Source organism: Eupeodes corollae, chromosome 1 (genome assembly GCF_945859685.1).
Source record: "Eupeodes corollae chromosome 1, idEupCoro1.1, whole genome shotgun sequence".
NCBI classification, from domain to species: Eukaryota; Metazoa; Arthropoda; class Insecta; order Diptera; family Syrphidae; genus Eupeodes; species Eupeodes corollae.
In genome coordinates this window covers 259,984,669-260,128,847 of record NC_079147.1, presented here as the reverse complement: position 1 = coordinate 260,128,847, position 144,179 = coordinate 259,984,669, and the positions used below count along the sequence as shown (strand labels likewise).

Here is a 144,179-nt window from a genome sequence, read left to right as displayed (position 1 = left end):
GCAGTAAAAATATATGCATGCATATAACTTATATAATGACAATGGTGGCCCTAATGAATAAAACATTTTGTTTTATTTCTTTTGTTTCCTCCTCATTTAAATTTTTGCTGTTGCATTTATAAAAAACGAAATCTAAAAATTTGCAACTCGAGCGAGTACTTTATTGCACTCGAAAGAACTAATCACCGGATGTGTCTTATTTTTTTTATTGTATTTCTTTCATTTTTAAATTTAATTAATTTACAAATTTTCAATGCCATCATCTTCTCTCATTTTATAATCAAGTGGATCAAGATGATGACGATGCGGTGTGAAATGATTTCAATTTTAATATTAACTGTAATAAATTTAATTTCTTTCTTTTTTTAATCAACGATAAAATTGATTTTTCATGCAAACTTCTAATTAAAATCATATCACGTGTTAAACATAAATCAATTAAAACCAAACTAAAAAAAAAATACTAAGTTTCAATAAGATTGTTTTGATTATGATAGATGGTGGTGATGGTACACCCAGTACATAAATATAAATATTTTCAAAAACAATTCATAGAAAACTAAATCAATTAGACCGAGAAATTAATCCAATTATTCAGTTTTCACACCCAATTTGATTAATGTCCAAAAAGTTTACGTGCAATGTTGTGAGACTAACAACAAACTATTTATCGTAATAATAAACGATATAGTGTGGTGTTTTTGTATACATTTATATATTTTCTTAATTGAAATTAATTCAAAGATATTTAGCGTAACAAAAGGAGGTTTTAATTAACAATTTATTACACTTTTCCATAAAATTGATAGAATTCTCATGAATTCATGACAAGGTTAAGTAAAGAGTTTAAGAGTAGAGTTTAATGTTTTGCATATCGTTAATGGAAAAAGTGACTTATGGAAAATAGAATTTTCTTTATCATTTGTTTTTGTTGTTGTGTTTTGTTTATATTTATTTGCATACTTTCCTTTGAGATGTAAAAATTGAATTATTTGTACTCAGTAGAAAACACTGTTCGGTCGTTTCTGCTTTGTACTCAATGATGGAAGAAATAGGAGAACACTTACTTGATACTTTTTAAATGGAAATACTGAAACAGTATGTACAAAACGTTAAACAAACAATGGTTTAAATATGTTATATTGCAAATATTGTGCTTTTACTCTTAAGCAACCATATAATAAATTTTAAGGAATAGATGTACAAAATTGACAGGATTTACTTTTTCGACTTCGTACAATGTTAAGTTGGGCATTATTTAAAATGTAAATTTGTATCATTGTGTTCCAAATCATGGAGAGTTCGGACCCATTTATTTATTTTTGAATGTTGCAATAATATTCAAAAACAAACCAAAACTTGGATGAATTAATATCAGTTCCATTGACTAGGAAAATTTATGACAGAAGCAGTATCAATTTCTTTTCAATTTTAATAATCTCTTTTTTTTTTTATTTTACTCTCTCATTTTTACACTTTTTCCCCACAATCTAGGAAAGGTGGTAAACCTTTTTAGTTTGAGACATTGGACCGCTTAATTAATTTTAATAATGAAAAAGGGGCTTGGATGCGACCCACACTGAAAGCTTCCCATCCCATCTGTCAATTTCTCTTGCTTAAAACTATAACGAAATGTTCATAAGAATATTTTGTGTTAGATAAATACTTTGAGTCAAGACTTGTATTTATTAACGAGATATCGAGAATCGAACATCAATTTTTACCAATTTTGCGTACTATTTTTTTAGATTTCAATTTTTATGAAGGAAGTGACTGTTGGATTTTAATAAAAAATGCTGAATATCAATCACAATATTTCGATAAGATAAAATCAGTTTAAAGCCAATATCTTAAATATTTGAAAAGATATTTGAGTCGAAAATCATTTTTAACCAACCAATTTTTTTAAAAATAATTGTCTATTCGATTTTCTAAAAATTTTACCAAATGTCTTAAACGTTATTCTTCGTTCTATAAAGCTATTTTGTAGATAAAATTGTTTTTGTTTGTAAAATATTCGAGGTGACAATTATTGTTTGTCAGTTTTTTTATTTAAAAAAAAAAACATTAGTTGATATTTTTTTCAAAATGTTATTAGTTTGAAATCACGTCACAATATACATACAATATAAAATTCAATTCAAGTGTAGCGTTATTGGTCCTTGAGATATTTGGGGTTAACCAAAATGTTCTCTTTTTTTAAATTGCTATTTTAAAAAACCGCCCTCTTAAGTTTTTTGAGAGTCTGCATTATTATCTGTATAATAAAACTAATTTGAAGTCAATAGCTCCACTGGTTCTTATGATATGGAATGGACGACGATAAAGCTTCCCAGAAGTACGGACGTACCAATATTTTATTTAGACGTTAAGGACCTTGAAACGTCTAGAAATGTCAAAATTTTCAATTCGACAAATCGGACCGATTACAATATTTTTCTATTGGAAGTTAAAAAGTTTGAAAGAAATAATGTTATGGATAAGTATTGAAAAACCATTTCATATTAAGGAATTGATTTTCCTTTCAATTCTATACAGTCAATTCATCTTTTTTGACTTGTTTGAATTACACAATTCCAAACTTTAAAAGTGGAATTAAAAAAAAATTGTAGAATTTACTCCTTAAAAGATTTCGTCCGACAAAATTTAAATTGATATTAATTCAATAATCAAAAGTGACAGTTTTAAATTATTTGCCCAATCCCGGTACTTTGTTCAACTTTTCTTAGAGACAAATTTAAAGTGAATTTTTAGTTAAATGAAAACAAAATAAAAATAAACAATGGAAAATAAAAAATATCGTAATAAAATTTTAATTATTTTTTCTTCGAAAAAAGTTTTGTAGTATATCTGGTCAACGATACATGGGTATGATTATGGGGTTCTCGGTGGATCGTTTTCAATTCGACCTTTCAAATTCGACTCGCGTCGTATTTCCATATTAACGAACTCGCGGTGAAGCAAAAATAGTTATTCCTATATTCCAGTTTGACTTATTCTTCCTATAATCCAACGATTTGACACTTTGGTTTGGTAGTTTTCCACAAATTTTGATTGAATTTGTGAAATTTACGGTGATTTATTCAATAACCAATATTAAATTTAAAATTAGATTTAATTATGGTGTAGATGTATTCTGAAATGGAGGAATTTGAGAAATCTCAGGAATCCTCAAGATTACTGGGTACCCGTAAAGAATGAATACATTTTAAAATCTTATGTTTTACTGTGGATTGTGGATAAATTATAATAAAGTTAACTAAAATGTTTATATAATTAAAATCAAGAAAGAATAATAATAATAAAAACTTTCGCCTGTGAATCCGCCAAAAATAAGAGGTGTCGGATTTCAACTCGCAAACAAACATTATGACATTTCAAATTCGTTTATTGGTCGAATTCAAAACGAAGAAGACGATAGCAAAAATTGGAAAATGGCAAACTCGCTAACAAAACGATTCGCCGCGAATACCATAATCCGGCCCCAGGTTGAATGATACCTTTCTATAGTCAACACAATGTCATATGTTATAAGTGGCATTCAAATCTTTAAATCAAAAGTAGAAATGAAAAAATCAGTCTTAAATACACAAGAGTTCGAATAAGTAAATTCTAAAAATTAATTGTTTATTATTGATTTAAATGTTATTACTCGTCTTCGAAGCATCATTCACTATTTTTAAAATGATATTAAATATTTTAATACGATTTACCACTGACACTTCTTCGTTAAAATGAAACTGCTGAAAATTCAAAAAGGTCTTAATACAATCGCAAAGAAATTTCGAACAAATTTTAGCCGTAATAATTAACCCTTATATGCATTGGATTCTCTGCTTTCCATTCCTTAAAAGTTATCTTAATAAGGCAAACCAAAGACACTACACAGCAACATGGACTTACAGAGCATCTTGAATGTCGTAGATGCTTGAGGAATGTCTGAAACTGAAATTGTCAATAGGCAAGTTCTTTCGGCGAGTTTCACAATTAAGTTTTACAACTTATTCGATAGGTCTATGGCTCAGAAGCGGATCCAGACTTTTATAATTCACACATATAGTTGAGTTTTTACTCACTTAAAAATTTGAACCTTACATTTACAGATTTCAATTACTAAAGTGGCAACTTTAGTTATCAAATTATTTTAGAACACTGCAAGGTATGGTCTAACTATTTAATAAAGATGAATCCCTACATATGAAAGTATTCCAAGATTCCAACAGTTTTCTAAATATTCCATATTTAAGGGTTGTTGAGGAGTCAACAAAACATACAAATTGAAGATAGAAAAATACTTGCTTCACTTTTGCTGTTGTTGGGACATTTATATTATTGAAATTCGTGTTTAAATATTAGTTCTAAAGCATCAAAAGCAAATTTGCTTCAAAAGTAGATTTATTTAATTTTTTGACATCTTTTATATTCAATAAAAAATCAATTTCAAAAAGAATTAAAATGCTACCAAAAAGTCTGTTTAAAAATATTTCCTATATTTTAAGATTTAAAAATGCAACTTATTTTTTTCGAAAATCATTTTAAATTTTGTCTTGAAAATATTTTTGATAAGCACTAAATAAAGTGCTTATAAATATACATTTTACATTTAAGTTTCATTATCGAGTTTTGTTAACAAAATAGTTGTTTTTTTTTAATCAAAAAACGAAAGACATTTTTGATCATCAAAAATAATCAACAATTTGATCATCCACAAGATCTTGCACGGAAAACGAAGATTATTGAAATCGGTCCATTAGTTCTTGAGAAACCTTAACAAAAATTAAGGTTTTATGAGAGTACTCTTCTGGAGCAATACCAAAATATGTTTTTCTTTTAGAAAGAAGCGAAATTAAAAATACACAATTTGGAGAAAGTTTTTTTTTTTTTAAATCACATATTTGAAAATTGATGAATCCATATTCAAGGTATCTTCTAAAGAACCTGAATATTTGCTCTTTTTCTTAGAAACAAATTTTATGAAAATTATTTAAAGCATGACTTAAGTTTTTCAAATTCTAAATTGATTGCAAACAAATATTTTAGTAATTGGTTTTGTCAGCAAACCGCTTTTTGGTGACTGTCGTTAAATTACTAACAATTCTTTAGATTAAGTCTTTACTTATACATCTTAACTGTATAAGCTTTATGGTTCATTTGACAACCTACCCCCTCCCCTGGGATCGTCCATTGGTCAAAATTTGATGAATCTCTGATTTTGGAATAGGGCAGAATATCCGATTCATATTATGTTCTGGGTCCAGCCAGTTTAAAGAAGTACTTTTAGCAACAAAGTCTAAAGTAGTAAAACACAAATTGTGTTGTCATATACAAAACATTTATAATTTAAAATATACATATGTCCATAAAGGCAATACGATTAGTTTTGTATTAAAGAGAATTCCTTCGAGAAAAGAAAACAAATTGCCCCCATTCTTAAAATTCGGTAATCGACTGAAATTCTTTTTTAAAGGATAACATATAATAATTTAATTTCGTAATTCTCTAAATAATTTTTAGCTTTGAATAATTAAACCTTACAATTTTTCGCCTTTTTTTAAAAGTTTTGTTTGTCTTTTCAAAAGTTTTGGTCTATGTGTACATTTTCTATATAACTTTGGTAGTTGCCCTATTACTTACATATATCTCCCTATAATATTCCAATCATAACATATTGAGTCCCCTTTACTAAAAATAAGATTTGGTTCTCTTAACAATTTCTGTAGGTTAGAAATGCCAGAAGCTAAAGAACATTTATCTAACTATTAAAACAAAGAACAAAAATATACTAGCTGATATGGAAACTCGCTTCAATGAACCTTACCAGAACAGTAACCAGAAATAATTTTGGAAGGAGACTTTTTTTAACATTTTCGACGCGATTAATTAAGTCTAAATTTAGAATTTAGGACTTTATTTTTTTAAATTAAATGGTTAGACTATTTTGTATTGATAAAAACCAACCTTCAGAAGTGGGAAAGTCATGCACATTTACAATTACACTGAAACCCTTCATGATAAATTTGCAAGCTTTGAAACATGTGGCATTTTTGTCAGAAAGAGCTTTCTGTTTGTGCTGAAAACCTTAATGCTTCTTCTATATTCGTAAATATTTTTGAACATTTCGAGCAAACATTAACGATAAGACCGACAACGCGGCCCATCGCTATTGTCCATATTTGTTTACATAGCTTAATTTGAAGAAAAAACTTCAAAAACGGGACTAAGTAACCAAAAGTAGAAAAAACTTGCGCGTAAAAATAAACCAAGTCGCTTCTCATTTTATGTCGGTTAAAGTCTTCACTTTTTAAAGCCTCCCTATAAGCAGCATAAATTTAGTATAATAGTGGTACAAAAATAAAATTTATGGAATGTTGTAAACTAACGTACACACAATTATACGCGCGAATCTGCTTCCACGTCCGTTCATATGTGCGCGTACTCAAAACACATTTTAGTTTTTTTATATTTAAGATCCCGGCCAAGTTATATTTATGGGCATACTTTAGCATAATCATTTTAAGACACAACAACAACAAACAATGGAAAAGAAAAACCGAATCCAAAGCAAATAAAATGAAAACCTACTGGTGTTACACACCACACACTCCAAGTGACACACCACACCACCGCACCATCCCGAATATGCAAGGAATTTTTGAACACGTAGCGGAAATCGTTTCACGAAGATGGTTTAATATAATAACTACGCGTTATACGCGTGAGTATGGTGGTGGTGGTAGAGGAAGATGGTACTTTACTTCCATAAAAATATAAGAAATGATGAAAAAAGAAAAAAATAGAAATATTCGCGCGTAAAAAAGAAACCTAACAAAGTAAGCATTCATGAATGTTACAAGGGGAGTGGAGTGGAGCAGAGGGGGATCAAGTACTAAGATGAAGAAGAAGTAGAAGATACGTTTTTTCTTTATTAGTTTTTCGCAGAATATTCTAAGTGTGGAAATATATGAAGATACGTTACGGTATTTTAATTATACAATGTAAAATGTGTACTTCTTCTTATTTCATATACCAACTTGAGATACATCTTTTATTACTGCTTCTTTGATATTTTTTCCTTGAAAATTTCAAGAATCACAGCATGATTTTTTGTATTTTCGTTTTTTATAACAAAAACAAATTTAAAAACTTTTGCAATTTCAACTTTTTGTATTTTGAAGAAGATAATGAAATTAAAAAAAACTAAAACTTTTCAATCTCATTTGATTTTCAAGTTCAAAGTTATTAATTAAGATTGATCAATTGGCCTGGGTGGAAAAAGGGGGGGGGGTATAAGTATATTGAGCATATTTAGAAAATAACATGTAATTTTATTATTGTGTTGATTAAATTTATTTGTTTCCTTATTTTCTACATCTTTGAAATTAAACAAATTTTTTAAATGTGTTTTTTTGTTTCTTTTTCATTCTAGGTATGTATGATGTTGTAAACTATTGAAATTATTTCTACTTGAGAAAAACCAGAATCATCATTTTCTATTGTAAAGTATATCCTATTTTTACATTATTTTAAGTAATTTTTATTACAAACAATATTTCTGCGTATTATTTTTATAGTTGCGTTAATAGTTTTAAAAATGGATTTGTGAAAATAATAATAGCTTTTTTTTCTTCTCAAACTAGAAAATTTAGAATTAGTTTAATAACGGGTGCTCTTTTAAAAGCTATAGGAAAGCTTTTCCAAAAAAAAAAACAGAAATTCAGAAAAATGCATGAAATCTTTATTTGAAACGATAGTCAAATGTTGACCTTGACTGCGACTCAAAAGGTCCATCCGCTTAGTCCAATTTTGGCATACTCTTTCCAACATTTCGGCCGGTATCTCACGAAAAAATGCTTCATTGTTGTCTTCCAATGCGTCAATTGTCTGTATAGACATGAGCTTTAACGCACGATCTAGGCGGCCAATTGACCGATCCCGAACGTGAAATAAAATGTTCACCAAACTCGCCTCTTAATAAGTCCATTATTGCGCGAGCTGTGTGGCTGTGGCACCGTCTTGCTGAGACCACATGTCACGCAAGTCAAGCTCTTGAATTTCGGTCAAAAAAAAGTTGGATTTTATCTCACGGTAGCGCTCATCACTCACAGTTACGTTACGGATTGCATCATCTTTGAAAACGTACGGTCCAATGATGCCACCAGCCCTGAAACCGCACCAAATTCTGAATTTTTCTGGATGCATTGGTAGCTCTTGCAATGCTTCTGGCTGATATTCACTCCAAAATCGACAATTCAGCTTATTAACGTACCCATTGAGCCAAAAATGAGCTTCGTCGCTGAACACAATTTTTCGGAAGAAGCGCGCGATGAACTTTCTTAACAGAGCACGCATTTTGATAATAAAATTCAATAATTTGCAAGCGTTGTTCGTGTGTAAGACGATTCATGGTTAAATTATAGACCAAACCAAAGATTTTTGACAATGAAAAAAAAATACGAAACCCGCGTCAGCTGTTTCCACGAGTGTTTCCAAAAAGATGATAGCTTAAAAATCACCTTTTATTAATACTTTTAACAATTTTTGTTGTGATTTAAAAAATATAATTTCGGTTAACAAAGTTGTTAAAAATATTATCATGGTTTTTTAAACTAGAAAAAAAACATTGTAAATTAGTTTTTAAATTTGCTAAAGTTTTCCGAAAAAGAATAGAAATAAAATTTTAAAGGATTATTTATAATAAATTTTGTATGTAAAATTATATTTTGAAAAACTAAAACTATATCGCAACTCTTTGTTTTAAAAATAGTTTTAAAATCGAAAAATAAATTTCAACTACGTTTTTTTAGGAACGCATATGAGTATTTTTTTCTTAATGTAATTACTGAAGTTTGGCATTTAAATAAAATAACATATTTAAGGTCTAATATATGTTTTTTGTTTGTACAGATACAAAAATCGGTAGTTTATTTTAAAATATAAATTATTTTCTTTTAAATTTTACTTTAAATTATAATATTATTATTAGAAGGAAACAAATTTGTATAACTTAATGCCCTCAGCTTATTTTGTTTAGTGTTTTGAAGTTTTCATATTAAAAATATTCTGAAAGTATTGTTAAATGTTATTGTTGAAATTTTTGTTTAATACCAAGTACAGCAATTTACAAAAACCCATTAACTCAAAATTAAAATTAAAATATTGGTGACTTCTTAATATAGAAAACCCAAGTTTTAAGAAAAAGAACTTAAACGACATGATGAATATTCTCAAAAAAATGGGTGTGACAGTGGGCGGAAGTCACTGTTACCGTCTTATTTCTTTTGAGACCTTCGGTTTCATTTATGAAAATTAATCTTTTCAGTATTTTGAGCAACAGATTGTTATAACTTGGAAACATTGTCCAATTTTTCGATATTATTCTCAAATATTATTCACTGTATCCTAAAATCATAGATATGTAAATGCACAAAACTGAAATTTTTTGTTACAGTTTTCGTAGTTAACATTAAAAAAATTATCATGTTTTATGTAAAATTATTTATAAAAGAAAATTATCATTACATGAATTTATGAACTCTTCATCTTTTTTTTTAACTTTAGAAGCCTTTAATCAAAAATTAAATTTTTGAACGATAACGATGTACGATTTATAAAAAATTAAGAACCGTTTTTGAGTAACATAACGTTTTAGCAAGGATTTTTTAAGTAGTTTGTCGATGTTTCTTACTCATGGCTACTCTCCGAGTTTTTCTCGTCCTGATTTCGTAAGCGCACTTTCAAAATTATTGCTGTTTTTGCTTTTTCTTAAGTTTTTGTGCTTTTTTGTAAATGTTATGTATCTTAGAATGTTTCATTTTCGACTTTCCTAAAGTTTTGACATCATATAGTGATCAACTTTTACCCAACACCTTAAATTTTTTCCATTTAAATAGAATTGAAAGCCTTCTTATTATGTCTTCAATATATCCATTTAGCCTTGTTCTATTTCTCCTTGTCACTTTCGAACAAGGTATAGACATTAACATTAACCATTAAAGTTTCTAAAACGCAATAAATGTACTAACTAAAGTTTATTGTGTCATTAAATTTTATGATATTATACACCAAAGTAGAATTGAGTGCGCAAACTTTGGAAAATTTCATTTCCTACGATATACAGTGACACATTTGAACTTTAGTGATTGGAAAAGTACGTAAGTTAGTAAGTAAGGCTCTTAACGTTTTTGATATCTAGGATATTGTTATTGCTCCCATTTTAGTCATGAAAGTAAGGATACATTCACAGTGCTTAGTTCACCTTGGGTGTTAAGTTGTAAATTTTTTTCCATTTCTGCTTAAAAGGACATTTATTTGAATTGGTGGTGTTTGAAAACAGTTTAAGTTTTTCAATGGAGCACTTACTCCCGTGATTTTAACCTTTTTTTCTCCTTAGCGTGACTCTTAATTTAAATAAGTTTAAGTCTTGTTTCTAGTTGTAAGCTTATTTAAACTTTCAGCAGACATTTTTTTTAATCGTTAACTTTCTACATAAAAAAAAATATCAATAATATTTAGTTAAAATATTCGTTAATTAAGCCGGAAAATCAATTAATTATTATAAAGTATACGTATATGCCACAGTTTACTACATTTTTAGAAGCAATAACCTTGCACTATATCCCGAAACATAGGTTTCAAAGTTTTCAATTGTAGCTACTTGGAAATCACAAATTTTGAAAAACTGTTTTTAGTATTTCAGTTCATTGTGAGGTGAAATGCTTAAACCCTATAATTGAGAAACTAAAAATAGATGACTACAATAAGAGATGGAAAATCTTTCAAACCAATCTATTTTGAAATACGTATTCTTCGAAAAGCCTATCAGCCCTACATCAGAGTCGGTTCAATTTGAATAGAATTTTCAAAATCCATGATTTGCGTTTAGTTTCTAACAAAAGGAACGTTGCAGCAACTACACACAAAATTTCCAACGAAATTACATTCCCATATCATCAAGGACATTTTCGTTATTAATTATAAAACCTACAAAAACAGATTGTCGAATAACTCACTGTCTCTCTCTACGATTATATGAACTCGACGTTTATTAGAAAATGACGACGATGATGATGGTTTAAAGAGACTACAAACATTTGAACAAACATAAAGGTTTAATAACAATAATCATAGGCATCGTCTGTGAGGGATGATGTGAAGAGCGATTCATCGAAGCGAGTAATTGAAAATGTTTCTATAAGTCTACGAATGCATCCCGAATACAAAGCAAAAGCTACGTCGACGTAACGTACGTACAATACCTTTCCTTCCTCTGATCGAATGCTGCTACTCGTGTCGTAGTAAATCCTAACCTTACTCAACATTTATGAACATAGCAAATTGAAATCCAAAAAGGATAAAATAGTACTCGTAGTTATATAGAACAAAAATGTTAAAGGAATATCAAAATGTGGTTTTTTGGTTTGGTTTTTATAGAGAATGTAAAATAACAAAAGAAAAATAATAAACTTGCATACAAATAAGCTATGTCGAAGAGTTGAAGGGAATATTAAGCTTTTATGATTTTTAAATTTAAATTGCCAAATCTGCTATAGTTTGATTGTAAAAAACAATTTAGTAATTTATACGCAGCGTATAATCGTATGCACTGTGAAGAGATTCTAAAGTGAAGTTCAAAAGCACTATTTTAACTTTTTTTTTTTGATAGTTGACTTCCTGAGAGTTTGAGACATCCAGCTGAATTGTATTCAAGTGAAATAAAGCATTTCTATCACATTTCTTTAAATTTCTACTTGATCAAATGTCAATTTCACTTAAGACTTTCAACTCTCATTTTTACATTCGACTTATAGGAGCCAGTATTGTATTCTAATCTATTACTATAAATACTTTATCAAACCTCTCTTTCATCTTTTACAATAACTGAAGAAATGGTACTTGCCAAAATAGTAAGTCTCAAAGAAAACTTTAGCCCTGGTCCTAATGGCGTACCATCAGTTGTTCTAAAAAAGTGTATGCATTCTCTGTCAAAGCCACTTACTGCACTATTTGAACTCTCTCTTTTCCTATCTTGCAAATAGAACTTCATCTTCCCTAAGTCAGTCTCCAGTTCTATACATGAACATGAAAATGTTCAAAGACGTTTCGTTCCATTTGCCTTACGTGTACTCCCCTGGGATGATACATCAAACATGCCTCCTTATGCCGATCGAAAAAAACCGATAGATTTGCAGCCCTTATATATTAAACGCAAAAACGCTGATATATTATTTGCTCACCAGTTGTTAATGCGCAATATAGATTCCCCCGCACTCCTGAGTGATATTCATCTTAACACCAACCCTCGAAATATGCGATCTGTCTCCCTTTTCTATATCCCTCATCACCACACTAATTACGGGCACTTTGAAGCAATGTCCAGAATTCTTCGTCACTACAACGCTGCTATGCTAGTCTCCGACTTACATTTCCAAATCTCATCTGAAAGATATCCTTTACTTTTTTTCCGAATTTGAGTCCGAATTCCTCGTCCCTTTTAATTGTAAGTCTAAAAAATCAAAATTTTTAGTTCTTGTACATTAATTATGTGAGCCTTAATGTTGAAAACTGATAACAACTTAGAAAAAAATTTAAGTTAAGTTATGTTGAGTTATAGCTTGTATTAAGCTGAATAAATAAATTCGCGTCTGGCGTCTTTTGAAGACTTAAAATAACTGAAGTCCCAAAACATTTTTTTTGTTTAAATAAAAATTCAAATTTTCTCAAAACGCCTGATAGATTTCTGTATAAATTATTTTTCTTAACTTGACTTCTTTTAATTTTAAAAATATAATTTTTGTATTCCTTCAGAATGGTACATCTATTTATAGAACCGTTAGTTTGCTTTATAAATTTGTCAAGGACAAATGAATCAGCATATTTTTTCCGAATAAATTCTTATATGATCTAAAACTCTAAATAATACAAGGTTTTCCATTTTGCGGTTCCAACAGTAAACGTTAATAAAACACAAACACTTTGTGTCATATTGATGAGACAAGATCACCTGGACGACCCTGAAAGTAAGGAAAGTAACAAAAAATCTTATACTTGAGGTAAATACTGGTTTTAATAATTAATTCAAATAATTTTTAGTAATTTTTACTCCAGTAACCTGTGATATATGGATTCATAGAGTGCTGTCCGATAATTGAGCGAAATTTGTACCCAGCACCGTTTTATGGCTTCAATACTCTCTTCGGATTTTCGGGATTGCCGTCCTCCTACGAAGACTTTTATTGAAAGCCATCTTCACACGTTTTCCGTGATGTTCAGTTTATGAGAATGGTAACAGGTTCACATTTTGCCCCTGAATCCAGGCTTTTGTTGTCCGTGTTGTGTATTGGTGCATTACCTTGTTGGAAAGTCCATCGTTTTAAACCAAATAGTTCAGAAAACTGCGGAAAAGCTCGTTCCAGAATTGATTTTTAAGTGATTGTCGTCATTTTATATCTTTGAAATTCCAGTTCCAGGTGATTACTCCCCTCTTTTAATTAAACAGCCTCCTTTTCAAATCAGATTACAGTAGACTCGCGGTAACGTGAACTATTAAAAACCGAGCGTGTTCACGTTATCGAAGTTGTTCATGTTGACGAAGGTGTAGTTCTTAAAATTAAAAAAAAATAAGACTTTTGTTTCAACTAAAATTGATATGTTATTTTTTATTTTAAATGTAAATGTACATGAAAAAATGTAAGTGTGTTGCAATTAATGAAAAAAATGCTTAATCCTTTTCTGATTTTTTTTTCTATTTGGCTGAAAAGACTTCGCGAATCGTTTAAGTACGCTGATGTCTGCTGTATTAACGTTTTCATATTCAGCCCATTCCAAAGCCTTATTGAAAATATCGATTGCTTCCCTAGGCTCTATACTGGTATGTGCTGTTTCCAGAATACTGTCCTCGCTTTCAGATTCGTCACTGATCAAAACCTCGTTCGTTTCGGTGTCGTTTGGAAGATCTTCATTCCATTCATGGCCATCAGCAACCGACAAAATTATTTTTCTGTATACAAGAGAAAATGTTCAAACCTCTGGATTAATTGCGTGAAAAAGTTCTAGTTTACGTTCCTTTTGAGAGTCGATTGGTGAACAAATTCTTCCTCTCAAAACAGTTAGTGGAATATCCTCTTCAAAGTCTTTTTCATTTCTTATTGAACTTAATATTTCGTCCAGCATTTTTCTATTGTTTCTTTTTCAAGACGTCAATTTCTGTAGAAACGTTTTTTGACCAATTGGCTGTATGAGCGGCGTGACATTCGGCGGCATAAACATCGCAGTTATTAACCCGTCCTCAGATGTTAATTCGTTTTCGGGTGGATGAGATGGAGCGTTATCAATTAAAAGAAGAGCTCTGGTGGGCAACATTTAGTGTTTTAAAAATGTTCTGACATACACATGAAAATATTTGAAATCAATGCAAAATTGCAATCTGTTTCATACCCTTGGTGCGAAAGAATGATGAAACCAATTTTTAAAAATAGCAGCTGAGATTTAAAATTCCTAAAAGAGCGAGGATTTTGGTTGCCCTTCCAATCACTAAAAGCTTAACTTTAGGTTCTCCTGTTGCGTTTGTACATGCAAGAAAAGTGGCTGTTTTTCTGCCACGAGCATTTTTTTCTTGAGATGATACATATGTCTTGTCAGGAAGCAGCTTCCAAGATAATCCAGATTCATCTTCATTGTATATTTGATTGTGAGATAGACCCACCTTTATTTTGGCTTGCAGCTTGTTTTTGAAAGGTCCACAAGGTCATGTCTAGAAGATAACTTTTCACCACTTGTTTTGATAAAACGCACACCATAACGCTTCTTAAATCTTTGCAACCATCCGTCACTCGCATTAAAATCGCATTGAGTTTCATTAATTTTTGAATGGAAAAATTTAGCTTTTTCCTTAACCATCAATCAAATGACTGGATAATTTTTGTCTCTCTGTTTGATAAGCCAACGGTAAAGAGCTTTTTCTATTTAAGGAAGTTCAGAACGCTTCATGGTCTTCCGCACTCCAAGTCCAGAAAATGTATTGTTAACACATTTTAAAATTTTCTCCGATTTTTTGTTGATAGCACAAGTTGTTGATTTTGTAACATTGTATTGCCTTGCAAAGCTGGTTACACTTGATCCTCCTTGTAATTTGTCCTTCGAAGACAAGAATTTTGGTACTTTTTGTGATATTTTTCAAGAAAATCTTCATTTTGATGATAAATGCCAAACTAAAGTAAATAATACCTGGAAAATCCTTAACAGGATTCCACATTTAGTAAAACGATTGGAAAAACGATCGCATTTAAAAGTTGTTTACGTTATATTATAGGGCTTTCACACACTGTTCACGCTACAGAGTAGTCAATGTAAAAAAAAGTGTTCATGTTAGCCGGTGTTCACGTAAGACGGTGTTTTTGCTATCGCGAGTCTACTGTATATTGAAACCAATGTAAATAGTTTTAATTTTAATTGTTTGAAAAATCAAGAATTTTTAGGAGAGAAAAAGATGAATTTATTCAATATGAACTTTGTTTCCATTTCCACGATATCATCCACATGGCCTCCACGGCTACAGGTGCTGTACAGTATCTTTTTCATGAAATGTTCCATGACTTACTCGTCAAGATCAAGATCTTAAGATTTGTTTCACTAACTTTAAGGTGAATTTTCACAACATCAATAAGTTTTAAAGCCATTTCTAGTAAAATCGTAATTTTATTAAGTGAAATCTTTAAGGACTTAAATCGATTGTGGAGCAATGTGCTAAATCACAACACCTCAGGACTTGTTTCACCATTTTCGAAGTGAGTTTTCACAAATAATTTCTTGTAAGTGGCCGCTCCAAAATGGAACATCTGTATTCTTAAAAACCTTTAAGAACTTTGCACGATTCCAACAGTAGTTCTACAACCAACAGAAACCATTAGATCCCTTGATAAACAATTTTAATTGAATGATTAACTGACGTCATTCAAATATTTTAAAACCAATGAAACACCGTAAAATTAAATTTCATGAATTTTAAATAAGATAAAACTCGTAATTATTGTTATCACACCCTTTTACGTTTAAGGGATATTGCTATCTGAATGTTTAAGCCTCAATAATTGTTGCAACCCCTTTATAAAAATTCAAAGCATTCTACGTTAAATTATGACAGTTGAACATTCAACAAAAATACATAAGAACCTTCTAAAACTGCATTAAAACTAACAACATCAAAAGAAAGAAACATGCATTTTCAAAGTCAATTCTAATAACAATTTTCTTTGTGGAAATACCCAGGTAGGTAAAACATAGGCAATCATTTGCCACACGTAACTTAAACGTTTAGATATGTAATTTTCCTTCCTAAATCGTCATGTTTTCAAAAACTAAACCTAGCTAACTATTTCCCTGCATTAAGGGAATAATCGACTAAAACAACAAGCGAAGCACAAATTTTAAGTACCTTCTACTAAAAGCAAAGACTAAAAGCTGAAAAAGCAACACAATAAATACAAAATTAACAAAAACAAAGCAAAACAACAAAGTCCAACAAAAAAAAAGAAACTTAGACTCTATGGCACCTCACGCAATCCAATACCTTCATAAAAGAACTCTATATATATTTTATTTTGGTGGCCATCAGGCTTTAGCGCTTAAACAAGTTCTGCCCACCCCTTCCCTCATATCGCACATTGCCATCGGTAATCAACTATTAAAACTGTTGCCTTGATGTCGCCATCGCTATCCGCCATCAAAACCAGGACGCCAAGCCGCCCGCCATTTCTAAAAAACACAACAACAACGAAAAGATGTATAAAACCACTATAAAACGAAAGCCGCCTTCCGCCTTGCAAACAGACATATTCTCTAACCCTATGTCCTTTAGATGTGAGTAAGTAGTATTTTTTCGGGGTAAATTCGTCTTTAAGGGTTGGCAAATACAAACTGCGCCTAGTTGTCGCCACCCGCCATAAGTCGCCCTCTCGCAATGTTATATAGCTACCGTTAGAAGACTTGCTTCCTATAGCTGTAACTGTCGACGAGCCTTCTCAACACGGCTTTTGTTGTATTTCGCACCTAAAAATTTGGTGGTGGCGGCCGGAGGTCGATGGATGGCGTCGCGTCGGTCGGTCGGTCGGTTACGGCGACGCACGCACGAAAGAAAGAATAGAAGTTGCATTTTTGATGATGGGATGATGAATAACTATGACTCAACACTTTTGGCGCGAGCGAGCTATCACATTCACTTCACAGCCCTCCTTTATTAAATAAATAGACTCAACAGAAAAACAAATATGTATATGTAAAAACAAAAGGAGGAAAGACACACGCTCGCTTATTATGAATTAAGAGTTTGAAAAGCGCTAGCGCCATGCCTTTGATTTGATTACCTAGCTTTGAATTGAATTGAGCCTCTTCCTCTTGCCTTAAGTTTTTTTTTTGTGTTGGAAGTTGAATAAATTATTAACCATCGTAGGTACTTGCCTTAGCCTAGGTGGACGGAGGCAAGGAAGATTGTTGCTGTGCGTCCGCCGCTCGCTCATCGTGACCGCGCTAATTACATTGGAATGACTGAATCATCATAATATATAGTGGAGCAGAGCGCTAAGGGGAGGAAGAAGAGGGTTGGGCTAGCTTACGCTAGGAATTGGAAATTGACCGCTTTAGGTGTCAATGTCGGAATATGGGCACTGGGCAGAACAAATGGGTGGGGAAAGGCAAAAAGGGATATAAGCTAAGTTGGTATGAGCATGTCGCAATGGCGTCAGTTGTTTGGCGGCAGTGGCGACAATGACGATGACGACGAAGATACGGTCCGATTGTTAGTATAGTATTGGTAGTTAAATGAGGAGCGACGAGCTGAGGGGTGTTAAAATTAAACCTATTTTAAGGGAGCGGATATACTTACCTATAAAGGTGCGGTTCATTTATTGCAGATACAAAAATGTATGTGAGAAAAAGGTTGGATAGAAAGATACTCGTTCGTACACCACTATCATCATCGAGGGTAATGTAGGTAATTATATACAAAAATGTTAATAAGCCAGCAAGGTTTTATAAATAAGCTAAGCTAAGTTAAGGTAAGGTAATTATCAACTAAATAATATCCCAGTTTACTTTTTGAAGGGTTTATTTTCTTCGTGTGTATGTGTGTGTGTTTAGAGTAATTTGAAACTTTTTTCTAAAAAGGTGTTTTCTTAATTAGGGATGAACCTTATGGGATTATAAGATATTCATCTTGAGTTTAACATAAGTCGTAACATAATAAGTTACTCAAGGTGAATTTGCTTTTGCTTTGGTCTTTCATATTTCGAAAGTTTACACCCAAACAATATTCTTGGATTTCAATCCCAAGAAGTTTATTAGTTGGCTTTCGTCTAAATTACCTTACAAGTGTTATAATCATTTTGTCAGGGGGTTATAAGCAAAAGCTGAAAGATAAAGTCTTATTTCAAACGACTACCTACACAAAAACCAAACTTTTTTTAAAAATATTTTGATGCCTTTATTATGAGCATAAGATTTATTAGTATATTTAGTTGCTTTCGGGGAAATTACATGCAAAGAACTCTCAAACTTAACTTAACTAACAATTTCTGTCGAAAAATCAAGCTGTAGTCAGATTTCACTTAATGCACCAAGATCCAATACACACAGAATTTAAGACAAATAAGTTGAAGAAAAAAATGTGTTCTTTCTTTCTTGCACCAAAAAGCAAAATTAAGGTTCTTGAATCAAATAAGCCACAAGCTTTTTGTATCGAATTCTGCTAAGGACATTTTAAATGAATCTTACTTTTTAACTAGCATATTTAAGAGCCCTATTCTGCTATTCATCGGGAATTTTTCCTGGGGATTAACTAATCACTTTTCATTCCAAGTGAATATGTGTATGTCGGTAACGTCGGTAATACTGCGCGGTATTCTTATATTCGCCTGAACGCATTCATTCCTTACAATTCAGAAATGAAATGTTGCCAATTTTTCACTTGATGTCTGGTTTGTTAATTGTTGTTAGAAAAATTTATGTAAAAACTAATATAAATAAATAAGTTTTTGCTAAACCTACGACGTTTCATCCGGCAGTTCCATGATTTTTTTTTGCTGACTTTCTAACCATTCTCCGAAGCTCCCTGTTTGAGGATTTTCTTATTCCTCTGTATACAATTGGAATAAAAAGTCCAATACTGTTCATTTAAAAAAATTACAAACAATTACTCTGCTTATGTGGATTGAATTAACTTGATTTTTGTATGCATCAAAACAGTTTTCAAACATTCTCAAGATTGTTACATAAAAAGCTCTTGTAAGTAAATGTCAAATTGGTTTGGGGTAATGTAGTTCACCGAATGGATAGCAGAATGCAAAGGCAGTGTGATAGGGAATCGAATGGGTTAGTGGAATATACGGTCCACGTGAATAGCAGAATATGGCTGATGAAAGTGTAATTATTACACTAGATGAATAAATTCAGGGTTCAAAAAATGTATTTCTTACTGATTTGTCAAAATGCTTTATTTGAGTGGAAAATGTTTGTAACGAGGTAAAAAGAGGATTTTAAACCCCTCAGCTTCCCGTTTTTAGATTGAAAAAGTAAAAAGAACGCAATTTTAGGAGCATGGTAATTTGCATTTCGTTCAATACTGCCTTGGAATCTGGTTTTCAGGTTGATGTAATTTGTACTGATTTTCGTAAAGTGTTTGATATTATTTGTGTATCATAGATTCGGTTTTCATTCAACTTTTCTCAAAAGGATTTCAAGCTATTTGTTCGATAGAAAACAAGTTGTGAAAATTTTGAACACGGTGTCAACAAAAACAATATACTCGTATGTGCCATCTGGTGTTCCACAAGGGAGCCATCTTGGTCCATTGTTGTTTTTGATTTTCATAAATGAATTACCATTATACTTGAATTTTACAAATGATTTTAAAATATTTGCAACTGTTAAAAGTATCAATGATTTTGTATTAATACAGAATGATATTGATAATATAAACGATTATTCAAAAGTAACCATCTTTCGCTTAACATCAATAATGTGCTCCGATTTACTTGATCTATTAAATTTGTATGCTCCTTTAAGATATATAAGATCAAGATAATTGTTTCATATACCATATCATAGATTTAATTATGGTTTAAATGAACCAATTTCAAGATGCATGAAATCATTAAATGAATTTGAAATATATTTAGATATATGTAAGTCTAGAAAGGAATGTTATGAAGCAATATTTAAATGATAAATTAATTAATTACAGTAGTAGAAGGGGTTGGTGGTGGTGTGTACTCTGAACGACTGAAATTAAGTCTCTCATTCCGCCTTCCCAATCATTGTAGCGTGTTCCAGGCGGAACTTTTGGCGATTAAGGAAGTCTTGTCTTGGCTCAAAGAAAACGTGATATCAACATCTGATATCCGTATTTTCTCCGACAGCCAGGCCGCTATCAAATCTCTGGACTCAGTCTCTACAAACTCTATAACAGTCCATAACTGTCGATCATCTCTAATGGAGATGGCGCAACAGTTTAATATTCACCTTTGCTGGGTGCCGGGCCATAGAGACATTCCAGGTAACTGTAAGGCAGATGAACTCGCCAGGAACGGTACAGTACAGCCCATCCTACCACAGTTGGCAAGTACTGGCATACCAATCGCTACTTGTAAACTGCTACTAATGCAAGACGCTGTGAGGAGGGCAGGCACCAGGTGGACCAACATCACCACGTGTCAAGCCACAAAAAACATCTGGCCAACACTGGATTTAAAACGTTCAAGGTGCTTGCTCTCTCTAGGCAGATCGCATATAAGCTCGATAATAGGTGTCATAACCGGACACTGTCTAATAGGAAAGCACGCCATGAGACTAGGCGTATTCTCAAATGACTTTTGCAGAAGCTGTATGGACGAGGAAGAGGAAGAAACGGTTCTTCATCTTCTCTGCACATGCCCTGCTCTAGCTCGAAAACGCAAGAATTACCTAGGAGAATTCTTCTTTAACGATCTAAACGATCTAAACGCATATCGGTATAATCAGCCTCTCACGTTTCGTAAGGGACTCAAGCTGGTTCCATTGAGCTTAGGAGGAAGCCTCAAGATTCATGTGGTATCACAATAGGCCATTAAACTGGCCTAAGTGTGTCCGTTTCCATCTTGGACAGCCACTATAACCTAACCTAACCTATGTAGTTAAAAGCAATCTGTAAGAGTTAACTCGATAGATGAAGTAAATAAATAAATAAATCTGGACATATGTGATAGCTTGATTCTTTCTTGACCAATTTTTGCTGAGAAATATAGCTTAAGTTATGTTTAAATGAAAATAAACACATATCGTAAAAAATTGGGAACAACAATCAAGAGAAACAATGTTATTTCCTTACAGATCTTAAAGAAAGAAGAAATGATCCTTTGAAACAAAGAAAGAAGAAGCAAACAAATTCAAACTTCGTAAAGTTATCGTACGTTCACTTGTCAAAAGCCTAAGGATTTTAAATTATATCGTTGATGTAGTGAAAATTCGTTTTCAGAATTCCTGTGATTGATTGCGGAGATCTCGTTGATCAAAAGCAAAGGGATTCTTTCTAAATTTTAGGTTCAGTATTTCATTTAAAAGATAGTCATGCCAAGAGCTTTTTGCAGTTGAACAAACAGGCTTTCCGATTCGCACTGGAGTTAAAAGATCAAAGAGAGGGTACCAAATTTTTAATTTTTTGGATGTTGTTTCCTTTCTGTCCAATAATAAATTAGGAAACCGTATAGAGAAAAAACACCAAACCATTGAGTCTTGTTGTTAAAATAGGTGACTGCTTCTTTATTTTTGCCTCCAAATTTTGTACAGAAACTGCTGAACTTTTTTTTGTACAGAAACTGCTAAACTTTTAAGTTTTTTGGAATATTGTTCAATATTCTATTTTATTGACCCTTAACTGAGAACTGTCAAATACTCTTATTTTTATCTATGAAATTAAAAGCTGAAGTTTTTACGATATTTAAACATTTGGAATTTTCTAGACCAAAATAAAAACAATACAAATTGTAATTCAATTTTATCTTCAAATTAATTCTGTAGAAATTGACCTTTGACGAGCTGATCTTTTAGTTTTATTTGAATTAAAAAAATGAAAGCCCCCAAAATTTAGAAGTGATACATATTAAAATTACAAAGATAAAGCAGCTGTCAGGTTCTTTGTTTTAAAGGTTGGACGTAAAGCATAATGCGTGGGCTTGAAAAATATCCGCTTCCAATAATTATTTTATGAAGATACGTACAATTCCATTTCTTAAATTTCATTATCAAGTTTTGGCTTCTGTTTTAAGTGTTATTCAAATTGTATTACGTTTACAAAGTACAAAATTAACATTAACATTAGAAAATATCGATTCTTTAATTTTGTTACCTTTGTTGCCGTAGTAACCGTGTCGTTATGGTTAGTGCGTAGTGGGTTTAATCCGTGTCTGTCGCGGGTACTCCATCTTTCCAGGAATTGACAAATTCTTTAAGAGTAAATCATGTCATGAAATGAGCTTTCTCAAATTATCCTTTCGCATTCGCACATAAAAAAAAACATCTATCCCTAACATTACTTGCACATGGGAATTGTTTTAAGTTGTTAGTCACTAAGACTTTATAACCCTTCATAGTTGATGAAAATTGTTGTCATTTTCGTGTCATCAGATTTGAAATTCTTTCGAACTAGTTAGGTTAGGTTAAAGTGGCTGCGGATTCAGGCCAAAAGAAAAGGCTCATTGTGATACCACATGAATCTAGAAAATTACTTCTTACTAGTCGAACCATTTTGAGCTTTTTATAAGATCGAAGAAGATGTTTGATATTCTTTTTAGCTAGTTCACTGGGTTTTCAAAAGAGTAGTCTCCCAGACGAAGCTTGCGTTTTAGTGAAAGAGCAGGGCAAGTGCAGAGAAAGTGAGAGATTGTTTCCTCTTCTTTCTTGTCCACTCAGCTCCTGCAGAAGTCATTTGAAGCTACGCCAAGTCGTATTGCGTGTCTGCCTTTAAGACAGTGTGCCGTAAAGTCACCAATTAGGGAGCTAATATGAAGTCTGCTAAGAGATAACAAGTCTTTAGATCGCTTTAGGTGCAGTGAAGGCCATATGGGTTTTGTGGCTGCGCATGTTGGTAAATTGTGCCACCTAGAGTTTGTTATCGAAAAAGCTGTTTCTTTTAGCATAAGTTGACATGTAGCTATCGGTATATCTATCTTCTCCCTTTCGTTCGGGTGAAATAGGTATGACGGATCCATTTTTAGCGAGTTCTCATCGACTCTACAATTTTCTGTGATGTCTCTGTGCCCCGGCACCAAACAGAGGTGAATAAAATCAAATCAATTCCAATATCTGAACTATTTTATGAACTCCTGTACGAGTTCCGAAGAAGAAATTTGGTAATTTTATAATGGTCGGTCATTCACTCTGTTTTGTCGTATGCGACATTTTTTAAAGAAAAGCTGTTTTATCGACTTGAACTTATTTTTTTTTTGTTTATGGCTTCGGTTACAACTTTCCTTTGGGGCCTTACCGATATTTCAGCGAAAAAGAATCGATTTATCAAAATCAAAGCAATTCACTTCGGTTAAGTCTTTTTCAACTCTCTCCTTTAAAATGTCTAATAGATTATCGCCTTTCTTCAAAAGCTTCAGCTATAAATTTCAATTTACTCTTTCTTTTTAATATTTATTGTAGATTTCATTAGCAAATTCGATTTCTTTGACAATAAAATATATTATGTAGGCTTTATTTCTTCTTGTTCGACTTAAGAGTAGAACGATATATATTCTCCAAATCCTTTCAAACCAAACCAATACCATATATTGATCCTTTTTTCTTTTTGTTTGTAGAAATCCATTTCTGATCCAATTGGCACGTTCGATTTTGAAATAATTTTACCATAAATAAATTTAGAAAATAGGAGAAAGAATGAAAACAGAAAGACGGCTTTTAATACTACCAATCTAGACTGATTTATTACGAACATCCCCATTTTTCTGCGTTTTCTTAGACGTCGTTTTTTTTTTATTTTGGGCAAAAATAAAATAAGAAGAAAAAACCTTTTCATTTATTTTCCCACCATAAGAAGAAAATCAGAAAATCTTTTTTCCTCGTTTTCTATATAAAAGACTTATAGTGGGTTCCTAATTGAAATAACAGATACGCCTCAAGTCATGTAGTTGTTCTCTCAACACCCGGGAAATCTGATGCTTATGATATTATGCTTACATGGAAAATCAATCCCTTTTCCCCATTTTATACGATCATGAAATAAAATCGAATAGGAAGGTATGTACATATCCTCCTAAGTTAAATTGAGGGTGGGAAAGAATCTGAGAGCAAATATTATACAAAACAAATATATATACATAGATACATATATTTGCAATAAAAATGTTCCAGCAATAAAATAATGTTTCCTTATTCAGAACATGTTGTTACTGTTGCTGCTGCGTTAACATTCACTAAGAATCTCCTAAGTTTCGTTCCATTCAATTGAAAGGAAGAAGGATAAATCCCCAGTTGGCCAATAAAACGTTTCTCAAACTAAACTCCTTTCCAATTGAATAATACAATACTACCTACCTACAAAGATATCATATATATATGACTATTGATTCAAGCTGAAAATATAACATTTTAAGATCCAAGCTGGATAGAGTATGAAAAAGCATACACTTTATATGAAATGAAACATGAAATTAATTGATTAAATTTTGCCTCCTACGGTGGCTATAACAATAACCTATACGAGTACAAATAAATAGAAGGGGTGTATTTGGGTATACGTTTATATAGGATAAGTGCTGAAATGGGTATTTTTAAAAACTTTTGAAGATACGATGGAAAAAGAAATCGAATTTTATTGAGTTTCATCTCACCCAGAACAAGAACAACCTTTATCTTTTCTATACAAAAAAACCCTTATAAATTTTCTTATTTAAATTGAGTTAAGTAAAGTGTTAAAAGTTAGTACGAGTACCTAAGAATGTATTTCTTCGAGAATAATCCTAGTATGCATTTCGATTTTCGGTTTTACAGGGCCGGATTTGTGTTAAACAAAAGCAAACATCTCAATTCTACTTGTTATTATCTTTTTGTTTGTCAACTTCCCATTTGAAGTTATTGTAATTGGTCCGTTGTTTCAAGTTCAAAATTTGACATTTTTTCACATATTTATTATTTTAAGATCGCAACATAACTCTTGAAAAATCAATCAATTTCTTTTTTTTAAATTTAGTACAGCAAACTGACCGCGTTTTTAGAAGAAAATATTTAAAAAAAACTTGCTGCTAAATTACTTTAAAATTCTTAAAAATAGCTTAAACTTCAATTATTGATTGCATACTTTTCAACTTTCTTTACATTTTTAAACTTAAGTTTGCAAATATTATTTTTGCCACCTCTCAAAAAATCTAAAATTCTTAATTTCTCTAAACTCTTCAATATGTAATTTTTGTATTAAGAGAGAAAATCTTGATTTTTAAATTAGAAGTTTTTAACTTAAGCTGTAACAAGATCAAATTTGAAAAAAGACCAATTTACTTGCTGTTTGACAATTAATTATTTCCAAATAAAATAAACATTTGTAACAAATTAAAAACATGCTTAAGTTTTAAGACAAACTTTATAAACCTAAAACTCCCAAAAACTAACTTGTATTCATATTTCGAATTTTACTGACTTTCTTCCAAAAAGAAAAGTCTTGGCTGACATCTATATTTGTATAAATTTAATTTGATTTTTATTCAAGTTAAGTAAAATAATATACAATATTTGCAAATTTAATAATTAAGGCATCCAAAATTAAAAAATCGGATGGTTTTGAGTTTAAAACCTACAAATATGTTTCAAATAAGGCGTAGTAAACAATTTGTAAACATTTCTTTGAAACTAATACAAATATTGAGATTGTTTAATGTTTGTTCAGCAAGAGTACTGAAAGACCTTAGCATACACAAATACGCTGGCCCGGATAGCATCTCCCCAATTGTTCTGAAGAGGTGTTCTTCAACGCTTGCAAAACCACTGCTTTAGCTTTTCCATCTTTCCTACTTTGCAGGTCTCTTTCCGAGCAGATGGAAAACAGCATTTGTATAGCATGTCCCTAAGAAAGGCGAACCCTCCTCCCCCTCTAACTATCGTCCAATAGCACTCACGTCCATTCTTTCCAAGGTCATGGAACCCCTGATTAACTATCAACTTAAGGAATATCTCGAAGAACGGAAGTCTGAAATTCATAAACCAAATATTGGTGTCCCCCAGGACTCCGTTTTATTTCCGACTCTCTTCCTTATATTAATAAGTGATCATATGTCTGCAACTTCTAATACATTAAACTGTTTCGCCGGAGACAGTACTTCTCATACTCGTTTGTAGATTCACATCCTTGTTCTTCGGATATGGAACTTAAACGGCAGCATGATAAGCTCATTAAATTCTGATCTTGACAGCAATATCCAATGGGGAGAATTTAATGCCTTGAAAACTCAATGCTGTTTCCTGTGGTTTAAGCGTAACCACACCCCCGATGCCACTATCTATGAGTATTACTTGCATCAAAGAAACTAATCAACTTCCAGTACTCGGTATGTGTATCATAGATCACTTTTTATGGAATGATCATATATTTGATGTTGCTAAAAATGCTGCCAGGTGCTGAGGATTTCTCCGACGCACTGTGGTTCCACCGAAGGCCAAAATTATAAAAAATTGCTGTAGCGATTATTACATTAAACGGTTAAAATGAGCTGAGAACATTCCAAACTAAATAGAAATAGAAAAGAAAAAACCGTTACATTTTTATCTTCAGTGTAATCACATTACAAATACATGGCATTTGAGTTTTAGTGCTCTAAGAGTAATTGCGGCTGCATTTGTTTAATTAATTTTTTTGTATCTGTGCGTTATTTTTTTTTTGTAATGGATATATTGCTGAAAGGTAAGATATTTTTTATTTATTTTTTATGATTCACTTTTCAACTGAGCATAAGAGTTAATAAATTGGGTCTAAATAAAAAAGAAATAAAAATAAAATAGCTTAATATCGTTTGTTTTAAACTTTTAACTGTTACGCCCCGTTACGCCCCCACAAAGTTGTATATTACCAAAAAGGTAATTTCATGTATTTTTTAATACACGTTGACCTAGCTGCGATTACTTGCGAATTCACTTTTAATTAATTTTTGAGCCACCTAAAGTCTCATTTTTTATAGTTCAGGGCATTTAACTAAAGTCTCATTTACAAGAATGTTTGTGATTCGGCATTGGTTAAATGCTAATGGAACCGAAAAAAATAAGTCCCATTCAATATTCAATCATTTCCAAGTCCTTACATGACTTTCCAAATGCAGATTATAAAGTATTGGAAACTAGAATCATATATGTTTGTAAAAAACTTACGTATTTCTGGAAAAAAAAACTTTCCGAAAAATTCTTGTTAAAAATTATTCAGGATGGTTTAATACAAAAGAAGTACGCATCATTTCTGAAAATAACAATTATTTGCCTTATTCAACTTCTGCGGGGCGACCTTCAACTTCTGCGGGGCAACCTTCAACTTCTGGGCGACCTTTCAAAAATTTTGCAGAGAGCAGTAAAAGATCAAAACGAAGAAGATTGGCTACCTTATCGGAAGTGGATTCCTCAGCTGTTGATTATTTATAAAATAATTCAAATACACCTATAAAACGACCAGGTATCGAAGAAGTGCTTTCACTAATAACTGAAAACAAATTATCAAAAAATCAGCATTTGCTATTTAGGGATATTATTAATTTGTATACGTCATCCAAATTTTTGCCTTCGTATCAAAAAATAATTCAAACCAAATAATTATGTTATCCTGAAAGTCAAACTGCAAAGTTTACTTGACCATACACCCAAGCGTATACTGAATATATTTGAATACTGGTACCTAGAGTTGTTTCTGCGTTTAAATAACAGATTAAGGAAAACTTAATGCCATTCATGAACAAAATAACTCATGCATCCTATAACAAGTACACATAATAAAGAAAAAAATTATATTTAAATAAAACTATTAGGACCAATCGTTTTTAGATTTTATCAAGTGAGTTAGTAATTATGGCCGCCTTTGTTCGGGAGTGGAACCACTGTGCGACGGTGCAAGAAATTGTTCAACCCTTCTGATCTAGCTGTAATTTACAAACCCTCCATCTGTCCAAAGCTTGAATATATTTCGAATATCTGCCCCTAAAACAAGTTTAAATCTCTTGGATAGAATACAAAAAAAACTTTAAAAATGATCGCTAGAACACCGACGACGGCCGCAATGTTTCATGCCTTTCGTTGTTTTATCAATATTTTTACAAACAATGTTCTGTCGATTTAGCCAGTTGCACCCCTTAAATGATTCAGCCGTAATACTCGCACTTCCAGGAACGCTCATCAGTTTACCCTTGAGCTCAATTTCGGGCGTACTGTCAAGTTTGGAGATTCTTTCTTAAATCGCACATCGAGAATGTGGAATGCTTTAGCCAACTCCGTTTTCCCCTTCCATTTTGATGTTTAGAACTTTTAAACCAATGTGCACCGGTATCACCTCTTAAATCGTTCCCTATTTTCCTTATGATCGCCCTATGTTTAAATATAAGCATATAAATGGTGCTCATAACCCCTTGAGTGCCTGTAAATTATAAAAAAAGAGGGCGTGTTCGGTAATGTATATTTACTGTTTAAACTTTTATGTATAACTTCTGAAAATTATTTCAAAAACTTCAAACATGCCTCTAAAACAACTTAATCTTCTTTGTAAGGCTACATTTTCGGAACAACAACTTAATCTTCTTTGTAAGGCGCCATTTTCGGAACAAAATCAAATTTTTTCAACTTGTGGCATAAAAAAATATGTGTTGTGAAAACACTGAGTGCTATATCTTCATAAAATGTAGAACTTGTAATGCTAAATATTCATTATCAGATTAAATTAAATAATCTCACTGGCTGAAGTAGAAAAACGTGTAGACCTGTAAACGAAAAACTAGCACTTAGGTGTTGAAGTTAAACGCCTTTGTATATGTAGATATATGGCAAAAGGCCCTGAAACTTAGTCTTTTTACATTTAAATCCGCCCATGTACTTCTACATTGTGCATCATCTCCAGTTTTATTCAAATAACACCCGAACTCGAAATGGAATTTTTATTTAAATAAACTTTTTCGCAACTAACTCTTTTTGCAACTGCATTTAATTTACTTTGTTTTTTTTCTTTCTTTTGAGTTTCATGTACACTAACTCCTTATTTTTGCTTCTGTGTCTTTTCAAAATCCTTATTTATGCAAGATGTTGAAAAATCTGTTGAAAAATGCATTTTTTTTTGCTCACAAAAAAATTATATTCTGATGTTTTGAGAGTTTTTCAATGTTCTTTGTGTTGCTTATGTTTATTTCTTCTTTATTTTTTTGTTGCCCTAAGGAGCGAAAATTAAACACAAAAGAAAAATTGCAATTGACGAAAAATGTAAGAAAGGACGAAAAAATGAAGTTAAAAAAAGAGAAGTTCTATGTCGGGCGGTGGTGTATATTTTATGTTTTATCCTTGAAGTTGGTTTTTATTTTCTTCATTTTTACACCCCGAGGACATAAACCAAATTTGTGCAAATGAATATTTTATTATATTTGTATGTATATTTTGTTGTTGTTGATTCTGATTTTGTTGTTGTCCTTAGATAAAAGAAAGAAAGTATATTCAAAAGAATTGGACTTTGGAGTAAGCATCAAATAAGAAGGAATGTAAAAGAAGCTTCTATTGCTTTTGGTGCAAGGATACTTTTCGTAAAGTATTTAACATTTTGTATATTCGTCTTTTATTTTGATTTTTGCCAAAAAGATAAGTTAGTACTGCTCGTAGTAAAAGGACTTTCAGTTGGTTTTATTAAGAAAATATACTTAAAGAAGTTTTATATAGATACCTATTCTTCACAACATCGAGTCTTTTTTAGAAAAATAAAAAGAAGGAGCTTTACATACAAGATAAGGATGTCCTTTCGTGGAAATATGGAAATAATGCAATGTAATATTATTGCATTGATTCTTGGTAATTACAATTTTGACATATTAAATAATTCCATACTGAAATTCGCTTTGATGAAATTTGCTTCATCATTGTATGTCGGTAAATTAGGTTGAAAATATTTTTCCCCCATTAAAACTCGTGAGTCTAATTTAGAAAATTATAATGAGAATATGTAATTATAGTATGGAAATTAAGTTCTTTAAGGGATGAAATTACAGGAAGCAGGGAACTTATTTCATATAAACATATACAAATGAAGGTATGCCTATTTAGGAACATACTAGAAAATATTAAAAATGTAACATGAGTGTGTTTTTATTTGATTATGGCGAATATTGATTGACGAAAAATCAAGTTACAAGCAGAAGGCTAATTAACTTTATTCTACCTAAAAAGCATGAACTTGTGTTCTTGGTGACTTAGACTTTTATTATTTTTTATAAAATAATCTGTTCGAAGCGTGACTACCAAAATTTAATAATATTGACAATTATGATTTAAAATCTTCATATATTTTTATCTTAAAGTGTTAGTAACCTCAATTAGAATAGATAGTAAAACAATAGAATAAAATATGAAGTAATAGAATAGAATGTAAAGTAATAGAGTAGAATATAAAGTAATAGAATAGAATATAAATTAATAGAATAGAATATAAAGTAATAGAATAGAATAGAATAGAATAGAATAGAATAGAATAGAATAGAATAGAATAGAATAGAATAGAATAGAATAGAATAGAATAGAATAGAATAGAATAGAATAGAATAGAATAGAATAGAATAGAATAGAATAGAATAGAATAGAATAGAATAGAATAGAATAGAATAGAATAGAATAGAATAGAATAGAATAGAATAGAATAGAATAGAATAGAATAGAATAGAATAGAATAGAATAGAATAGAATAGAATAGAATAGAATAGAATAGAATAGAATAGAATAGAATAGAATAGAATAGAATAGAATAGAATAGAATAGAATAGAATAGAATAGAATAGAATAGAATAGAATAGAATAGAATAGAATAGAATAGAAGAGAATAGAATAGAATAGAATAGAATAGAATGAAGAGGTTGAAAAAATAATTTATTCAGAATCTTCTTTGATCTCTTTTGTTTTTTTTTGGTTAATTGAAAAAAAAGTGGCTTCAGACCAGTTTAGTTAAACAAATACAAGTTTTAAATATGATTAAAATAATATCTCTAATTGAATAGAAACCAGATGATACCAATGTAATAAACCTATTTTGGATCTTATTTTTGATGCTTAACCCCTTTCAATTTAAATACTTCTATATATTCATATCCAGATTGTACACTTTTCAAAAGGTAATTGTAATTTATTCAAAAGTTATGAAAGTATCAAAATATTCAAATAATCATAATTTTAAGATAAATTTCACTAATGCACTTGGACTTTGAGTTCAAATCCTAATCATGTCTTTAAAGATTGTGAAATCTTTGGATTTATATCTAATTTTTCCAACTTTTACTGTCTAAGTTGTCTGATTTGCATAAATTCTAAAATGCTTAATTTAAATCCAACACATCAGTACAAAAAAAAATATGATAGAAAATTATGAGGGTTAATCTTTTAAAATCCATTTTTTTCTTAACACTTCAACCTTTACCGCACACTTTTGCAAACAAATCACGTTTCTTTCTCTTGTAACCTGTCACTCAATTTATTTTCAAATACAAATTTATTCCAAACACAAAACTTGAAAGTAGGGTTGAAAGAAAAAAAAATAACCAAAGTCCCAAAGACTGTCAAAACTGTGATGTTTAATCCTGCGTCCGTTTTAATCCTTGATGTTGTATCTATCTCCGCCTAAAGTATATCATCCCAAATCAACCATCATCGTCTTTCCGATTTAAGATACCATTATTCATTTGATGAAAATCTCATGGATCAGGATCAGAAAAAAAGTTTTTATTAGAAGCCATTATTAACCAAACCATATTGCTTCGGAAAAGTTCAAAATAGCCCATTCCAGTATCTCATTTATTATTCCAAACATGGACACAATATTCTCTCTTCTATCATCGAAGACTGTTTTTTGGTTTATACATATTTCAAAAATTCAATGTGCAACCAAACAAATTTCTTAATCATATATTTTGAGTTTGGAAAAATTAATGACTAGGTATATTGTTGAATTAATTATTTCCAATCAATCTTTCTTGATGCCAGCTGCTGGTTTGGTTTTAGGTTTTGATGTGGTAAAACGTGTTAAAATATTGTTACGTATATTATTATTAATTTGTTCATATAACCGGCAAATATATTTCTTTATTTCTTTTCGTCATGATATCTCCGAAGCAGAAATTTACATTTGTTATCTGTATTCGTGCAGCCAGGCAGGCAGTCGTAATCGTTGTCGGTCGTCGCGTCGAAAGTAACAAATTACTCAAATCACCCTCTTTTTGTCTTGTTACTTTTGAGTAACGTAAAAATCGAAACACGTGTAACCGTATGCTTGGTATAATTTCCGACGTCGTCGTCGTCGCCAAGCCTTGTTCACTCACCATCGACCATAACCAACCCTCAGGATATTTTTTCCCTAAATGGTAAGGCGCATTTTTCTCGACTCCCACTGCGGCGCGGCATATTTAATCACTGCAATTAAAGCTTAAAAAAAAAAGATTGTGAGACATAATCGAAGGCACTGCCAGACAATATACCGGCGAAATTACAACAACACAAAATTTCAATCTTATTCTACCCCCTCTGCCCACTAACATAAGTTTTCATATGAGATGGATTTTACTTGCATACGAAAAAAAGCTTTAAATTTAAAAGCTTTTTTCTTCTTCCCTGTTTTTCGAAATTCCAAATTGTTCTATATATATAAATGAGAAACCTGTGGAATGGAACATGCAAAAAAGGACAACGCCTCAGTTGTGTGTCTCTATACTAGGGAACGAGAAGGAACCCGCATCGGAGCACTGCTCTCAGGAACTTTCCTCCGAATTATGTACAAATCAGAAGTGGGATTTTAATCGATTCCAGAATTCAACTCCATTTTTGGTATTTTGTTTCGAATCCATAAAAATCCTGTTGATTGTTTGAAATTCTACGAGTTTTGAGTTCGAGAGGAGGATAAACAAAGAAAGGCAAAGTATGATATGCCTATTTTCTCCCCTTTTTCGTATAATTAGGACGTTTTTCAAGACAATATGGAGTATTATACTTCCTTCTCATTAAACTAGGTATTTGTATTCCTTCTTCATCTTCCCTTCTCATTTTTGTCCTTTCCTTCCTTGGTTTCCACTTTTTTTTCTCTTTCTCTCTCTCTTCCATTTGTACTCTTGTTTCTCATAATCACTGGTGGAAAATTAGAGCTTGTTGCTAAGGGCGCTTATCATCCATTCATCCGAGTGTGTGTACAGAACTTCCGCATGAAATGCGCTCACATACACAATTAAATTTAATTTTCTTCAAAGGGTTGGGGTGTGACGAGAAGGGATGTAAAAATGCAAGGGAAGGCGATTTTTTAAAACGGTTAAAAACATGCAATAAATGCTTTTTTTGTTTAAATTTAAATTTATGACGATAAATAAAAACATGGTTCTCTCTAACTCGACGACTTTTCTCGTGCAAAAATATCCTTTCCTCACTACCCCCCACCCTCCCCATTTTTGTTGCCATTTTGAGGGTGGCGGCTGCTTCTGGTGGATTCTTTAGCATCCAAGACTTGTAACAACAAAATATTTTACATGCAAATTATATTCCGATGGCGACATGGTTTAAGGAAGAAGAAAACTGCCCATTCACGCATAACTACATACAATTATATTGTTCTTCAACAGATGGCGCCACAATCGTGATTCACTTCCTCATTTTATAAATATTTATGTACATATATTTTCTGTGTTGTGTAGAAAGGGGGAGGTGGAGGTACCTATTCTATTTATTTCTAGAAAAAATAACAGAAAATTATCATCATCATCATCTCATTCTTGGATGAACGAAGGTTTAATTTATACAAAACCACGTGGCCAATGTCCTTTCTTTTTCGTTTGGGTCCAGCGAATTCCCTGGGGTTTGTTAACTTTGGACTTAGGAAAATGATGGAGCAGTTTTGTGCAAATCAATGCTCCTGCTCTGATGCTGCTATGCTCAATAGAGAACTCACCACACTGTAGATTGTGTATTGGTTTGGTTTAGTTTGGAATATATGGACAAATGGGGAGATTTTGAATCTCCTCATGCTGCAACTGGGGTTTGGTTTTTCAATTTGAGAGACATCACAGCAAAAGGGCGTCGTCCTACTAAAAAAATTGAAAAAAAAATAATTCAGAATTTTTTACTTTGCTTAAAATCTGAGTTCACTGAAATTTTTCTTCTTCGTTTTGTGGAATTTAGAACACAAAAAAAAGAAAAGATTGATTTAGGTTAAAAAAAATTTGAATGTATGTACAAAATAAGGTAACAGATGATGGGATGATGATTAGGGTATTTTTTTGATTTATTTTCTTTTCGAGAAGGAATAACCTTTCTTTTTCTTTACTCACTTTTCTTTTTGAGGAGATAGGTGAAGATTAATAGGATTTGAAAAGTTTGTATATTCAGTTAAGAAACTTTTCATGTACCTATAAGCAAAATGGCTGTTATTTTATTACATTTTTTTATTTTGAAGACAGATTGACATGATAATGATGAGATCAAAATTTATGTAGGTACTTACTTATACCTACTTAGGATTCTTCACTCTTAATTTGTGATGAAAGTGGATTTCATACCTACTTAAGTGCTTTTGCATTTTAATTTTTGATTTGAAAAATTATGAATAAATTTTGAGTAACTCAAGAATGTATATGCTAATGTACCTTTATGTTAAATTTATAACGTTTTTGTTTTTGAAAAAAAAAATAACTCAAAAAGGTAATGGTTTAAAGAGACTTGTAGGTAAGTCGATAGATTTTTCAAAAGCGTTCATTTTTTACTTCACGCTAAGTAATCTAAAGTAACTAAAGTAAACGTCATTATTTGAAATCGACAGTCTGAAAAAATATTTATTTCATTTCATAAATTATTTGCTCACACTAGAGAGGTTATAATAACATTTTGCATGTTTAAACATAGTGTGAATTTTTGAAAATAGCGAAGAGTCTAGGAGGAGTTATTGATGCACATTGTTTTTTAAAATGTATAATATTAAAACTTGAATTCAATTAGTCTTTGAATCTCTGAATATGAAATCGTTCGCAATGCTTCAGAACTTGACGTTTGTTATAGACCTGGTCCAGATGGTGTACCTTCTTATATTTTGAAAAAATTCGCGTCCTATTTATCCTATCATCTTCATATTCTTTTTAATGAATCGCTCAAATCACCAATTTTTCCAAAAATTTGGAAGAGTTCGTACATAACACCGATACATAAAAAGGGTAGTAAGAATGAAATAAAAAATTGATCGTCCCATTGCAAAACTGTCCGTCATCCCTGAGTTATTTGAGTCCATTATTTGTAAAATCATATGGTTTAATTGTAAGTCTATAATTTGTGACAGTCAACATGATTTTGTTCAAAATAAGTCAACAGTTACTAACCTCTTTTATTACAGTTCTTTTTGCTTAGATTCGTTTGAAAAACGGAAACAAGTTGACTGTGTTTTCACAGACTTCAGTAAGGCCTTTGATAAATTGTGCCATAAAACATTAACTTCCAAACTTAAATCCCAAGGCTTTAACGATAAACTTGTTAGCGTAGTTTTTAGGAATGAGCGGTCATCATATTTTTATACCAACTCTGGCGTACCACAAGGTAGCCACTTAGGTTCTTTACTGTTTATTTTGTACGTTAACGACTTACCTTCTATTTTTAAACACTCATCTCTTTTAATTTACGCTGATGGCATTAAAATTTTCAAACGTATTGACTCACTTGACGACTGTTTACTCCTACAGGAGGATCTAAATAGTTTCCGAGAATGATGTTCTATATGTAAATAAGCTTTTACTAAACATAGACAAATGTAAATCAAAATGTTTTACACGCAAACAAAATGTTTTGACTTTCAATTATCAATTAGACTCTTCTTATTTGACTAAACTCTCTATTTTCTCTGACGTAGGTATTATTCTTGACTCAAAATTAACTTTTACAAATCATTATGACTATATTATTAAAAAAAGAAATAAGACACTCGGATTCATAAAACGGTTTTCACATCTTTATATAACATTTGTAAGACTAATATTGAAATATGGCTGCATAATATGGCCTCCCTTTTATTCAGTCCATATAAACAGAATAGAAGGAGTACAAAGAAAATTCATGCCCTTCTGCCTCCGTTTCTTCCCATGGTCCAAGAAGCTCGAACTTTCAACGTACAATCATAGGCTCACGCTCATAAATCTTCCAACGTTTTTTAAACACAGAGAGTACATCCACTCAGCTGTGCTTAATTATAAAATTAATCAATGAGTCAGCCATATCACCATCAATTTTGGAACAATCAAATTTTATTTATTGCCGTTTAAGTATTAGAAGACAAGTTCCTTTACGTCCTACATGAAGCAGATCGAACTATGGTAAAAACAGTCCCCCCAACCAAATGATTTCAGTTTACAACAAGTATTACTTTTTGGTATATTCCGTAAGCGATGATTTTAAAAGTAAAACATTTAAAGTAAATTTGTTTAACACTTCAGTTTAGGTTCCTTTTTTTGCAAATTGCTTAAAGCATTGTAAATCTATAAATCTAAGAATAAATGTAATATTAGCCTTAAGTTCTAACGTTAGTTTGTTTAACAAATTCAATAAATAAATAGAAAAACTTGTGTAGATAATTCCACGTTCTTGATGTGCGGCTTTAAAAAAAATCTCACGTCCAAAATCAAGCTCAAGGGTACACTGATGGGAATTGCTGGAAGTGCAGCTTTTGTAGTTGAATTTTTTTTTTTGAAGAAGGGTGCACTGGGTATTGAAAGAACACAAATTCTTCAATTTGTCAAGAATACTAGTAAAAAATGTGCGGTTTCGACTTAATTTCAGAAGTTAAAAGCATATTTGTCTCTTCAATTTTCACAAAATTTTAATAAATCATTGCTTTTCAAAAATTTGATTTTCAATTAATAATAGTCCAAATGCAATATTAAAAACCCAAATTAACAAACGCGTTCTACAAGCAAGAAGTTAATTCATACATTTTTGTCTTAACCAGTAGTAATTATTGCGTTCAAAAACATGATTCCAACGCCCAAGGTGTAGTTTTATAGTTTTGAGAGTCGGTACAGCTATTTCTTTTTGTATTTTTTTTTGTTTGAATATTTATTGCAAACAGTTTATTTAAACAATTACAAATGAAGTGTTGAAGAAATGGTTCAACAAAAAAAAAAAAACGTTGAATTAAATGATTTAAAGAGGTAACCAAGTTATTGACTCATTAATTACAGTTCTAAGGGACAGTCGTAGAAGAATGTACCTAAAAACTTTGTGAAAGGTTATTGTTGTCGTTCGGATTATAATCAATCGTCAAGTTTAGGTCAGCAAAATCTTTTCCCTGAGCCTCATAATATATTAGTCCTAACGTAAGCCAGTACTAAAAAATTTGACAACTTGTCAATTAAAGAATATTATCAACTTTAAACAACTAATTGGCTAATTTCTATTACCTTTCCCTACCTTATATTTTTTTTTTTGCAAATGATATTTTTGTTAAAAAGTGTAATGTCTTCAAAATTCTCTTATTCAAAATTTACAGGGCAAATATTATTCCTGAAATAAATGTTCTCCTCAAAAAAGCTGATCTTATATTGTCGGTCTCCTTTAAGTTTTAGCAAACTCAATTTATCTGTCAAGTTGATATGAAATAGTTCTCCAAAGTTAAATTAATGGTTTTCATCTTGCTTGGATTTTATTTAATGCTTTATTTCTCAACTGTATTGTTTTATGATTACATTTTAAGTTATTTTGAAATCCCTTCCAATACTTTTTTGGTAAATGGAATACAGATTTTTTATGTTGGTTATCTGTTGTTTAGAAAATACCTAAATACCTGATTTGCATTTAAAACAAACAAATTGAACATTTGAACCTACCTCTACCAAAAATGTTTACTAAATTTTAAAAATTAGTTTCTTCTCAATGTCGAAACATCTCTAGAAATAAATAATATATGTGTGTTGCTTTGGGTACTACAAAACAAATTAAGAAATTAACATCTCAGAGTTGTTAGATTTTACTCTAACCTTTAAAAATCTGACACCATGACTGAATTTTGTTTTAAATTTTCAAAACTTCAAACAAACAAAAATCAATAATTTATGTATATGTGTTTAATGTGATTTCAACATTGCTCCTTCTCAGTTTTTAATCGTAGGTTGTGCATCAGTTATTCCGGAAAATCACCATCTTTTTACACTTCTTCCTTTGTTTCATATTTCATCATCATCACCATCTCATCCACCATCATTTCATTTCAATGGTTTAATTGTTCTACATTTTTGAACAATACCATTTCACCATCCCTCATCTGTTTTTCCTTTCTCTCCATCTCCCTCTTTCAAACGACAACCCTCCCTTTTTTCGTTTCCTTATTTCTTACAAAGTGTGAATAAATTAATGTAATATCCATTCTAATGGTGAAATACGATTACACTTCAATGCCAATATACAAAAAGATAAAAAGTTTCCCCCTTCATATTTATTTTGAAGTCGAAATAACTTTCGTCATGTATGTATATTTTTTGGTTCAATTTTCAATTCAAATATAACACAACACTTCAAATTAAAGAATTTAAAAAATATATATATAAAACCCACTAAAAAGTGGGTATAACGATGCTGAATGTATAAATTGGTTAAAAATTTTCAAATTTTCTACCAAAAATTATTTAGCTCTTATATTTTGAAAAAAAAAGGGGTTGAAAATTATTTTATTAAAAGCATAACGTGAACCTTGTACAAATGATGACTTCTTTATTTTAAGTATTGCGGGTAAAGTGGTAAGTGGGTTTTTTTCTTTTTGTTTGGAAGGGTAGGGTTTGATGGATTTTTATTTTTAATAGTGTGGTTGATGGCTCTTGTTTTAACAATGTAACGGCTGCCGTATATGTTGAAATTAATATTTGGGTTTTGAAATTCTTTTTCCTAATCCTCTTTCTCTCTCCCTCTCTCAATTGGTTGAACTTGAAAATTTAATTAAAAATGAAATGTCTTTTTCTTTTTTAATAAATAACCAGAGTAGGATTATTAGGCTAACAGGAATAACCTTTTTATTAGGGCTCTAGTCGGTAAAGGGGCTAACTTTTTAAATGTACTTCAAAATGAAAAATGTAAGGTTTTTGAAGAAAATTGGTAAACTACATCCTCCGAAAAAGTAATCAAATGTTTCTAAAATTGTTCCCTTATTTCTAGTTTTAACTGACTTTTGATAGTTGATAAATATTGAAATTTAAAGATTTAAAGATAAAAGAATAAACTTTTCTTTTATGAATATAAAAGCAGCAGCATTTCCAATTTAAAACAATCTTTATTAATTTTCTTGTTAGACTTACTAAAAACTTCGATATTTTTAACTATCAATTGGTTTTTGACAGTTGTAATAAGAATTGAAAAATCAAACTAGTTGATTTTTCATGTCGATTTTTAAAAGTATCTTAAGTTTTGTGAGGTGTTTAAAACAACTTACTTGCTTGAACACATTGTGAGCGTTAAAAAAACAGTGAGGATGTAAGTGGTGATACCAGTGGTCTTAAAGTTTTGAATATAAAAATGGGAGGGCCAAGAAAAGTTGATTATGACATTTTACATTTTTGATGTACGGCTAAAAAAAATCTCCTATACTTTATGCTGATAAGTCTAAAACTAATCTCAAGGGTATCTAAATTAAATTCCTTTGAGGGTTCAGATGATATGCCAACGTTTTTTTTGAATATCCCATATTTTTACGAAAAAATGAACTGAAGTTAGTTTTTCATAAAATGTTAAGTTGCCTTACATTGTTCAAAAATCCCTTTATACATTACAAAAATGAAATTGACGATTGATGGTTTCTAACCCTAGAACCCTACCCATGTTTGGAGTGGATTTTTCTTACCCTGTGTGCTGTATCACCCTGGTTTATACTTCAATATATTTTTTGAATTACAAGACTTTTAATAATTTTCCTAGGAGTACGAACAAAACCTGCACCTTGCTTGTTTTGATACGTCAGGTGCTGGTGGTTCTGGCACGTCAGGTTTCTTCACAATCGCATTCATCATTTGGCGGAGATTTATCTGTAAACTGGGCTATTTTTTTCGATTTTCAAGCCAAGGTGTTATAAGTCCCATTGTTAAAGTCTTGAAATAAGTTCTTTTGTTATGAATTTTGTCTTTGTTTTCAGCCTAGCTAAACTTCAGTAATATCACAGAACCTATACCCACTGCATTCAGTAGGCCATAAAACATACATAATGGCCAGCGCCGAGTTTTTCGGGATACTGAGTACCTACCTATGGCAAAGTTGGTCAAATGTACCGACTCCGCTTTTTGTTTTATTGTAGACTTGCACGCGCCGTTTTGTCACTATAACTAAATAACATAAAAGCATAATATTTCTTAGAGAAAAAAAGAATATGCAAAGGAAGAAACACTTGTAAACGAAGGTAGAAAAATGTTCTTAATACTACCGATTTTACTACCCAAGGGTGCTACAGCATCCGGCATTAATTATTTATATTAATTACCTTTCGAACAGCCAGGAGACAACTAACTAAAAATGAGCAGAAAAAATAACGAACCTGTGTTGCCAATTTTTTAAAAAATATTATCAATTCAATGGATGGGGTTCTAGGGTTAAGAAACTGTAATTTTACAAATATTTCTAAATGGATTTTCTAAATCTCCAGGAAAATAAAAATATTTGCCAATTTATGAAATAATTTCATAAAAAAAACTGAATGAATATTAAAACCAATATCCCGAAATATCGATGTCTTGAAACTCTAAAACAAGTTTAAAAGTTAGTTGAGTTAAATCTCTTTAGTGGTTTATTTTTTCAAAAATAAATGATTTTTCTAAAATATTTCTTAACCTGACCTTTTACTGAAGTTGGTATTCTTTTTTTCAATATCCCATCAAAAAGGTTTGAAAATCCCACATCCCATATGTGTATCTCTAAAGTACATAATCAAATGATTGTAGAGTTCTAAAAAGTAAATGTAGAAAATCCCCCTTTTTTAAATTATGTTCTCAAAATATTCCTATATGGAATTTCCCGAAAAATGATATCTTAAAACTTTAAACCAAATCGAACATTTCATGAACAAAATTTGTAACTAGATCAATAAGTGAAAATACTAGTCTATTTTTTTCGAAAAAGCCGTAAATAAAGCTAATTTTTTAAATCTTTCACCTTTGAAATCCCACAACTATATGTTCTTCTAAGGGTTTAAAACTTTTGTAAATTATAAACTATTATCTCATTATTTCAAACCTTTAAAAACTGGAATTGTAAAAAATTAATGAAAATGTTGGATCTATAGGATCATTAAAATGCGCCTCCATTATATTTTAATTTAAGATCTGCGGTGTAACTACAATTTTGTACTTCCTTTTTCTTATATCTAAATAACCCACGTCTTCCTTATATTATAAGTAAAATATAACCCGCTTATTGTATTTCTACCAAAAAGCATAAGAAAAAATCTTATCATCAAATTATACAAAAAACAAAAATACTCCTTTGTGGTTTGACTTGTTTATGTTCCTTACGAGTCCCATTTACTAATATGGCATATTTAAGAGGCTTCACTCTTCCCTCCTCTCCCCCCCACTTAAGGGTTTTTATTTATGTACGTTTTTTTTGTCCTGTTTTTGTCTTTTAGCTTGTTAACCGAAAAATTTAGGTTGGCAATTTGTCTCCTCTGCACAGTTGGCTTGGAATTTAATTCTATACTTGTACCTACCTACCTTTCCAAAACTTCCTCCTTTTATTCCTGATTATGTACATATGTATGTATGTAAAATGTAATGTAGGCAAAAAAGGAAGCCATTTTACAATAAACTCATTGAGTTGCAAATTTTCAAGAGCTTCCCCCTAGAGCCTTTCTTTTAAAAAACAAAAAAAGACCTACCTACATGAATAGAATTATAAATCAAAAATTCACCAAACCTAAACACAACAAAATAAGAAAAAAGAACATGACACCGCAATTTTTGGAAATAGCATTATTTCAGCAGGTGCGCTGTCTTCACCTACGTGAAGGTACATTGTTTTCCAAAAATTTAAAGCCAACAAAATAAACGAAATTCAATATTTCACTGATTTTCAATCAATTAGGGGTTTTAAATTTCAATAAGGATACATTTCTTGGTGAACTTTTTGCCATAAGTACAAAGGTTAAGACTAAATTGTCGAGGGAAAACAAAAAGCAAAGAGTTAGGACTTTCAATCAATATAAACAAAATTATAAATTCATTCATGAATAAACCAATAATCAAATTCTAGAGACTCCAGACATATTTGTTATCACAAGAGCAGAAACCAAATTTGACATATTCTCGAAGAAAGGAAAGGACTCTGTCTGGCTCCATTGCTTTGGTATAATCTATTCTATTGATTGTCTGATGTTTGGGGGGGGGGTATGAACATCGATTATTATAGAATTATATTTTTTTTCAGATATTTAAATCCCATTGTGCATGCTCATTGATCCTTGATAAGGATGAATATTCGAACCAAAATTGATAAAAATGGCTTTGGGCATTGAACTCAATATAAAATGTAAAAAGGATATACTCGGCTCGATTCGTCGTTCGCAGCTAATGTATATTTATATGGATTTCCTTTTTTCCTTTTCTTATCTCAATTAAGGATCCTTTCGAGAATATAATATGTTTGTGTTATTCTTGGTGAACTTTGGGTATCATCATGCCTTGATGTGGGGAAAGAATTCTATTAAATTTATTTTGTAGCTTTGCAATTGTCAAGAGATTTATTCGGATATAAATTTGTCAATATAGACCTTGGGTTTATGGTATCTTATTTGTTGAAAATATATGTAAATAATACCCTCTCGATATCGAAAACTTTTATATTCTTTTTGTTTATCCCACTTCACATCAGAAGAAGAAAAAGATATTGTTGAAGTGTTCTCAGTTCGAAATTAAATTAGTTTTTATTTAACTCTTTTGCTTAGAACTTTACGAAACCACTAAGGATGATTCTTTTGGTTTGGTATTAAAAAATAGCTTTTTAAGTTCTCACTCTTCTGAATAACATCAATCTTCGGAAACATTTCTAAATTTTAATCATTAGTTGAACTTTACTAACTTCCTTCTTTTTTTTCTTACAGAATGTCGATCACAAAATGCGCTTCCGTTCCAAAAAAGGACAATTGCCATTCATTGAGCTTAATGGTGAAGAAATTGCCGACTCAGCCATAATTATCAAAGAATTATCAGCTAAATATGAAAAGGATCTCGATGCCGCCCTTACTCTAGAACAACGCAATGTTTCATATGCAATGATTCAAATGTTGGAAAATCATTTAATTTGGATTATCTTTTATTGGCGTGCCAAATATCCCGATAATGTGCTCAAGGGTTACAAAGTTAATTTGCAACATGCCTTGGGTCTCAGATGGCCAAATTCAATTTTGAATTTCTTCTTTAAGATAACATTCGGCCGCAAGGTTTGTACCAACATAAAAATCAAAAATACAAAAAAAAACTCGCTATCCTTTCCTCCTGCCCAAATCAAATCATCAATTTTATCTCATTTTGTATTTCTTTTTTTGGTATTATTTCTTTGAATTTGTTTTAAAAAAATATGTATTATGTTGTGGTGCACAAACATTACACAAATATGTACACTTTTTGGTTTTGTTGGTTGTTTTGTTGATTTTATTTTTTTTATTTTATTTTGTTTTGTATTTTTATGATATTTTCTTAATTTGCGAGCGCTTTATTTTTTTAAATATTTAACGCTTAAAATTTAAACAAAACACGAAGTATATAAATAAAAACAATACAAAAATCAACAGCAGCAGCACACACAGCACAAAACCGAAAAGTGTAAACAAAGCTTTAAGTAAGAAATCATAACAACAACAGCAACAAAAAGAGTGCTTTATGCTCGTACACATTCGCTTTTAACTTCTGCTTTTAATTTCACGGGATTTTTGGCGATTTTTCTAGCTCATTAACGGTGATGTAGTATATTTTCTTCTTTTATTTTTATGTTAATTTATTCTTGTTCTTATGTTAAAAATTATGTGTTTTATTTGCTCTTCTTTTTTATTTGTTATTTATTCGAATTTGCTTTTAGTGCGGGTGATTATGGTATTTTACTTCTTTTTTTTTAATGAGCTTAAGCGTATACTTGGCTTTTATGTAGCTTTAAAAGTAGCAGCAGCAACATCAACAGGAGTAGATGTTAAATGATATGAACACTTCAAAAACACACAATTAATTTATTTTGTTTTTTGTAAACAATATCACACAACAAAAATACGACCTTAACACTGAATATCTAACTTCAAACAAAAAACAAAATGCTTTGAAAATTGCTTATTTGTTTATTATTATTTCTTCTTACTTTTTCAATACCACATATTGTGTAGTTTTGAACTTATTTTGAAGGGACTTGGGGTTCGCAGCAGCAGCAACAAAACGCGCTAGTCATAAACTTAATAAAAAGGACCGGTGCGGTGGTGGTATCCAACAAAAGCTCCAGAAAATAAACCAATAAAAAGACTCAGAGAGTTAAATAAATCCATCTATGGTAAAGCCAAATCAAAAATTTGATTCCTACAAAGGTTTCACATACCTAAAATCACTATGTTTTTAAGGTTTTATTTCCTTCTGTAGAACCTTGGGTGGTTTGAATTTTTGCAAAAAGCGACACATATTGGAGCAGCTATTAATCCAAAAATACAAATCACCACTTCCTATGATTTTGTACTCAAAATGATTTTGTATTCAAAATTGTATCCTCTTCCAAAGTCTTCACTTATGTTTTCTGGCAGAAATATTTGCCATAGAAAAAGACGCTAGATACAATCTTGACAGACACTATTGAATCCACAACAAAGCACTTATGTCAGTCAAGTTGTACCTAAGGCCATTACCTCCTACTTTAAAATCTCGAAAACATGTTATGAATGTATTGACATACATTTTTAAACGAACTTTGTTTGAAAAATAACATCACCTTTGGTTGGCATTCAGAAAAATAAAGATGCAGGTTCCTTAGCAATAATAGGCGCTATAACTGCACGGACAGGTCCTGAACCGAATAGGAAAAAAAGTAAAAAAGATAAATAAGAAGAAGCAAAATAGATAACAATCTAGCAAGAATTCCCTGAAATGTGTCCCATTAAGAATTATAACCAAACATTTTTCAAAAACTGCATAAGTTTTGTAGAAATAGATCCGCTCATTAAAACGGGCCCACATTGACAATATACAATCCTTAAAGCCACATTAAGTGCTTTTATTTGAAACGAAATTTCTTTCGTTTTTAATTCATAAAAAAACTATATACAAAGTATTTTCTTCAAGTTCTCAAAGTTGTAGCATTTGGGGTTCAGAAATTCAAGGAGTAAATATTAAGAAACATTTTCATTTTGAATTCGCTTGGCTGTTTGATGTGGATTTACGGGTGAAAACAATTATCGGTCCTCCAATACGCTTCTCTTGAGGCAACGATCAAAATGTGGTTTGAACACAACGCACAATGCCACATGACGAAGAATTTAACCGTAATACCCGCTCTTCTAGGAATGCCCATCAGTTTACCCTTGAGTCCAACTTCGGCCTGACTCTGAAGTACAGAGATTCATGTTTCAGCCGTACCACGCGAATGTGGAATGCCTTACCACGCTCTATCGTTCCCTGTCATTGCAATGTTCAGGAATTCAAAATCAATGTACACCGACACCTCCTATCCGAACCTTCCCTCTTTTCCTAATGCTCACACTGTGTCTTTGGCATATTAAAGGTATACAAAACCCTTTTAGTGTTCGCTAATTATAAAAAAGAGAACGAATTAAACTACTGCATAAGTAAGCTAAAGCTGTAGCCCATATACAATTTTGACTTCAAAAATTGGTCATCTAGATCTTGCGATTTCAAGCTTTTTTCTTTGCGGTTTTCGAAGTGTCAATATTATTCTTTTGTAAGATTTTCTATATGGGATTGATTTGGGTTGTATTCCATGTACAAATCATTAACCCAGCATAAAATGAACAAAACAAGTTCTGTAATTAAAAATCTAAAAAAGGGACAACTTTTATGTCTGCTAACCATTACAGATATTCGAAATTCCAAAGATTCAAAAAATTTCCAGAACATCATTTTAGATTTATTTATTTTCCTTTTTGCAATTGCAGTTGGTCTTTCCAAGTTATTTATTCCCTAGTTAAATTCATTTACTCAAATTTTGAATCTCAGACCATTTAGCTTTTTCCAATTTTGTATAAATTTGGATGCTTTCCTTACACTATTCAACCAAAACTAATATTCAAACCAATCGCAACTAAAGTCCACCTTGTTTTTATAAACCATGTCACTGAGGTGAAAACTGCGAAATGTGATTCTCTCTGAAAGAAAATAAAATACCAGAATTCTATTATTCTGATTCCTATTCTATGATCTTAACTATTACATGATTTTTAACAAAACCACAAGACGACCATAATATGCAATGAAATCAGTCACACACTATGTCAATCCATAATTGAATTTCAAAAAAGGCAGCAATAAAGTGTGATTCAAAGTCTTTCTTTCCTCCTATTTTCTACTGCTTTAAAAAATAGATCACTCATATTTTCTTTTGTCCTGTTTTTGTTGTTGTATTCCATATTTCTATATGCTATACGCACCCAACATCATCTTTATCGTCGTCATCACGCTTATATTGGTCATACTCTGCAATTGCAATGTAAAAGTATAAAAAGTTTTCTCAAATGAATTGCTAATTGACGATGAAAAGAAAATCATCATCATCAACATCGTCTATCAAGACCAATGCAAACGACATAATTGCACGAATCTTGATGGTGCGGTTGTTGTTGTTGTTTTGGTTTTTATTTTCTTCAATAATTTATTTTTCATAATAAACTAGGTTAGCAGCATCAATCTGATTTGTTACACTTTATGAGCAAACGTCAATGGCCGCTGCATTGAATCGTTGATGCAGTAGAATACTCAACTTATAGATTGTAAGATAGAAAGTTGATGAAGAATAATATGGTTATACCTACCTTCCTACCTCCTCATATCTAAGAGCTTAGGAGTTATAATGGACCGATATGCTCTAGTGACTTAGTGATTTATCCGTCGCATGGAGTCTTGAACTTGGAAGTTTAAAATTAATGAAATTGAAGACACAAAATAAATGGTTTTCCTTTCAAAAATACTTTCAAGGCAATTTAGCGAATTCATTGATTTACTTTTACTTTGTCCTAAATCAGGCAAAAATAGAATTTTCCAATTTAGATTCATGTCTAAAAGACTTTTTTACCTTTAACATAGAAAAAAGCTGCAAATTAGTATAAAACCAGAAACGTCTTAAATATGAATTCAACTTAATTTTTCTCCAAACAAAAAGTTGTAGAATTTCAAACTATTCATGTTTGACACGATTTTCTCCACAAGAATTTCTCATTTTGAAATTTGTCACCCATAGATAGGATTGAGCACAGGACACAAAAAGGACCTGAATCCTATTGTTTAAAACATTTTACAACAAGTCTGTAAAATTCTTTCTTTTTAATCTTGAAAGACAAGAGAAATAGCAACGAAGCTTTGTGTTATGAGTACTGTAAAAAGGTCAGAATACTCTGAATATTTGTCCCCATTTTACATTCATCCGAATACCAATAGACAAATGCATCCTGAAGTGATGAAGAAACAAATAATAATATACATTCCTTTAAGAACTGTTGAAATTTGTGAATAGGTTTATATTTGTTAGCAATAAAAGTAAAGAATTTTTAAATTCATTTATAGATTCAAGGAGACGGTGTATTTATACACGTATCCTTGCTGCTGCTGCATCACTCGCTCGTAATAAAAACACTAAGATCACGCTTTGTTTTATTTTCTGCAAACAATAAAAACACAAACATTCAAAATGCTTAATTTATTTATTTAATTTTTAATCTTGAAAATAAACAATCAATAAATTTTAAAAATATTCAAAAAAAAAGAACAACATAAACGGATTTCGGTACGCGACATTTAAATCAAGAAAAAACATATTTGTTTATAAATTGATAACAATAAATGACGGTTAATTTTACTTTTAACGGTTTTTCGCGATCTCAGATTCTTACTCGCTCTCTCTCTTTACGTTTATGGTTTCTTATATTTAGTTTTTTAAACATTTTCAAAAAAAAAAACAAAAAAATATATTCTTCCCCCCATATTATGGTGTGGCTTTGCCTCTTCTCAACATCCAGTGGTTCCAGGGTTCCAAAAAATTGAAGGCTCATGGCATCGGTGTACACAGTGCTGAGGAGATCGAGGAATTCGGAAAGAACGATTTGAAAGTACTCAGTGATATGTTGGCGTATAAACCATTTTTCTTTGGTGATGAAATTACTACATTGGATGTTGTTGCATTTGCCGTCCTTTCACAATTGCATTATCTATCAAAGGAAATTGCCTATCCACTAAGAGATTTCATGACCGAAAAATGCCCGAACTTAGTTGGCCATGTGTCTAGGATGAAGGAAAGGTGCTTCCCCGATTGGGATGAGATTTGCACTAAATTGGACTTGAATGCACATCTGCCAAAGCCAGAGTAAGTTTATTTTGTAATTTAAAAATAATTTTCTTTTGATATATTTTTTTTGTATGTTCTTCTTTTCATAAATTGTTTTTGCAGACCTGAAGCCAAGGAAGGCAAGGAAGGTGAACAAGAAAAGTCAACAGAACAAGATAATGAAACAGAGAAAATCGAGAAGGAATTAGAAAAGGACAAGGTAAGTGATAACGTTATACTATCTAAATAAAATAATTACAAAAAATAAATAAATCATAGAGTAATGTACCTCAGGCATTCCAAAAAGTTTAATAAAAGTTGCTATATTATCTAGTTTAGGGAATCGTAACAATCTACAATAAAAGTCTCGAACATAGATTTTGAGCCGACGGAATATTTGTCTAAACCCTTTTAGTTTCTTACAATTTAAATAAGTTAAAAGATATGTTAACGACTTACCAGTTATCAGATTTCTTTTCACTCTAATTGAAGTTTTTGGAAACCCTTAATCTTATGGTTTTTAAGTTCATATTTTTATCTAATTTGAATTCCGAACTTAGATTTTAGATAACTGTTCAAATTTTAAAAAATACACGTTTTCAACACTGCTTTCATATTTTGTTTATATGTATACAGCTGCGGTCAAAAAATAGCACTGCAACGCATCAAAAAGTTTATGGTGCAGAAAAACTTAATTAATAAGTGTTATTTAATAATATATTGTTAAACTAATAACCTTTCTTTTTCCAACATTTTCATTTTAAATTTTGCCCGTCAAAAAAATAGCACCGCATCATAAAAACATCGTTTAAAATAAAAAAAAAATGTTTATTTTTTATACTATTTAATATTTATTTTGTAATCTTCTTTAAAATAAGTTATAATTAATATTTTGTTGATTTTCCTTTATTTGCAATGACTACAATACAACGCCTTTGCATCGAGTTCACGAGGAGTTTGCATTTTTCAACAAGAATCGATTTTCAGAAAGTGTTGACAGAAGCCCAAAGTTCATTATTATTGCTTGACCTGCACCGAGACACTTCCGTCTTTACGTCAACCCAAAGATTTTCAATCTGTGCAGGGCACTCCATAACTTCCACATAGTTATCCCGAAACCAATTTTTGGCCAATTTGCTGGTGTGTTTCGGGTTGTTGTCAATTCAACGGCATATCTTCAGACGCATCTCTTCCTGCAATATTTTTACATACAGGTGCTAATCCATTATACCTTTTATCCAGTACAAAGGACCAACACCGTAGTAAAGGAAATAGTCCCATATCATAATGCTAGATCCGCCATGTTTGATTACTTTTGTCGTATATTTTGGGTTGAATTCAGCATGTTGAAGCCTTCTAAGGTATGACCGCGATCCTTTTCCACCAAACAAAACAATTTGGGCTCATCTGTCCATAGAACATTCCTCCACTTTGTTATAGGCCATTCTACATGTGCTTGGATAAATTAAATCCGTTGGGTCACATGTTTTTTTTTGTCAGGAGACTGCGATCATATAACCTGTTATCCGTTATGTTTCTACACTTGCTGTCATATTCAACACGACTTTCAGCTCCGTAGTTGGTAAAAACGGTTTCCTTTTCTCTGTCGAATCAATCGCTCGCTTACGCCCACGTCTTTCGAGTTTTACAGTAAATGTTAAAGCATTGCGAATCTTTTTATTTGAACACCCTAGGATTTGCCTGATTTCCGAATAAGTTTTCCAGTTAGATATCATATTTTTAATGGTTTTTCTATATTTTCCAAGACCAATTGTTGCTAAATAATTTAAAGATTTGTTTTTAAATTACATTAAGACTTAGTTAAATAGTACAAACCTATGTAAAAAAAAATTGTTTGACAGAAAATATTTCAAAAATAACAGGAGTACTCTCATCGGTGCTTTTATTTTGACTGCATTAATTTGACAAAATAAAACTACTTAAATAAAATCTGGCACTATTTTTTTTGTTAATGGAAAATTCTCCCAGTAAGTAGTAACGGTGATTAAAAGTGTACCACATTTATATTATTCGTTGAAAATGTTACAAATTACATCTCAATGCTATTTTTTTGACCACAACTGTATATATTTTTTTAGACGACGAAGGGCGTACAAAATACTTGTTGTGAATTTGTATGTTAAAAACTGTACTGATCTGTACTTTACATAGTTTTCTAAGGTTTAAAACATATGTTTATTATATAAGACTAAAAATTTATGAGCGTTTTTCAAAATTATTTTATTAAAAACTAAAAATATCAAAAAAGGGTACCTGTTGGAAAAAGGGATTATAGATTTGAAAAATCATTATGAATTTAATAAAAAAAACATACATAATGAATTTCCATAAGCTCAAACTTTCCATTTCTTTGAATTTTTTAAAATTTTAAAACCTTGTTGACCGCGGTATATTCATAGCAATTTCACGAAGATTTGTGTTAAAGAATTAAATTACAAGCTTTTATGATGTCGGCATCAAGCAGGGTTCCTGACATGCGAGGCTGATGGCTCTCTGTTTTCTCTCTAACGCGGCTCAGCAGTCCGAATGTTTCTGTAGAAAAAACCTTTCCCATCTACAGTGCAACTGCTATTATCTGCAGTTATTGGAAGGATTGCAATGCTTCAAACTCACGGTGCTGTTTACAGCCGACGCCTATATTTTCGGGTCCTTCGGAAGGTTCAGACAAATAAGGGACATCATTTGCACTGAACTGCATTCTTTGAATGTGAAATTTTACCAAGGCAGCTAGGTTGTTTTTCAACTGTCATAAATTTAAATCTTGGAAATTTACTCCCATAACACCTACCATCAGTTCATCGTACAGAAACCATCAAAAACATTATTTTCTACGGAACACTCCTCATTTCTATATTTTATAGTAAAGAAAAAATACTTTTCAATTTGACAAACAAACATTTTACCCAAAACATTAAATGGAATTTTACAGTAAATAAATATATCACAGGTAGTACCCGTGGCATGATGGTTAGTGCGTTGGACTGTCATGCAAGGGGTTTTGGGTTCAATCCCTTCCTGTGCCACCTTAATTTAAAAAATTAATTTTCGCGGTTACTGCCTCTTGCGAGGAATTGACAATTCCTTCAAGAGTAATTCTTGTCATGAAAAAGTGCTTTCTCAAATTTGCCTTTCGGATTCGGCCTTAAATTGTAGGTCCCTACTATTCCTGACAACAGCACTCGCACACAGGAATGGTTGAGAGTTGTAAATTACTAGGCCCTGGTTCACAACGGACTGTTGCGCCACCCCATTTGATTTGATTTTGAAATATATCACAGAGTAATAAAGTTTAGCTTTCATTTAAATGAAAAAACTTAGGGAGACTTTCCAGTCAAATTTCCAAGGAAGTATGTAATCAGCTGTCATTTGAAGTGTCATAATATCAGATGAATTTTTGTCGTTTACGATAATGAATCGTTTAGCAATCGGACAACACTTTTAAATTATTAAAACTTACTGATTCTATACGCGATGAATTTGGTTGCTTAACTACTTGATCGATAAAATTGTGAAGAATTTTGAAAAGAGCGGTAATGTTACTAATGTCGAAAGGCCTGATCATCATAGTAATGCACACTCAATAACCCAATAAACCTATCATTGGGCAGGTTCAGACAATATAAGGGACTTCATTGCTGGAACGTACATTTTGACCAAGTTAACTAGACAGTTTTTTAAGTGTCATAAACTTCAAACTCAGAACTTTACTTCCCTAACTTCTACCGTACAAAAACTACCAAAACATTATTTTCTACAAAAACAGTCCTCAGGCAAACTACAAGTTCATCCCATTTTGGGTTTCGTATTGTAAAGAAATATTACTTATTTCTTTTCCAATTTGACGAGAAACCCTTTTACATAAAATAATAAATAAATAAATCGTCGATAAATAACGTTCAACTTTCAGTTAGTTAAAAAAAACATGATCGATTGTAATTCTGACACAAGTTGACTTGACTTAAGGAGATTTTTTTTTGACTAACTTTCCAGTCAAGTTTCCAATAAAGTTGCCTTATTGCCAATTTTTTGGCAGCTTTCAAGTCCCTTATGTCGTCTTAACCTGCCCATTCGTTTTCATCAGTTATCTTTGGTAATTGTTTTTCAGGTTAGGAATAAAAAGAGAGTGAAACGCCTTAAGTAAGATGATCGATGTTCCGAATTATAAAATCAAAAATCGATTGTTCATTGAAAACGATTTTATCATTTACAAATTAAAAATGAATTAAAAGAAAAGTTGTTTTTATAATGAGGTACATGTTTAGTTAAAAAAATGTCAACTTATAAGCGTCGAAGTCCAAACTTAACAGCGAAATAAATGAATGACCCCGTGCTTTGTTTTTCTTTATTAACCTATAACAGACTTTGTACTATAAATTGGTTAATTGGTAAAAAAATGCTCTTGTATCACCTAAACGATTTAGTATGTTTCATGAGTTAAATCATAATCTCAAAATCGTATCCACCGTTATGGAAAATTTCATTCAGCTAAATGGTATTTTTTGTGAGCATTCTCATAGGTGCCCTTTTAAAAACTATTAGCAATAGGGCTGCAGCCTTAAAAATTGGTGCCTTAAGTTTTAACATTAATTATTCTGTAGTAACTATCTTTTTTTAAAATTAATTTAAATAAATATATATATTTTTTTTAATTTCCAGTCCTACGAGAAAGAGAAGGCGGAAGAGAACAAGGAAAAGGAGGAGGCTAAATAAACAAACTCATCATCCAACCATCCCCCCGCATATATAAACATTCAGAGAGAAACATAACTCACCCCCTTCTTTTTTATATAAATATTTATAGAAGTAAATAAAACAAAACAAAATCATAAATATAGATATAAACACTAATCATTCAAAAATTATATAGAAGAAAAACAAAAAAACATTGATGATTAAAGAAAAAAAACAACAACAACATCAAACAAATTTAAGGGACATTTTTTATATTTATATATATAAAAGTAAAAAATTTAAAAAAATCAACATGTATTAGAACAAAAAAGAAAAACATTAAAAAAATAAAAACAATACAAAATTTTTTATATTAAGCAAGTTAGTTAAATATCCAACAAAACAAAAACAAAAAAAAACATTGACGATTGATTTTATAGAATATTTTTGAATTTTCTTTTCGATTTTTATATATAATTATTATTAAATATATATTTATATATTAAATGAGAGAACGGAATGAGAAAATAATCTACAAGAAGAAAAATGATGAAAGGATTACAAACAAACAAAAAAATATGTTTTTTTTTTTTAATATTATATTATATTATTATTTGTAATGTTTATATTGTGTTTTAATCTTTAATTTTAATTTTTAATAGGGCGAAACGAATTTGTGTGCAAATATTAAGATTTTAAACAAATATATGATGAATGTATTTTTCTTTAAGTGGATTTATACTTTCCACTTAATGTTTAAGAAAATCTTCAAAAAAAACAAGAAGAACGGACATGACAAGATTGTTTATAATTTTTTTTTTCGTAATTTTAAAACAAATTTCTTTTAAGATTGTTGTTATACATACAAACAAAATATAAGATATTATTTGCCTTATTTTGTGTCTTGTGTTCTAATATATCACAGCTTAAATATATAAATTTAAATATATTAAATTAAAACTTGCTAAAAATCGATAAATCAAAACAAAAAACAAAATACTAAAACCAACCGAACAACAACAAAAATAAATATAAAAACAACAACTTCAACAACGTTTCGTTTAATATCATTAAATGTAAATTGAGACAAGTAAATATATATAAATTTAAGTATCTTTATATATTATACTATGTAAGTCGTTTTACTTTTTTTCTTTATATAAATAAAACAAAAATTACAATTTAAAAAACAAACATAATGTAAAATTACTGTCAAACATTTTTGTAAAAACAAATTTATATTAAATGTGAAAATAAAGAAAACAAAATAAAAATAAATACAAAAAACAAAAGTAAGTGTGTGTAATATTTAGCTGATACCTTTTTTCTAAAAAAAAAGTAAAAAACAAAAAAATAGATACAAACGAAAATAGAATTACAACAAAAAACAAATACGGAAAAGAGTTATTAACAAAATTTTTAAATTTAAAAATAAACAATCAAAATATAAGCGATTAATTAACAAAAAAAAAAACATACAAAAAGAGGAGGAAGAAATAAAGAACAAAATTTAAAAAAAAATACCAAAAACAAAACAACGTCAACATTTTGTGTCTGGGAACATTTTTTTATCATCATCTCACTCTCTTTTTACAAAAATAAAAACCGAAAGAAATTCATTCATTTCGAACACATTACAATGACCAGGATAATTATTATTATATAAATTTTACACTTTTTAGCTCAGTGTGTTTTATACTTATATATTATATATAAATATATATTCAACAAATTTATATATAGCAGCAAGGAAAACAAAACAAAAATATTATGTGCTTGTAAACAACAACAAAATATCTTCGTTGGCATTTTTTTCTTTTTTAAATAAATGTTTAAAAAATATACAGAGACACGTTTTATTCATAAATAATATTAAAAACAATATATAAATAAAAAGAAAAAAAAATATGTTAGTGGTGCTTATAAATAAAAGACAAAGAAATCAAATCTGCCTTTGTTTAGCGACATCATTATGTTTTAAAACACTCAACATCATACAAAAATCAAATCCACACTTACTATTTGCTGGTGAAAGCTGAAGGTTTGTCATTCTTTTTTTTTTGGCTATACCATATGTTTAAAAAAATGAAGATATATACAATTCAATTCACATAGATTCTTTTGGAAAAAATGTAGAATTTAAATATCAACATTTACTTATCGTTTTGTGGATGGCCGAAAAGAGACAAGACATTGGCAACACTTTATTTTATACATAATTCCATTTAATGCTTATGTAACCAGCCACGCCCCAATTATAATATAATTATTATTATTACAACAAACACACATTTTATACTTTATATACATACATGACGTTTCGTTTCTCTTTTTAGTTTCGAAACAAACATTTTTTTGTTCTTATTTTTTTATATACAATATTTTTATATTTTTTTAATTATTTACTTTTTTATATATAAATACAAATTATATATAAATAAAATATAAATATTAGTATTAATTTAAAATAAAACAAAAAAAAGTATAGTAATTAAATAATAAAATTACGTATTGTGTATTGATATTAAATTTAAAATAATAAAAAAATGAAATGAAAAAATATAGTAAAAATAAAAAAAAAACACAAACACAAAAAATTATTATAAATAAATACAAAAAAAAAAATGTTGAGAACAAGAAAAAAAAATCATACAAAAAAAACTGCAAAACAAAAATAAGAATTAATATAATTTTTAAGAAATATGAAATTTTATTAACCTTGGCATGTTATTAAGAGTTGATGTTTCTTAAAAATTGTATTCATTTTCTTTTTTGTTTTTTTTTCTAATATAAGAAAATAAATATTTTTTTTTTAAATCATATTTTTTATGACTTAAAACTTCTCATTTGATTTAATCGACAACAACAAAAACAAATAACAAAAAAGTTAAAAACAGTAACAACAATTTTAAGAATAAATATTAAGTATGAAAACAAACCCCCGAACAAAATGATAATAACAAAACAAAAACTCATTTGCTTAAAATAAAAAAGGCGTAAATAAATTCTTGTACGTATAAAAATAAAAATAAAATTAAAAAAAAACAATGCTTTTTGGTCATTTTACTATTCATTGGAGATAAAATTATACGTTCTTCTTACACAAAATGTCTCTTGCCATTTTTTAAGAGGAAGCTAGAGCTTACTACTACTTATTTACAAAGTTTAAAACAATGATATCATGTTTTTGAAGCTTCTTAGATTTTCTGTTGCAAAGAGGTAAAAAGATTCCCAGCGTCCAAACCAAGGAATGTAGTTCTTTTGGTATTTGGGGGTACGATTTAGTGAAGTTGTTAAACAGGTAAGCTTAAGATCTGCCTCCGAAGTCGTTTCCAAGGATACCATCGTAGTATTTTCTATAAGAATATCTCTTATCCTGTGGCAAAGATTTTAAATCGCTCTGAGAACTGAGAGACTATCAGAGCAAATTATTTTAAACAAATATTTTCTGAAATAAAGAGATAACATTCAGATTGGTTACATATTCGTTGTAAACTCTGAAACCCTTTGTAAGATTTATTTTAGTGCTTTGGCGCACATTAAAAATTGGAGCTTTTTAAAAATGGGTTATTTCCAATACCGATTAAATATCAAACTTTTAAAATCATTATTGGATATGCGCCCCAGACGATTCCATATTTTATACAATAATTTAGTTGAAAGCTGATACTTGTGTCGTGTATACAACATGCTAAGGATACTTTATGGATGCTGCTTTGCAACATAAATGGTTCGTCTAGGTTTCTAACTTTATTCAGAATCCGAATTTTGTTTAAATTCATTTCTATAATTGGTGCGCAAGGAATTAAATTTCTGTTGCTTATCAGGAGCCAAATTCTGTAATAAACGAAAGTGATCGTTCGTTTTCCAAAAACGAAAGAAACTATGCGAAAACGCTATTTGTGATCCTGGGTTGAAATCGGCTAAGTTGATTGTTGATAAATGGATATCAAAATGATCGAATTTGATCTGCGTAAGGTGATAGTCAAATTCATACTTAAAAAGCTGTCACAACAAAAATGTGATACTCATTGGGCGCATTCACAAAGGTAGTGGCTACGTACACGTAGTCAAAATTCAACTAGCTTTGTGAATGGAAAATTGAACTACAAAGTACAAAGCTAGTCAATCCGGAAGTGTCATATTAATGACAAATACTAATATATAAAATAAGAAACATTTGTGTTTTCAGAACTTTAAATAGTTTTTTTTCTTTTTGAGTTCAATAAAAAAAATAGATAATATAATATGATTGATTTATATTTATATTTAGGTTCCGAAAGATTCATTTCATTTTGAATTCTTGTGTCCTTGTGGTTGTGAAACGTCAAAACCAGTGTGCAATAACTATGTAGCCGAAATTTTTACACTACGTCGAAGGGGAAATTTCAACTACTTTTGTAGTTAGATTTAGCCAATCAGAATCCCTTGCCTTCCGAATAGAGCTAACAGACGCTTGCACAAACGACTAGATAATTCTCTTAGTTCGGTTACTTACTTACTTAAGGTGGCGCTACAGTCCTACTAGGGCCTACTAGGGCCTCAACCAACAAACTTCTCGATCTAGCTCGGTCCCTAGCTCGGTCCCTAGCTCGGTCCCTAGCTAGATGTCTCCAGTTTCGCGCTCCAAGTTGGGTGTGGTCACTTTCCGCTTGTGCGCGCCACCTGATTCGCGGTCTTACTCTACTGCGCTGTCACATTCCTGTGACCGAAAAGGCTTACGATATTTAAAAAAAGGAAGAAAAGGAAGAATTTTATTCAAACACAGCCAATTTGATACTTCTATTTAGATATTTTAAAAGAATGGATTTAAAATTTCACCAAGGCAACAATTAATTTTGACAATTTGAATCTGAAATTGTTCAATAAAATTGAATTGAGTTGAATCATCTTACACAAATGGAACTAAAATGATAGTCAATTTGACTTAGCTGATTCCACCACTGTATCGCATTTGGTTTTTGTTTATTTGTTCGTTACTGCTTCAAACCCAACAAATTTTGATTCCATACTTCTGGGATGTCGACAGCTATCAAATACATATGTTTCTTGAAAGCTGAGATATAAAATTGCATCGATAATAAAACTTGGACATATTGATAGAAAATAAGTAAGTCAGTAAGTGATTTAAGATGTAAAATTAAAAAGTACGAAAAAATCATAAATATCATACAAGTATTTTAACTTTAATTTAGTCGATTGTTAAGTAAAACAACACAAAGGCTCAACCTTCCATTACCGCAGCACGAATTTCCACTCGCGTTTTTATTTTATTTCATAGATATGTATGAACAAATAAATAATAACTATAGTAATTTTAGAGCAAGAAAACATTTATTTCTATTTTTAATAAATTTTTAAAGTTAACTTTTTTACATGCAAAACAGACAAAAATGGTTGATTTTGACATTTTTCAGTGTTGCCATACTTGCTTTTTTTTGGATTTCTTTGATTTTAGTGCTCAAATGCAAAAAGATGTGCAAAGATTTCATATACCCAAACTCGCACCCACCCCAAATCCTATATTGATCCCAAGCAGTATTTTTATACAATTAAAATAATTTTCTTTTATTTTTTATTAGGTACTTCAAGCAAGCAATCCCAAAAAACTGCTTGTTAGAGAGCAGCCTTTTACAATATACCATTGTAAGACAACACATTCATTGTAGTTACCATAAAGTGTAGTCTAAAGGTTCTATAATAAGAAATGCACCATTACACCTCCAATACGGCTATGCCGGTCCAAATAATGTGTTTCTCTGTCTCGTCGCTCTTTAGTACCAGGTTTAGAGGCGGCTTTTTCTTTATTTTCAGTCTTTTTACATGTTTAACTTTCGAAATAACACGAGGAATAGTTGTACGACATGCCTTAACACCACATTTTTCCGTGATTTTTGCCAAAGTGTCGTGTTAATTTGACGCCTTTTTTAAAAATAAGTCGCTCGTTTTTTAAAGTAATAAAACAGATAACACCATTTTGTAAAATTATTTATCTATGGAGTCTTATCACAACGGCACAAGTCCATTTTTGTCAAATATGAGTTTAGTATACAGAAAAAAAATGTACTTTCGTTTGGTCTTAACAGAGTTAATCCATCAAAACCGATTGAAAAGATATTTGATGGTTCACATAGCAGTTACATTTCTTATTAAAATTGTGTTTGGTCAAAACGGCATAACTTTAATTACATTGTTTTAACCAAACAAACATTTTCTTAATAACAATGTGGTCAAAACAACATAACTCCAACTAAATCTTCTTCGCTTTTTTGTCGCTACAAAGCTGTTTCAAGGCAACTTTCGATGAAACTGAGTCCTTCTTAAGAACTGTGCTGCAAAAGAAGCTATCATCTGTTACTTGAATTGTGCCTACCGAATAAGACCTCAGATGATGTGAATGAGTCAGTTAAGAATTAACATAAAGTCCTTTCCTTCATATGAGAGCCACTACACACCAAGGACAAATGATAATCTTATTTTAGCAGCAAATTTATCTCTGGCAAAAATGTTCGCTTTGTATAAAGACACAGAACAAGAAAAGTATGTTTCAAGGACAATTTACGAGAAAAGAAAAAAGGGATAAGATTGAAGCACAAGAAGACCGAACGTAGGCTTGTTTTGTCTTCGATTTGCAACAATGCCTACCAACACCTAGCTTGTCTACATTGAGGAATTGCAGGAAGAGGGGCAAATGAAATTAATAGCTTCGTATCTTTTCCTGCATCTTAAAAACCTTCCAACAACTATCAAATCAGTTAAGTTTTATTCAGACACCTTTAGAGACACAAAATTTATTTCAATACAGTAAATTATCTCTACCAATTTAAAATCTGCTTGGTCAAAACAACATATCTCACTTAAAACATATCTGCAAACATAGATTTGAAATAAAAACATTATATTCATATAAATATCATCAATCCTAGATATATGCATTGCATCAAAACATTTCTGAAATGACCACAACAGGATTTAGAAAAAAAAATTGAACTTTTAAACGAGTTTTTCTCAAAACTTATATTTTGGACTTATGTTGTTTTGGCCAGACTCCATAGATATATTATATTAGTTATGCATAATACATTACATTACATTACATACATATTTAAACTTTTATGAATCCCGAAAATGACTTTTACCGAATAAGTTCGTAGTGGAAAATCTCACAATTTTGCATTACGAATAGATTTTGTGATGCAATTTTGTTGGGATGTATGTAGGTTTTCGATTACCACTGAAATCGTGATAGGTCGGAATATAGCCTTTTAACAATACGACTTCTTTGTTTTCGCTGGCATTTATTGACAAGAACAGAAAACCGAAATTATATTAATATCTTTCGAATATTGTAAATAATTTTAAAATCATTATAACGATTATAATGATGGCTTTGATTAATTTATCTCAAATCATAGTTGCTGTTGAGAAGATGGTTTTATGATATACACACTCCATATAGCCTAATATGTTATCAATTTTTATTATCACTTTTATTAAAACAAATTTTCAAAAACCATCCAAATACCCAGCGTATTTTGAAGTAAATTTTACTTCTACATTCATAGTTTTTTTTTCAATTTTAAGAGGTTCCACTGCTTTTTAACTCAGACACCTAAATTTTCTCTCAAAACTCCAAAATTATTCTTAAGTAGATGAGTTACACTACCGGTCAAAAGTTTGAGACCACCTCTGAAATTTGAGAAATATCAAGTTTTAACCCCTAAACTGAAGTTTTAGGAAAAAAGTTAATACTTGGAAAAAGTGAAGAGCATGTCTAGGTGTAAATGATAGAAAAATGTAAACTGGTTTTGTACTAAACATACATTATTTATTTAAAAACCAATAAAACTTGCAAATTGAATTTCAATTGAAATTCAATCATTTTTTTACAATTCAGGGCAATCTTTTTACAAGGTTTTGTATTTTTTCTTGTGGAATATTATTGCAGCAATTTTGTAGAGTTTCCCAAAGAGCAGATTCCGATGTAATGTGGTAATTCCGGAAATTTCTGTCAAGCTATTCCCATAAGAGCTCAATGGGGTTATTATCTATACATATATAATAACTCTATACCAAATACTGAACAGATTTCTTAAAATGAATCAGTATTGATTGTACCCAAATTCAGTGTTGTTTGTAAGCACTAAATAGGTTATATCAAAAAATCGTTTGGAATCGTTTGATAAGTAAAGATTGTCGAACTATTCGAACCCTGCCTTGCTCGACATAATTTATTAAAAAAAATAATAAATAAAACTTACTTATTTTTTAATTCAAATAAGTCCAATTTCCTTCTGTTGCCTTCACAAGGCATTAAATACAATGTCAAGCGCTTATATACAAAAAATACTGTTTGAATCAGCCTTTACTGAAAGCAAATTAAAACGATTGTCTTTTGAATTCCGATACCTTCGTTGAGAAAGCCCTATCAGAAACAATGTTTGAATAAGGACAAGCTTTTTTCGTTTTTTATTTCACAATATTTTTAAAACCCTAAGATTTTTTTTTTAAAAAACACAAATGTGGAATGTATTAAGTTTATATTGCAAACAAATTGTTGTATGTAATGTATGAATAAATAAGTTTTATGGCGGGTTTTCCGAAGAAGATCATAAGACGTACCTGTTTGTTTGTGTCTCATAAGTAGGCACAATGTCTAAATTAACCTGCAACACCATTTAAAATCAAGGATTTAAAATTACAGTCAAATAAAAAAGGAAAACAACTTGTCCCTATTCATGTGACACGAAGTGTATTTGAAACGATAGTATGTAAGATGGTTAAGACCATTGGAACAAATATATTAGTAGACAAGATTACAACATACTAAAATACTGATTAAAATAATAAGACTTATTATAGAAAACTTCGTTAATAGTATTATGATCTTTAATCATCACGAAATAAATAGTAATAATAACTTAAAAATAGTAAATATAAATAAAAAAAAATGTAGTTGTTAAATAACAAAAACTGAAACTATACAAAAATTTAAGTAAGTTGTTCTTGAAACGATGTCAGCGTTTGATGTTCCTTAGCTGTTAAAGCATGACCTTCCAATCTTCTTGTCTGAGTTAAACTATGAAAATACAAAAAAAACATCAGTAAATTAAAACCCAAAACATAAGATTTCAACGTTTCAATCAATAAAAATTACATTAGATTCGAATCCTTTTGATAGATGTCCGTTAGAAGAATATTCATATTCGAAAGTAATTCCATTCTATTCGGTTGAATATTGAATTCCCCAGCTTTTATTGATCTCTCAATCATATCCACCATTGTAAGAACAATATGAATTTTCATTATACGATCTGTACCATCTTTGATTTTTTCCTCAACATAATTCTTATGAGCTCTTAATGCTTTCTACATGAAATGAACATAAACAAAGAGTAAATCGTTTGTGTGCTATAAATTTAAAATCTTACAAACCTGAAATTTATGAAGCGGTACCTGACGTTGGTACAAGTTGAATATAGCCACAGGAATAATGTAGGCAAACAATGATGGCTTTTGAAATCTCTCCGAGTTATATTCCAAGAGAATGTCCATCAGCTCAGTAAGTTCAGTGTCAAACTTTTGTACCTTTTTGTAAGGAAAATATTAATAAGAAAAATATTAATTTCAAGACGCAATACTTACCATTCCGAAATGAATAGCAATCTTCCATGTAATGGCCACAGGAATATCAACAAATTTATGCATCGAATTGAAGCTTTTCAGAATGTTCCCTTGTAATTCCAGCTGACGGAGTCGATCGTCATTACTAGCTTTAGGTGCTTCGAAAGCATGAAGATTTACAGAATTCACTAAAATATGATAGACATATCGTTCCAATTCGAATTTAAAATTAATGTAAAGGTCACACAGGACTCCAATTGCCTGAATTGTAAAGATCATCGACATATATAAAATTAACTAAACTAAGAGACTTTTAAATAAATTCTTACCGCTTCTATAAAAACAATTGTTTCATTTGAATGATTTGAATTTTCCAAACGTTTAATAAGGTAAGTCATAAATGGATAGACTTGATGTAGTAGTACAGCATTCTCAATTTTAGCATCATCAGTAGTCATTTGAATACTTATCACGGAGAGGATACGGATACAAACAGCAGAATAAATTCCTAATGCAAATGGTTCTTAAAAATTCAACAAAATATATTTTTCAATTATTTTTTTTATTTTTTAATTTGGAAAAAAATTATAATATTTACCTAAGAAGCAATTAAATTTAGCAGATAGTTCTTGAAATGTATTTGATTCGTAAAGATGAGGCTGCAAGGATCTTAAAAGTTCAAATAATTTTTCTTCATTTATAGCTGACGGAATATTCGATGCGTTTAAAAGCATAACTAAAGTGTTCTGGAACTTCACGATTTGGGTCGACGTTAGCTAGAAAATATACATTTTTATTAAATAAGTAAAAATTCTATTGGTCGAATTTAAGATCTAATTTTTATTGATAAGAATCTAGAAGCTCAATTAGATGGGGCTAGTTTCCTTTTGGGTGAAAATATTGTTCATCATAAATCACTTGAAATTAAATTTAGTTTTCTGTTTTAATTGAATCACAGTTTCATTTCAATGTTTTAGCTCATGATTGTAAAAATACTGATTTTGTTTTCTTAAACCGAAATTTTGAAAGCTTAAATTTGCAAATTATTTACAATTGCACCAATTTAGAGATGGTTTTTGCTATGTTTTGGAACATTTTAGATAATGCTATTGCTTATTTTGTTCCTTTAAAAAAATTCAAGAAGACCAATTTGGTTTAAAAAAAGGTTGTCTAGGTTAAAAAATGTAGTAGCTTAGCTTCGTAAAAAGATTAAGATTTCGGATTCTTTTGGTGAACAATTCATTAGATCTAGGAAAGAGTGCGAATTCTTAAGAAGATTTACATATAAACAATATATTTGGTCTCTTGAGTCGAAAATAAAAAGTAATTCGAATTGTTTTTTGTCATTTCTAAATACTAAAAGAAAATCAATTGGCATTCCTTCCAGTATTTCTTACAATGGTATTTTTTCTAAAAATGTTGCTTTATTTTTCCAATCGAACTTTTCTGATTGGGTCTTTCTTTATCGACAGTTGATGTATTAAATGCTTTATCGTCGCTTGATAACAGTTTCTTTGCTGCACCGGACAATATTTCACCTTTAGTTTGAAATTTTATAAATATAATCTTTAAACCCCACTTTGCTTTATTTTTAATTTGTCCTTGAAACAAGGAGTATTTTTAGATACATGGAAATATTATCTGATAACTTCTTTGCATAATTCTGGATCTAAGGCATCTGTAGAATATTATAGACCTATTGGTAAGTTTCAGCTAATTAAATTAAACTTTATAGTTAAGGTCAAAACCATATTTCCCTGCATCAGCATGGCTTTATGAGTGGTAGGTCTACTGCAACAAATTTAGCAATTTTCACAAATCACTCTCTTGGTTGTTTAGAAAATCGTACTCAAGTCGCTGTAATCTACACCGATTATTCCAAGGCGTTTGATCGGGTACAACATAATGTTCTCTTGAAAAAACTTAAATTGATTGGCTTCCACTCGAATCTCCTAAAATGGATCAGAACATATTTGGTTGGATGAAGACAATATGTTAAAATTGGTGAGGTTCTATCCAATGAAATACAAAATTTTTCCGGTGTACCAAAAGGTAGTCATCTTGGTCCACTCCTTTTCATTTAATTTATAAATGATTTGTATTAAAAGTTCTAGATGTCTTTTATTTGCTGATGATCTCAAGATTTTTAGTTCTATAGGTTCTTTATCAGAGGCTAGTAAAATTCAATTGGATATTGATAATATTACCAAGTGGTGTTTCATAAATGGATTAAATTTTAATGTAAAAAAGTGTAGTATTGTTACGTTTTCTAAAACAAAGGATCCGATAAGTTTTGATTACAAAATCAAAGAATCAGTTTATGAGGTTAACAAATCAAAAGGATCTTGGTGTGATTTTTGGTTCGAATATGAATTTTTCTCTCCAAATTGATAATGTTATTTCAAAAGCTAATGCCATGTTGGGATTTATTTCAAGAACTTCTAAGTCATTCGAAGATCCTTATACTTTAAAAACTCTTTTTGTATCCATTGTAAGACCTTTACTTGAATATTGTTAAATAATATGGAATCCCCTTACAGAATCAGGTATTTTAAGGATTGAAAAGGTTCAGAAGAGATTTACAAAATTTTCTCTACGAAAGCTTTATAATTATTCAAAAATGTCTTAAAACCTTTATTATAAGAAGGAAATTGTATTCAGTACTCTTTGCTTACGATGTGCTCAACTCTAACATACATTTTTCAATTTGTTTGTCTTAGTTTAATATGAATGTTCCATCTCGGAATTTGCTTCGTAGAAATGGTAATTTTCTACACGTTCGTTTTCATAGCACAAATTATACGAAACATATCCCAATAACTGCTTCTTGCATTTAAAGAATTTGAGTTTTTAATTGATTTTAATAAAAATAAATTAGATATTAAGAAAAATTTATTGAATTTGTTGTAACACTATGTTTTTACCACTATCAATTTTTTAATATAATGTTTGATTTTAATGTAGTATCTACAAAGTATTGTAACTTAAAAGACGAATAAATAAATACATATTTTTTTTTGACTATTCAAGGATAATAAAACTGTAGAACTGGATGGCAATAGTGATAAGTTATTTGAATTTCAGAAGTGTTGACAATCCAATTGAAATGCAATTAATATATGTATGCTGTGTCAATATAATAAATAAAATAAATTAGAGCCCAAGGACTTAATGGCAAAATCACAAACACGCTTCAGCTTCGGCTTCGTCTGCTTTACGGTGGGCTTGCTTCGAGGTTGCTTTGAATGACTTTTCTATTATTTCATTCCTTCCAAGAGCAAATATTTTGTTTGTTGACATGTTTTTACAGCTGTTGAGCTGTAAAAAGCAAATGTTCAGATAATTGAACTAGAGCTTCCGTTTGGAGTCACATTACGTTACATTACGTTCTTTTCCTTACGATTGTCGAACGAAACGTGAGGTCGAAACTCCATTGTGATAGCATGCATTGAATTCTTATGGCTGAACTCGTAAAGCTAAAGCGTGTTTGTGTTTCAGCCATAAGATACCCATACATACGAGCTGGACGCTTCCAAAAGTGGTAAACATAATTTTTAATGTGGTTAAACAAAAGTTAAAAGAAATCCTGTGACTGCATTTATTATTTTAGCCTTTATGAGTAGCAACAAGAATAATGCTAACCCATTCTTCAAGTCAGCTATGAAATGGCGATCCGTGTGAAGCTAAAGAAGTCTTGACATTGTTAGAACAGTACAGAGGATGATTTATCCAAATTAACATCCTTAAAAGTGGCGTGGCTGTTTATAAAAATAGCTTTGAATCCTGAGAATGATTTCAGAATTTGTTAGATAACTAGGATTGTGGCAGTCTCTTGGAAGATTATTCGTCTTTGGCTAGGGTAGGAAATATGCATATAGACCAAATGTATAGATCAAATTCAAACTACGTATCAGTAGAAAAGTGTTCGTTCTATATCAAAGCTTTTAAAATAAGAAAACATATAGCTTCAAAAAAAACAACCCCTTTTAACTTCAAAGGAGTTGAAGAGTTCATGTTCATTGCATCGGTAATAAAATTGAGAGTCGAGAGAATTTCTAATTCCAGTTCCATGTTTTGAGACTGCAAAGTAATTGAACGTTCTGTTTAAAAATATGCCATCGAGGATTTCGAATCGCTTGGTCTGGATGACTGGAAGCAATTAAAAAAACAGCAGAGATCCTCTACATGAATCAAGAGTTTGATAAATCAAATCAAAATACGCAACAAATGTATTTGCTTACCTGATCTAAGTTAGGCACCACTTCTTGATATTTTGAATACACTTCATCTGCAAATTCTTCCATTTCTTCGTGCATATCAAAGTAATACATCAACTGGAACATGTTGTGCGATGTATTGTGAATAATTGAGTAATCTTCACCATTTTTGTTTAAGTATCGCCGGGCATATTTAACATATCTGTCTGCAGCCTAAAAGAAAATGAAAAAGAAAGAGTTTTTATATTAAGTTGATTCAGGGATGGCCGTGAATAAAATGTTCACCACCAAGACAAGAATCTTTAAAAATTGATGAAGTTGGGAGTAAAATTACCAAAACAAATTTTAAGCAATAAGGAACAATTATAAAAAGGTGGTGTTTTCAATATTTCAAGATGGGAAACCTTCCGAAGTAAAATATATTCACGGCAACCCTTAAAGTTTGATATTGACAAAATGAATTTAGCGTCAGTTTGTTAAGTTTTCAACAGAACTCCTTCTGGTTCAATAGCGTATAGTTTACGTGTTAAATTATGGATTCTTCAAAACTAAATTTGACTTAGTAGAGCATTCGAGAATATACCCATTCTAAGACCATAGTAAAGAACTTACAATTGGAAACTCCTTGATTGTAAATTGAGCTTTTTCAAAATCTGTTATAGAGTAGACGTGTGACAGAATTCCTCTTATCTGCCATTTGTCCTTAAGTAACATCAAAAGTGTAGGCAGTTTTAAAAGAAATTTACTCAAACGTGCGGGATACTGATCTAAAAAAAATGTAAGACAAAAATAAATCAACAACAGCAATTGGAAAGAAACTATCTAGATCATCCGATCGGTCATATATCGAGATCTTTAGATTAGCATGTCACTATCTGGCAATATTTTGGATTTTCAAGAAAGGTAACAATCTCAAAGGGTTAAAAATTAATTAATAAAAATAACTTACCATTATTATCACACTCCTCATAGAGTCTTTTATAAACTCTCAAAGTAGCTTGTGCTGCAACACTTAGTATCTTCACATTCCAATCACTTTTTTGTAAGACTTTTAAATATGCATCCAATTCTGTTATATAAGGAAATTCATCCCAAAGCGATTCAATGAAACAATCCAATATTTCTGTTCCATTCTTAGAAAGAAAATAACCCAATTATATTTTAAAAAGAAAAGAAAACAAACTTTCAATTTTAAACTTACAGATTTCATCATAAGAAATTCCAAAATATCTCTGAATATTAATTTATTTGTAAATTTACTTTTACGCATAAATGTTAAGTAGAAATTTACAGCTTGGACACGAGCTTTGTTGCTATCATTCAGAGCATTGCTTAAAATGATGTGAACTTGATCTCTTGAAAAACATTCTAAGAGAGGAAGATGACTGCAATGAGAAACAATTTATACAAAATTATAAGGCTTAAGGTGTTATAGGCTGTTAAAAAGTTCAATCTTACAAGAATTGCAAAAATGAAAAGAGGAAACGTTCTTGCCTTCCAATTGTAATCTAAGGCTATTATTATGAATAGCAAATAAAAAAGCTAACCTTAAAAAGATATAAGATGTGGAATTTTTAGAAAGTTGAACTTAGATGTTCAAACATCTCCTTTGCCAATTTTTTGCTTTTTTGAAGTGAACATTAAAATGTCTAGCGTTAAACTTTTAATTCGCTATTCTTATTTAGAACCATAAAATTTCAACAAAATTTCATCTCTAACATATAAAATTCTGCTGCCACAGTGTTAATTGCCATATACTCGTCCGAAACGTCTGAACCAATTTCAATTAAATTTTTTCATATACATTCGGTAGAAGGTAATGCTTCAGGGACGGATTTAGGGGAGGGCAACCGGTCGGAAATTAATTGCTGTATATGAAGAATCGGTGTTCTTCAATTCTTGGAAAAATTAATTACTATTGACTAATTGGTAATTTGGCTGTTGATTTCGTGCAGAATTTGTACAAGTTTTTCACAGCCAGTACAGAGCGGCACCGAAATCTGATTGAGAAATTATCAGAGAAGAAAAGCGGTCAGTTTTTAGTCTTGAAAAAGCTCAGCGACACTCGTTGGACTTGTCGAGCTGAAGCTACGAAAGCCTAAGTCAACCGCTTTTCGGAAATCGAAGAAGTTTTAACCAGCATATCTTCCTATAAAGAGCAAAAAGACATCGTGAGGAATAAAGCAACGCACCTTCTATAGAAAATGAGTGGTCTTGAAACGATATCTTGAAGCAATTCAACGCTACAAACAAGATGTTGCAAGACTCGAAAATGATACTTGAATCGGCAATGTGTGCACTAGAATCATTGAAATCATTCGTGGAATCCAAACGAAATGATTTTGATATATTTTTATAAATACGAGGAAGCAGCCAAAAAAATATCCCATACTAATGAATATGTACGACCACGCACCCGCACCAGAACGAGAAATATGAGGTTCGATTACGTGAAAACACAAGACGTAAATCTGTCACCCAAGGAAAAATACAAAGTATCCGCCTTCATCTCAGAGATTGACAAGCTATCCGTTTCTCTTACTGAAATATTGCACGCCTATGAAGCTGTACGTTCCGGATTTGGATTCCTAAATAACATCGCGAAGATGGATGCTGAAAATGTGCACGCTGCAACAGAGTGTATCCGGATGATTTGGAGCCTAGTCTCGGTAAAGAGTTGGTTCAATTTGTGTCTTTCATTGACTGATTGACTAATACAAAGACTCGAAAATCAAAACTTTAGAGCTACATTTCCAAACATCGAAATTGCATTGAGAATGTATGATGGTAACAAATTGCACTGGAGAGCGCTCAATTTTAAAAATGAAAATTGAAACAAACAGGCTTCGAACCACGATGGGACAAAACCGTCTATCGAAGCTTTATCCCCTAAGAGAAGAGATTTACTCCAAAAACTGGATTTCACAGAAATCATCAACAATTTTTCGGCGAAAAAAAGTCCGAAAGGTTCTGTTCGTTAACCCTAAAATTTAATTTTAGATAATTCTTTTTTTTCGTTTATATTTATGTGATTGTTCCAATACCTAAGGAATCTACTTGGTTTCACAATAAATTATTAATTGAAAAATTCGAGTGGAAAAAATGGTTTACTTTTTTTTAAATATTTTGGGGTGAGGGGGCCTCCGCTTCTGTATTGCCCCGAGTCCTCTGGATCTCTAAATCCGGCCCTGATTGTTCGATAACTTGGTTTTTGACTTTGAGAAGTTATGAAAATTTGCAACAAATTGGTTTTTACCAAATTAACCGACTATTCTGTGGTGTTTATTGTTACTGTTTTTATTTTTTGTCACCGACGATTTCACTATAATTTCAATATGATTTAGATTATTTTACACCAAGTAAGAAAGCAGAAACAAAAATAAAATTCTTGCATATAGGTTGGAAAAGATAGAGGTCTCTTAATTGATTCCATAACCGTATGTATTCATTTTATTTTTGTTTTCTGAGTTTTCACTTTGTAACAAAACTCATCAATTACGCCAAAAAATTTTTATTTTAATTTGCTCAGTTAGTATTTGGAAATCAATGACAGACGATACCAATTTAGCTATCAACCCGATCGTTTTGACAATATCACTTCGTTGATTATCGTGTTACGTGAAGTGAGACTATCGTCAAAATGATATCGTTTGACGATAATCGTTTTACGGAATGACCCCCCTGAATTGAATCGTCAACTACTATACAATACTGTAGAAATGGCAGCAATTGTCGCTCGAAATGTCCCACTAATGAATGAAGAACAAGGAACCACTTTTGACCACATCATATTCGCAGTTTCGGCAGGACAAGGTGGGTTCTTTTTTTGTATGCACCAAGTGGAATTGGGAAAAAATTCCTTATTACGTTAATTCTTGCTAAAATACGATCAAATAATGGTATCGTAGTTATCGAGGCAGAACAGCCCATTCAGTATTTAAACTTCCACTAAATATTCAAAATAACTCAGTGCAGTGTGCAATATCAAAAAAACAATAATTCATGGCCACAGTCTAAAATATTCATCTGGGATGAATGTAATATAGCAAACTAAAATTCGCTTGAGGCGTAGAACAGGACATTGAACGATACAAAAAACAATGACAGACTATTTGGCAGCACTCTGTTACACTTTCAGTTATCCAGCTTTCAACGTACGCTGATGAGATGTTGACCTTGCGTGCTTAAAATCATCGCCACTGCGGCTCTTTGTTGAAAAAGTACAACTACTTTAAGATCCAACCGCTAAAACATTCTCAAAACAACTGTTAGATAATAGGCGACGGAAAAGTTACTTCAGATGAAATTATGTAGGTACATAAAATTACCGGTCGATATCTGCACGATTATTGATTCACAAGATGCTTTCATTGACCATATATTTCCTGATGTACACAGACAATATACGAATCATGAGTGGCCGACAGAAAGAAAAAATGTATTGGATTTACCATCCATGCCACCGTATGACTTACAACTGAAGGTTGGATCTCCGGTAATTTTTGTTTTATAATTTGAATCTATTGAAAACCTTGTGACAAATTTAAGGAAAGAAATTAAAGAACAAACTGAAACCTTAGAACAAAAATTAAACTCAATAATAGACAGAAACAACACAACTGAAGAGAAACAGGAGCACTTAGAAAATAATATAAAATATTTAGAGAGATGTATAAAGATAAAAAATCTTTACAATATAAAAGAAACCGAAAGCAACGAAGAATTAGTAGACACCATTTTATTTTTTTAATACGACAGTCCGAACTATTCAAAGCAGCAGGCGATGACTTGGTACGGGGCATGCACCAACTCATCTGCAAAATATGGTCGGAAGAAAGCATGCCCGATGAGTGGAATCTCAGCATAGTGTGCCCGATACATAAGAAAGGAGCCCCTCTAAACTGCGCCAACTACAGAGGCATCAGTCTCCTTAACATTGCGTATAAGATCCTCTCTGCCGTATTATGTGAACGTCTGAAGCCATTCGTCGACAACCTGATTGGTCCTTATCAGTGTGGCTTCAGACCAGGAGAGTCCACTATCGACCAAATATTCACACTACGGCAGATCTTGGAAAAAACCCAGGAGCTTCAAATCGATACCCACCATCTCTTTATCTATTTTAAAGCCGCGTAAGTTACATATTTGTATGGTGACCTTCGTCACCATTGTAGTCCAACAACCCCAAACGGATATGCAATGAGCTCCATATGAAATGTAATACGAGTAAATTAAAATGTCAAATTGACAATTAATGAAATATCAAATTGTAAAATAATATATTAAGTAAATTGTTCGATCAGCATATTAAAAATAAATGTGAAATATATCTGATCGAACAACCTACAAAATTTAGATATAGAAATTCAGTCGTGAATATACCACCGCAATAAACAGAACTAAAAAGCAGAAACTAAAAAAACTCTTTTTCTTTAACTCGTACGACAGCATATATAGGGAAGAACTCTACCGAGCAATGTCTAGTTTTAGCATCCCTGTCAAACTTATCCGTTTGTGCAGAATGACGATTGAGAATGCACGCTGCTCTATCAAGGTCGGAAAAGATCTTACAGATTGATTTGATGTCAAAAAAGGTTTTAGACAAGGCGATGCACTGTCATGCGACTTCTTCAACATCGTTCTGTAAAGAATTGTGCAAAACTCAACCGTCAACACTAGAGGCACAATCTTCCAAAGGTCCATCCATGCAGATGATATTGACATAATTGGAAGATCAAAGCGTGATGTCAGTGGAGCGTTTTTTGATCATTGCGACGGAAGCGAAGAAGATGGGTTTAGTGGTCAATGAGGGCAAGACCAAGTATATGCTGTCATCAAAAAAGAACACTGAACGACGACGTCTTGGACAAAACGTCACCATGGACAGCTATAACTTTGAGGTAGTTAAGGACTTTGTCTACCTCTGCACCGCTATTAATGCAGACAATGACACCAGCGCTGAAATCAAACGAAGAATAACTCTTGCAAATCGCTGCTTCTTTGGACTTAGAAGGCAATTGAGAAGTAAAGTCCTCTCTCGAGCATGTAAAATCACCATCTATAAGACACTCATCATCCTGGTTCTCATTTATGGCGCTGAGGCCTGGACCCTGTCAAAGAAAGATGAGAGCGTCTTAGGATGCTTAAAAAAAAAAAAAATTGGGTGGCGCGACAGTCCGTTGAGAACCAAGGCCTAGTGACTTACGACTCTCAACCATTCCTGTGTGCGAGTAATGTTGTCAGGAATGGAGGGGACCTACAGTTTATATGCCGACTCCGAACGGCTAATTTTGAGAAAGCACTTTTTCATGACAATAGTTACTCTTGGAGAATTTGTCAATTCCTCGCAAGAGGCAGTACCCGTGAAAAGACTAGGCAGGGATCGAACCCAAGACCTCTAGCATGACAGTCCAACGCACTAACCATCATGCCACGGGTACCACGTCTTAGGATGCTTGGAGAGAAAAATTCTTCGGGTGATTTTTGGTCCCGTACGCATAGATGGAAAATGGAGGAGAAGATATAACGACGAACTGTACGGGCTGTACAGCGACACTGACCTAGTTAGCAGAATTGAAGTCCAACGGCTTAGATGGCTAGGTCATGTAGAGCGGATGGACATCAACGCTCCAGCCCGGAAGGTCTTCGATCCAATCCTGAGGGACGGCGCAGTAGAGGAAGACAGCGACTCAGGTGGCGCACGCAGGTGGGAGAGGACCTCAACCAACTTGGCGTGCGAAACTGGAGACAGCTAGCTAGGGACCGAGCTGGCTGGAGACGATGTTGGTTGAGGCCCAGGTCCGCCCCGGACTGTAGTGCCACCTTAAGTAAGTAAGTAAGTGCTATGGTTTGATTGTATCAACATCATACACGGTGCAACGATCTAACGATATTATTCAGTGACGCTATGTACAATAAGTATTGCTATTGAGGATCTTTGCATTATCTTTGCCAAATTACCATTCAGTCATTTCGGTATGCATTAACCAAATCGAAATGCATCTGAGTTAAAAGACACTGAATTGGATCGTGAACTGCAAAACAATACTGTAGAAATGGCAGCAATTGTCGTTTGAAATGTCCCACTAATGAATGAAGAACAAGGAACCATTTTTGACCACATCATATTCGCAGTTTCGGCAGGACAAGGTAGATTGTTTTTTGTGTATGCACCAAGTGGAACAGGGAGAACATTCATTATTCCGTTAATTCTTGCTAAAATACGATCAAATAATGGTATCAGATTGACTGTTAAATCGTCATACAACTCTATTGATACAGTTTTAGATGTTACCGAAGCTGTAAATATGCAACTGAGTTTTTGAACTAATTGGATTTACCAGGCATGCCACCGCATAATTTACAAATGAAGGTTGGATTTCCGGTAATTTTATTTTTTAATTTGAATCCACCACGGTTGTGCAACGGCAAGCTATGAGTAATTAAAAAAGAGGCTAGGATGCGACCGTTATCTGGATTCTTTTTTTCCAAAAATATACTTGTTTAGTATCACGTTGCAATATATAATATAAAATTTAATTCGAGTCTCTAGCGTTTTTGGTTCGTAAGATATTAAGGGTTAACCAAAATATTCGCCTTTTTTAAACTGCTATGGTAAAGAAAACCACCCACGCAATTTTCTTGATAACCCTTTCTGCATCTTTCTGCCTTATATCTGGTTCTTGAGCTATGGACAACGAAAAAAACGTCGCAAACGTACAGACGTACGAACCTACATATGTACACTCGCACGCACAGACATCTTTCAAAAAATCTTTTACTTCGTTCTAGGAGAAACGTCCAGAAATGTCAAAATTTTTAATTTAAAAAATCGGACCCATTACAATAACTGCCTACGGGAAGTTAAAAATTAATGAAAAATGTTATAGAAGCCATAATTCTTAATGGTAAATTCCGAGGTGAAAAAATATTATTTCCGCGAATTCCTATTATTTCCACAGATGTGCCAATTCCATTCAAACGCCTTTAATTTCCAAAATATTGTACACTCTGTTGCATTAAGGGATTGATATTGTTTTTTATTGTATTGCCATAGTTAGCGATATATATTAATTTATGAAATTTCAAAGAATTAATTTAAATAAAATTGTCTAGTGATTTCTTATTTTAATATTTTGTTACCGTTAACGATTGCAAGTAAGGCCCTGATGAAATTCCACCAATTACTTTGCAGATTTTGCTATATCTGAGCCCCTTGGGAAAGGTGAGTTTCTTTCAGTGTTGAAAAATCATTGTTTTCTCCAATTCATAAAAATGGTCCAGGAAGTAAATAACTACCGTCCTATTTGTAAATTATCAAGTATACCGAAACTCTTGGAGAAAATTATATGTGAAAAGTTGACATTTCTCCTTATCTTTGTAAATCATAAAATGAGTCAGACCATAAGATGTGAAGCATAGGTGGACGTTTTCTTTCTAGCTCTTCAATAAATTGAGGATTCGCAAGATATTCAGATCTGTCCAACAACTCAATCATGATAGTCAGGGTTTCAACAGCTGTAGCAAAATTAATAATCGATGACGGATTATCTTCTTTGGTGGAGTCAATGTATGTTGTCTTGGCGATTAATGATTTGATGATAACATCTGGCCGCCCATACTTCCGTTCCAAAATAGTCATCACTTTTTCTGCACTGTTGCGCAGAATCAACAACGACCTCACTGTTTCAAGTACTTTGTCTTTTAAAGCAGTACGGAGCCTGGTGATATTTTGTCCAGAAGTGAATTTTCCAATTTTGGTCATGCGGAAGTATTCATTCTTGAAGAGCGGCCACTTTTCTGGTTTATGGCCATCGAATTTAGGCAAATCCATCTTCTGATTGTTGTCATCAAATCCAGGTAAGATGGTCTGCTTTCTTCTTCGTGTGATTCGGGAACTTCTTGAATATAAATAATTGTAGGCAAATTTCGCATGGTTGCTTTCTTAAGCTTGTCAGTTAAATTTTTAATTTTATTTTCCAATTCAAATGTTCTGCAACCAGAGTCGAAGCTTTGTTTGTCTTCTTGGAACATTGTGGATTTACGCCAGTGGTCAATTCTTTGGAAGGCACTTTCCAAGTCAAGATGTCGTCTCTCTCGCACGGTATCCATATCGTTCATGCTGAAGCAGGTTGTTCTTTTCTTCGTCGTCGTTTCTCTTGGTGTCCTTCTTTTGTTATATACTTCCATGTCGCGGAAGTGGTGCGTATTTATAAGTGACTGTAGTTATCTGTCCCCTGATTAACTACCATTATGATAGTAAAGTACGACCATCATCACTTGAACAAATATCACCATACATACCGTTCGTTAACTGCATATGCCTGTTTGTCGTACAAGCCATTAACTAACTGTAGGGACTGTCTTCGTTCGAGTTCAAATTCGGACTGACTATTTTCTTTCAATTGGTCTCTTCTTTGTCGCGTCTAAAAACTGTACATGAGCTATTGTAGTGTGGGTCAAAGGAATTTTCCCCAACACTCCTTAAAATCCACTACCACTAATCTTTTTATCTTTTCCAATTTCGTTCTAAATAAACTCGAAGAAGGCTATCAAATTGATGTTTGTTTTTCATTGAAATATGTTGAAATGGTTGGAGTCCTATCTAAGGTGTCGTGCACAATTCGTTTGTATTGATCAAGTGCTGTTTAGTTCAATTATTGTTACCTCGGGTGTCCCGCAAGGAAGCCATCTTGGTCCCCTTCTTTTTTTAACATTTATCATCGACCTGGCTGATATCTTCCTAAATTCTAGTACACTTTTATTTGCAGATGATTTTAAGTTTTTCAGATGCATAAATTCTTTAAATTATTGTATTCTTTTGCAAAATGATCTCCAAAAGTTAACAGAATGGTGTACAACTAACCAATTATTCTTGAACGTTAATAAGTTTCAATTCGTTTCCTTTTGTCGCAGTTTTTTAAAAAAATTCTTTTGATTACAAAATTAATTACTTTGTTCTTGAAAAAGTTTTGGAGAAAAAGGACCTTGGTGTATTGTTTGATTCAAAACTAAACTTTAGGAAGCATCTAGAATATATTGTAGCTAAATCCATTTCAATGCTAGGTTTTATTAAACGTAATTCAAAAGACTTCAACGATACTTTTGTCCTTAAATCTCTATTTAACTCCTTTGTTAGATCAAACTTAGAATACTGTTGTGTGATTTGAAATCCTTACTACAATATTTATTCAAATAGAATTGAAATTATCCAAACAAAATTTACAAGGTTAATAATTCAGAAATTAGGTTGGAACATCGAAGTCCCGTCGTACTCGACTAGATGTAAACTTCTTGGAACTCAGTCACTTGAAAATAGAAGGAAAATGTTTTCAGTAATGTTTATAAGTGAAATTTTGTCGCATCATATCAAATGCCCTTTCCTATTGTCGTTGATAGATTTGTATGCTCCCTCGCGTCAAATAAGAGAACGTTGCTTATTCCTAGAAAAGGAACATGGGGTAAACTAGTCTTGTAATGAGCCTTTAACTCGCTGTGTTAGAGAAACTAATCTCATTTCAATCATATAGATTTTAATTTTCATATAAACACATACACTTTGAAAAATAATATACTTTTGTTCTTTTCGAATTTATATTATATAATTGTTATTTCAAACACTTAATGTTAAATATTATTACGCCTGTTTTTTTTTTTTGTTATAAATGATTATTTTTTTCTCGACCTTTTGTAATCTAATTGTAGATGTTGAGATCTCTAATTGATGTGAACAAATCCTTACACACTTACAATAAGCTATTTATTTCTAGCAAAATATTCTCTAGAAATTATTGATATGACAAAACAACGTTTGTCGGGTCAGCTAGTTTTTATACAGTTTTGAAAACATTTTTTTCAACTTTTCGAGAGAATTGCCAAAAAGCAAACCTAAAATACTTAATTTTTACTTAAAAGAATTTATTTTATTTTAATTCTTTAAATATTTGAGACTTTTGTTGTGCCACGAAAAAAATGAAGAAGTTATCTTACCTTAGCAATGAGTTGAGAAACTTAAGTAAACAGAAGACTTGATTTTTTGAAAATTGTTGAGCAAATACACAATAAACTTTAATCATATCTGGATCAGTTAAATAATTCACAAGATTCCTCTTTTCCTCATCGGGTACATTTGTGTTCTCAAGAGCATTTTGCATATAAACAAAAAGTGCTCCGCTTGTTCGGCAAAACTTGATGAAATAAAAAGAATAATAACATTTGTTTAAAAAATGAATTTAACAACTTTTATGCTTACTTCGTATTCCATACAATTTGAATAAAATTTGAAAATATTGGGATTATGAGAGGAGAAATAATTGTAGTCTCTTCCCAAAAGTACACTCAATCCCTTCAATATAGTCGGATGAGAATCTGGATGTCTGAAAAAACAAAGAATTAAGCAAAAAGAAGATGGGACCTATGGTGAATAAAAGTTACTTTGGATTTGTTCACATTGAATACATTTTGGATACACTAAAATATGTATATTGTTCCTTGAAAATAAGAACCAGTGCTTAGATCGCAAATCAACTAACTCAAAAACATAGCACCAAACTTTACAGAAAACTCTTAACACCATGTTAAGTATTTTAATTTCATAATTTAAAAGATTGAATGTCGTGTTATTTATTTTTGAAAATTCAAGGAAGAGTCTAACGACGAAGCATCTAACAATTACACAATGTGAAAAAAGTGGGTTTAATGGTTTTCAAGCTAAGGAATCATTTCCTGTATCAATGAACACCCTGAGTCAACTTTGAGATTGAAAACTACAGAGGTACATATCTCTGTTCACAATTCATTACGAAAACTATTTACTCAGATGCTATATCTTAGACTTGTACCGTGGGTTGAAACAAACAACAAAATAAGTTGTTTTTTGATAAGAAAACTAATCTCTATACTTTTTTGCAGATATTAAAGCTACCTTTGATACTACGAGTATAAACAAAAAACTATTACTTTTCAAACTAGCAGGTGTTTGTGTTTTTTAAGAATATATGAGAAACTTCTTTCAAATCAAAGCGGTAGTTTCTAATGGTAGAATCTCTTCGCAGCAATTTAAGACAGAATTGGGTGTCCCGCATGGTTGCATTTTGAGTCCTTTGCTTTTCTGAGTTGTTGTTAACGACATTAGAGGCAGTGTTCCAGGGGTGTATATTATGGTGACTTGCTTATTAAGGTACTTTTATATGCGGACAAGGGCGGATCCAGACTTTTCATTAGGGGGGGGGGGTTCACACACTTAGATGAGTTTTTAATTTCCGCTTAAAAATGTTCTTTAATGTTTTGTAAAGGAGGCTAACAAAATTTAAATAAAATAATGTGTACGAGTATATTAACCTAACCTTTACACATTTTAATTGCTGAAATGATAATTTTAGTTATCAAATTATTTTGGAACACTGTTGTCCAGCAAAGTATGGTCTAACTATTTAATGTGTGACTCCCTACATATGAAAGCATTCTCAGATTCCAAAAGTTTTCTAAATATGCCATATTTAAGAGCTAAAACACAATAGTTAAGAGGGATTTTGATGCATTTCACGCAGAAATGTAATAAATTGTTTTTGAAACGCAGCTTTTTTTCCAAGAATAAAATATACGTCTATTCTATCCATTTCTATTTATGCTAAAAACGCTAAAAAAAATCAAAAATCCAGAAACTGAGAGAGGATCTTATATGAAGAAATGCCGGGCTTTTTAGACGAAGTTTTTCGAACTCTATTTTCGGGAGTCTATTATTATTATCGCTGTCAGTCTGCTTCCTCGTATTTTGATCTTAAAGGACTCAACAAAACTTAAACTTTTTAGAGAGAAACATTTTTGGTTCTTGAATTTAAGTAAATATGTGCTTTTGAGTACCTACACCATTTCTCTTAAAAATTAAATTAAAACAAACTAAGGTAAACAAATAAGTTGGGAAGAAACGTTTGTGTGGCACTCACAAATTACACGAATCTCTTTTCACTTCAAACCTCATAAGAGATTCAAAGCTTGTATATCAATAGATATGGCCCGTTTATTATGTTTTTCAATTAGCCATTAGTTTAACAAAAGTGTCACTTTTGTTGTTTTTGGGGCATTTATATTATAGTTCTTATTAGTTATTATTAGTTCTAGAGCACCCAAAGCAAATTCACTTCAAAAGTAGATTTATTTAATTTTTTAAAATCTTTTAAGGTCTTTTGTATTCAACAGAAAACCAATTTTGAAATAAATAAAATGCACGGCTGGGTCGTTAGAACTTGCTAAGTTCTTCCAAAAAGTTTGTTGAAAAATATTTCCTATATTTTTAGATTTAAAAATGTACGTATGTGTAAATAAGTTTTTCTAATTAGATAGTTAAAAGATTAACTATTTTTTTTTTTTCGAAAATCATTTTAAATTTCAAATTTTGTCTTAAAAATAGTTTTGCAAGCACAAAATAAAGAGCTTATAAATATGTACATGTACATTTTACATTTACATTTCGTTAAACAAAATTAATATTTTTCTTAAAATAAAAAAAAATACATTTTTGATCATAAAAAATCATTAATAATTTAATCATTTGATCATCAAAAAGAGGTTGAACAGAAAGAGAAGATTATTGAAATTGAAAAATCACATGTTTTAACCAAAAAATTTGTATGGGGACTGCTGTTATTTTTCGTATTAATAAAATAAAAAAACGCCTAACGCTAATCGGCTGAAAACCTTAATTTCAATCAACGCAATTGTTTGAACTATCGGAGCCAGGAAAGACAGTGTCGACGGTTTCTACGTCGATCGAAATTTGGTTTTCCAAGCCTAATGAGTAATTGTTTATTTGTGTGAATAGAAACTTTAAAAAACTTTATTCAAATATATACACTGCGGGTCATAAGGTTAGAAGCAGGCATTTTTGAGAAGTAAAATCAATATTTCTACCGTTACATGGTGCATTAGAAAAAAACAACTATAGTAAATGAAAGACTACTTTGTTAACAACAAAATGTAAAATTTGGAAATATTAAAGAATAATTGAGTCGAAAATATGCGAAAATAAATCGGGTCATAAGATTAGAAGCAGTGAACATTTGCATTTCATAAATTAATTGTTGTTTATTGAGTTGTAATAAAAATGGGCAAGAAAAAATGTTTGACAGTGGAGGAAATGGCAAGAATAGATGTTTATTACTCTGAAGGTCTTTCATGCCTAAAGGTCTTTCATAGCGTCAAATTCATCTTTATCGGCAGCTAAAATTAGGGATAAAGCTTATGTTAAGGCCGGCTTATCGACTGTCAAACGCACGATCCGCAATGCTAAACACTTAAAGCGCCTGAAGCTTAAAAAAAAACCACCACTTAATGACGCAAGGAGGAAGCAACACTTGTGTTTTGCGAAAGATCACATGAGCTTGGATGTCCAGAATTCAATGACTACAAATGATTGGCGGAAGGTTATTTTTTCCGACGAAAAAAAATTAAACCTAGAAGGACCCCATGGTTATAATTATTATTTCCATGACATGAGGAAAGAGGAGTTATTTTACACTGTCACCATAGCAGAGAAGGAGGCGTTATGGTCTGGGGCTCAATTTCGTTTTATGGCACTATAGACTTGGTAGTCCAAGATAGTAAAATGACTGGAAAAACCTACAAAGCCTTGCTGGAATCAGTATTCCCAAAATTACCGAGCTTTATGGACCAATTTCATTTATTTTTCAGCAGGATACACACAGCCCGAGAGGTAAAATCCTTCATTGCAAACCAAAACATCTACTTGCTGCCTTGGCCACGATATTCCCCGGACCTTAACATAATGGGAAATGTGTGGGGCTGGCTTACACGTAAGGTGTATGAGGGAGGGAAGCAATACGATGACAAGGAAGCGCTTATTCGTGGTATCAAATTGGCCTGGAGTGAGATTTCACTGGACTACTTTTAATCTCTTTATAAATCCCTAAAAGATGGAATTTTTGAACTTATTTTAAATGCTGGTGGCAGCACACATTATTAAATATTTAATAAAACCCAAAAAACTTAAACAAAATATGAATAACTGCATTTTATTTTCATTTATTTTATGTGCTTCTAATCTAATGACCCGATTTACTTTCGCATATTCTTGACTTAATTAACAATTTGTCTTAGAAGTTCAGTTAGCTTAATCTCTTCTGTACCCAAAATGTATGTCGGTTGTAAACAAAATAGTCTTTCATTAACCATAGTTATTTTTTTAATCCATTATGTAACGAGACCTGTAACCTTATGACCCGCAGTGTAAGTAATTAATTATTTGCAGAAAATATAGTTTTTACTTACTCTGCCGTGAATACTGCTTGGGGTTTCTATAAAAAAAATTGCCAATGGCTCAAAATGAAATAATCCTTCGTTTTGGCGGTGTTTTTCTTATTTCAAGTTTTTCTTTTTTAAAAACGAGCAGCATTCCCAGAGACCAAGAGCAAGTTTACACTGTAATTTACACGGGCGTTGGTAACAGACAGACAGACGGACGGAATCGTGGTACCCACTTCTGGTATCAACTTCTCTACTGTCGTTATGTCGTATCAAATATAAATAATAAGTAAAAATAACTTCAATGTTTACTATTTATGTTTGTCAAAAAAAATTAATACTAAAATTAAAGGCTATTTTAAGGAATTTAAAGGCAACTTAATATAAAATTGATGATCTCTTATTCAAGGTTTTCTTAAGAACCTGAATATTTGCAATGAAAATAATTTAAAGCATTACTAAAGTTTTTTCAAATTCTAAATTAAATTGAGTAAAAACAAAAATTTTAGTTGTTTTTGACAGCAAACCACTTTTTGGTGAATGTCGTTAAGTTACTAATAAACATATAGATGAAATCTTTACTTATACAACTTAACTGTATAAGCTTTATAGCTCATATGACCCCCCCCTGGATCGTCAGTTGGTCAAAAGTTGATGAATTTGTGCTGCGTTTTTGGAACAGGCTGAATTTCCGACCCATATTATGTTCTTGGTCCAGTCCTCAGTTAAAAGTAGTACTTTTAGTAACAACGTTTAAAGAAATAAAATACAAATGTTGTTTAGATATACAAAAAATAAATAATTTATAATATAATGGGGGTCATATCCATTAACGAAATACGATAAGTTTTGAATTGAAGGGAATTCCTACGAAAAAGCAAAGAAATTATCTTCCAGGAGGGGGGGGGATCATGACCCCTACAATGACCTTGTCATTCTTACTGATACAACAAATGTATCGAAACGATGGTAAAATTCAAAGTATTTGATGCAACTATTAAAAGTTCGCTCTGTTATGCTAATGAAGGTTACGAAGTATGTGAAGACTTTCCAGTTATCCAGAGATATTTCTTCAAACGTGTATGTAAGGTCTCTTTAAACACACCTAACTATGCAATATATTATGTCGAATCTGGATTACCTCCAATTTTCTTAAAAAACCTTAAGGCAAATGCGGACTATATTGTCAAAGTTTTAAAGAGATGTAATAATAATCTTCAAAGAAAAGTACTCATTATTGCACCTTAGTGTTGTTACACGCCGTTCAAATATTGGCTAGAATTGGCTGCTAAATATAATACGACATTGAATTTAGCCTTGAATAACTTTAGTTCATGGAAGGATAATTTCTATGACAGCATCTCAGCAATTGACGAAAAAATATTTCAAAGTTCTAAAGAGTCTATGTCAATAACGATATACAGCAACCTGAATCACTGTTTGGTGGAATGTTATTATTTTCGAAAAGAATTCACAGTTAACGAGAAGAGTTTAGTATTCAAGATCAGAACTGAAATGCTTGAGCTAAATTACAGACCTGACAATGTTGATATAAATCATAATTGTAATCTTTGCAACCTTAATCAAATCGAAAACGTTTATCACTTCCTAGGAAGATGTCCAATACTCCGAGAAATTCGACGTTTATACTTTAGAAAAAGTTTTTTTTTCTATAGAAGAGAGTTGCTCAATTCTATTGGTGGTTGGAAAGTTCTTTTCCGGTTTGTTACTGAAGCTATCGCTTACAGAAATACTTATGTAAATCTCTTTTAGAATCAATCTATTATTTTGTTTTAGCTAAACTAAAAGCTTATCTTTCAGTTAGTATTGAATCCCTTAATCTACCATTACTCTTTAATCGATTAATTCATCAATCTTTTAAATTTAAATACACTAGTTTAAATGTTTTCCTTTATTTTTGAAATGTAAAACTTTTGTAATATATTTACATTATGTTCTATTAGTTTGAAAGAGATCTGATGAAAATAAAGCCTTAAACTCTAATGGTATTTTGTTAAAATATGTCTATGTTAACTAGCAAAATTATATTTAATGTTAAAATACACTTTTTCATTTTTAAATTTCTTGCTGTGTTTAAAATTTACAAATGTAAATTTTAATGTAATAATTTAAGATATAATCGGCTGACGGCTTTTAAGCCATGCTTGTTAATCTTTTATAACGATAATAATAATATTAACAATAACAATAACATTGAAAATAGGAAAAATTTTGGGAGAAATTTTATCCACGATAGCGCTAAATCGATGGAATTTGTCATTTCTCATCCAAGTCTTCTAAAAAGCACAACAAAGCAAGTTTATGAATTTCTATTCAGTAAAACAAACAAAAAGCTTTCAGAATTCTTTTTGAACGAGAAGATCAAAAAAAAACATGAAACAATTGTTTAAATAAAATATTTGTTTTCTTCTTGCACTATCATTGTTCATTTAATCTTTAGAATACAAAAAAGATTTCAAGTTTACCCAAGTCCTTTTTGAGCGATTTCAAACAACTTATGACAAAGTCTATCCAAGACCAAGTTGGCATCGCCGGCGGCGGTAAGACTTTTTCTTATTTTATGCATCGATATAAGAAGAGAATAACCTGAAAATGAATAATATTAGTTTAATATAGAGACAAAATATTTAAAAAATTTAATTATATACTTATGAGTGAAAATGGTTCCCAAAATCTATTCTCCCATTGTTCATCGACGATGGAATAACAAAAACTCAAAAATATCTCATTAATTGCAATGAGTTCTTCTTTAAGATTTTTGTCATTCATTTCCTTGCATATTTCCTCGAGAAATTGTTGAAAGCGATCAAAGTTATTGTAGTCATAAGAAAAACTATAAGCCATAGCTTCTTGATCGAGCCATTGGAAATTTAACGATTCTATTTCAATTGTTGATACATAATAATTATAGCCAATTGCATCCATTATGGAATGAAGGAGGTTTTTAGCTGTGACCGTGATAATGTTTCCTCCTCTTGCATTTACTATTGATGAGGTTACTTCTCGGGCAATTTGCTAAAAAGAGAAAATTATTTATTTGTTCAGAAGTCTGGTAAGAGTTTCACAATTCGGATATATTATGATTTTCATCAATTTTATTTTCAGCAATCGGGAAAACCAAAAAGCTCTGGACATAAAATGGCTCTGCTGAGCTCATATACTTGAAGCTTTTTGGCTTAACAAGTCATTTGAATAGGCTGTTTATGGCCAGCTTAAAGTAATTAACTTAATAATACATAAATGAAGTTGTTATAAATCAAGTTATTTTTGAGACAGGATCCCACCCAGTTCAAGATACAATTGACCAATAATGGAAACTATTGTTACTTATGTAAATCAAAATTTCAGTGGTGTTTGATAAACACAATATATTTTATACATATAATATGAAAATAAAAAACAAAACATTTCATTTTACTCTACTTACCCGTGGTGAAATATTTTGCAAAATTAATTCAAACAATCGCATATTTTGAACTTTCTTATAACAAGTAGGATCCGGAAATGTAAATATGTATTTTTCTTTCGATTTTTTCTTAAGTTTCAAGGTACTAAAGTTCTGCACTTTGTGTAGCTTAAAAACTCATATAATTAGTTATTATTTTGTTTAGTTTAAACATAAATAAACTGGAGTAACAGAGAACTTTATTTCTATGAATTTGAATAAAATCCACAAATGCCCATGGTTCCTTTTCCTCTTTCTTTTTTAAAATTTCCTTTCGCTATCGATACTCGAATTTAGGAAAGTGTGTTTGGTAACTTGAATTCCTGTAATTAAAGGGAAATTTCAGGTTGCGAAAGGAAAACTTTTCTTCTAAGTAAATACGAATCAGGGCTGTCAAATTAGCAAGAGTACTAAATTATAATTTAATATGATTGTGAAAAAAAGTTAAAGCACTATTCACATGAGCACGACCAACGAATGAACGATGTTGATTTTGACATTTCAAAGCTATATTTGTTTTTAAAAAAGTTATTGTTATCCTTGTTAAAAAAAAAAAAACAAGAAAAAGATTTCATGAGCATCCATTTAATGTAAAACGGAAAATTAAAGGAGAATATGTTTCTTTAATAAGACTTTTGATGATGATTTTTTTAAGGTTAAGTACGCTCGATTGTTTTATTCGTTACGAGTGTGGATAATGTGAAACGCGAATAAAGTTTAACAGTTCGTATCAACTACAATTTTTTTCGCGACAAATAAATTTGTTTTCTTAAATTTAATAATATATGATATTAAAAAGTAAAATTACCATTTATAAATCAAATAGAAACTATATTGCTATCGTTTTATTAAGCATTTGTGTGGAAATATGTCTTCGAACGTATATTAACTCACATTTTGTAATTCATTCGTCTTTCGTTGGTCGAGCTCATGTGAATACTGCTTTGCTGTACCAAACAGTGATTTGCTTCAAAAGTGAGTTTTAAAATCCTCATAAATTCTCATATACGCATCTATTAATACAAAAACAGAAATAAACCTAATCGCTGCAGTTAAATTCTAATTATAAACCATTAACAAAACGAATGCGAATCATGTGGTAAAACAGTTTCTTTAGATGTAAATACCTGCGTGTTATTATCCCAAAGGACCCATATCCTGTGAAATTAAAACGATGTATGTTTGTTTATTTTCTCCATCGACATACTATACATGGACTGCAAGTAGCCAACTTCACGATGGTTAAACTTTTAACGGAAAAAACACTAGCGCAAAGAGGGCTATGCGGATAAACTGTGTAACATTTAATACTTACAGCCACTGCTGTCGTTCTTGCAACTATAGTAGTATTTTACTATTTTCATTCAACTGCGAAAACTACTCCCCAAAATAAAACGGAAAAGAAATTTGTATTTGGTTTACAATAAAAAAAAAAATTTTAAATATAATGCTCCAATAATAGTGCAACAACTGAAAGAAAATTTTCAGACGTAAGCAATATAAAAGATAAAAAAAGAAATTCACTCAAGGTATAAACGGTGAATGCCCTACTTTCTGCTAAGGAACTTCTTAAAAACAATTTCACCGAAAAATGGGAGCCATCGAAAACTTTAATCTAGAATAACAAAGCATTGTATAAGGCGCCAGTTATAGCTATCATTGGTTTTCATCATTGAAAACAAACATTGGAACTTTTTTGTCATGTCGTTTCTAGCTATCTTTAAACATTTCTGTCATTGAAAAAATTTCCCGATTGAAATTCACCGACAAAATTTTACTGAGTGAAATCTATCATTGGAATTGTGTGAAATTGGAACACAAATCAGTGGAACGATTCGTTTCACTTTTAAACATAAAGTATCAGCTGTTCAGGAAAATGAATTTCCGTCAGTTGTAGGATCGATTTCAATAGTAGCTACAATTAACCCCTTAATGTTTTTAACTGAAAATATGAAACATCGAATTTACAATAATGAATTTAATATATTCATGAATTTTCAAACATGTATGTTGATGTAAAATATAATTTCAATGTTTGTTTGATTGGGCTTTAATGATTAATATTCTTGATGCAATTAATAAAAAACTAATTCATCTTCTGTTACCCGATGTTTCGCTGGCTATTTTCCAGCTTCTTCAAGGGATTTTTCAAATTTATTGCATTTTTGTTTTCAATTTCAATTCTCAATTTCATATTTAATAAACAAAAAGTATTGAATTTAAATTATTTATTTCAACAATATTATTTTAAAATGTTGGCGTTTAAGCAGTGAAAGCAAAAATTTGGTACGACATTACATCCCTCTATTTGTCTGTTTTCGGAACATTAACCTTCGCAATAGGCCAATTGACTTCGAATTTGGACATTATTAATTTCAGTTTTTAATTTTGTTCAGTTTGTTGTTTTTTTGTTTTACTCCTCCCTATTTAAGAAAATACTCCCCAAAATGATAGAAAAATACTAGATGTCAATAATTTCTATGTCAGAAAAAGCTTATCTCAACTAAATACAAACAGATGTCGCTAAATATTTCACAACCTTTTTGCCACTGTGCCTGAAAGGGCTAGTGTAGCTAATTTGAAGTGGAACCATATTCATTCAAATTTTGTATGAAAAATTCACACCGCTAGCAGTCCATGTATAGTATGTCAATGATTTTCTCTCAATTACAATTTACACTACCTTACCATTTAAAACACAAAGTAGCCATCTACCTGTCATAATGAAAACTATGTTTTAAGTTTCTGAAATTGACACAGATATAAACCAGTACCACTCATTGATGTTGTATTAAGCGTTAAAATATGATCTATATAGATCATTTTCAATTATAAAGTACAGCTAAAAATTGCGTACCAAGACAATTACATGAGACTTATTTAGAACGACTGTCATTTTGAAGTCTCATCCATTGGATGTGTAAAAAGTGAGAGATGTGAGACAAGAATATTTGTATTCTTATACACATTATTGTACAATAATCTTAAGAAGTTATATAGGGTTATCCATTTTTCAATTTCAAGAGTAACCGTAAATAGAATGTATAATATTTGTTTTTATGTTATTTCTTTTTATAATAAAGTTTAAACGTTGACATTATGCTTAAAATACTACATCATTTAAGTGACCACCACGCAAATTGTTACAAGTATCGATTCATTTGAGCTGATTTTTTACCACTTTTTGATGCATATTCCGCGTATCTCAGCTATAACTTCATAAATGTTGGTTTTTAAGCGCTCAAGAGTTAAAGGTTAATCTGCATAAATATGGTCTTTTACATACAAATAAAATACATTAATTAGGTGGCACAACAGTCCGTTTGAGAACTAGGTCCTAGTGACTGACAACTCTAAACCATTCCTGTGTGCGAGTACTATTGTCAGGGATGGAAGGGACCTACAGTTATAAGTCGAATCCAAACGGTAAATTTGAGAAAGTCTTTTACATAGCCCCACAAAAAAAGTCCAGCGGTGTTGAATAGCATGATCTTGGTTGCCAGTTGATATCGTCACAGCGAGAAATTATGCGGCCAGCAAATGTATCTTGCAATAAAGCCTTATTAGCTCTTGTGCCTTAGCTCTGGCCTGTGGCACCGCCTTGTTAAAACCACACATTCTCCAAGTCGTATTCTTCAATAAAAGTAAAAAACGGTTATCATATGACCATAACGCTCCGAATTGACGGTGACAGTCGTTCCATCGTCGTTTTCGAAGAAGTAAGGTCCAATCACAACTGTGTACCAAAGTGCGATCCGAACAGTGACTTTTTGTGTATTTAATGCCTCCTCTTCAATTACTTGAGAATTTTTAGAACACCAAATATGAAAATTTTGTTTATTAAAATACACACCGAATGAGGAATGTGCTTCTTCGCTGAAGAAAATTTTGTTCGAAAAATCACCGTCCACTGCCTGTTGTTCAAGCACCCATTCAACGTATAAATGGCTGAGATAGTAAGGGGTCAGCAGGCTTCAGTTGTTGTGTTAGCTGGACTTTATTTAAATGTAGGTGTAGATTCAAATACAAAATACGCCATAATTGGTTTAACAACTTAGTTTGACAGATGTCAAATTCCAGCCTTATACTTTTAAAACTGCAAAATGGATAAAGGTAATCTTTTTAATGTCATACCAATTTTGTATCTAAACGATCACATGATGCTTTTTTAGGACGGCTTTAATTTTTAAGTCTCATTCATTTGATGGTTAAAATGTGTCAAACATGTAAAGGATATATTTGTTTTCTTTTACATTTAATCAATGGAAGTAAGATGAGCTGATTTTTGTACTAGTGCTGTTTGACAATAAGCCATAGTATATATTTAACTCATCACGCCATTTTTTTAAAGCCCTTAATAGCGATTCCATCTCTTTAACTATTCTTCCACTCTTGTAAGCTTAGCGGAAAAAATTATAATCAAATTTCAATTGATATCTGCTGTTTAATTGCTTCAAAAGGCTTTTTTTGTCAAAGGAACTAAGAACATCTATTATTAAAAAATCCACCTAAAAGTTTCTCCATAGGTTCAAATCTTTTAGGTCAATGGGATATAGTATGAAAACATTAAAAATAGTTTTTAATTCTTTTTTCTTTCTACTTTCCTGTTTTTCATTTTGCACATTGAATCAGATTGAATAAAAACTGATAAAAATAAGTCTACTTAAAATGACTTTTCACATGTAACAGATGGTCAAAGTTTGATTTTATAAGGATCAACGATGAAAATAAGAATAACAAGTAAGCTTTAAATTTGTATCTAAATCGTGTTTTGAGAGCTATTGGCACGATACTATTAAGGTTAATTGTAAAACAATCCATATAGAGTCTCCACAAGCTTTTGTTCGACTAATAAAAAATCGAAAATATGATTTTATTAAGAGACATTTTCAATATTCTGACCTCTTTAGCTATATATTTTTTGACTTTTTTTTTTCAATTTATAGACACAAATTTATAAAAAAAAGTTGGATACATGCAAAGTATCTTTTATATTTGAGGAATTCTGTTTCTTAAGTTAATCATATGTATGTATGTTTTAAACATGCCCATTTCAAAGGTTCCCATTCCCAATGATATTTGAATGAGTTTTAACAAATTAAACAATTTTCATTAGCTTATTTACAAAAAGAAATTAAAAAATATTCCATTAATATATTTAATACGCTTTCCAAAACTAAAATATATAAACTAAAAGTGTGTACAGTACAACGACGACGGCGCTGTTAAAAAATATCCCAAAATATAAATAAATACCACAAATTTTCTACAAAGAATCTTAAATTTGTAAATAACTTGTTATTGTTTTTAGTTAGATAAAAATTACACCTCAATTTAAGATAAACAATAAAATATAATCAAACAGAAGATAAAATCTGTCCTACTTTTAAAATTCCTTACGCATTTAAAAAACACCTATAAATAAAATTCCCTTTCGATCATCTGTTATCTTATCAAGATGACGTAAACACCGCCAAACTACCTTACCGTCTTTGTTGATCTTCTTGTACTTGTTCTGTCAAAATAACGTCGTGGGTGATGGAATGGGAATTGTGATGTTTACCATTTCCCGCCATATCTTCATGTTTTCGTCATAGGAAATTGTCAAAAATTCAACATTTCGCGGTGAACCAATAAACTTCGTTTTATCTTTTCTAATTTTATGAAATTATAACAATTTTATTTCCCATTTTAATCAAATAAACTTTGATTCATTTTAATATTTTAAAGAGTTTTATTTAGAATAAAAACAAAAATAAAATAAATGTTGTAAGAAGGAACATGGAAACTCCAAAGAATCTACGCCAACGTCCAACAAGAAATCCAACACCACGTCTATCGGAACGTAAGAAGAGTCTCTTTGCCACCGCTCATCCAAATAAGAATGAAGATGATTCGGATTTGGAGCAAGAAAATAATGTTTTAGACGGACTCGAAGTCCTTAGTGACGAAAAGAACTCCAAAGATGAGAGCAGCCATTCCAGCAGGCGCTCCGTGGAGGGTCTAATCAAGAAAACCCCCAACAAGGCTATAAGCTTCCTCAAGAACAACAATGGCTCGTCTCCAGAAAGAATGTGTGATGAGTTATTCGAAAAACTTCCTGACAGCCCTCGATCAGCGAAGGAGAAGGTCGTCACACCAACTCGTAGAAGCTGTCGCTTAAGTTTGAAGCCACAGAACCGATCACCAACAACAACGTCGTCCTCGGTGGCACACCCAACTCCCGGAAAGGAAAACATCCCACGAACACCCAAGAAGACCTACAGTGATGAGTTGCAGGACATGTTCGAGAATTCAATGAATCTGAACAAAAAGAAGAAATCCTCAAAGGATGAGGAGGGGAAGGGAAAAAAAGAAAACGATCACGACGACGCAGACGACGACAATGACGAAGAAGAAGAAATCATTGACGAATCTTCATCGGAAAACGAAGATCAATGTCGTGATCGATTTAAATCAGTGACAAACAAACGCTCCACAAGTTCCCCTCCCAACTCAGATGCCAAAATCCGACGTCTCAACAACTCCGAGCGTAGATCCATATCTACGAAAAGCTTCTATTCGAGTGCGAAGACATCACCCACATCGATTCGCAGTCCTCCCACACTTGCCAGATTGAAGCCAGTAGCTAGACAAAAGGGTCACCACTCGAACCACAGGCAGCCAACTAATAACATCAATAGAGGTGTCCATCATAGCATAAAGAAGAAACCAAAGCCCAAAGCCATGCTACCCAGTGTCCCCAAGAAGGACATCCTGAGCATCATTCGAAATGAGAAACTTCGAAATCTGCTCACCACCAAACGCCAGGAAAAGGATCAAATCGAGAGTGTTCATAAAATACTCAAAACCGCTAAGAATCCCATTGAAATGGCCAAGCCATTGAGTGTGATCTCGAGTTCCAACAATGATCCTTTCAAAAAAAATAACAACAACAACAACAGCACTACCAATGATGGCAACAATAACACATCAGTTCCCAACAAGCGCTGCTACATGAACGACATCTCCATGGGATTCTCTGACATTGAGTGTAGCAGTGAATCGGAGCAGGAAGATGCAGAAGCAGTAGAAGAAGTGTTGCAGCAAGGAGTCAATGAACTTCTAGCCGAGCCAGAAGAACGTTCAATCACCCCGGTACCGGGCAGGAAGTTCTTCAAATCAGGTAATTCGGGGACAAAGAAGGAAGTCAAGATCACAGACAACATTAGGGCGTCTGTTTGTAATGGAAAGTTGTCCATCATGCCCGATACTAAGCAGTTGAAGAAGAAGAAGAAGCTCAAACTAAGGGACACACGTGGTGAGTAAACTTTTAATGGAGTTTTCTCTTACAAAATTCTCATAAAATTATCTATTCTCAATTTTTAGTCAATGAATTCTCCTCGGAGCAAGCCAGAGTGGACGAAATAATAAAGAACTTCGAAATAACCATAATAAATCCTCAAGATTTGGAAGATGAAGATGAAACACAAATTTCAGAGCAGCCATCAACACAACCACCGGCGCTGACCACAGGAGCACCAGTTGTACCTGAATCTAATCAAATCCTCATCGAACAGTACAGTCCAGCTGCGTCTTGTTCCAATGACGGCTTCGATGAGTTCGATGAAATGCGTATGACCGAAACTGAAGCTGAAATTGAAGTTGAAACCCAAGTTGAATGCTCGGATTTTCGTCGACGTCTTCCCTACAACACAAACAACCCAGAACTCATTGAACGTCAACACATCCTCTTGGATTTTATGGAAACAAACAAAATCTGCACCGAGGAGAATTTTAAAATTTTCATTGCTGATCCCGAGAATCACAAAGAGGAAGCCCAGAAGATTCTCGATCACATTGTGGTGATTGTCAACGGAACACAGCCAAACCCGGATAGTTTTAGGGAGCGGCTGCCTTATAACACCTCGGATCCAGCTGAAATTGAGCAGCAGAAAAGTTTTTTAGAATTTCTGATCGAAAACGACATGTGCAATGAGGAGAACTTCGAGATATTCATCTCGGACTATGCCAATAGGCAGGAAGAGGCCGATCGGATCATAACCGAGGTTGTGGCCTCGACGCACAACATATCCGCCGAGGATCTGGAGCGAGAGCTGAACAGATTCAATAAGCAAGGCCCCGAGGAGAGTATGGACGTTGAGATTCCCGACCAGAATAGAGAGATCCAGAAGGTCCTCGAAGCGTCACCGGAGAAGCTCTTCCCGGTCTTCTATCCGGGTCGCTGTCAGCCGATCATGAGACAGACTTCGACGAGGAAGATAGCCAAGACATGGATCGGCGGTCAGGGGGCGGATCAATATCAAATTGACGCCGGACAAAAGAAATTCGGAGCCAGATACTGCAAGCAGTGTGGATTGTTGTACACCGTAAACGAGCCCGAGGAGGAGAAGCTGCACAAGGAGTACCATGCGTCGTTGTATGTGCTAAAGTTTAAGTCCTGGATCGATGAGGATATTGTCCAGATCTACACAGAGTGGGGCTTTGATGGGCGGATCTTGAGGTTGAACGAGAACTCACACGTCAAACGACTGGAGCGTTTGAGGGATGTTCTGAAGCTTGTGGACAAGGAGCTGGGATTCTATTCGTATATTATGCCAACAGTTTTTGTCGTGAGTGTTTTTTTTTTTAAATGAGTGAAAGAAGAGTTATAACTTATCATATGTTGTTTTAGGCCTATTTTGCAGTTCGCCATAATCAAATTGCTGGCGTTTGTTTGGTGGAACCATTGACAAAGGCGAATCGATATGTTTGCGTCAATGGAGTCGATTGTTGTACCGAAGAATTTTTTGATGCAAAGTGAGTTCCAATGAAAGGATTCCTTTTAAAATTGTATTCATATTTTTGTTTTAGGTGTGGAATATCAAGAATATGGGTATCGCCGTTACATCGACGATTCCGCATTGCAACCAAATTAATTCGTGCCGTGCAACAGCACACAATATTTGGGGAAGAGATTCCCTTGGAGAAGATAGCTTTTAGTGCGCCGACAGATGATGGCAAGAGATTCGCTAGAAGTGTCACAAAAATTGACAATTTCTTAGTGTATCAGTAGAGTGTGGGTTAAAAACAAAAACAAAAAAAAACAAACAAGCAAACAAACATTAACCTAGGGTCCTTATCATAGTTGTTGATTCAAAAGCGAGATGGTCTTTAAATTGAACCAACTATACTTACTGTAAATGTTCATTATACTCGTACATAAATATTTTTTTTCTTTTTATTGTTTTAATTCTTATTCTTATAAGTTTTATTAAATTTAAATTATTTCAATTTTAATCAGAACCGTTATTGAAATGTTATCAATAAAAATAATATATATCATTGAAGTTTTTAAATAAGATAGTTTTCTTTGTGGATGTTTGTTGTTTGCTTAGGAGATAAAGTTGGTTAAACAAAATTGATTCTAAGTGATCTTTAACCTTGTGGTTGGAAATAAGCTTATCATTTTTTGACAATTGATATTCTTAGATTCTTTTGGTATGTGGGTGTGACTTCATTTACTTACAGCAATTTGATAGTTTTATGTTCATAAAATAATTAATGTTCGTGTAATGATCAAATATTTGGACGTGGATTATTAAGAAAAGAGTTAAAAAGTGTTAAGGCTCACCCGGGGTACTAAAACTTGTCACAACAATACACACTTTTCACTTAGCGACGGTTCGTCCATAATTAGTTGTCCCAGAAACGATTGGTGCTGTGCAAAACCTGGTTATGAGAAATCGTCCTGTGACATACCTACCAGGTGATAGAGACTTAAGGCCCAACTATAATAGACTTAACCGACCTTAAGCCAGCTTAAGAGAACGAACCAATACGCAGCCTTATATGTTACTAACCGTAATAGACGTTCTGCAAAGTTTCGTTAAATTTCGCTAACTTTCGCGCAATTACGCAAGAGCCATTTATATGGCTCGAGCTTAAGCAAATGTCAAATTTGCTTTAGTTACTTAAATCCATTATGGTTACCTTTTGTTTTGGCGATAACTTCTGATAACTTTTCGTTCGGTTTTCGTTGGGCCATTAGGGGCGTAGTCGCCTAAAGTCGAATGTTTTGCAGAATTAACAGTTTGGTGGTATTACAAATGGCGAACTTCGTAGTTCGTCTTTGAAAACAAAACTACCAACCAAGTGAAGTCATTCATTGTCATAAATATTTATAAATTCAGATTAAAGAATAATGTTTTTTGTGAAAAAAAGTAAATAAAAATAAAGATGATTAGCAGCCTTGAATTGTTTTTCGAGGATGAAAATGAAGAAGTTACAAATAAAGAAGAAAAAATCGTGATCTGCAGATTGAGAGGAGAAGTTTAAGAGATGCTTCCAACCCACTGGAAGTACCAGATAATTTGTAATAAAATTAACAATTACTTTCATAAAATTTAACTTAATTTTTTCATAGATTTGTGTAATACTTTTAGCTTAGCAAACACGCATTTAAAAATGTTTTAAGTCAAATAAGTTCAGGATTTCAAACGACTCAAAGTCCTGCAATTCCATTAATTTTAAAACTTGCGTGCGCACTACGATTTCTCGGATGTGGAAGTTATCAAAACAGTGTAGGAACTGACTTTGAGCTAGGTATCTCCCAACCTACAGTTTTAGTAGTTTTAAGCGAAGTTCCTTATTTGCTTGAAGCAAGAATCTGCCCAGTTTGGATCAATGCAGTTATGTACACTAATGAAGAGCAAGAACCGAGAAACTATTTTTTGCAAAGAGCTGGCTTACCAGGGATAGTTGGATGTGTAGACGGAACCCACGTTGGTATCATAGCTCCTGCTCAGTTACAACCCCAGTATTTAAATAGAAAAGGTTTTTACAGCTTGGATCTTGATGTTTAGGTATAACTTTTTCTTTTTAAGGCTCGTGACAATATTGGAGTAATAAGTTTTATTGATGCTAGATATCCTGGTTCTACGCATGACTCGTTTGTTTGGAATCATAGTGCGTTAAAGGATTTGGTGGAAAGGTGGTGGATAAATGAAGAGCGGTCAAGATATCTTGGTATGTGAATCATACTCTTACCTTAGCATATGTAGGTTTAAACAATTTTTTGATTTTAAAAATTCTAGGAGATTCAGGACATCCTGTACTGCCGTATTTAATCATTCCATTTAGAAATGCCTCCTCAGGGTCTAGAGAAGGACTATTCAATAAAAAACATGCGAAGGCAAGAAACATTATTGAGAGAACAATTAGCATTTGAAAAAGTAGATTCAGGTTTGAATGAGTGAAAACTGCACTACAGTCCACAGAAAGCCATCAAAATAGTTAACTCTTCTTGTGCACTACATAATATTTGTAGAAAGTATAATATTCCAGATCCAGAGGCAGTGGAAGAAGAAAGCTTGCAATCCAATGAGGTTGAAAATGAACCAACGGAATTGGACACTGCTAATTTATCACCAGAAGGTATCCGAATAAGATATGAAATATTACTTTCTCTTTAGTAAATGTTTTTTATTTGTTTTCTATTTATTTATATTTAAAACTAATAATATAACATACAGTAGAATAATGAAGTCAATTTGGCGAATCGCAAACAGTAATGCGAAAAAGTCACAATCGCTTATTTTTTGGGTGACTCGCGAGTGATAATACGGCCCTAAGCAAGAGTATGAAATAAAATAGATATAACATGAAAACTTAGTTCAAAAGGTAGATTCAATCCGTAATGGCACAGGTACAAGCATTTGTTTGGAAGGGAAAGGAGTGCTTAGCGGAAACCAATTTTATGCAGAATAACATTGAATTGGTATTCAACGAGCGTTAATTGTGACTAGGTCGCTTTAAGGTTTAAAATTGGTTTAAGATGAAACAATGACCAATTTTCGGACTTATAAATTTCTACATGTATACTAATTTTTATAACAAGCAATAAATTACATACATTTAACATAAAACATTAAAAAAAATCAAGCAACTAGTTCAATCGTGTAATAGGGGAACTACAGGTGTCTTTATATTATGTTGAGAAGACATAAGGGCCTTCATTTGCAGTCAACTGCATTCTTTGAACGTACATTTTGACCAAGGCAACTAGTTAGTTTTTCAAGTGCTATGAATTTCAAATTCAGAACCTTACTTCACAAACCTTTACTGCAAGTTCATAGTACAAAAACTACTAACTATATTATTGTCTACAAAACACTCCTCAAGCCAGCTAAAAGTAAGTCACGATTTGGATTTTGTATTGTAAAGAAATATTACTTATTAACTTTTCTAAGGAAGTTATTGTAATCGGTCCGATTTGTCGAATTGAAAATGTTGGCATTTCTCAACGTTTCAAGGTCCCTAGAGTCGAAATAAAAGAATTATAGAGAGATGCCTGTGCGTGGGCGTACGTACGTTCGGACGTCCATACGGCTGTACGTCTGCACGTACGTAAGTTCGCGACGTTCCATAGTGCAAGAATCAGTAGAGATATTGACTTCAAATAAAGTTTGTTATACAGATAATAATGCAGAACGGACTTTCAAAAAATAGAATGCTTAGATTTTTTACAATAGCAATTAAAAAAAAGGTGACAATTTTGGTTAACCCTAAATATGTCAGCAACCAATAACGTTAGAGACTTGAATTAAATTTTATATTATATATTGTAAAGCGATACAAAATTAATATATTTTTGGAAAAAATTCCACTCAGCGTTATTTTTAAATCAAAAAAACTGAAATTATTTATTATTTGTCACTTCGAAAATTTTATGAACAAAAAATGATTGTATTTCCAAAATAATTTTTTACAACGAAGAAAAACGTTTTTAACATCTAGTGAAACTTTGAGAAACATCAAATGACCGTTTTTTTTATAAAAATAAAAACCTAAAAAAAACATTACTCAAAGTTGGTAAAAATTGATTTTCGACTCAAATATCTTCTCAAAAATGTGAGATTATAGTTTCCAAAGAAACACTGTTTTCAACAGTCGCAAAAAATGTTGAGACAAATCAAATTGTAAGTTTTTTTTAACAAAAAATAAAAACTTAAAAACAGCATTAATAAAAATTTTTAAACATTGATTTTCGAAAATCTTGTTCACAAAAATAGATTCCAAAATCAAACTATTTCATTATATCGCCAATTAGGTAATCCAAACTTGCCTAACTTTCAAGTCCCTTATGTCACCTGAACCTGCCCAATCTCTCTCAAAAGTTGGCACAAACTTGAGTTGAAATTTAAAAGTTATCCTGTTTGTGTTTTTAAAAAATTCCCTGTCATATTTTGTACAGATACAGATGTTCGAACTTTTCAACAATTAGTTGTGGAAAATTAAATGTTACACAGAACATATGTACATACATACGTACACGTATGTTAGTATGTATTTAGGATTAGTATTCAAAATTTTTAAATGTGAACATTGATTTAGTGCACGGTCAAACATGTACCTTTTAGTTCCAAGAATATTTTTGTTGTGGTTTCAAAAAACGATATCGGTAAGTAATGTTATGGTCGTCCCATTTTTCGAGTCCAAGTTATGGACTTCACTTCTTCTTCTACATCTTTGTTTCAAGAAAAAGACAGTAAATGATATTTGCAATAATAATAATCCAGTATCCAAACTGATAAACACCAACAAATTTGAATTTGACAATAAACTGTCAAGTTTGCTCATTCAACTTCTATTTTATACAGAAGTTGAGATAATCGATCAATTAAATTGTTTAAAATTGAAAATTGAACACAAACATAAGTAACATAACATAACAATGAAAAACTTGTAAATTTGGATTTTTAATCCACTTATACATTGAACAATCAAACGTGAAAAAGAGGAAAATCTAATCTGTATAGTTAATCTTAAATAAATTTATGACCCAAGCCCAATAGGTGAAGCCAACATATACAGAAGAAACAGGTTTGACATTTTGAACACTGTAGAAGAAAATGTAGACAATGGGCAGTTTCAGGCGACATAACGGACTTTAAAGTAAGGCAAGTTTCTAGTATCTGATTGGCCAGCTGCCAAAAAACGCAACTTTATTGGAAAGTTGTCTCGAAAGTTAGTCAAGAAAAATCTCCGTAACTAACGAGTGAAGTCAACCTTTGTCAAAATGACAACTGATGTTTTTTCATTCAAGTGAAAGCTGAGCATTACTTCTCTATAATTTATGTATTTTCTACACAGTAACATTTTATGTCTTCTGTAAAAGGGCTCCTTATTAATTTAAAAAAGAAATAAGTAATATTTCTCTACAATACAAAAGACAAATCGTAATGGACTTGTAGCTTGTCTGGAGAGTGTTTTGTAGACAATAATGTACTTGTACTATGAACTTAAATTCATGACACTTGGAAACTAACTACCTGTCTTGGTCACAATGCATGTACGTTGAAATAATGAAATGACTGCAAATGAAGTCCCTTATGTTGCCTGAACCTGCCTAATGTAAAAAAATCTAATACCATTACTGATTTTACTAATAATAATTTCCCTACAAAAATTACACCTTGTAAAGTTTAAAAGTAAATTTTGTGGCCACCTCATTATTAAAATAGTTGATTAAGATTTAAATAAGCTTATTATCAAAAAATTAAGGACCTCAAAGGCAGAGCGCTTTCGCATAAGTCTGATTTTAGTAGTGGAGAGGTGCCTTGCATTCAGATCAAAGATTTGCCTTTTTGAAGTACAAGACTTTCCGAAATTGTTTAGCCTTCTCGATGATAAAGAAAGTTAAAAAAAACTCAGAGAGATTGAATTCATCCTTTATGTCATCGAGCCATAAACTCTCCAATACTTAAAACCAAAAACACTCTATATAAAGATATAAATCCCCGGTAGACATCTTGGTTTGCCTACAAGCTAAACCGGAAATCAACCTTATAAACTTTTTCATAGTGTACGTGTAATTTCTCCTCTTATTTATTAAATTTCCCCAAAAACCTCAGGAAGTGTGTCTATGTATGCGTGAAAACACGTCAATTTTTCTCGTTGAATTCGTCCACATGACAAATACAACAATGTAAACAAATGGGTTTTGGAGGGTGATACGTACGAAGGATTTATATCTTTACTAGAGTGTTTTTGCTTAAAACTATTTGTTTAATTATTCTGGCAATACCACGCCACAAGAATAACTAAAACAAAGAAAAATGAAAAAAGGCTCGAGAATTTTCCTCGCCATGTACCTTACCTAAGTTTTAACGAGAAAAAGGTACAGTCGGATGGCGGCAGTTTAAAAATTAAGATATTCATACCTATGTAAGATTTTTTTATAATTTCCCTTTTTTCATTAATTTCAAAATTGTAACTTTTAGAAAATAAAAACAAATTGAATTATTTTGGACAAACACGGTTTTTGTTTTGGGAGAAATTTGGTTAATTTTGCACCAGAGTCTGCGCGCCGACATATTTTTATTTTATAGTTGGTGCTAATTAAAATTGCACCACGAAGACTCCAATTATGTTAACCGACATGGAACACAGCTGCGCTTCAACGAAGTGTGATTTGCTCGATGACGATGAGATCGAGATGGTTTCGTGTGAAACATGCCGAAGGTGGTGGCATTACAAGTGTGCGGATTTTAACCCTACTTTATTTGACACTGATACTCCTTGGTTTTGTCGAGATGATTGCGATGAAATTGGAAGTCAAAGTAAGTGGATGGATTGATTGAGGCGGCTAGGGTGGCCCAAACGATCGTTGACATGAGAGACCAGGAAATCGCTTCTCTGAAAGCAGAAATGGACACGCTGAAAGCGCAGTTGGTTGCAACATCGTCAGTTGCAAGGCAAGAAGCGAGTTCTGTTCATTCTGCAGATTTGAAAAAGCTTGCTAGTGAGAGGCTCGAAGCGATTCGACAAATTGATTGCAGACACAAGCAAATGGTAGGTCCTGCTGCTGCCCACTCAACTCCTCTGTCGGGGCAGAAAGATTGCAATGTTAAATTGCAAGATGCGTCAAAAGACAGTTCGTGCCATCAGTCAGATATGGCAAATTTATTGACGATCTTGAATCGCAGTCAAGTCCAGGAGTTGCCCTCTTTTTCGGGGCAGGATAATAAAGAATGGCCGTATTTTGAATCGGTATTCATATCAACAACAGTTGAAGGCAACTACAGTGCCAAAGAAAATGTTGCTCGTCTAAGAAAGGCACTAAAAGGCGAAGCTTATAATCTGGTGAGCGATCGTCTAAGGTATTCTACTGATGCAAACGCCGTGATGGACTCATTACGTGCGATTTATGGGAGAGCAGATGTTTTAGTGCACAGTCTCACTACGAATCTGCTTAAGTTGCCGTCGTTGAGCTCACCGAGGGATACAAAACTGCGTCAATGGGCTGTGGTTCTGAATGGATTTGTTGCGGACATCAAGTCGATGGATTTAAGTAAGGAACTAGACAACAATTATATTCTGACAGATCTAGCAAGTAGGTTGTCTCCTGGACAATACCACGACTGGCAAAAACGAAAATCCAAGAAGACGCACTCGAATTTAGAAGATTTCGCAGTTTTTCTCACTGAGAAACTATACGACCTGCCACCAGAGTTATCCAAAGCAACAAAGCAGTTATCGTTAGACAAAGCAAGCGGCTCCAGTTCATCACTGAAGGTCCTGACTCACCAACCAGTTATACAGAGTGAAGAAAAATGTGTTAAATGTGAAAAAGCCAAACACACTTTAAGTGAATGTGAAGAATTTAAAGCTTTGTCTCTAGACGATAGGTTCACATTTGCTAAGAGCAAGGCTATTTCCTTTAGATGCTTAAAGTTATCACCACATAGATGGAAAAACTGTTCACAAAAGAAGTTGTGTGGTATCGAGGGCTGCTCGAAAAATCATCATCCGTCAACAACGAAGCCAACCATGAATTCATCGGCACATCCTTTCGTTCCACCGTCGCAAATTCATTCGTCACATCTAGAACCTAAAGCTCCAGTTATGTTCAAAGTTGTTCCCGTTCGTTTATTTGGGAACAATAATAAATCTTTAGACACATTTGCCTTTTTAGACGATGGCTCATCCATTACGATGGTGGAAAAAGAAGTTTTTGATTTTTTGTACTTGAGAGGTGAACCAGAGCAGCTTACACTCCAGTAAGTGTTTTCGAGAGCCAAATCAACCAAAGACTAAAAATTAAAAAAAAAAACTAATTATATGAAGGAATCCAGTAAACTATTTGGTGCGCCTATAACAAAACATTTTCCTGCCAAATATTTTTGGCTAAATTAAAGCAAATGCAATCAGCACAAAAACCGCTGGCTAGCTGGCGTATTTAGGCTTCAAATCATCATTTTCTCTATAAAACATGGCTTTGCATTTCGCCTCCTTCAGATTAAACTGACTAATATGCAAAGATTAAATCGTCCAATCGTCCAGCTTGGACTTCTCTTCTCGAACCGGCAACCTTTTTCTGTTGATAAGAGAAACCCATTTGCTCTCACTGTAAACAAGTGTACGAGTTTGTAAGAAATGATCAAGGACAAGAAAAAGAAGTTTTAGTAAAATATAAAATACTTTCTAACAGTTTACATATCTAATCATCCCTTCCAATAGACATAACAATACCGTTTAATAAATGGTTCCGCTATTCACTGTCCAGATTTCAAAACCCAACTTTACTCCTCTTAAAATCAAGACAAAATTGGAAAGTTAAATTAAAAAAAGGAAATTCCAAAGAGCAAAGAAATTATGAGTTGGTAGTATGTAGCGCTCATATCAAATGCCTTACATAAACAATAAAGGAAGATGTTATGTGAAATGGAACCGTAAAGTAACGTACGCATTTAAGAAAATTAATCACTTAACAGATAGAGACACAATGCTCTATACTTCTTTACTTTGTCAGATATTTATCGGACAGTATTTCTTCGCTCTACGTTAACACCGCAAGAAGTTCCTTTGTTTCTTGGTTCGGTAACTACGGCCATCAGTTGTTCGATTTTACAGCTCCAGTTTAGGCTCTACAAGTGATATCATTTCGCCATACGTAATATGAAAGCAGGCAGCAACAACAAAAGGAACTTCATTTGCAGTCAACTGCATTTCTTAAAAGTAAATTTTGACCAAATCAACTTGTTAGTTTTTCAAGTATGATATATGTATGTATTTTAAACCAAGGGCCCTACTATCTAATTCGATTTTATAGTAAAAATGTTCGAATTCGAAAAATCACTACTCCGTAATTCTATAAGCAAGCTCTAAAACCGAAAATCGAACAGCTCTAGTAGTGCCAACTATTTTTTTGTTTTCTTAGCGCAAAATTGGTACTACTTAATGCTAAAATTATGCCCATGTTCTGCATTTCACTAATTGTGAATACACTTTGCGAAAGTGAATTTGGGTGTTCCACAATTCGTTATCGTGAATTGGATTTTCGAACATGCAAATGGATGTTCTGTATTTCGGTTTGTTCTATTTTTCAAACGCATTCAAAGCACATTTTTAAATTTTGTGAATTGATCTTTGAAAGCTTCCTTCTACTAGGAATCGGACGGTTGCAGCAAGTTTTGAATTGAAGAAGCTATTATAAAAGGTTCTATTTCCCTTAGAACATATAAAAAAGCGTCTTTGCTTAATCTAAAATAACTTAATTTATCAGAACAATTCTACATAATTTTCACACACGTAAAATGTGTCAGCAAATCCAATATATTTTTTTCTTTCTTATTTTATCTCTTGAATTCTTCTTCCTTTTTTCATTTAAAATTGATAATAATATTGCATCCATCTTCAAAACAGCAAACATTTTACTTCAGAAACAAAATAAAAATGTATGATTCTTCAGTTCTGACAGTTCGAAGCAATTTCGAAGTTTTCGAATTCATTCGAATTGAAGAACATGCAATTTCATTTCACGTGAAATGGAAAAGTGGTTTCAATTCACTTTCGATCGAAATTTGGAACATGGGCGTTAATGTCAAATGTGTGCGAATTTGCAATTGAAGAAGTTTTTTTTTTTCAAAATGTAAGTAAATAAAAGTTATAAATAATTAATTCGTGGAATATTTTATAAATATGGTATTTTTTATGTGTAATGTATGTCTTTTGTCCCAGGGAATCATCTAAAACTGCAAATACAAAAATATCACAATTTGAAATGCTCGTGCAGTTCATAAAAATTTGTCGTTGAATTTCGATTTCATAGAACCTTTAGCTGCCGTTCTGTACGGATTCATAATCTAAGGCGCTAACGGATATCCTGAAATAATTTTTTAACATTATTTTGCTTTAAAACTATATACATGCATACGAGATGTATGTAGATATGTACTTGAGATCCAGGACGACATATCTCCATTCTCAAAGCAACGTTGGAGGTAAGCTCTTGGCACTAAGAGCCCAGACATGGGATTCATGGGGTGCTCTTTCATATCGTCCGTTTACCGATCTTATCGCCATAGTGTAGTCACATATCTAGTTACAAAAAACGTATTTTTTGATTCCAATTTACATATGTACATAATGTATGTATGCATAAGTAGGTATATGAATGTAATGATAAATTGAACTTACCATCATCACATTTATACTATGTTTAAACTCCAATCACACCAGGAATTTCAGATTTTTCCAAAAAATCTTTTTTCTTCATTTGACATTTTGAATTTGATAAGTTGAGGACAATTTACTCTTTCTACTGATGTTAAAACCTCTTTTATAGTTTTGGATAAAGTTTGTTGAGCAAGCCCCGCATGCATGTCTACACCGATCTGGTTTTGGTAACCACTTATTGCCAAGAATTTCAAGGTAGCTGATAGCTTAATTATGTTGGGAACAGAAGTTTCCCTTCTCCGAATACTTAAGTCTGTTATTATATTGTTTAATAAATACATAAAGGTTTCTTTTGAAAGTCGGTAGTTTTTAACAAAGCTTAAATAAAGTAATTTTTTAGATTAAAAAAGCCTACATAATTACTCAATAAGGGAAACCTTTCGTCGCTGAGCTACGCTGAGCGGATTATCCCTAATCCGCCTTCTTTCAATTTGATAACTTTTTCTCCATTTCATTTCGACTCCAACCAAATTGTCCCACTATCCATTTTTATTTATGATTCTTTATTTAATTATTTTCTAAAATATTAGTCGCCAAATCAACTTTTTTTAAGCTACTTATGTCAAACATAATGCGAAACTCGTTCGAAATTCGCAAATTTGTTGGTTAAAAGTTTGGCATTACTGGCATTCGATTCTACTTAGAATCGCAAATAACTTTCGAATAATATCAATAGTAGAATCGAAATACATATTAGGGCCACAGAACTTTACTTAACTAACTTCTACCTTCAGTTCATTGAAAAAAAAAATACCAAAAACATTACTGTCTACAAATCAGTTCTCAGGCATACTACAAGCCCATTACAACTAGAGGATGACAACAATTCCTATGCTTTCAAACCAATTCTGAGAACTCTAGCTGATCTCGGTCAATTGGCACGGGTCGATTTTGGTGTCCCGTGACCGCCATTTTTTTTTGGTGACATCCCGATCTTTCGTCGGGACTTGTGTCTACACCCGTACAAGATTCAACTGACCCAGGAGCTAAAAGTTCATGACCATAGATAACGCCTTTTGTTCACAGACTGCTGGCTTCGAATTGTTTGGAAGAGGACTCCAATTTTGGCCGAAAAAACATCATTCGTGGCGAGGCGCATTTTTGGATGAATGGCTGTGTTAACTAGCGAAATGCCTTCTCAAAAAGTTAACCTTTGGTGTGGATTTTAGGCCGGAGTGGCGGCGTGATTGGTACGTAGATTCTTTTTGAAAACGACGTTAGTGAGGCTGTCACCGTCAACAGCAAGAGCTACATAACGCAGATCACTAATTTCCTCTGACCCAAATTCAACTATATGGACTAGCAAGAACAGTGCGGCGCACGACACGATTGACATTTTGCATGAACGATTTGAGGGCAAGGTGATGTGAATTGGCCACCGCTAGACTTTTTAATACCCGTGTTTTGTTGGGAAATCTATCCATAGTAGGATTTTACACGAATAACAAAAACAGTGATAATAACACCGATAAAAAAATGTCGACCGATGCCCTAAAGGTGGACAATATAGGCCATCGCTTAAATTCAGCAGGATCTATGCGGAAGAGTCATTGAAAAATAGACCACTCGGATCCGTGCCATCTTAAGAAGCCGAGAAGAGGATTTGAATGAAGTCATATTCCACACTTTATGGCGTACTTGCGCCTTTTAAATAAAAAAATAATTTTGTTAATACCTCAGACACAGCTTGTTTTATTCCATTTTAACATCTACCCGCTCTAAGTAAAACGCTCTTAACTTTGAAGCTTCAATGAAGTATTTTTGTGCGCACTCATCTTCTACTTCAAATAATTTTTTAGTTTGAGAATTTATGAAAAAGTAACCTTGTAAACAAAATTAAGACACTAACTTTAAACAAAAAGAAAATAAATTTTCAAATATAACGGTTTTTTCCCTAGTGGTCAATAGTGAAATACTTCACTTTTACTTCGAAAAAGTATAGACACCAACCAATTTTAAGTTCGAAAAAAAAACGAATTAAGCCTCACAATCAAAAATAATTTCATATAATTTTCATTCTTTTGTATTTTTGATTTTATAAGAAATTTGTCAGCAATGTTAACATGACCGTGTGGCCTAATGGATAAGGCGTCGGACTTCGGATCCGAAGATTGCAGGTTCGAGTCCTGTCACGGTCGAAAAATGGATTTTTTTCTATATAATTTTTGCATTTGCAAAGAAATAATATTTTTCGGAATCGGTATCCAAAATTTTTCATGGATACACCCTAATTGACTTTATGCAGAAACTCAATTGAAAGTCAGTACTTACGTCGGGTTTTTTAATAGGGACTTGACACCCTAATAAATTCATCTTTAACTTATTATTGAACTGTTATTTTCAATGTATTTAAAACGATCAAATCAGTGAATTAAATGGCCTACGTTTAAAACACATTATGGCTTATTTTGCGTAAATAGCATACACCCAAACAAAATATAGATGACTCAAGAATTAAAACCGATGGACAATTTTAAGCTACGTACGTTCTTAGATACTTGAATTTCAAAAATATTCAATTTGGTACTTAAAGAAAAATTGTGAAAGAGACTACGAAGCCGGACAAAGGCCGGTTCCAAAACCAACAGTTTTGTTTCAACACCTCAAAATTTTATTTTTGGGAACTTTAATTGGTTTGTACTCAAGCTATTTTCTTATTTTGATGTACTAAAAAAACAAATAATTTATATTCCCCAAATAACTCAAATTTGTTGCGTTTTATTTACTAACAAAATCTCTTTAAAAAGCCGGATATAAAACAATTTCAAGAACTTAAATTACCATTAGCTTCGATTTTATTCTGGGAGTCTGTCCTCTTTCTTCTTTTTTTTTGTTTCCCTTTACTGACATCTTCTTGCTCTTCGACATCATAATCGTTGTCTCCATTTCCACTACCATCTTCATCACCATTATCAATAACTTCCAAATTTTCAAAATACTCGTCGTTAACCAGATTATTTCCCATTTCTGTTTCCTTAACCGTTATCGAGTACTCATTCAAAAAATTCTCTCCAATTGTTACAACCTCTCCAATCTTCAAATACGGTCCTGTCTCATTGGTCATTGGAGGCCATTCCGGTATGCCAGGGGCCTTCGGCCGGCCAGTTGCAGCAAAACTAGACCACAATGCTACCAGACGTTTGGCAATTTTAATATCACGGTTATTCGAAAGCACAGCATACCATGGCCATGGGAAGAGATACAAATTCTCATCGGTTAGAGAGACTCCCAAGTCAAAAGGCGTTACATCAAATTCAGAATCTTCCGAATTCTCATAGCGATTGGATTCTCCTCGGTAGTCGAAACTATAGAGGAAAGTATTGTTGGCAAGGTGCTGAGCGTTTGACTGTATCGCGAGTAGAACTGGATTTTTGAAGGCAATCGTTCCGCACATCTTTGGTGATGGAAGAAAAAGAAGACGAGAGTTAAGGAAGAGGCAAAGAAATTTTAAGGAATCTTACATCAATCAGCCCAGGAAGCATGCCATAGAAGCTGCCGTTCTTAATTTTTTCGGTGGTGAAGAGTTCGGTTTCTGCGAATTTCTTCCAGGCCAAAGTTGGATCGGCACCATTAGTTTGCGAAATAATGTAATCTATATACCCATAGCCATCAAAGACATCATCCAGGATTGTTTCATTAAAGTTGTTTAAAAAAATTTCTGGAAGGGATCAAATGATAAAATGTGCTTCTTCGGTTTTCTTCACATCAATAACTTACCATTTAATATAAATGTCCCAGGATTCTTCACAGTTCCTCCCATCGTTGGATAAGGTTGGTAGGATTTGGAAGCCAATAGCTTGCCAGGGTGTTCTGGAAGAATACCACTTGGTCCACCAATGACAAACTTAACTCCTCCAAAACTACCATCAACACCCATTTGGGAATGTAAACTGCCATGTTTTCTAAATGCCCCAAGAAGCGTGCTAACATTCATATTCAACAGGCAGCTATTCAACGAATCCAATTTTTCCAGATTCTTGCATCCCCCATGCCTAGCAATGTCTTTGGTGGCATTCATTGGATCGTCGGTAATGAAGGCCGGTGATAAAGCAGAACCAGATTGATATATGACTCGGTGGAACAGTCCTTTTGGAACTGAAGGACTCATGGTGAGGACATTTATTAAAGCAGCTCCACCAACTTGTCCGAAAAGTGTCACTCTAGATGGATCACCTCCGAATGCTTCGATATTCTTTTGAATCCATTGAAGAGCAAGTATGACATCACTTACACCGGCATTTCCTGGAATATCTGAAGAAAGCGTTGATAGAAAGCCAAACGGTCCCAAACGATAACGAATTGATACTAAGACGACATCTTCTTCGAGTAGGTAGCCTGGTTGAGCCTCTAAGGAGCTTCCTTCGTACAAAAAGTCCCCATGAATGTAGACCATCACAGGGGATTGAGTTTTGAACTATGGGAAATTTGAAAAAGAAAAATTATATGTAACGGTTAAGAAGAAATAAGAATTGTTATTGGTTTAAGGTTCTTATAGATTGCCCGTGAAAAATTAGAGGTCCTAGATACGAGTATATCGACTCAAATATTAAATTAACCTTTTTACTGATTGACATTTTGAATGTAAATTTCGGCATCAAAAACGTCTAAAGAAATTGAAACCATCTTTAACCTTCTTAAAGGCAAAGAAGATTAAATTTTGTTGGTTGTGAATGAAACTTAATTTTTGACATCTGTCATTTACTTACAGATTTTGTGCTAACTGAAAGGAATAGACAATCCTCAAGATCTCGCTCCTTATTGGCATCAGCCAACTTGAGTGACATTCCATCTTGTAATGACGGACATCCTCCCCTGGACGTAAAAGCCTTGCGTATATTTTTCCAAGGTTTCGCTGGTACAGAAGGCTTTATGTTTATAAAGTTTAATATTTATTTAGGATCAATAAGTTAGAAAATTACACATTTGACTTCTACCTTAAATCTAAGCGCTCCAGAAGGTGATTCACCATATTTTATATCGATAAACTCGTACAAAATTTTGTTGCTCCACTGAGTACTGTCAATACGTCCCCGAACTTTTCCAACTTCGGGTATGTTCACAATAATATGGCGATTATCTTTTTTATTTCTGCCATCTAATTGAATATTTTGATCCAGTTTCTTAAGAATTCCTTGTTGTCGAAAAGAAAAACCCGTAGATAAAATTGCTAAGAAAATAACAAATGAAGTCACCGCCATTCTGAAGGCTTCGAAAGCTTAAAGAAGACTAAAATCATATTCGCAAATTTGCCTTAAAGAAATCTTTTCTAAAATCTTAAGAATTTTCTATTGAAAGATGCCGCACTTATGTTAAAGATAAATTATGATGGGTTTTGCAAAAAAAAAGTCTAACTTTTGTTTGTTAGGTCAATAAACTATCTTTGATTCTTAAGCTAATAAAGTTCCTCGTCTTTACTATAGGAGCACCTGAAAGCATAATGGATTTCAGGATTTATTAGTTTTTGAAACACCTTCTGCCGTGACGTAATAGCACGCGACAAGACAACATTAGCAATATTTTATAGGCTACATCGCGTCGTCGTCGGCTCCGATGGCTCACGACTTGAGGAGCAAAGATCTTTTGAATATATTTAAATAAACAGAGAAACAACATTCATCAAAAACCAGATTTTATCAAAGAAGAGTTAAAAGCTCTAGCTTTGGGCTATTTCTGTTAGTTGACCTATAATGCCAGCCCACGATGTTTACATTCATTTTAAAAATTAAATTCTACAAACATAGGTCTTTACATATTTACACAATAGTAAAAGTTATGTGAGTCAATAAACTCTGGAAGATGGCTAAAGGATTTTTCTTTGTTACAGATTTTTTTATAGTCATTTTTTTTGTTAAAAATGTTATTGGGCTATTGTCGAGAAAACTTCAATTAAGTTTAAAAGTGGACTCCTTGGGTTCATAATTTCTGTAACTGGCTAAAGCCAGTGGTACTGTCAAAATAGAAAAGTACGAAAACAACACACAAGCCGAAGCTGAAGCGCAAGTTGAGTAAACTTTTACTTTTGACTTCACTCTGCTAAAATTTTTGGTTTTATGGTTTATATGGATAGAGTTAAGGAATCAAGGTGACTAATTTTGACCTGATATTTGGGACATTAAATTGAGATGATTGATCATTTAACCATCTCATAAAAAAATTATAAAATTGTTAAAATTATAATGAAATTGTTAAAATAAATAAAATCTTGTGGGATTTACGATCCCAATTATTAAAATTTTAAACAAAGCATTTGTATGGAAAAATCTATATTTTAACTTATGTAATATGTACACAAAAAAGGAAAGGTTTAGGAGACAGCTGTGAAAGAGATCTCAGTAGGAATCCACTAGGGCCGTTTTTACTCTTTTGGGGGCCCTGGGCAGTTTTCGAAAATGGGGCACCTGTATGATTATATTAAAATGTTATGTTGTGTAATAAAGGTATACAGAACAAATCACATAACTTTGAATTGATTTATTCTTTTAATTTTTTGAATAAATACATTTTTGTTTAATTCATTAAAAAACATAAACATAAACAATGTAAAAATAAAAACAAAAAATAAATATTTCATATAAAAATTCAAATATAAACAAAATTTAAATAACAGACAATTAAATAAGTTATTGAGAATGTAATTTGAAGAACAATATCGTCCCCTCAGAAGCAAGCTTTCGTAACTCAAAATACTTAGTTTTTCAGAAAAGCGATTTGAATAATTTTGAATCTTAAAAAATGATTTTTTATCTGAATTTTAATTATTGGTATAATTAAAGACTCATGACGTTTGGAATAAAAATAATTACGGTTTTAGTGTTTTTTTTTTTTCAAAATGCTCTAAAAAGTTTCGTTTGGTATTTAAATGAAACTAATAGATGTATTTATTAACAAAACTATATTATATTTTTTATTAAACACTGATTTTCAGTAAACAAATGATTATACTCTTCAAGAGTATTTTCTAACAAAAATGTCGATCTTAATTATTTAACCAACTAAAAAGAAAAACGTAGTTATAGATAAATTACCATTAATTGAAAAAAAAACAGTTCTTCAGTCTTTAAGTATCTTTCAGTCAAAAAAATACTAAATTTATGTGTAAATAATATAAAATATTATCAATCTAAGTTAATTAAACAAACGAAAAAGAAAAACTTATTCAAAGATAAATTAACATTAATTATCAAAAAAAAACTGTTCTTCAGTCTTTAAGTATCTTTCACAGTCAAAAAAATACTAAAATTAAGTATAAATAATACGAAAATAGGAACTTCGTTGAACTCCGAAAAAAAAAATTATATAAAAAATTAAGATAAGAATTTTTGTTTTATCACAAAATTATTTAGACGCTTTTGATTTTTGAATAAAAGTCTTTATAGAAAGAAGGAATCTGATTTTTATCGAATAGTTTCAATAATCCTTCTTTCTTTTTTGTAGATACACAGCTGCCCGAGTTATCCAAGATATCAAGCCACAGATTAGATACTCCTTCGAATGATCTAGTGTTGTTTGCTCTTATTTGGATTCGACGAAAATTGTCTTCGGCGTATGACATTTAACAGAAAAAATACCAGGATTAGCTTTTTCTAATCTCATTATTCTAATATCCGTCATTTTACCTTTACCTCTATGATCATCCGTGTTGTAGTTTAATTCCATTTCAGCAGATAACGTTTTGAGATCAAAGAACTTTGTTTCATCTAGCTCATGGACATGAAATGGGTTTTCTGTTTTTTTAGCGGTGCGAATAATCGTTACGTATTGATCATTAGTATAAATAGGTCCTGATTTCAACGCATTTTTAATACTACGCTCAATTACAGAAAGAACCGAGTCTCCTTCGTTTTGGGTATGACCTTCAACAAGGTACTTGTGAGTTATAGTGTTCAAATTAGGAAGTTTTTGCACTGCATAAGCGTATAAAGCAATAATAAATTTGTTTTTTTTATTGTCCACAGCAATTGTCGGATTAAAAAATGACATTAAACAATCCTGTTGAGTTTTCTTGCAGCTTTTTCAATTACATGAAAACACAGGAACCAATTTGGTTGGCCCCCCTTCTGGCTAGGCCCTCGTGCCAAACGGAACATTCCACATTTTTAGTCTGCAGTTCACAGATTGTAAAATTGAACACATTTATCTTGGACACGTAGTAAAAAATACTTGAGTATCCTCTCGGACATTGTAGAACAGCCTGAAGGTGGTATACAGCTATTATATTTGTTTCATTGGCAGAAGTGTTTATCTTTTTCTGTAATTGAAAGATCGTCGTCATACTTTTCTTTCAGGCTTTTTTGGTCACTGCTGGTTTCGCAAGCAGTGCAGTCTTCACACTGATCTTTTTTGGGTTATTAAAAACCTATGTTGAAGTTATTCACAAACACGTTTTGGAAAGCATTATATTTAGCAAAAGGAATTTGTTTTTCCTTGCATTTCTAAGCATAGTTTCGATGTATCTGTGTAATTGATAAACCACCATCAATGTATTCCATTTTAGATTTTCACCTACAGTAATGGCTAGGAATACAAGGTATTGATTCAATGTGATCCCGTATTTCTTTCAAAACAGATTCGTCAGTTTTGTTTTGGGGGGTGCCTACCTGTTAAGTCGCCTAGAACCATATTGGTGATTGATTTATCTCTTTTTTGCTGGGCAGTACGAATGGGTCTATTGATTCCAAGAGTAGATACGAAATTTTTTTTGCAAACTCTTGCTCTCGAGTTTTCAATTGCATTTTTATTTTTACGAAAGTTCCTGTTAATGTCATTGTGGGTGGGATCATTTTCTACCCGAATGTATCGATACTTCGGCTTAGTATCGATCATCGAAGACGCAATAAAAGATTGTTGCTTCTTGATACATCCAAAGTTCCAGTAATTCGTAAATATTTTCAATCGATCTTCTTCATTTACTTTTGTCGAACATCCAAGCCTGCACTGACAAAGGGTACCCATTTTTCTGCCTTAAATGAACCTTTTACTTTCGAATTTAAAAAATATAGGGTTTTCCAAATCTCCTTGCATCGAAAGCTTTTTTTTTTGTCCATTTAGCTTTTAAAATTTGTCTCTTTTTTGAATTCCGCTTTTCTTTTTCATTTGATTGTATAGTTTGTATCGGACTTGAAGCTGGAGTATCATCCAAAGACTCTGAAGAACAGCCTGAAGAATTAAAATTTGGATCATCACAGTAGTCATCTGAAGACAAATCAGAGCCTGTCTCATCGGATGAAGAAGCTGACAAAGATCCTTCATTTACTAGGTTACTTTGACTTGCTCTTAGATTAGAGACACTGACACCACTACATCTAGGTTCAGAGGTGATTTGATTTCGTGTATCTATGTTGAATTGAAGTTGAGTATATTCGGTTGACTGTTGTCCTATGTTGAATTGAAGATGAGTACTTTCGGTTGATTGTATAAACGAAGCAGTTGATTGATGATTGGGTAAACTAGGTTGATTCGAAGGTGAATGTTGATGCTATAAAAGCAATATTCAGGCGAAAATTTAACATCAAAACAGATTGTGACTATAAAATACTTATAGTGTTTTCGTAGTTATAACAATTAATGTTTTGTACATCTAATGGTGATGCTGGCAAATATGGTTCAATTATTAGGCTACGTTGATCTGATTCGAGGGTGAAACTGTCCATTCTGGTTTATTGACATTGGTCAAATGTCTCGCCAGTGTAACGAGTGATTGAGATCAGGTCAATCCTCATTATAAAACAAAAATTTGGTCGCATTATGAAAATAATTATTTTCTAGTATTTTCCAAAAAAAATGACGAAAAGGCACTTTTTATACCTACTGCAAAAACAAAACTTTTTAAAGTTTTAGCTTGTATATTTTCACTCAAATTGACATAACTTTAGAAAGTGACTTTTAACATTCTGAAAAGTTAAAATAATTTTGACATAAAATACGTAATGTCAGTTTAGTTTTAAAAAATTATTCAAATTTGTTTGGTTTTTTCCAAAGCAAAATGACTTAACGCGAATAAGCACTAAGACAATAGTGAAATGAATTAGTGAGAAATGACGTATAACGAAAAGTGTCACTTTTCCTAAAAATTAATTATCATACTTCAATAATATTTTTTAAGATAAGTGCCACAAATAAAAAAGTGTACTAACCTCTTCGTTTCAGTGTAGTCCGACAATATCCGTTAAAAACTTTTTCTGCAACAAACGACACAACAACTCACTATGACGGCTTACGTGAAACTGAAAATGTCATTTTACTGATGAATAGTTAAGGGACGTTATTAAAAATACACAACAAAACTTTCACCTTCACGCTTTCAGTTTAAGAAGTATTTTTATGACAGGTTGTCCAAAATATAGTATTTTTTTTACAGATTTTTTCTGTATACTTAACTCAAAATCGCAAATTTTTGAGTTACCACTATATTTTTGCAGGTAAAAGAAAGGAATATTTATTGAAGGGGTCTTTTTCTTGATTTGAGATTAGCAAAATCATTGATCACATCTTCAAAAGCGATGCCTCTGAGAATGTCACTTTCGATTGACACCAGCGACAAAAATGTCAATCTTTCTTGAATCATTGTAGTTCTGAGTTCGTTTTGATTCTTTTTAATTTAAAGAAGGAACGTTACCCACTGCAATTGGTCACCATCATACTGAAGAAAATTCTTCGTGCAATTTTACAGTTGGAAATGCATCTTCAATTTTATTAGTTTTTAAAAAATTGTTAAGCTCTAGAATGTCATCAGTTTTTTCATTTTCGTGCTGACTAATTTTCAAATAGTGTTTTAAATTCAGGCATTCAGCATGTAGTCATCTCCATTCACATTAAGCAAAAGATTTGCAGTTCTCTTTTAAGTCTTCTGAATTTAGAGTTTTTAATCGAAAAAAGTCAAAACGTCCTTATATTCGGAATCCGAGGTTTTTTGTCTGGCTGATGAATTAAAGTTATCAAAATTGTCCCTGAGCCCCATTATAAATTCATCTATTGCTCTCAGCAAATTTATTGCAACATCCAGAATAATATTTTGTTTCGAAGTAAAGTGCTTGTTTTATTAATTCTTTGCAATACAGAGTTATAAAGTTCTGTAAGTATGGTAAATTCAAGGACATTTTCTTGCAAAGACTAAATGCTTCCTCTCTGGCCGCTCGTGCCTGTATTAAATCGTTCGCGATAGAAATCAAAGCTTCTTCAATTTCTTGATGACCTTTATATAAGGCGCTTAGTGCATCAGCTCGCGCCGACCATCTTGATTGAGAAAAACTTTTTAAAACTTATTTTTGACCTAAATGAGCATTCAACACACTCCATCGATGAGAAGATACCGAAAAAAAGTTATACAATTTTTAAATAATGTCAAATAATTTGGTTGCTTCTAAGACACCCAGCGGCATGCACTCCTACCAAGTTTAATTAGTGCCCTGCACATTGGACAAAAGTGAAAAATTTACATTTTTCCTATATTAGTGCCTGCAGACTAGAAAACCTTTCTGACATATTTGTCGCGTTGTCGTAGCTTTGGTCTCTGCAATCTGTTATCGAAATGTCGTGATCCTCTAAAAACTTCAGTATGGTTTCCGGTAAATAATCAGATCTATATTGGTTTTGGAATAGAGTCCAAAAACATCTCAACAGGCTCGTGATTCTTAGCGTAACGAATAATAAATTTTAGGTAATCAACATGAGACAGATCGGGTGTACTTTCAACGCTGATTAAAAAATATTTTGCCATTTTGACTTCTTTTACAATAGTTTTCAAAACCTGTCTTCCCATGACATGGATAAATTCATTACAGATATTTGCTGAAAAATAAGACATAACAGAAAGTATTCTGATCATTCTTTATGCATCTAAGATTGTATCGAAATATTTTTTTTTTTGAAAATAGACCAAAAATATCATTTGTATTTGATGTACACTGGCCAAAGAAAGTCATTTGTGGTGTGGTTAAACAGGTGGCTTTGAAGAACAGGCCTTGTTTTTTTGGTATAAAGGACGTACCTTCGTTTTCTTGATTCATAAGCTTCATTGAATAATAACACTTTTGCTTTACTCATGCAACAAACGCTACTTTTTTTAAAAGGTTTTTAAAACAATTAATGAAAATGATGAAAATTTCAGTTCTGTGAACGTCCTTCAAAATGCGCGCTTTTAATGACAGCTTTTGCATTTAAGCTTCAAGCTTCGCCATTTGTCTTTAAGAACCTAAATCATAGATTTTTAGAGAAATGTCTGTATGTGCGTCTGTACGTATGTACGTTCGGGAAGCTTTTTTCCTCATCCATATTTCAAGAAACAGTTCAGATATCAACTTCAATTAAATGTTATTATACAGATAATGATACAAAAAGATACAGAAAGGATTTTTAGAAAAAAAAATCGAATAGCAAATTCAAAAAAGAAAAAAATTGCCACTTCGAATATTTAGAAAACCAAGAACTATTTTACCTCCAAAATAAGAAGAATTGCATTTTTGTCATCTAGTAAAGTTTATAGAAAATCGAATAGATATTTAAAAAAAAAAATACTAAAGTTAATAAAAATAGATTTTCCACTCAAATATCAATATCAAAATTATTGTTTTCAACATTCAGTTACTTATTTTAAAAATCCAATCATCAGTTTTTTCTTAATAGTTAGTATTCACAGAAATACTACACAAAGTTGGTAAAAATTAAAGTTCAAAACCCGATATCACGTGAATTAATGAAGATATTGAAAAGATAATAGCCTAAAAAAAAATCTGTAGTTTTTGAAATTAAAAATCAAATTAGAAAAAAAAATGCTACCAAAATTAATAAAAATCTCTGGAAGAAAAACAGAAATTGATATCAAACTTATTTCATCATAAATGCAAAATATTGTTGCGAACTTTTAGTTAGCTTTTAAGAAAAATTAAACTTCTTTTACAAATAAAAAAAAAACCTCCAAAAACAACAAAAAATGTTAAGAAATTTTGTTCAACTAAAAAATATTGACTACAAATTTTGTATCCCAAACAAAATACTGTTATTAACATTTTGTTTAAGTTTTGGACAAATCAGACTGACGGAATAGGAAGTTATCAGTGGGGGGTGCATCCCAGCCTTTTTGTCAATATTAATTTTGGGGCTTACTCAACAAATTCAAATTCTTTTTAATTGTAACTTTCTTTTACACAAATATGACTTCGAAAGCTCATATTCGTTTTAGTTTTTAAAAGTGCACTTCCGGTTAAAAAATAATAGCCATTAAAACAATCAATATATATTACAGCTTCTGAAAACAATAATTTTGGATATTCTATTTTTGAGCTATTTTCTTTCCAAACACCTTGTATCTGAAATTCGAGCAGTAAATTTTGTTTTCAAAACATGATAAAAAACTTTTGAAATTATTTTAATACAAAACAATTTTTTGGAAGTTCGCTTCATTGGTTGCATAGAACTGAAAGTGTTCTTTGGGAATATCAAATAACCCATATCAGCTACCAAATTAATTTTTGCGCAACAAATTACCATTTCATAACATTTAAATTTTGTGAAACAATTAAACAAATCCCTCTTTATTTAAAATCCTATAAAGTATAGCAAATGCGTACATATATTTTTTTTTTAATTTCAAGTTAGTAAAAAAACATTTATTTTTGATAAATTGTCTTTTTTGTTATTTAGAAAATAGAAATATACATTTTTTGATTTCCGAAATTTGGTTGTTGGTTATTATTCTATTCATTATTCTAGGTGTTGTTATATCAATTCTAGTTCTTTAAATGTTCGACTTATTTTTTGAAATTGTTTTTATTTTCATTATTCAAAAATAAGTCTTATTTGATTTTGAGTAAAGAATACAATTCAAATATAGGTGATAAAAATATGCATGTTCATGAGACATTTGAGGCTAATTAAGATTTTAGCTGTTTTTTTTTTAATGTTGTAATAAAAAACCACCACTGTATAAAAAAATTGTGAATTTATATTCTAGAAACCTTGAAAATTCGGGGAATGTCAAAATATCAATATCTTTTAATGAGTGGTAATAAAACAATGATAAATCCTATCTCATTCTGTGATGTCTTATAAAGCACTTCCAGTCAAACTATTAATTCTCTTTATTCTTCACTAAGCATCTTATATTGCAAAAAATGTTTTAAGGTCTTGGGAAGAAAAGTTATAGTATCTATAAAAGATGCATTTACTTCAAAGTATTCTACGTTCTATCTTTATAGTTTTACTAAAATTTACTTTAAAATTTATAAATATCAAAGTCAACGAACCTATCCAATATTTGATGAGTAGATAACTAAACTTAATTTATACATTTTAAATTTACGAAAAAAAAAACTATAATATCAAAATGATTCTTAATATGTTATGTTTACATTCGAATTGAATTTCTGACCTAATTTAGTTTCGGCATATGGTATGAATAATTCTCTTTGAAATTATGTTTTCCTTTCAAGAACCAGTTGAACTTAAATATATTCCTTTAGTCATTGAAATATTTTGCATACAAAATAAGCCAAACAAAAGATGCAAATAATATAATTCTTTTAGATCAAAATTTTAGTCTTCACTTTGATTCCTTTCAACACTGATCTATAACGCGGGTTGTTAAGAAGTGTTCTATTTTGTAGTCTCGTGACTTAAGAAATACAAAAGAAAATGTCAGTTAAAATATTTATGATAGTCATTTGTTCATTCTATTTGAATTTTGTTAAATCATCGGAAAATGATACAATAGTTGTGGAGTTACCCAATATGGGTTTAGTTAGAGGCAGAGTTATCGAAACAGCTTGGACCCAACGTAAAGTTCAGCATTTCATTGATTTGAGATACGCGGAATCTCCATCGGGTCTTAAACGATTTAAGGTGTGTGAAAAATTGTTAAGTTATTATTCTGTTTCAATAAATCACATCAATAACATTTATTCTGTAAAAAATTTAGTTTTTTACAAAACTACTTAATAACTACTCCCCTACATCTCAAAAATGTGTAATAATTTCGACAATAAAATCGAAATGTGATGAAGTGAACATTTTTGTTGGTTTTATGTTTTCGACTTAAAAATATGTATTTTACAAATTTTAATGATACAAAAAAATACTTATTTGGGAATAAATTTATACTACACGAATAACGTTTTAGAAATCTATTAAATTGTTTATTACATTGTTTATTATAATATTTTTACAAAAATAAAAACCTGCAGAAAAAAAATTGGTGAAAATAGTTTTTCGATTTAATAATCTTATGAACTATAAAGGGTCTTCTTCTTCTTCGGAATAAAGTGTTTATTTCAAATGGAGCAACATTGTCGTACGAATATATTTAGAAAAAGAACTAATATCATCAGAATTTTTATCCAAGAAAATTTACGGAAAAGAATGATGGAAATAAAACGATTCTTACTTTCTCCAATTTCTGAATAGAAAATCATAAGTTTAACTGTAAAATTCTAAATTTTCAAATCTCCGAAGACTAAATCAAATACTTGTATGACATCTTCGAAAAAATAAGAGGCTTGTATCCCACCCATACTGATAATATTCCATTCGTTTTACAAAATATTAATAACAGCGTTTGTGTGAAATTAAAAAAGGTTTAAAGCCAATATATGTAATTCTTAGTTCTTAAGATACTTGAGTCAAAAAACCATTTTTAACAGTTTTTATTTTTTTTATAGTATTTCGTTGTTTGTAAAAATTATTTTAAATTTTTCAAAAACAAAATACTAGCAACAATACTTTGCACATGATAAAATCAGTTTGATTTCAAGTTAAGTTAAGTTTTTGAGGTATCTTAGTCGAAAACCATTTTTTGTAGCTTTTTCGAAGGCTTTTTATTTCTTATACACAAAACGCCGATTTAATTTTACAAAGATAATGTTAACAACATTTTGTTTAAAATAAAATAATTTAGAAGTTTATACTTTCATTAATTCTCTAAGTATTCAGATTGCAAAAAAATTTATTTCACAAAAACTGGCAATTGAAAGGTTTTAATAATTGCAGAAAAAGCTAAATGAAAAAGTTTTTTTTGGGGGTTGGGTTCGATACCCCAGTTTTTATATTCCTATTTTACAAAATCCCGTTTTTTATAATAATTTTTTTTTTTATAATTCCAATTTTGTATAATCGCGCTTTTTGAAATTTCGTTTCTTACAATCCTTTTTTAAAATTCCGTTTTGAATTATCCCGATTTTGCAATCAAAATCAGTTGTTTAATTTTAAAAACTTATTTTATAAAAATATTAAACCAATTTAAAAAATGAGCGATTTTTCTAAATTTATTCTTAAAATTAATAACGTAGTATTCTTTTAAAACAAAACACAAACTCAAGTCAATTAACCAAGTAAACAATAGCCGTTAAACTGTTACCAAAAGGTAAATTTGTTGTAGGTAGCATATATTCTTTGTTCAAAAGTTAATAATTTAAACAAAAATAAAAGAGGCTGGGATGCGACCCACACTGATAACTTCCCATTCCGTCTGTCGATTTGTCTTGCTTAAAAGGTTTGTAGGTTTTCGTGGTTTGTTAAAAACATTATCATTTAAATTATTCTAAAAAAATTTAAAATAACTTACAATATTTTGCATCTTTCTGCCTTATTATCTGTAAAACAACATTTATTTGAAGTCGATATCTCTTCTGATTCTTGAGCTATGGACGACGAAAAAAACGTCGCGAACGTACGGACGTACGAACGTACGGACGTACGAACGTACGAACAGAAGCACGCACAGACATCTTTCTAAAAATCTTTTATTTCGACTCTAGTGACCTTGAAACGTCGAGAAATGTCAAAATGTTTAATTTGACAAATCAGACCCATTACAATAACTTCCTATGGAAAGTTAAAAAAGAACTTATATCATAAAAAAATGTTTTAAGTGTTGTTCTTAAGATATTTGAGTCAAAAACCCATTTTTATCAGTTTTTATTTTTTTTGCAGTATTTCGTTGTTTGTAAAAATAATGTTAAATTAATTTTTCACAAAAAAAAAATAACTAGATATAATATTTTGCACATGATAAAATGAGTTTGATTTCAAGTTAAGTTAAGTTTTCGAGATATCTTAATGGAAAACAATTTTTTGTAGCTTTTATTTCTTATACACAAAACGCCGATATAACTTTACAAACAAAATTATTTAAAAAAGCGGCAATTAAGTCATCTTAATCGATTGATTAGACAAGAAATCGGTTGATCCTAATTCAATTATTTCCCAGACCAATTTTTGCTGGCACATGAATTGATTGATATGTAGTTCCAACAGAGCGAGCCAACAAACTATATATTTATATTCTTGTTCTATCAACTTGCGGAGGGCAGCTTGAATACTAAGTCTTTTAATTAATTATTATTATTGTGACAATTTATCGGTCACAAAAATAATGAACCGCATAAATCAGAAAGGCAACACTTTCTTAATTAAAATTAGAAAAAATGAGATCGTTAGTTTTTATTTGTTTCAATTTTGATGTTGTTAATGGTGGGATTTTTATTGAGCTTGATAATTTTTTTTTTTTTTTTTTAAATTATTTCTTTAGACAATATTTGTAAAAATTTAAATATTTTTGTTCTTAAATCATTGATAAACTGACTTAATATCTAAATATCGATACCTATTTTTATAATTGGAGTGGTGATGATTCAGCAATGAATCTGGATTTAGAATTTAGTATTGGATAAGGCAAAAGCTAGTTTTATAATATTAGTGAGGTAGCTTACGCCCTAAGGTATGTATAAAAACTGATAAAGCTTTAAAGAGGATATACCTAATTTTAAACGATTTTAATATCTTACTATCTCTTAATAATATGCTAAAGTTCAGATAACGCAATGGCTACTTTAACTTTTAGCAATTAGATAAATTTGATAAATCCATATAACATCTAATAAGAGCTGTGGATGAAACGGTCCAGTCTATAGTTGGGAACTCCAATTAATAGGTCTGTTTAAGTGTATTTGCTTCGCCTATTTTCGCGAATTTTTTAAACATGTTTGGATGCTCGTTTTTTAATAAAAGGCAATTAGCAATTTACTAGTTAGCAAAAACAAAAGTAAGGTTTAAAATGTTGGGCTCCCCTAGTAAATTACTTAAGCATTTAGAAAGAGTTACACACACTAGACGCACCACCGAATTCTCCCTTTATTATAGACAGTTCACTTTGGTTGCTTTCCTTGACATCGAACGTGCTTGTTAAAGGCACAAAGGCTAAGGTGGTGTTCTATCCCCTCTTCTCAGGAACCTAGTGGTAAATGAAATCCAAACTATTCTGGATGCGGTGAGTTTCAGAGTAATTGTCTATGCCGCATCTTAACACCTTAAAAGAACTCTTACAAAATGCATTAGACAGACTAATACTTTGGTCGGATAAGTGTGGACTGGGTTTTAACCCACACAAAACCGAATTAGTCCTATTTTCGAGGAAATACAAAATTCCATTTGTTAACCCTGCTTATATATATTAAAGGAATCCGATTTAAGTTCTCAAACGAGGCTAAGTACAGGGTCTTATTTTAGACACAAAATTAAATGCAGTGTACAAGTAAGCGTCAAAAAGCTACTGGAGCTCTTTTTCCTTGCAAAAAAGCTTTTGGTAATAACTGGGACTTACAACGCCGAATCATAAATTGGCTATACAAATCGGTAATCAGACCGATTTTAATGTACAGTGTGGCAGTATGGTGGACTGCTTTAGAAAAAGCTGTAAACCGCGACAAAATAAATGAAGTCCAACGTTCAGCTTGCCTATGTATAAACGGATCGCTTTGCACGACCCAATCTACGGCACTGAATACCCTACTCTACCTTACAGTAACACTTCTTAATATATTTAGAAAACAAACAGCTGCAAGCTCTGATATTCGCCTCAAAACTTCGTTTTTAACAACATATTGGACACTCTGTAATTCTTAAGTATTTAGAATCAATTACGACTACACCACCCTCAATTGCAATTCCAGATTTCTATGCCTTCCAGATCTTTCTTAGAGAATAAGATATTCCTGAAACTGGAAAACGAGTTAGTCTACTTTTATACAAATGGATCAAAAACAAAAGAAGGGGTTGGTGGAGGAGTGTACTCTGAACGACTGAAATTAAGTCTCTCATCCTGCGTTCCCAATCAATGTAGCGTGTTCCAGGTCGAACTTTTGTCTTTTCCTGGCTTAAAGAAAACGTGATATCAATATCTGATACCCGTGTTTTCTCAGATAGTCAGGCCGCTATCAAATCTCTGGCCTCTGTCTTTACAATCTCTATATAACAGCTCATAATTGTTGATCATCTCTAATGGATATATATTCACCTTTCCCGGGACATAGAGATATCCCAGGTAAGGCAGATGAATTCGTCAAGAATGGTACAGTACAACAATCGCTACTTGTAAACTATTGCTAATGCAGGACGCTATGAAGAAGGCAAACAACTGGTGGAATAACATCACCACGTGTTAGGTCACAAAAAACATCTAGCCTACACTATATTTAATGTGCTCAAGATGCTTGCTATCTCTAAGCAGATCACATATAAGCTCGATAATAGGTGTCATCATTGAATAATTACAATTGTAATTATTCAATGGTGTCATAACCGCACACTGTCTTATAGGAAAGCACGCCAAGCGGGTACGTGTATTTTCAAATGACTTTTGTAGAATGACTTTTGTATGGATGAGGTAGAGGAGCAAACAGTTCTCCACCTTCTCTGTACATGCCCTGCTCTACCTAAAAAACACAAGATTTACCTCGGAGAATTCTTCTATAACGATCTATGTAAATCATATTAACATATTTAGCCTCTCAAGCTTCATAAAGGACTGGTTTTATAGAGCTTAGAAGAAAGCCTCAAGATTCATGGGGTATCACAATGGACCATTAAACGGCAACTTTAATCTAACATAACTTACTAAAATGCTAAATATTTGGTAAATTGCTTACAAGTAATTTGTTAAACCCTTAAAAATAGGTTGTTAAGATTTTGCGCCATTAACGTTACGTTTAAAGCTAAGAAAATTCAGCTTCAGTGTCATTGGTTTCCATTTTTGACTGTTGCTGCTGAGGTTAGTTTAGTTTAAATCATGGCTCATAATTTTTTAGACCGAAAAAGCAAAATAAGCAATTTGGTCTGAGCTTTTGGTTCTTACAGATACAAAATTTCATTCTACATAGTTTCAAACCTTTCTTCTAGCTAAAACAATTCCTAAGATTCACTTTACAGCTTCTTTGTTAGCTCCTAAACATCAACTTACGAGAATAAGAGATGCATTAGTTGTATTATTAAATCTTCTCATTAAAAGCGGTAAAAAGTAGTTTTGTGAAGGTTTAAAAAACGATTCAAGCTCAGACCTACTAGTTTTGAGATCTTTTGTAAAAAAGTTTTACACGACATGGTCTAGGAAGAAGAAAATTATTTAACGCTTTAATAGTTTGTTGAAAATTTATCGGTATGATTTTAAAACATCAAATTTATTAATAACTTTAACTTCTCAACAGAATCCAGTACCGGTTCCTCCTTGGTCAGGCACTTACAATGCAATGGTAGAAAAAACAGGATGTCTTTCCATCGAATCATTAACAACAAAATTTCGAAGAACCTATGACATTGATATTGACCTTGAAGATTGTCTTACAATGACAATTACAACACCAAATGTAAGATTAAATAAATACAATTTTAATACCACTAACTTGTAGACCTTAAAATGTACAATTGATTCAAGATTACAGGCAAATATCCCGTTCTTGTTTACATCCATGGGGACTCACTTTATGATGGTAGAAACAATGAAGCACCTCCTGATTATCTATTGGAAAAGGACATAGTTTTAGTAACCCCTCAATATCGGTTAGGAGTTTTTGGGTTTCTATCGACTCTAACTGAGGACATCCCTGGAAATGTTGGTGTTATGGATGTTCTTTTAGCTTTGCATTTTATAAAGAACTTTATTTGGTGTTTTGGCGGAGATGCGAGTAAGATAACTTTGGCTGGTCAAGCTGGTGGTGCTGCTATTGTTCATCTTCTAACCCTATCACCTGTGGTAAGTACACATAGTGTTCTTAAACTTAAAGAAAAAGGTCCTAAAATTGTCACTTTTTCTAGGTTGAACCAGGTCTGTTTCACCAAGTTATCTATCATTCTGGATCAGCTTTGAGCCCCATGTTCATAGATGACCAACCTCAAGAGCACGCTCTGGAAATAGGTGTGAGATCTGGATGTATAAATATTACAACTGGCCAAGATCTTAATGATTGTCTTATGAGCCTAAATCCCATTCAATTATTGTTAGGCTTCCTTGAACATGCTGTAAGTAGGCAAATGAATAATATCCAAATTCTTGAAACTAAAATTTTACAAGTATTTTAGCAAGAAAACGAAAAAAATGGTGGGAATCAATTTGTCATTGGCGGTGTGAGTCCAGTTTTACCAGAACATCCAACAGCTTTGATGGCAGAAGTTGAAAAATTCACATATCCAGCTATGGGTGGAGTTCCTAGAAATGCTGGAACACTTCCTTTAACTCGTAAGTTCTGTACCACTTTAAATTTCTTTATTTTTTTAAATTATTTTAATACATTCTTTTCTTTTATAGAACTCATTACTGGGGACTTTGAGGGAAGAATTCCTGATAATGAATACAGTGCATTTGACTATATTCAACACATCTTGGAACAGATCGTTGGAGAAGATAAACAAATGATTACGACAAGTTTCATAACTCACCAGTTTTTCAACCGAGAAGTTTTAGAAAATGGAACTTTTAGCTCACTGGCACCTTCATTAATCGATGTAAGCTTAGATTTAATACTTTAATTGGTCATTTTTACCAATGATATTTTCTTATCACCAGATGGCCGGAACTCTGATGTACAAATTACCTGTTCTGCTTGCCCTGAATATGAACGGAAAACATCTTCCTCATCAAACATTTCTCTACACATTTGACTATCGTGGGGAATTCAATCGTTATCCGGAATTTAGTGAAGAACTCAATAATCAAAGTCCATTTAAGGCGGGTGTTTCACTAACTGATGAAGCCATGTATTTATTTCCATATCCCGAACATGTAAAGTATCTGAATTCTGAAGACACGTTAATGGCAAAGCGAATGGTTGAACTTTGGACATCGTTTGTTATCAGTGGTCAACCGGTGTCCTCATACCGTGGAGGATATTGGCCACCTATGTCAACTCTTTATGGGCCATATTTGAAAATTGACGAAACGATGACTATCGGTGGAAACTATTTCAAGGAATTCTCTGCGACTAGAAATGATCATGACGATGCGAGTAGTAGGGCATTGAGTTGATAAGGGAAGCTTATTTTTATAGAGAACACAATAAGAAGCGATAATATTTATTTGCTATCAAAGAACTGAGTATAGTAGAAGAGCACTGTTTTGAAATAAAATACTATAGATTATTTTTGTGATATAAATAAGAATGGGGATTGTTTTAATTGTAGCAGTAATTAAATTTCAATTTAAAGAATGTCATTATCTGGTTATTAAGTGATGTATTTTGACCTAGACGAAATATTTTACTCCGAATCATGTCTGTCTTATTTGTTGTGATTCCGAAAATTGAAATGATAAAAGATCAAGTAGATTTATTTTCTGAGATGAATTGGTTCTAAAGAGGTCAAAACTTAAATAACTTTGGTATGATTAACCATGGACCTGCTTTTGAAAGTGCACAATTTAATCTGAGTTAAGGCCACGTTTTAAGCTAAAACATGGGGTTTTCTATTGCAAGGAGGAAAGTGTCGGCCTGATATGATTGGGAAGCCATTGATTGTGTTGTGCAATCATCTAAAAGAACTTTTTAATACTTATGTTAACCTGATTGCTTAAAATAAGGAACCTGATTCATATTTTGCACCCTAATGCGGTTTTTGAGCATCACCCACTTTACAATAATAACTTTTTTATAAATATAAATTCACTTTACCTTTAGCAAAATAAAATCTATAAAGATCTATACAAGCAAATGTCATTAACCCAGGATAAGACTCCACTCCAACTTTACAATTACTGAGCTACTTATATCGTTGAAAATAATGAAAAATAGTAAAGCATCTTAAGCAAATTCACTTCAAAAGATAGATTTCTTTAATTTATGTTTTTGTATTCAACAGAAAATTAATTTTGAAAGAAATAAAATGCGCGACTGGGTCGATAGAACTTGTCAATGTTTTCCAAGGAGTTTGTTTAAGAATATTTCCTATGTTTTAAGATTTACAAATGTACCTGCAAAACAAGTTTTTCTAAAAAATTAAAATGATATTTTATTTCTTAAGAATCTAGAATAACTTAATTTTTTTTTGAAAATCATTTTAATGTTTAAATTAGCATTTCTTAAATTTTTAAGAATTAGATAAATGAAATTAATTTGAGAGATATCAAGAACCGAACATCAATTTTTACCAAATTTGTAAGTTAAAATTAGCTGGAAGTCATGATATAAAAGTTTTGAAAAGATATTTGAGTCGAAAATAAATTTTTACCAACTTTTGTTAATTGTTTTTTAAGTTTCTATTTTTTGTAAAAAAACTGTCAATTCGATTTTTCCCAAAAATTTACCAGATGTTAAAAACTTTATTTTTCGTTGCAAGAAATTATTTTGGAGATAAAATCGTTTTGTATTCGTAAATTTTCGAGGTGACACATTTTTTTCAGTATTTTTGATTAATAAAAAAAACCGTTATTTGGATTTTTTCGATAAATATACTCTAGCGTTTTTGGCTCGTAAGATATTAAGGGGCTAACCAAAATTTTCACCTTTTTTAACTTCCCATAGGAAGTTATTGTAATGGGTCCGATTTGTCAAATTGAAAATTTTGACATTTCTCGATGTTTCAAGGTCCCTAGAGTCGAAATAAAAGATTTTTAGAAAGATGTCTGTGCGTGCGTGTGTACGTACGTTCGTACGTCCGTCGTTCGCGACGTTTTTTTCGTCATCCATAGCTCAAGAACCAGAAGAGATATCGACTTCAAATAAATTTTGTTATACAGGTATTAAGGCAGGAAGATGCAGAAAGGGCTCTCAAGAAAATTGCGTGGGTGGTTTTTTTACCATAGCAGTTTGAAAAAAAGGTGAAATTTTGTTTAACCCTAAATATCTTACGAACCAAAAACGCTAGAGACTTGAATTAAATTTTAAATAACATATTGTAACGTGATACCAAACAAGTATATTTTTTGAAAAAAATCAATACAACGGTTGTTTTATAAATCAATAAAACTGAAAAAAAAAAAAATTGTCACCTCCAAAATTTTACGACTGAAATATGATTTCATCTCCAAAACAATTTTGTGCAACGAATAATAATGTTTTTGATATCTGATAAAATTTTGAGAAAAATCTAATTGACAGTTTTTTTTATAAAAAATATAAATCTAAAAAAAACATTACTCAAAGTTGGTAAAAATTGAATATCGATTCAAATATCTTTTCAAAAACTTAAAATTTAGGATTCAAACTTATTTTATCTTATAAGAAATATTGTTTTCAACATTCTGAAAAATGTTGAGAAAAAAAATTGATTTTCCACTCAAATATTTTCCAAAAATTATAGATGTTGGCTTTTAACAACTTTTATCTTTCAACAAATATTGTTGTCAACATTCAATAAAATTTTGAAAAAAATCGAATTGACAGTTTTTGTGCAAAAAATTAAAAACCTAAAAAAAAATTTTCAAAAGTTGGTGAAAATTGATTTTTGACTCAAATATCTTTTCAAAAATTTGAAATATTTTCTTCAAACTAATTTTATCTTATAAGAAATATTGTTTTCAATATTCGATAAAATTTTGAAAAAAATCGAATTGATAGTTTTTTTTACAAAAAATAAAACTCTAAAAAAAAACAATTCTAATACTTGGTAAAAATTTACTTTCAATTTAAATAGCTTTTCAAAAATTAAAAATATTGGCTTCAAACTTATTTTATTTCACAGAAAATATTCTTTTCGATATTCAGTAATTTGTATATAAAAATCCAACAGTCCGTTTTTTCATTAAAAAAAATCTACAAAAAATAGTACGCAAATTTGGTAAAAATTGGTACGAGTACATATAGACAAACTTTGAAGCAAGACAAATCGACAGACGGGATGGGAAGTTATCAGTGTGGGTCGCATCCCAGCCTCTTTTTTTAAACTGCTATAGTAAAAAATCGCCCACTCAATTTTCTTGAGAGCCCTTTCTGCATCTTTCTGCCTTTTTATCTGTATACAAAAATGTATTTGAATACGATATCTCTTTTGGTTTTTGAGCTATGGACAACGAAAAACACGTCGCGAACGTACGGACGTACCAACGTACCAACGTACGTACACACACACGCACAGACATTTTTCTAAAAATCTTTTATTTTGACTATCGGACATATTGGAATTGTAGGCTAGTTTTAGGAATTTAAAAGCAACTTAATATAAAATTGACGTCAGGGCCCCTACGACCTTCTGGATCCAACATTGATTTTTAAAATGAGTCAAATTGATTTTGTTCAGAAACTGGTGTCCCACCGGGATATGTTTTAAGTCCGTTAATGTTCGGCTTGTTTATAAACGATTTTGAGAATCAAATACCATATATAGTTTTTCTTGGCGATATATTTGTAAAAATGTTATTATATGGTATATGCTGACAACACTTCAAATAAATAAGCTGAAAGGGTTGAAGATTTATGGTATCTATTAATTTATTTTACAAAATCTAAAATAACTATATTCAGGCACACAACTCGTTCTGTCAGAAACTCGGGGACCTGGACATTAGTTTGCACCAGAATCGAAGTTGTCAATGAATTTAAAGAACTTAGTGTCTTTATTTCCAGTAATTTGAGTAATTTATTAAAAGAAAAAGTGGCTGTAGTAAAGTCAGCAATTAATTAAATATGGTGACAATTTTTACGAAATCTTTTGTGGACGAAACGTCCAAATTCAAAATGTTCAACGCCACAATTAACACCTGTTAACAAAGTTATAAAAGGAACTGATTACAAGTTACTTAAAAGAATACTCCTTGTTTCTCGTCGATGTGGTTATAATCCTTTTAAGAATTGGCAAGAACTTGCTTTAGAACATCTGATCAGAGGTATCAAATGGATATTAATAAGGCTAGGGAAATATATATATATATAGGGTTTTTCAACAAGGACGCTACAAAAGTAGAACGACAGGGACAGCAAACGCCGTCATATTTCTTGTCGCTCCTTCGACATTTCTCTTTAGTAAGATTTGCCATTTTATGATGGAGAGTCAAAATTATTCAAATGTAATATCGAAATTCGGAGTCAGTGACCTTAATGTTAAGAGCGCTACGACAATATTTATGGTCGTTGTGGCGAATTTTGCGAAAAGCTCTTTTTCTACATCCTTATAAAATTAAATTGACACAAGAACTGAAGCCGCTTGACCCCCAGAAGTGTCGAAGAAGAAAAATCATCTTCAGTGATCAATCCACACGTAGTCCATGAGTCTTCATTGCATCCCGAAAAAATGACGGTTTGGTGTGGTTTATGGGTCGCTGGTGTCATTGGGTCGGACTTCTTCCGTGATGATCAATACCGGCACGTTACTGTGAATTATAACCGAATATTTTTGGCAACAATTTGATGATATGGGCTTGGAGGAGAAGTGGTTCCAACAGGACGGCAAGCCACACAGCGAATGTCACAATCAATTTATTGAAAAACAAGTTTGGAGAACGTTTTATCTCACAAAATAGTCCAGTCGCTTGATGAACATCGTACAAATATCGAACGTGAAATTTCAGCAGTATCGGCCGATTTATGCTTGAAAACCTTCGAAAATTAGGTTAAGCGTCTGGACTTCTGCAAGCGTGCCCGTGATGGCCATGTAAAAAGAAATCGAGGAATAAAGAATTTCATTGATATCCAAAACCGTTTTTGTTTTATTTAAGAAAAAACTTTTGTAGTGCTCTTATTGAAAAACCCGATATATATAAATTTATATCTAGGTGAAAAAAATTATTTAAGAATGAACCTTTCTGCCTCTGATATGAGCCTTACATTTAATGTCAAAACCTTACGTTTTTGACCGTAGTGATATTAACTCTATTTGTGGCTTGTGTAACTTAAATAAAAACGAAGACATCTATCATGTCTGCCTCCTTTTGCAAGAATAAAAGTTATCTTTCGTATCATGAATTTTTCAGTGTCTTTAATGGAGAGTATGGATGGAATTTGCTGGTACAATTTCTTTCTCGAACAGTTACAGTTGTTTATATTTTAATTTGTCTTTTAAGAGCACCTAATATTTCAATTATTTTCTACATATTTTGTTTTAGCTTAACTAAAAGCCCTGATATTTCAAGATCGTGAATTTTTTCTGTTTAACCATAATTTTTAAAATTGTAACAAATATGTAAATGTTAATGGTTTTATTTGCAGTTTTCTATCAATATAAATTAAAACGTTTAAAGAAGAGTATACTATAAAGAGAATACTATAAACCAAATTTTTCTAGTGTAATTGAGTTAAAATTTCTTTTTCTACTCTAAAAAAATAATATTGCTTGCTTCTAGATTTCGATTATAAAACTTATCCGTAAACAGCAACACTGTCAGTTTTGTTCTATTTTCAATTTGACCACTGTAGACGAAAACCAATGTTTTGGTAAGATTCTTTTTACTTTTCAACTGTTAAATGTGTGTATATAACTTCAATCACTTTTGATAATTTACTCAAACCATGAAGAAACGAAGTAGCGATGGTGATCCACAGCTTTTCTTGCCACTACAAAAATATATATTTTTGTGCAAGTTCTAAAAGCACTTCCACAGCACCAAATTGCATACATAAATAAATCGGAAAATAATATAATTTGCCAAATGTGATCGAAAAAATCATTTTCGAAAAAATTCAATTATGTTTTTAAAATTGAACAATATGAGTATTTTCAAATCCGATCTGATGGCTTGACATGATTCATTGAGTTAATTATGTGAATAAATCATATTTTAATTTGATTAAAAATACTTTCGTAATAAAAATACTCTCAGGACCATCAGTGATAGTATAGAAAAAGGTACATATTTTCGAAATCTTCAATCTCAGTTCAGTACATCCAGCTGACCTTTTTACAAATCTCGAACACAATAAATCATCGTCATGTTCCATCAGAACATTGATAAATATAGTGCGAGTGGTGCATTGGATTCTCTAAAAGCGTCTTATCAATTTCGAAACCCTGGGAGTATGCCTAATACTTACAAACATACGACTATCTATTGTTAGCTTTCGATTTTGTATTCTTCGTAGTATATTCAACTTGAATAATGCGATAAGTGAATTTGCCTACATGCAATCTTCTAGTATTGAGCTCTTCTAGTCAGTCAAGAGAATATATTCGAAGTGAAAAGATGTTAATTTCACATTCTTCGTTTACGGTCTTAAGTTTCGTCTTAGCCTTTGTTTCATTTTCACTGGGTCAGGAGCCTGAATACGGAGAAGAGTACGAATATGATGAGCTTGATGGCTCTACCATAACACCATCTGATCCTTACGGTGGAGGAGGTGGTGGGGGCTATAGACCCCATCCATCGATAGGAAGACATTACATGCCGAGTTATTATCGTCCTCCACCACCTCCAATGCCAAATTACAATGATCCAGATATAGTTGCACTGCCAATGGGAGGAGGCTATGTTCGGGGAAAGGAAATTCGTTCAGCATGGACTGGGAAAAACTTCAAGGCATTCTTAGGCTTAAAATATGGAAGTGTCGGAAGAGGATTGGAGAGATTTCAAGTGCGATTCACAGAGATGAGTGTTCTTTGAAACGGTGTTGCTAATGATACTTTTGTTTTGGTAATTTGTATATAGGCTGCTCGACCACCTCCGATTTCAAATGTTATCATAGAAGCCACAACTGAACCAATAGCATGTCCATCAATTCCGGATTTACTGAAAGTCGAACAAGCTGAACGACAAGGCATCAATGTTGATGATTGTTTGACTCTGTCGGTTTTTACTCCGAATGTATAAAAGACAAGGGATGTGCTTTGTGGAATTGGTTTAAAAAGATTTTTTCTCAGGTCTATTCAGTTCTTCCGGTGATGATATACGTTCATGGAGAGATGTTATTCGATGGTAGTGCCGAAGAAGCCAAGCCTGAGTATCTGCTCGAGAAGGACATTGTTTTAGTTTCAGTGAACTATCGTCTGGCACCATTTGGTTTCCTGTCAACTCAAACCGATGACATCCCGGGAAATATTGCTCTGTCAGATTTGGAGTTGGCAACTAAGTGGGTTCAGGAGAACATTGTTGCTTTTGGTGGTAATCCAAGGAGTGTTACTTTGTTTGGACAGTCTGGTGGGGCTACTTTAGTTCATGCTTTGAGTTTAAGTCAAAGGGTAAGTAGGAGAATTTGTATAAAGAGAAGAATTTAGCTATACATTTATTTCCAGGTCAATCCTGTCTATTTTAATAGACTGATTCTCCAATCCGGAACAGCTTTAAGTCCACTTTTCATAGATGAAGATCCTCTATCAACAGCTCGTGCTATCGGAAGAGAAGCTCGCTGTCCCTATAACAGTATTCATTCACCTTATGAACTTAACTATTGTTTGGGACAAATGAATACTTCACAACTTTTAACAGCCTTTGGAGATCATTGTGTAAGACTTTTGGTATATATTGTAAAACAGAACATTAGCAAAAATCTTTCTTGAATCAGAATCATAACGAAGATCGTGGATTATATGCATATGGAGGCTTTAAACTTGCTGTTGGTGACAAACATGGTTATATTCCAATGCATCCGGCTTTGATGTTGAATAATTTTAAGTTTCCTCTTGTTGCGGGAATGACAAAAGATGCAGGAGCATTCATTTTGACAAGTAAGTATTTTATGCTCATTTGGTAGTAAGCTCAGGATGTAATAATTTAAAGTGGAAAATATAGAGAGGAGCTGTTTAAGTCACACAGTAACCGTGGCGCGATGGTTAGTGCGTCATGTCAGAGGTCTTGGGTTCAAACCCTGCCTAAAGTTTTTTTTCACTGGCAATGCCTTTTGCGAGGAATTGAAAAATCCTCCTAAAATAATTATTAAAATGAAAAGTGCTTTCTCAAATTGGCCAATTCGGATTCGGTTTGAAACTAAAGGTCCCTTCTATCCCTGACAAATTTACTCACCCTAGTTCTTAACGTACTGCTGTGCCATCGAATATATTTATTTTATTTAAACGCAGAAAAAGTCAAAACGAGAAAGTGACTGTTGAATTCATGAATTCGCACTGATATTTTATTTTGATTTTGACAGATGCACATTCAAAGTTTTGAAGCAAACGAGATGTTTTTCTTCGTCTCGGTTTTTGTGAAACGTCAAATTCACGAGCTCGAGAAAATGTCACTTTACCAATTCATCGTCATCGGTTGCATTTTTTTGCAAACGTCACTTAGTAGAATTTGATTTTAAGTAATTTGTTGGTTATGGTATTGCGTGCTACTAATAGTGTTCTACAAAGCATAATTTTAAAAGATTTAGTTTCATCAAAAAGACAAATAAAACAATATATATAATTTTCTAAAATATCCGGGTCTCTGAGATCTTACTTCCTTGATTATGTCTTCTAAATAATTCCTTAATTTACATCTCTCAGATTAAACAAATTTAAAATTTGTAACTTTAATTAAAAAGAATACATTTTGCTGTCATCTGTCACCTCCACGAATATTTTTGCCTGTGTGTCACTTTTGATTTTGACAGATGCCCCCTATTTAATAGTGGTTACAGTAACCTTACGACAGTTCACACATTTTACCGTCTCATCTTGGTATCCCTTTAAAAAGAATTTAGAAGTAAAGTAGAAAATTGTATCTTACAAAAATTGTGGATCTGATGGCAAATTATCTCTTAAAAGAATCGTTAATAAACAATTTTAAGTCGCTAGTAATTTCATCCTCAAATTTGTTTTTTTTTTTACAGGAAAATTTGATGAGCTGGTACGATTAAATAGCCGAAATATAACTGACTACATCAATGTAGTTCTCAAATATACCACACTTCCAAAACATTATTCAACTTGGAGAAAATGGGCCTTAGACTACATATTTACTCCTGAGGATATTCAAAACCCAATTTTAACCAATTTAGCTAGTGGACTTTTGGAGGTAATATTCTTCATTTTCTTCCAAGAAATTATCATTTATTTTTCATTTCTTCTTTTGTAGTTAACTAACCTCATTTTGTATAAGGCTCCCTTGATGGAATCTATAAAATCAGCCTGGCAAGCAAATGCAACTTATTTGTATAGTTTTGATTATCGTGGTCAGTTCCATCGATTCCCGAAGAGACGAACACATTTTCCGTACGAAGTCGATGCCAATTTAAGTGACGAAAATATTTACTTATTCCCCTATCCCGAAGAAGTAAGCCGTTTAAATAGCTTAGATCGTAGTGTCTCACAATTGATGGTAACAATGTGGACAAATTTCGCTATCTCTGAAAATCCCGATCAAAGGTTATGGCCTCGAATGACCAATCAACATGGACCGTTTGTTAGGATTGGCAGAAGTTTGGAATTGGATTATCATTTTGGTGATGGTGTTGCGTCACCAGATTTATATGCAGAATTGAGAAAGTCAATGAATACAACAAATACTCCTTTGTATGTAAGGTTTGGATAAGTTAATCATAATAAGTTTTTGAAATAAAGTTCGATATGTTGATGAACGATACAAATATCTCTAAACATTTGAAAAAGTAGGTTACATCGTTCTATATTATATTTTGTAGATTATGCTTACGATATTAATAATGTTAAATTTTCAATGAGATGTATACCAAATATAGAACTCTAATAGTTTGTAACTCCAGGCAACTAAATCAGTGGCAATATCAGACCTATCAATTACCTGAATTAATTATACATGCAAAGTGTTATTGGGATTTTGATGGAGGTTCGTTTCTTCAGAAATTGTCTTTACTAGTTCTGGAGGAAATGAGTAAACAAGAAACTGTACAGGAGTTTCAATATTCAAAATATTAGAAAAAAAAATTCACAGGATTGTTAGTTTTTTTGGTAAATTTCGTTTTACAGTAGGACTTGATGGAACTTGAAAGCCTGAACTAGAAGTTGTTTAGAATTACGGATATTTGCACCCAAGTCGTCTATTAATGTGTCTATATTAAAATAATCCCCAAAAAACTCTTTAATGAGAGTTCTTAAATCTGGTTCTAAATCAGGATCCGCCAAAACTATCATCTAATATTTTTCCCCCAAACTGTTTGGTTGTTGAACTGCTCATAGCATCGTTCATCAAGAACATCGTTATACAAACCATATCAAGAGAAGTTTGTGTTTTGGAAAAAGTACGTCATGACGGATTTCTTGATAAGATGTTTGCTCTTATTTTCCCAATTTAAATAACACAAAATGTAAAGTAGTACCCGTAGCATGATGGTTAGTGCGTTGGACGGCTTGGCATAAGCAAGCCATTTATACTTTATGATATGCTTAACGGTAGAAAGTTTGTTGTCAAAAGTGGCAATGTAACTTCTACCACAACATTCTCAATTAAAAATGGTCTTCAACAGGGAGCGGTGAATTCGCCGATTTTCTTCAACATTTACACCAGCGATCTGATAGGTAGTCTTACAAAGGCAATTGCGTACGCCGACGATCTAATTGCGTACAGAACGTCCCGAAAGGTTGAGGTTATTAGAATTCTCTTGCAGCGTGATTTCGACAAGATTCAGCGATATTGCGCCGACTGAAAACTAAAAATAAATGTCCAGAAGTCGGAGACAAATTCTGTTCAGGACTCCGTTGGCTAGGGCCACGAGGGATACGTGCAAGAATTGGGCCAAGATGGTCATCGTTGATCTTCACGGGCAGCCATTAGCGAGCAAAAGTGTAGTGAAGTACCTCGATATCTGCTAGATCAGTATTTGTATTTCGACAGACATATAAATGCTCCTCTGACCAGGGCCAGAGGAGCCTTCGCTCTGACGAAACGGCTGTTTTTTAGCAGTCGGCTTGACCCCAGAGTAAAGGTAATTTGCTACATGGCCCTCATACGGCCGATGATCGTTTATGGTTGTCCTGTGTGGTTCAACGTTGTCTCTTCCCAGATGGAGAAGTTTCGGGTGTTCGAGCGGCAGTGTTTACGACGCTGTACCGGCTTATATCGAACAGCCGAATCTTCTTATGCGCATTACTATTCCAACGAGGTCCTATACAACGGGGCTCGAATCAACAGAAATGACAATTTCGTGACAAAACTCGTTCGAGGTCACATTGCAAGAGCTATGTCTTCGACCAACAATTTAATATCGGAGCGTTCTATCCGAATGACGAGCATTCCACCACAGACATTCCTCTTTTTAGATAGATGCGGTATGATACAGCATAAATTGGCAGTTCCGCTTATCTACCACGTCAGACGAAGAACCGTGGATAGGCTACTCCTGTACAATCGGGACGTCATGTCATAAGGCGGAGCAGAGCTCCTTCGGTTCAGTAGGGTTGTTTCCGAACGGGACCGAACTGGTAGGGTGAAACAGGAGAACCAGTTTTTGTGGCATCAATCGGCACTTGATAGTTGGTAGTCGGGATGGGGTTTTAAGCCTTGGCCGACTTACATACTTCTTTTATATTCTAGGGTTTAGTTTTAAGTAGAATAGGCATGGTGGCACAAAAAAAAAATATAGGAAAACTTAATTAAAAAAAAAAACATGGAATAAGAAAAAAAAAACAACAAAATATGAAAAACAAAAAATATTAGATAGTTAGATTTGCTGCTGTGGTTGTTCTAGTTTTAAAAAGTTGATAGATATAAAAGGTAAGTTAGTTTTAAGTTTTATTTAAGGACCTAATTTTAAGTAGTTTTTAATTTAAAATAAAAAAAGAGATTGGAATTATTATTTTTTATATTTTCTAATAAACAAAAATAAATAAAATGAATTACAGTAAAATAGATCTTAGCGCCGAAAGGCATTAGTATTTAGTGTTATATTTTAACTTAGAGTGTCCGTATGAGACCAGTAAGTTAGTTGTAAGTTATAAGGCTAGTTTTATGCATTTTTGTCTAGCTTTAAGATAGTTTGTGATAGACAGTCATGTGAGAGGTCTTGAGTTCGATCCCTGCCTGTGCCACCTAAAATTTTATTGACGGGTACTGCCTCTTTGGAGGAATTGACAAATTCTCCAAGAGTAAGTAGTTCTTGTCATGAAAAATAGCTTTCTCAAATAAGCCGTTCGGATTCGGCATATAAACTGTAGGTCCCCTCCATCCCTGCAAAGACTCTCACACAGGAATGGTTGAGGGTTGTTAGTCACTAGGCCCTGGTTCTCTACGGACTTTGGCGCCACCTAATTTATTTTTATTTATAAAGTCCTTTTTGTACTCAGGGAAATGTATAAATTCTGTGAAAAATTTTGTATCTGATAATTTAACTTGTGAGGAAAGTGTTAGTCATGTTTCTGGTTTGACCCCAATTCTTATCACTGTTTTTATTCATGACTGTACTAAACTCCTAAAATGCGAGACAGCTATTTTCGACAATACGTGTATGTTTACCACAGATTCATTTGCTTCAATTATAAGAAATATTTTACAACCTGCACCAAAACTATTTTGGTGATTGAAAAATAAAGATTAGTGCTTCTAAGACGCTTGGCGTCTTTTTAGTTGAAAAAGAAAAACCTGTTTTTTACCAAGCTTAGTGATCTTTATTAACATATGTACATTCGTTGGTATCTCAACCATAACTTGACGAATGTTTGTTTTTAAGAGTTTAAGGTTTATCTGCATAAACATGGTCTTTCGCGAAGCACTACCAAAAAATTCCAGTTGTGTCAAATCGCATAATTTTATTGAACAGTTGATATCACCGAGACGAGAAATTACGCAGCAAAGAAATGTCTCTTACATTAAAGTTTTATTGGCTTAAGTTGTGTTTCATGTTGCACCGTCTTGCTGAAACTATATATTCTCTTAGTCGTAACTTCATATGGTGTAGGTCCAAATGCAAAATACTCCATAATGAGCCCTAATTTCTGAGACCGAAGAAGCGATATTTTCAGTGATACGAGCAAAATGATGATGCACAACCCTTAGGCTACGTTCAGACGGCGACTATTCGATTGGATTTTTTCACGTATGCGGTTTTATCGAATACGAGTTGGCGTTTCACACGAGAAATATTCGATTCGATTTTTTCACGTACGGGTTTTGAGGCGTGGCAGGGGACACAGCATTGTTAGCAATCAACATGGATCCACGTATTCCACTTATTTTGTATCGGTATAGAAATGGTAATGAACGTAATAAAGGAATTCGATGAAAGCGCAACTAATCATATTGTAGTGTAATAAGAATAACCATTCATTAATTAATTGATTCAAAGGTAAACAAAAATAATCATGTAAACAAATCCACACAATAAAATCAATTCTGCAATACAACCAATTATTGCATTGATACATAACACCTATTTTCGTTGTCCCCTTTGACCAACGAAACTGAGAGCATTGACGTCGCTTTGATGACGATGCATTATGAATGACACAGAATGTATTTTGCTACACTACTCCAGAAAGCAAATTATAATGAGTAATAGAATTGTCCCCAATAATTTGTAAGAATATATCGATAATTTTTAAGTATAAATAGTTGTGAATTTTGAATAATAAAATCATTCTTGATCATACTTTACAAGTTGACTTGAGTCATTGATATAGGCACCTTCTGCCACTTATATTATATAAATGTAATAATATATTTATATAATATTATCAGCGAGCTGCGCTTTAAATAGCATTATAAGCGTGTTACGCTACATATAACTTAGGGAGAAAGACGCAAACATTACAATATATACTCGTACGATAAAAATACATTCGAGATTTATCGAATAGTAGTGACAATTTCGTACGGTGTACGGAACAAATTTTTTCATGAATATGGGATTTTCCCACATTTTCACCATTTTTGTAGTAGGTTTAACAATTTGTATGCATTATTATATGTAGTGCCATAAAAGATCCATACTCGTAAATGTCAGACTTTCAACTGAAAAAAATTGGTTTAACAACTTAGTTTGACAGATGTCGAATTAAAGTCCTATTCTTTCGAAGTCGAAATTTCGATAACCTTTTATATAAATAGACTGATGGAAATTTTGTTTTCATTTTGGATGGTACATAAATTAATTATTCCCCCACTTTCCTTTTCGTCACATGAATCTCTCTACTTCGCTACAACAACGCCAATAATATGGAATGTAGTCGCCCTTAAAGTTTCTCTCATAAGAGTTATTTATTTACAAAGCTAAAATAAAATACAAAAGTACGTATACGCCATGTAAAACTTTTTAATTGAAAAAATTAAAATGTTCAAAAAGTTTAAATTTTCACAGCAGAGTAAATCAAAGGAACAAATTTTATAAAGCTATTCTTTGTTTCAGCTTAAATAGAATCAAATGCAAAGCTTAATAATAATGCATGGTACAAATATCTCTAAAAATTTGAAGAAGTAAACAATCTAAAAAATGTAAGTTTTTTTCTTTTTAATTGTTTTCAGAATTACCATTCTGGTTTGAAACCTAGCTTAACGAGCATACAGAAATATGAGTTGTGTCTTTGCTTTTCGATATGTTTTGTTTCGAAAATTTGTTCTCGTTTTTAGTACTAAAAAGTGAAGACTTAAACCAGAAATAAATTTTATATCGTAAATCAAGAAAAATGTATTCTAAATGAAAAGACAACATTTTTTTTTGATCCAAAATATTTTAATATATTTCAATAACTTTTTGTTAATATTTCGTCTATGATAATATAAACAATATCAAGTTGACATATTTAAAGTATTTGTTTTGTATACATAAGAACAGGCATGGTTGCTTTCTTAAAAAAAAATATTTTAAGTTATGTTATCTTTCAGGTTTTAGGTCTTATTCTATAAAAAGTGCAAATATAACGGACAAATAATTATGAAATCTTATTTAATGATTCAAACGGTTTTTTCCTTAGTTTTAAACGAAATAAGCGAGCTTGAGGGGTGTAAAATAACACTTGACATTTAAAAAATTTACCCATATTTTGGTCCAAGAGAATTGCTTATTTCTGACCAAGTTTGACTATTGGCTATTAAACACTTTGAACAAACTAAACGAGATTGAAGAATACAAAATGCAGATCACCATTCATCATGCGTCAGGGCATGACTTATTTCCGTAAACTGCTGTACATTTTACGAAATTCGATTTTTAATTTTACTATCCAACAAATTTGTTTACAAAGTGATGAAGCTTTTCGATACCTTATAAACATTTTAATTAAGTTATGAAATGTTTGAATTATATAACAACAAGTTCTAATCAACTTCTTATTGAAATAAATTAATAACTTAGTTTATTTTCGTAAATTAATAACTTGGCAATGGGATAACGATAAAAGTATTTAATTTTATGAAAAATTCGTATATTTTCGTTGAGCTAATCAAATTCGTTGATCAAACGAAATTGTAGTCGATGAAGCAGAAATGCTCTTTTTACTATTTCTAAAATTAAAATATCTCAGATTTCCTAAAACCGAATTCGAAAAATTTCAAATTCAAGATTTAAACCAAATATGACATAATGGTAGAGATGTCGAAAAAAGAGGATTCGGGGATTCCGTATTTGTCTGTCCGTCTGTACTCGTATGTACTTGCCTCTTCATGCCGAAATCATTGGCTTGCTGGATTCAAACTTGTAAGTTGTTTAAGACCAAAACAATTTCAATTTAAATTTCATTTAATCATCAAAAAGATCAACAAAGCCGATGAGAATCACCACTTTAATTGTTCTCAAATCAAACATAAACATCGACTTGGTTAAAATTATAAATCATCAAAACAACAGTAGACTTACTACTTACAAAGTTTCAAAATCGAATATCCGACGGCCCCATAGATTTTTGTGAAATTGGCTTTAAATAGTTGTTTTCTTAACTTGGTTTCTGTTAACATAAAAAAGTATTTTTGTATTGTTCTATAAGGGAACCCTCCATAGAACTGTTTTTAATAAACCGATTAAGTCTTGTTTTGTTTTTATGTATTTTGAAAACAATGAGGTTTGACCTTGGGTTCTTAAACACATGCACATTAGCTTTTTTTAGATATGGAGATGAAAATTGTTATTTGTAATATAAATTTAAATAATAATAAAGTTGATAATTTTATTTCTGAAATCCGAAAGACGGTAAACATTTTTTTAGTTATGAATAAAAATAAGTACATACAAATATAAAATAGTAATACCAATGCAAACACCAATACACTTATATTTTAGATACGCAGAGTATAAAAGTAAATATTTTCATATTAGCAATCTTTCAATATCCTAAGCCTTTAATATCAGGAAAAATTTCAAGTTATGAGAAAATTTATTGGATACATTTTGTGGACTTAACAATGGAAATTCAATCAAAGCAACTATAACTTAAAACTATAAAATGGATTCAGATTTCAGGATCTCTAGACATTTGTAATTCGAAAAGTCAGATCAATTACAATAACTTACAATGGGCAGTTAAAACTGACTTATAGAAAACAAAACAAACTTTTGAAACAAATCTAATTTAAAGTTTCAAAAATATAGGCCTATAAGCCGAAATTTGTCAAACTAAGTTGTTAAACCAATTTTTTGTTTTCAGTTGAAAGGCTGACATTTACGAAAATGGATCGCTCAACTATGGCACAACGCTTACAAATTGTT

At 31.9% G+C, this 144,179-nt stretch overlaps 7 protein-coding genes and 1 non-coding gene across 10 annotated transcripts in view; 6 read left to right on the top strand and 2 right to left on the bottom strand.

The window, feature by feature from the left end:
- LOC129953815 (failed axon connections) overlaps positions 1–56,460 on the top strand; it is a 150,208-nt gene extending 93,748 nt beyond the window's left edge. Inside the window, exons 2-6 of one of the 3 annotated variants that reach the window (XR_008782589.1) lie at positions 43,304–43,642; positions 48,416–48,759; positions 48,844–48,940; positions 53,398–53,544; positions 54,075–56,460. Coding sequence is in view for 2 of the 3 variants with exons in the window: in XM_056067298.1 (XP_055923273.1) it covers positions 43,304–43,642; positions 48,416–48,759; positions 48,844–48,940; positions 53,398–53,451 (834 nt within the window). In the remaining variant the exon portion in view is untranslated. Of the gene's footprint in view, positions 1–43,303; positions 43,643–48,415; positions 48,760–48,843; positions 48,941–53,397 lie in introns of all 3 variants that reach the window. The other 2 variants (XM_056067299.1, XM_056067298.1) reach the window with 2 other exon arrangements.
- A 5,819-nt stretch (positions 56,461–62,279) lies between these two features.
- Positions 62,280–86,083, bottom strand: LOC129941288 (uncharacterized). Its single transcript, XM_056049879.1, has 15 exons — positions 85,960–86,083; positions 85,181–85,547; positions 84,998–85,118; positions 78,505–78,628; positions 78,243–78,439; positions 68,455–68,638; positions 68,203–68,386; positions 67,866–68,020; positions 67,278–67,466; positions 63,635–63,812; positions 63,366–63,559; positions 63,058–63,297; positions 62,848–63,000; positions 62,570–62,781; positions 62,280–62,491 (listed from the first exon to the last, which is right to left on the bottom strand). The coding sequence occupies exons 1-15, from the start codon at positions 85,999–86,001 to the stop codon at positions 62,404–62,406; spliced, it is 2,628 nt and encodes an 875-aa protein (XP_055905854.1). The 5' UTR covers positions 86,002–86,083; the 3' UTR covers positions 62,280–62,403.
- A 5,410-nt stretch (positions 86,084–91,493) lies between these two features.
- Positions 91,494–95,306, top strand: LOC129940786 (N-acetyltransferase eco). The gene is made up of 4 exons (XM_056049264.1): positions 91,494–93,277; positions 93,346–94,589; positions 94,652–94,776; positions 94,831–95,306. Exons 1-4 carry the CDS (start codon positions 91,759–91,761, stop codon positions 95,030–95,032), a joined length of 3,090 nt encoding a protein of 1,029 aa, XP_055905239.1. The 5' UTR covers positions 91,494–91,758; the 3' UTR covers positions 95,033–95,306.
- Positions 95,307–101,631: 6,325 nt separating this feature from the next.
- LOC129950136 (uncharacterized) lies at positions 101,632–103,023 on the top strand. The gene has a single exon (XM_056061974.1). The coding sequence runs from the start codon at positions 101,632–101,634 to the stop codon at positions 103,021–103,023; it is 1,392 nt and encodes a 463-aa protein (XP_055917949.1).
- Positions 103,024–107,542: 4,519 nt separating this feature from the next.
- On the top strand, positions 107,543–107,615 carry Trnar-ucg (transfer RNA arginine (anticodon UCG)). Its single transcript has one exon. It is a non-coding gene; the product is annotated as a tRNA-Arg (tRNA).
- Positions 107,616–108,175: 560 nt separating this feature from the next.
- On the bottom strand, positions 108,176–110,681 carry LOC129940939 (glutactin-like). Its single transcript, XM_056049467.1, has 5 exons — positions 110,412–110,681; positions 110,184–110,342; positions 109,195–109,891; positions 108,939–109,135; positions 108,176–108,871 (listed from the first exon to the last, which is right to left on the bottom strand). The coding sequence occupies exons 1-5, from the start codon at positions 110,673–110,675 to the stop codon at positions 108,242–108,244; spliced, it is 1,947 nt and encodes a 648-aa protein (XP_055905442.1). The 5' UTR covers positions 110,676–110,681; the 3' UTR covers positions 108,176–108,241.
- A 9,388-nt stretch (positions 110,682–120,069) lies between these two features.
- LOC129942240 (glutactin-like) lies at positions 120,070–127,887 on the top strand. The gene is given in 6 exon segments (XM_056051096.1): positions 120,070–120,312; positions 125,946–126,104; positions 126,173–126,490; positions 126,553–126,973; positions 127,043–127,239; positions 127,301–127,887. Coding segments are annotated over 6 exon segments (1,761 nt in total). The 5' UTR covers positions 120,070–120,105; the 3' UTR covers positions 127,760–127,887.
- Positions 127,888–133,795: 5,908 nt separating this feature from the next.
- Positions 133,796–137,212, top strand: LOC129938872 (glutactin-like). Its single transcript, XM_056046688.1, has 7 exons — positions 133,796–134,224; positions 134,300–134,455; positions 134,512–134,829; positions 134,884–135,093; positions 135,153–135,315; positions 136,404–136,588; positions 136,649–137,212. The coding sequence occupies exons 1-7, from the start codon at positions 133,838–133,840 to the stop codon at positions 137,102–137,104; spliced, it is 1,875 nt and encodes a 624-aa protein (XP_055902663.1). The 5' UTR covers positions 133,796–133,837; the 3' UTR covers positions 137,105–137,212.
- Positions 137,213–144,179: the final 6,967 nt, after the last annotated feature.

Excerpts from the sequence above, each read along its gene's own strand:
- LOC129940786 (XM_056049264.1), top strand. The coding sequence starts at position 91,759 with ATGGAAACTCCAAAGAATCTACGCCAACGTCCAACAAGAAATCCAACA. Across the intron at positions 93,278-93,345 it reads CAAACTAAGGGACACACGTG|TCAATGAATTCTCCTCGGAG; the intron begins GTGAGTAAACTT and ends CTCAATTTTTAG. Across the intron at positions 94,590-94,651 it reads TTATGCCAACAGTTTTTGTC|GCCTATTTTGCAGTTCGCCA; the intron begins GTGAGTGTTTTT and ends ATGTTGTTTTAG.
- LOC129940939 (XM_056049467.1), bottom strand. The coding sequence starts at position 110,675 with ATGGCGGTGACTTCATTTGTTATTTTCTTAGCAATTTTATCTACGGGT. Across the intron at positions 110,343-110,411 it reads CTGGAGCGCTTAGATTTAAG|CCTTCTGTACCAGCGAAACC; the intron begins GTAGAAGTCAAA and ends ATAAACATAAAG. Across the intron at positions 109,892-110,183 it reads TTTCAGTTAGCACAAAATCT|TTCAAAACTCAATCCCCTGT; the intron begins GTAAGTAAATGA and ends AATTTCCCATAG.
- LOC129950136 (XM_056061974.1), top strand. The coding sequence starts at position 101,632 with ATGAGAGACCAGGAAATCGCTTCTCTGAAAGCAGAAATGGACACGCTG.
- LOC129938872 (XM_056046688.1), top strand. The coding sequence starts at position 133,838 with ATGTTAATTTCACATTCTTCGTTTACGGTCTTAAGTTTCGTCTTAGCC. Across the intron at positions 134,830-134,883 it reads CTTTGAGTTTAAGTCAAAGG|GTCAATCCTGTCTATTTTAA; the intron begins GTAAGTAGGAGA and ends ATTTATTTCCAG. Across the intron at positions 135,316-136,403 it reads AGGAGCATTCATTTTGACAA|GAAAATTTGATGAGCTGGTA; the intron begins GTAAGTATTTTA and ends TTTTTTTTACAG.
- LOC129941288 (XM_056049879.1), bottom strand. The coding sequence starts at position 86,001 with ATGCGATTGTTTGAATTAATTTTGCAAAATATTTCACCACGG. Across the intron at positions 63,560-63,634 it reads TAAATTTAATTGCTTCTTAG|AACCATTTGCATTAGGAATT; the intron begins GTAAATATTATA and ends TGAATTTTTAAG. Across the intron at positions 63,298-63,365 it reads CAATTGTTTTTATAGAAGCG|GCAATTGGAGTCCTGTGTGA; the intron begins GTAAGAATTTAT and ends TTTACAATTCAG.